General features: G+C 33.8%; 1 protein-coding gene and 1 long non-coding RNA gene across 2 annotated transcripts; both read right to left on the bottom strand.

Annotated features, from left to right (window-relative positions):
* Positions 1-36905: 36905 nt before the first annotated feature.
* LOC143252786 (uncharacterized) lies at positions 36906-41521 on the bottom strand. Its single transcript, XR_013029140.1, has 3 exons — positions 41452-41521; positions 40590-41032; positions 36906-38035 (listed from the first exon to the last, which is right to left on the bottom strand). It is a non-coding gene; the product is annotated as an uncharacterized LOC143252786 (long non-coding RNA).
* Positions 41522-43349: 1828 nt separating this feature from the next.
* LOC143252784 (kinesin-like protein KIF26B) lies at positions 43350-108765 on the bottom strand. Its single transcript, XM_076505473.1, has 12 exons — positions 108200-108765; positions 94800-94950; positions 89909-90315; positions 67802-67979; positions 58173-58382; positions 55907-56000; positions 54070-54267; positions 52535-52687; positions 47959-48045; positions 47089-47245; positions 45913-46075; positions 43350-44521 (listed from the first exon to the last, which is right to left on the bottom strand). The coding sequence occupies exons 2-12, from the start codon at positions 94947-94949 to the stop codon at positions 43502-43504; spliced, it is 2817 nt and encodes a 938-aa protein (XP_076361588.1). The 5' UTR covers position 94950; positions 108200-108765; the 3' UTR covers positions 43350-43501.
* Positions 108766-144179: the final 35414 nt, after the last annotated feature.

Raw genomic sequence — 144179 nt, forward strand, 5'->3', positions numbered from 1 at the left:
TTTATTTCAAGTTGCAGACTATACATATATTATCCATTATGATTAGATATTTGGGCCTGTTTCGCTGCACGCAGACACTTCATTCGAGGCTTGTTGGTGTTTATGAATAACCGAAGATACATGAAATTATTTCCTTATTTTTGAATGAAAGACACTAACGAGTCTAACCAATTAGATAAAGTTTTATAAAATTGCTTAAAAGTAGAAATACGCTGTACAACTTTGTCGGCGTCATGCCGCATTAACGTTGAGAATATAAACTGATTTAGGTAATAGGTGTGTGACATAACTCACGTTTGAAATTATACCATGTAACACAAATTTTGTTCCTGGATAGCGTGTGTTATTTCTTAATTGCGTATGCAGTAAAAGTACAGAAAATGGCCATTTTTCCTTCAAACTTTGCTTTTGTAACCTGGATAATGAAATTTAGAAATTAACCTATTTTATATGTAGAAACGGACAAATTGGCACATTTTATTTACATAAGGTCTGAATAAAACAACACATGACTCAAGATTTACATGTATTTATATTAAAGTTATACAAAATATAAACAAAATATTTAGGGTGAGTAGGTTTACGAGATTTGCGACTGTAATGTAAATCACTTTCACGTATCAGCCCCAAATATAGTCTTCCATCATGTTTTCGTTATACGTTCCTTGGTAGCGGCGTTCAAAGTCCAGTATATCTTGGTGGAAGCGCTCGCCTTGCTCCTCTGAGTATGCTCTCATGTTCTCCTTGAATTTATCAAGATAAGTGTCAAGGATGTGGACTTTCAGGGATATTCTGCAGCCCATTTTGCCGTAGTTCTTCACCAGAGCCTCAACCAGTTTTACATAACTTTCGGCCTTGTGATTTATTGCCCAAGAAACCCCAAACCACTGCGACAAAGCTGCCCCAAGCTTTTTCATTCCTACTGAGCTTCTTGAGAAATTCTGTGCACTCCAGAATCTTCTTTATTTGTGGTCCAAAATACACCAGCTTTGATCTCAGACAGCTTAGGGAAGAAGTATCAAAGGTACTGAAGGCTGCAGACTCCTTATCACGAGCTGTGACAAATTGTTTCATAAGACCCAATTTTATGTGCAATGGTGAACAACACCTTCTGGAGGTCCACTATTGGCTCACACTTGACACTGTGCCTCTCCACAAAACTCGGTTTGGTGTGACCAGTGCTTCCTGTTGTAGTACGCTGCAGTGTTCCTGCTGTCCCAAAGGCAAAATAACAGGGAAACTTGGTAAAGCCTCCTTGGAGACCCATCAGAATGTCACCATTTTAAGTCTCCGATAACCTCCCAGCCATACTCATCATATTTCAGGCTTCTAGCAAGGTCTTGACGCTGTTGTTTTCTCTGGAGAAAAGAAACAAACTCAATTCTGCGAGTTTATATACAAACGATCATGATAATTGCCTGCACTTCAGTACACTGGCCTTTGAAGAAATGTGCTCTTAAATTAAGCTAAAATGAAAATGGATGATATTTCAAAAGTTGAAAAGAAAAAGGAAAAATTATATGTTCAAACAATAACTTAAAATAGCTATTATGAGGTCTATAACTAGTAAACTAGATATTTGAAAAGCAAGGCTTCTATTTTTAAATAATTTCATACTATGAATGAAATGGCCCGACATGGCCAGGTGGGTTAAGGCGTGCGACTCGTAATCTGAGGGTCGCGGGTTCGCATCCCTGTTGTACCAAACACGCTCGCCTTTTCAGCCGTGGGGGCGTTATAATGTCACGGTCAATCTCACTATTCGTTGGTAAAGGAGTAACCCAAAATTTGGCTGTGGGTGGTGATGACTAGCTGTCTTTCCTCTAGTCTTACGCTGCTAAATTAGGGACGGCTAGCGCAGATAGCCCTCGAGTAGCTTTGCGCGAAATTCAAAAACAAACAAAACAAACTATTAATTAAAAAAAAAGCGAAGGATGTTTGCTCTAACTAAATATCCTTGATTTTAGTTTTGAATTAAATACACACTAATATTTTAACTATATTTATCCACCTTAAGCATCCTTGCTTGGTTCTTTATAAGTACCCCTGAAATAATTGAGATATTTTCACTCGTACTTTAATTAAACGCTGGAATCTAGAGTTCAGTGTTCAAGTCATATATCAAATCTTTATTTAATACACCAGCTCATTATAACACTGCAATAAATCATACTGACAGTGATAGGTTATGTATTACCATGTTAACATAAAAACTAAGTCCTGTGTTTCGTGATTATTTTTTTCTGGTTACCTAATGAGTGTGATTAATTGATTGAATTAACAACCCGTTGTCAAGTTGAACCAGAAACTAGGTGCTTGTGGAACAATAAACTTCGAGCAGTATCAAGATTGTTTAATGAGTGAAACTGGTTTTCAAACGCACAGGCTTAACAAAAAGTAGAGAAGAACGTGCGTCTTAAAGGTTGAGTCATTTTAAAATATTACTTATTTATGAATATTCGTGCAGAACAACTCAAGGGTTATGCTGCACGTTTCTAATATTGAACTAATACACTAGAGGAATAGCAGCTTTTCGACAGCACCAACCGTCAACACTAATAGCAACAGTAACAACAATAAAAAACAAGTGTTCGTTTACACTTTGCTCATAGAAAACATTTTTATTTCTATTCATTTCCTTATTACTATGAACACAAACATTAATGGCGTCATAGATTGTTCAATGTCCCATATTCTTATACAGAATTATCCATAATATAAGATACTTACGTTCATAGATATTTGTTGTATACCAATGTACATAACTCTTGATAGAGTTTGCTTTGAATCTTGCGCAAAGCTAGACGAGGGCTGTCTGCGCTAGCAGCCTTTGATTTAGCTGCGTAAGTCTAGAGGGAAAACAACTAGTCATCGCAACTCATAGCCAAATCTTGGGCTACTCTTTAACCAACGAATAATGGGACTGACCGCACTTTATAACGCCCCCACGGCGGAAAGGGCGAGCATGTTTGGTGTGACGGGGATTCGAATTTGCGACCCTCAAATTACAAGTCGAGTGCCTTAACCATCTGTCTATACCTGGTTGTCTTGTTAGAGAAACACCTAGAGTCAAACACTCCACTGAATTATGGTGTAATTCTTCTTTGATTAAAATATTTGAGATTTTTAGTTTACACAATATTTGTATACCAGTATGTTTGAGACAAATGTTTATTTATATACTTTTTTTTTCGTCAGTATAACAATTTATAAGCGATTTTGTTGTGCGACACAAAGTAAAACACTTTAAAATTACACGTTTACACGAAAGCAATGCGTACCGAGCGGCTACAAAATCCGAATAAAGGAAGAAATAAAACGCGTTTGGAGTAAACAAATAAAACGCTCCTTAAAAATATCACCAGTATGTATAATACAAAACGTTTTGAGGTACATCATGTGAAGGTAACGTGTGGCGAATACTGCATGTTAGGTAGGAAAGATTAGTGGTAAATGGCACGTTTGCTATATAAAAAGTAGAAAAAACGAACAGCTTGTTATATAGAACGCATTGTATGTGATTAGGCATTAGGCTCACTGCATAATAGTATTATATGTAATGTAACAGTTAGACGAGAGTGTTAATATATGGCACGTATTTTGTATGAATTATTTGCTACACAGGAGAGATGATGTGTGGTATTTATTCTGTATTTACTGAATCTTAGACGAGAGAATTTTTAAATACTAGAATTATATGTGAAGTCGGACGAGAGGTTTCACATATGGCATCGCACGTATTGTATATCAAGTGTTTGTTTAGTACCTGATTTATACATGAATTACTTACTAGTCCTAAAGGCTGGTACATTGTATTTATCGAATGCGAACTACCTGTTTCTCAAGAGAGTTGATTCATGTATAACTAATATATATTACATTGTGGGTTGGTATTTCATTGGTAAGTATTATATATATTTAAACTGATGAATGTGGTGGCTGGTATATTATACGATTTGTATAATAACTAGAACACAATAAGTTGATATATGTTACGTCTAGCATCGGAAATGTGTGTCAGACGAGAAAGTTTGGCTCGTGGTACCTATGATATAAATAGCAATTATCAGGCACACGGGGGGCCGGTATGGTAGTCCGAGGGTCGCAGGTTCGAATCCCTGTCACACCAAACATGCTACCCTTTTCAACCGTGGGAGTGTTATAATGTGACAGTCAACTCCGCTATTTGTTGGTAATTGAGTAGCCAAAGAGTTAGCAGCGGATGGTGCTGACTAGCTGCTTTCCCTCTAGTCCTACAATATTAAATTAGGGACGGTTAGCACATATAGCTCCCGTGTAGTTTTGCGTGAAATTCAAAAAAATTAAAAACAGACACAAGGTTTGCTACATTAATATTTTTGTACATATACAAAGTGCTAAAGGATAGAGATTTTCACATGAAATGTAATGTATATCAAATAATAGTTAGACGAGAATAATTGTATGTGTCACTTGTGTTAATTTTTAGAAGTAGACTGATATGCAAAGTTTGGTACGTGAAATTCTTAGACGAGCGGGTTAGTAAACGATATGTATTGTACATTATATAATTGTTGGGCCTAATGGTTTGTGCATGAGATATATTCTACGTACACTACGTATTAAATGAAATAGTTTTGTATATATGAACAAGTCATGAAACAAGAGAGTTGACTCATAGAGCTATTGTACGCTTTGCAGATATTGAAAAATTATGCACTAATTTTTTAGATGAAAGAGCACATGATGAGTGTTTTATATGAATTTCTTATTATATGAAAGTGTTAGTACAAGACACGCATTTTTCTACACTTTTTATAAAAATATTTAAATCCTAGAAATTTTGAAAGACAACCAGACATGCACTGTTTATGGCCTAATTATTTGTTTGTACGTGTCACTTAGTGTATATTAACACGCACTGTTTATGACCTAATTATTAGTTTGTACGTGTCATTTAGTGTATATTAACTATACATTAGAATAGAAAATAGTTACTTAGTGCGTGTTGTTTATGAACAATAAATTTTTTTCTTTATTTTTAGTCTATAAATGTGCACCATTATTTGCATAAGTTTTGGTTACTTATTTGTCGTTTCTCAGATTTCTCATAAAGCTACGAAAGGACTATCTGCGTAAGACGTCCTTAATGTTAAAGTGATAGACTGGAGAGAAGGCAACTAGTTAACACTGCTCACCACCAATTCTTCGGTTAATCTTTTATCAATGGAACTTGGGATTGACTGTTACTTTGTAAAGCCTCCACTGATAAATGAGTGAGCATATCTGATGAAGAGATTCGAACCCACGACCCAGGGTTTCGAAGTCGAATGCCTTACCCATGAGGTCAGGCATTGTGTATATAAATCTGCTTTTAGGTTTATGTACAATTTATTTATGAAATCCTAACTTAAACACTAGAGTTTGGTAATTGGGCTTGTGTAAAACTTAGAAACACATAATCTATTGCAGTAAATTGATGAAGACAAATAGACATTGAAGTAGATGTGAAGTCCACTTGTTGTAAGAGAAAGCAGGAAAATAAAAGAGATATTAAATAGAAGGGACACAAAACAATATCAGATCGGTGAAAAGAGAACAGAAACACGAGAAGTGACAGGTGTAGCAGTAAATACCTTTTTAAATAACTTGAAAGTGAACAAACACAGGCATAAAAAGTAAACGTATACATTAAGAAATGAATAAAAATGATTTCTTTAAGAGGTTATCAATGGAATTAAATCGATTAAAAAGCAGAAACTGAGACGTTGTATAGTCTGTGTTTATATTTTTAACTGAAACTCCACTAAATAGTTATCTACCGATTGTATTATGTTTCTTGGTTTTTTTAATTTTGCGTGATGATACACGACGGCTTTCTGCGCTAGCCGTCCATAATGTAGTAGTGAAAGACTAGAGGAAAGACAGCTAGTCATCATTACCTACCGCCAACTCTTGATTACTCTTTTACCAACGAATAGTGGTATTACAACGCCCCCACGGCTAAAAAAAGCGAGCATGTTTCGTCTGACGCGGATTCAAACCCGCGATCTAATTGTTTCTAACATATAACATAAGCAATATATATACATATATTATAACTTTTAAACAATGGATACTTTTATCGCCTACATCATTCTTTCTCCGTGTTTACTATTGTTTCCTTTGCAGACGGAAATTTATTTCGAATTCCATTTTACCTCAAACACGTAACTAACATGATCTATCTTGATCAGTGAGGACTGTTCTAATCTAATTATAGCTCATCCTAATGGGTGCTATTCTACTGTGTGTTAAACCATATCAAAACAACAAAACCAACTCCCCGTTTTGGTGACCAGAAGTATTACATAATCATGCTTAGTGCTGAAATTTATCTTCTCTAGAGATGTGCCACCCACTGTTAGTGCTCCCGGCGTTTCCTTATGAAATAATATTTTATTTAAGCATATGGCGTTTATTGTGACACAGAGGTAGAGACAAGAAGACTTTAGTTAAAACTAAAATCTCTATAACGGAGTTATTTTGTTTACTGCAATAAAATAAGTTATTATCATTCAGTTTTTCAGGACTAAGACATCTTTATTCAAGAAAAATGAAATGAAAATAAATGATAGTTTGTGAACATAAAAAATAACACAGGATAAGGGTGAAATCATAGAGATAAGAACAAGATGAGAAATGTTAGGAAGGTATTTATGATAATACCTCACAAAGTCTGAAAATAAATATATATAAATGTATTCTTAACATTTATATTCTGTTTATTCGATAATAGCCATGTAATATTAAACATATGAGAAATATATATACGTTATATTTTTATTGAGGCATACAATAAAAAGTTCGTCAGGAAGAAAAATGGATAAAAATCTTTAGATTAAAAGTCCTTAAACACAATCGCAATGTTGCATAACCAATTTTGTATGTATATAGGTAGTTTTACCGATCGAAATGTGAGAAAAAAAAATTAAGCATTGAAGAAGAAAAAATTAACAATGTTAATTATCATGTTCACGAAGACAACAGAAACAACACTTGTTTGTTGGTAATACTGGCTGTTTAATTATTAATAACTTCTTATCACACTTAAGTTAATTACCGCTTCAAGAGTACCTAGAGGGCCAAACATTAATATTTACACTACACTGTGGTGTCAATTTTAACATACTTAACAGTACTGTAAAAGTAAACTTATGGCAGGATATTTTAACAACTTTCTATTCGAATAGTGCTTGTACAGCGACGTAATATACTGAAAATATGGGTGCCATTAAAGTAGAAACGTTTAGGATAACAAAACATTTTAAAACTACATCCAAAACCTATTTGAAACTCTCATAAAGTGAGGAAAATTATTTTCAAAGTGAACCCTAAAATCCAAAATATTCTTTCAATAAATCCGATTGTATTTCTTAGTACAGTCAGCAAAATGATAAAACGAAATTTCAAGTTAACGGAAGCTCACAAGCATTCGGTTACATCTTAAAATTAATGGACGCTTTAATGAGGAAGATGTCTAAAGAAATTGTAATAAAATCGATTCCATTCAACTAAGTACCTGTTAAATCCCCCACTGCAGATCCAAATTAGTTTTTGTGCAATCGTTCTGGTTATACTTGGTCTTGAAAGTTGAGGTCTGTGTAAAGTGAAGGATCTTTAGAACGTTTGTCAAGATGCTTGGTTTAATCATCGCTATCATTTGTAGAAATTTGTTATATTGGAAATTGCACTACTCAGTAATGACATATAATGATAGGCATTAGAATGAGCATGGGATAAGACTGACCTGAAAAATTAGCTTCAAAGACAGTTGAGAATAGAGAAAATTGTTCTTGTAGAATATTATTAACCCTCAGTACTCCAGCACTACTCCTTATACTAGATCTGATTACAATGGTTAAATACGATATTTTGATAACTTAAACTACGAACCTAGTTTGAGTTACAATAAGTTACAGCTCTGGTTCGTCACGTTTTATATATATATATATATATGTCATGTATACTTTTTATAAAACTTTATTTTGCCATATTTACCTGTTTGATTTGGCAAATTGGTCTACGAGTAGAATAGTTTTGGTGTTAAATCGAATTTAACTATAGGAGTCGTTGTGATGTCGATTTAGAGTCATAAATAAGGAGTGTGTGTGTTTTAAGAAGATGAACTCCACGATTGAGGCGTATCCCCATCTGCAGTATAGCGTCCTATTTGTGATGACAATATGTCTTTCTGTTAGCAACCTAAGTTGAGTTTAACGCATTTTTCTTGTTGCAAACAGAGTTCGTCCTTAAAACTAATCTCAAGATCAAAAGACGACCACTATCTCGTAAACCAAGAATATGTATTTTCCGTACGCACTGAACCATTCTACATTGTTAACACAAAGTCAGTACGTGAGAGCAACCAAATACATTGTGTTGGAAAACAAATCTTATCTTGAAACTCGCTTTTCTCCGTTTGTTTGCTTTTGAATTTCACGCGAAGCTACACGATCACCATCTGCGCTAGCCGTTCCTAATTTAGTACTGTAAGACTAGAGAGATGGTATCTAGTCGTCACAACCTACCGCCACCTCTCAAGCTACTCTTTTACCAACGAATAGTGGGATTGACCGTAATATTATAACCTTTTCATCTTTGAACCCGCGACCCTCTGTTTACGAGTCGAGTGCCTCAACCACCTGGCCATGCCAAGTAGCTTTCCTTTCCAGAAAAAATGCTTTTATTTCATTATATTACTGTGATTTTATGTTAACATTTTATATTTAAAAATTTCTTAGCTTGAGTACCTGAAAAGCAATATTTCTAAAACAATTATGATAAAATTTTCTATTTATAGCGTTCATTAACTTACGTTTGCCTAGTTATAAAGACCTTCCAAATAATAATGATAAGGTAGTTCATATATTTATTTTACGATATCTTTGTACATTTACATTATCTATACAGCGTTACTAGATTATTTCGAATAAGTCATTTTCTTTACAAGTTAATATTCAACTAAAAATATTCATCTGTAATTATGACGGTCTTAAGTTTCTCTTTCAATTCCTCTTTGTTGGTACACGCGCACAATAATTATGACTCAGCTTTCGTTAAAAAATGTAACTATTGTATTAAATATGCTTACACGAGATGAACCTTATTACAAAACGACGAAATTCTTTATTTTTCGTTTTTTCTTCTTCAAATTTTTTTCTGCATTAGCTACCTTCCTCCTTTTGCTGACAAGAACACACATACAAGTAAAAGTAATTATAATACCAAAAAGGTGGGGTGAATAACTTGGTTGAAGGACCACCTGCGTCACTGTGCTCTACGTTCCATGTTATTCATGGGTAATTTACTCTAAGGACGAGGATTAGCTGCACAGAACTGTGTGTCTGATTCTTCTCGAGTCTGTACACAGATCTGATATCATAACAAAAAGTAGAAACATGTCGTCGTTGTGGTTAGTCTCAAATTCAAGAACCAAAATTCAATTAAAAGTTCCAAATTTTTTTACGCTGACTGCTTAATTCAATAACATGCTAAACATAAGAAAATTTGAATAAATTTTACAGACGACAAATTATTTAGTTTTTCTAGTGGCGTGCATTTAATAAAAAAAACAACAAGAAATCACTGACAGTGTATGGTTAGCAAGAAATATTATTAATTTAATTTGTTTGGATTTAGAAAAGGAAAATAATACTTATTCCAGCTAGATATTTTACTTAACCATTCTGGTTTATTTTCTCTTTTCTTCAATCCGCTGGCAGATAAGCTAGAGAGATTAAAGCTTAAACATTCGGGGTTAAATACTGTCGTGAGTATACACAGAGTGGTGATAGCCAATTGAGCAGCTTTGTGTTTGACAATAAGTGAACAAAAGACTCTCCTTCCTTGTTTTAGTTTTAATAAAAATTCTGTTAATTTAAGTCAGGCATTATTAATGTTTATGTTTACAGAAAATGTTGATGCTCTTCATTCAGACCTAAGTATCCTAATACACTGTGGTGTTTGGAACATTTTGGAATCATTGGTATATTGAACGTCAGCCTGATATTTGTCTGTTGGAGTTCTTTTTACAATTTGCTGTATTGTTAGTGAAAAATTTGATGCAGTCTTAACGGAATTTGTTTTTAGTCGAAGTGTTTAAGTGCCACTAAATGTAGTTTACATGAGTTAAATCATTTTATCTAATTATCGCCGTATGTCGTGCTTGTATTAGAGACAAAGTGACTCCTAATCGTCTTTAAAGCACCCAGTGGGTTTCCATGGAAACTTAGTAGCATCACTTTTTTTAAAACTACTGTTTTTATTTTATTGAACAACTCAATGAACCCATCTTCTACTCTTTTATAAGGAAACTGGACAAAAATTTTTAGATTAGAATTAAATAACCATATTCGCAATGTTTTATAACCAATCAAAGAATATAAGTTGTTTTACTGATCGAAATATTTAAGGGGTAGATATTGTTTGTTTGTTTTTGAATTTCGCACAAAGCTACTTGAGGGCTATCTGCGCTAGCCGTCCCTAATTTAGCAGTGTAAGACTAGAGGGAAGGCAGCTAGTCATCACCACTTACCGCCGACTCTTAGGCTACTCTTTTACCAACGAATAGTAGGATTGACCGTCACATTATAACGCTTCCACGGCTGAAAAGGCGAGCATGTTTGGTGCGACGAGTATTCGAACCCGCGACCTTCAAATTTCGAGTCGAATCCATTAATCCACATGGCCATGCCGGGCCAAGGGTAAATATTGAAAACTGATGAAACTAAAAACTAACGTTATATATTGATTCCCAAAGAACACTATAGTTGTTGTTAATACTGAACGTCAAGTTAGTTATGTATAGATATTAGAACTATAAAGACAGTTCTGTGCAAAAACTGAAATACGTATATAATGCCATAAATTTCATTAATAAAAGCACAAGGAAACTTGTACCTATTGTAATTAGAATTCACTAACACATCGTTTGGATACTTTCCCTAATAACGATGTTTTCGGCAGTAATTTCAATAGCACCCTTCGAAGTAAGTTTCACGAATTGGTTTAATACTAAGTACATAAGTTAAATCAATAATATAAACAATCTTCGTAAATGTAATAACATTAAGAAATAACAATATTCAAAATTAAACATTGCGGACATTAATGGCAAAAACATGAAATAAAAGTGAAGTTTGTTATTGCTTCCATAAGCCTAACACATGCGAAATTAAACGGCAAATGATTAACAAAAGAACCGATTACAGTACAAATTTTCTCGAATAAAAATATTTATTTTTAATTATTATAAATAATCATAAATATTAATTTAAAATATATTTAAATCCATTTAGAAATTTTCTTTACCATTGTATCTAGGTGTTTTATTCAAAATAATTGGACAATTACCAAATGTTAAGAATTACTTCTCCATGGAGAAATCAGAATTAAAAGGTAAATACATACCTGTTGAAGACCAAATAAAACACAGGAAGATGATACACAATTTAGCTCTTCTCTTTTCAGTTCCATTTATTTCATAGTTTACAATTTTGTCAAGACCACATCTGTTATTTAGCTCCTTTCAACTGTGTGTGTTCGTGGGCGTAGAAAAACTGGGGCGGCGGAGCTACACGAGTGTAACTAGTCCCAAGCTAGTTCTTATATTACTATACACGTGCAAAATAAATTTTTCAACGATATAACTTATATTGCTGCTGATACTTTCACTTTACCTCAATGGCAGCTAATTTAAGAATAGTATAACGAACAAAATCAATGTAAAAATTTCACATCGCAAAACCATTTCAGTGGTTACTTTGATCGTTTTTGTAACTTTAACTTAGGGAAATTGATAATTTTGAACCTTTGTTAAAGTCTGTGTTTTCAGAAAAAAAATTAAAAAATCGGTTTTATTAACCACTGCTGGTGACTTTATAGAATGGTGACTAGGAGTATATCATGTTAGAACGTTGGGAACTTCTATAAGAACTATACATTTTGTAGTTTGCAGATGTATTTCTATAGTTAATGTTCAGTCGTTTAAACTTAACTAACTTTTAAATATAAGGCCCTGTTAAAACAGTATACCACGTTAATCGTTTGAGCTATTTTTGTTCGATTAATTATTCAGAATTATGAATTATTTTAGAGAAAATATTTGGAAGTTTGTTGATGTGTTGCATAACATTCTCAGGATTGCTCTTACCTTCTTTTTGGTTTAAAAATATCCGTTTCTTGATCTGTGTTGAACCTACAATTACGTGTGACAGTTCTATTAGAAATGGGCCCGGCATGGCCAGGTGGTTTAAGGCATGCGACTCGTAATCTAATGGTCGCGGATTCGCATCCCCGTTGCACCAAACATGCTGGCCTTTTAAGCCGTTGGGGCGTTATAATGTGACGGTCAATCTCACTATTCGTTGGTAAAAGAGTAGCCCAAGAGTTGGCGGTGGGTGGTGATGCCTAACCTCTTGTCTTACACTGCTAAATTAGTTACGGCTAGCGCAGATAGCCCTCGAGTAGCTTTGTGAGAAATTCAAAAATAAACAAACAATCTATTAGAAATGGTTTAGTTTATAAACAGTAGCAAGGGAATGTTTGGCAGTGTAAAGTGAGTGTAAGGAAAGATTCCAAATTGAAAACTGTGCTGACGTACGAGACAATGCAGTTGGAACTAGGCTTAAGAGATGTATATAAATAAGAAGTAAAGATGCTTTCTTAAACTTTAGTTGTTTCCCATTTTTAGTATTCTATTTATCAGATGTTTTTTTTATTTTCCTCATTGTATTCTTTACTAACTTAGTTACTTAGTAATTTAGTCTTAATTAATCAATCTGAGTTTTGCCGAGGATCCGAGTAGCCCCAGGGATGGAAGGTAATTTTCTTTGTATGTTATTCACTAAGATTATGTTTGGACTTCATTTACGGTCTAGTAAGTGAAAAATTAATGTTAAAAAAGGTTAGCAAGCTAGATACGAAACAGTGGTTGTTCATAATACGCAATGCGGAGTTCCTCATGACAATTCTTCGATGTGCATTATTTTTAATTGGAGATAATTTAAAATTATTGTAATAAAACTGCTATGTTGTCCTTAGAATCTTTTCCCAAGATATCTCAAGACACTCCATTTCTTCTTGAAAGTAATACTAATAATCAACACCCAGTTATTTCATTCTGTCGAACTCAAGTGAAACTGAGTAAGTCCTTTCTCTTGAGCTTTGAATCAAGTAGCTCATGCATCTGAAGTCCATGGAGTGTGAGAAAACGAAAACTTGTTAATGGGAGTATAGTGGTGAAAGTCAGTTGTTTTTTATTTCATTTAGATCACTTCTCAAGTATCTCAATTGGTTGAGTAATCTCTGACTACCTAGCGGTAATGATCCAATAGAGAACTTTAAGGGGTTGTTTATGGAGCGTCACGAGGTATACGTGCAGAGAACTCGGATGAAGAGCTTTGAATTTCTAGTTCCAAGATCGTGTGTGTCTTAAGACTGATTAGGAGAGAAAGCACGGTTCAGTAAGTAACTGAAATACTGTTGTCACTTTTGATGGAACAGTTTTATCTAATTAATATTGATTTTGTATGCTTCTCTGAGAAACCTTACTTTAATAATCTAGTCGAGTGTTTTCACTGAGTTCACTTTGGTTATATTTCTGCTCACTTTCATAGTCGAACTTGGTGTCTTAGTCCACATGAGGCATCAGATCGTGACAAATGATTATTTTCTCAATACAATTGATTGTATAACAGGAAAGCTTATACTATTGACTCTTGTCACTCAAAGATTGAGCTCCTAGGTTGTTCTTTCTGACTCGTTGGGAAGTTTGATTTTCCTTACAAAACAGTTTTAGTTTTACCTATATATTCTGCTTCTCACTCATTCTTCCGGATATTCTTGTCCGTTAACTGGAAGATATAATCCTGAGAATTATAGTCTCGTTTACAATCTATGACTTCAGTTCTTCAAAGTGCTAACGAGTATAGATCCGTTTTTTACTGACGCGACCCGGAATGGTCAAATGATTAAGACTCTCGACTCATAATCTGAGGGTCACGTGCTCGAATCCCTGTCTCACTAAACATACTCGCCCTTTCAGACGTGTTATAATGATCGGTCAATCGGTTGGTAAAAGAGTAGCCCAAGAGTTGGCGGTGGGTGATGATAAGTAGCTACCTTCCCTCTAGTCTTACACTGCTAAATTAGGGACGGTTGTGGCACAAAGCCATCGTGTATCGTTATGCGAAATTCAAAAACAAAACAATTCTCACTGATACACTTTATAACTCGTTCACGTGGTCTTACCAAAACGCTACAATGTCGAATGTAACCATCTAGTTGAGTTTCGAAGTATATTATATAATTCTTTCTGCAAAACATTTACAACAGGTATTGCTCTGAATTGTTAAAGTTATATTAAAAATACACATACACAAGTACTTATGTGGCCATAAAAGAATTACTAAGGTATGAATTCCATATTTCTACCATCTCATAAAGCTATGAAATCCATATTTTTACAATTCATAAAGCTATGAAATCCATATTTTTACCACCTCATAAAGGTATGAAATCCATATTTTTTACCATCTCATCCACTAGAAGTAGTGCATTTGTAATCTAGTTGACTTCTAGTTTATTTTATTCCCTACATTGGTTTACGATATCTGCACTTAATATTATGAGACTTTTGAAAAATATCGAATAATGCAGTAATGAACCTTTTTCTGAATTTAATTAGAATTACAATATCCATTTTCTCAACATAATTCGTCTTCTGGTTTGAATAGTGCTACGTATTATTGTGTGTTATTTTAACTTCATGTACAAGCTTGGAATTTTTGTTTGAATTTTTTACACAGTTATTGGGTTTTTGGTACTTGTCCAAGAGCTTTGAAACGTAAATGCAATACTAGTTCTAAAGACTGAAAAATCTGGTTGGCTCTTGAAATTTTATTGTCCAATTACGTTATGTTTTTGTATTGTTAAAATAACGGAAGATGTTATTCGTGTTCAATTCACGTGGTCTCTGGAACATCATTCAATTATTTGTAACGTAAGTTTTGCAAAGTTAAAAGAGATATTGATAATCTAGTTCTGCTGGTTATCCTTGGATATATTGTATCTGTTTGTCTATACATTGAATCAGTTGTTGATAACATTTAAGTTGTTTTTTTTTGTAAATTTACATTTTTAGGTATAAGAGTAGAATTCTACACTGAGTGCACAGTCATTTGTATGGATGTTTTATGCTGCCAACATCCAAAGTGTTAATTATTCAATATAATTTTGCATGAGACTTCAAGACGAATCTCGCTGTATCTAATATTATGCCTTTTGATTTTATAAAGCGTTTAATTTAGAATAGTTAATATGGAATTAATTTTGAAGATGACATGTCCATTTTCAGACTAGGTCGTGACCCTTTTTTACATTCCAAACCATTCAACAGACTTCTTATTGATACCCTGAGGATTTCATTTTCTGCAATGAAATGTAAGTACATGACTATTACACATAATAAAAAAATACGTATTAAAACTTTGCATTATGGGTATGGATAACTTCGTAATAGAATGCCATCTTGAAATGATACTAAACATTCATTAGACCTATAAACCGCAAGTTAATACTTGTCTAAAACATATCAATAATTTAAGAAATTTCTCTAGTATGTCGTAATGAGTTGACTCTTGTTTTTACTCCAATCTCAAACTTACTTGCAGAACTATCACACTTACGTTGAGTAATGTCTTTAAAACAGTTAGTTTTCTACTGTCCAAAAGAGTAATTTACTCAAGTATGAAAGATGTAAAGTCATTATAAAATAGGTTCCTGTTACCAATCCAGAAAATACGTTAAAACTGTTAAAATATTGCATACTTACTATCAGCAAAATATTGCGTCTTACTAATAAGAGATATTGCGTACCTGAAATTGCTGTGGGTGTTGTATAAAGTTAAACACAGTCCAAGTCCGTTTTAACTCAGAATTACAATTTTATGATCTTCATCTGTGTTCCTGTTAACAGAAATTTCAATGTGTTTAAGATTGGATTGCTTTTTTTTTCTTAATAACACCTACATCTTAACTCGTCATCTAGTGTGTCAGGTTACGCTGTTTCGTGTTGTTAGTCTAAGAAAAGCAGACGATCCGTCTGAAAACAATAATTTTTAATATTTTATTTTTTCGAGAAAAGTCAAAAAGCGAGAGAGAGAAAAATTGTTCCACAAGATTATCGTTTCCATTTTAAACAGTGATTTATTTAACTGGAGGTTTCTCCATTCTTTGTAGAAGCAATGAATAGTTCACTCGTTTAATGAATCACAAATGATTTAGCATATGAAGACAAAGCTGACGTAAAGAATGCACGAGTTAATAAAGATAGTTCTACCATTAAATGTTCAAAACAATTACAGCTCATTTACTTCGAAAACGATAAGACCGAGACTGGGGTACGACATAAACATGTAAATTTTAAGGTTAGAAGAGACGCAGAGAAATAGTTTATATTCTATTCTGTTGCTTAAAAGACATACGTTGTTCCCACTATTCAAGGATTCCTTCAGATGATTCACGAGAGATGATCAGTTGTTCTCATTTTAGCGTCATTAGAGGACGTCGAATAGCTAGCTGGTGATGAAGAACTCGTGTCGGTCTGATGAGAATACAAAGCAAGGAGACACTAAGACTATTAATGGGTTGGAAGAGACTGAGCACTTGAGGACTTTTCAAGAGTGCTGCTTTTCCAGCGTTCCGAAGAATAAAGAGTGCATAAATGATTTAAGTAAGACGTAGAAATAAGTGTTTGAAGCAGCTTTTCTTCGTAGGTAGGAAGGAAACAACAACAGAATACCTATGTAAAATGGATGGATAGTTCACATCTTTATAACTTATAATTCTATTTTCTAGAGTTTTAAGGTTTCTTTTTTATACTGATTTTAATAATCTTGAAAAAGTTATAAATCTGTAGTTTATACCTGTTTAAAAAACTATTTTCCAGTGCTAGCTTAGAATAAGGTATCTCTCCTAATCGATAACAAATTAACTTTGTAAAGCAAACAGTTAGTCAGAATGTTGGATATTTTGTTATTTATTACCTATACAAAACTGTAAAGAAAGAATCTTATTCTACGATGTTCATTGCACTTCAAGGTAACAACTTTTAAGCGAAAACTCCAATAAAAGAAAAACTAGAATTATTTGTTTATCTTTTAGTTATTTGTAATATATTCTTACATTAACTATCTCTCAACTAAACATTTAAAAAAGTATTAAATATTTTGAAAGACAAAAATAAGACATTGATGCTATTTTCGCTTCCTGACAAAGAAAATTTATAGCATCAACCATTACATCATTAAAAATAAAGGTAAAACTAAATCTATTATTAATCACTGGTTACAGTTATGATAGGATTGATGGAGCGTCATACTTACTTTGCTATTTTAAACAGTTGAGTGCTGTATAAGTCACAAGAACAACTTATTATTTAAAGCCAATGTAAATATAAGTACACTGTGATAATTAAAGCACAAATAAAAATGGCAACCACATCGCGAAATTTTTAGCACAGCAATGAGAAGTTGAAAGAGAAATATTTAGAATGATAAACTGCAAAATTTGTTCCTGTTAACTACGTGATTTTGACGTTAAATTCCTGCAAACACCGTAAGTTTCTTGTTTCTGCTTGAATTTCGCGCACAGCTATCTGCGCCATCAGTCCCTAATTTAGCAGAGAAAGAAAGGAAAGCAGCTAGTCATCATCACTCACAGCCAACTTTACGGTTACTCTTTTACCAACAAATATAGAGATTGACAGTTACATTATAACGCCCCCACGGCTGAAAGTGTGAGCATCTTTGGTGTAACTGGGATTCGAACCTGTGATCCTTTCATTATGAGTTGAGTGTCTTAACCACCTGGCCATAACCTGTAAGAACGAAAATATTAAGATTGGAAAAGTATTACTTCTCAGAATGTCATAAAACAAAGCTGACATTGTTTTTCAACAATTTACCTCTGTCAGCACATTGTGATGACATCAGGATTAGTACTCACAATCACATCACTACGCTTTCACATGTATTTATGGACAGTTTGCTTACATCATGACTTAATGACAATAACCAAAATGTTTACATACGTTTACACATTTATCTGTATATGGAGATGAATAAAAGGTTAATTAAGTTTCACAACCATATGAACAGTTCAGTATATTCTAATAACTAGGAGTTTAATACTGAAAACCCCATTACAACATGGATTCCAAAATATTTCGCCATTACACAATGACTGGAAAGTTTAAACTAACAATAGTACTATAACGCCTTCACTTGACTTTTTTCATAAGAAAGTTTATAAATGTATTGTTCACAACATACTTACAGGGTATCGTTATAACTAGGACGTATAAATAAAACGTACATCACAATGTTTGTAGACAATCCACTAATAACATGTATCAAGAACGACTTCAATATGATTTCATACAACTACATTTTAACGCTTATATACTAAGACTGAACAATTTATTTATATTTTTCGTAATGACTAAAAAGTTAGTGCTCCCAGCCTTAACATACACGGTTGTACACTGACATCGAACAATCCGCTTATGCCCCCCCAATGACACAGCAGTATGTCTGCAAAACTTAAACGCTACAAACCGGGTTTTGATAACCGTGGTGGGCAGAGTCCAGAGAGCCCATTGTATAATTTTGCGCTTAATTTTAAACACACAGACAATCCGCTTATGGTATGGCATAATGATTAGAACGTCAACAATCGTTGCCTGAACCACACGTTTATACATGGAAACTGAACAATCTACTTACAGTACGCCATGAGTACAATGTTCCAATTATCATATTTTATCAAAATACAACTGTTTACCTATTTTGGTAAATTCTGAGTATTTAGCATAATTGGTGTTTCAAGGTTTTAAAACACAGAAGACAAATAAAACAATAATAATATATTACATACATTTTTTTCGAAATTTAAATTTCGGTATAAAACAGAAATTGGAACTTAAGAAACGTATTTTTCTCAAACAAACATTGTTACTGTTTAAAGGCAACTAAAACCACATATTTTACATATTATGCTTTCCGTTCTAATGGAACTGAGAAAATCATGTTCCGAGAGAAAGTAACATACAAAATGACAGTATATCCGGATGTAAAATGACGTTATGGATGCTGTAAGAAGATCAAATAATTATTATTCTACGTCTACCCATTACAATCATTTATGTTATATATTAACTTATTAATAATGTAATTTCATTTTTATTCGTTTAAGAACAATTTTTTTCATCAATCAGTTCACTATTTTATTACCGTAACAGTCAGTTTTTTTATTGCTTGTTTGGGATTAAATACAAAGTTACACAATGGGTTATCTGTGCTTTGCCCACCACTAGTATAGAAACCCGGATTCTATTGTGGTAAGTCCGTAGACATACCGCTGTGCCACTGGAGAGGGTGTAACAGTCAGTGTAGTTTTACCCTATGCTTTAAAACAACGACTTAACTGTTTTGTATTTTACAAATTAAAAAGGTAATTCCAAAAGATGCTTTAAAGCGACAACTGATTGTTTGACTGATTATTTTGAATTAAGCACAAAGCTACACAATGTGCTCTCTGTACTCTGCCCACCACAATAAGTGAGGGTATCGAGCAGTGTTAGTCCGCAGACATGCTGCTGTGCCACCAGCTGGTGGGCTAAAGCGACGACTTACATGTTTTAGTATTTAAGAGCTGTACTGTTTATTACAAACTCCTAGATAATTAATTCTGTCACTAATGAGCTCTAGTTTTACTTCTCTAGAAGTTCTAATTCGTGTTTCTTTTATATAAATTTGCAAACAAAGTATATACTTTATTTTGATAAGTTTCAAAGAAATGCCTTAGTTTAAACATTATTTTTAAAACTATGTAAACCCGGCATGGACAAGCGTGTTAAAGCGTTCGACTCGTAATGCGAGGGTCGCGGGTTCGAATTCCGGTCGCTAAAAGCATGCTCGCCCTTTCAGCCGTGGGGACGTTATAATGTAACGGTCAATCTCACTATTCGTTGATAAAAGAGTAGCCCAAGAGTTGGCGGTGAGTGGTGATGACTAGCTTTTTTCCCTCTATTCTTACACTGCTAAATTAGGGACGGCTAGCACAGATAGACCTCGAGTAGTCTTTGCGGAAAATTCAAAATCAAACAAAACTTTGTAAGAGATGTCTTAGTTTTATTCATTGGTCTCATGGCGAATTTTATTCAATAAGATTCGCAATGAGCTGTAATAATCTATTTGTTTATCATGTTGTCTTAGTTTATACCATGTAGCAGGATCAGAAATAGTTTGAACTTCATGCCAATTACAAAAATTAATTAACTGAGAAAAAACAACATTTTGTGTTATTTAAAAAAATATAATTTCTTGCAAGAGGCATCACTAAAGTCTAAACTTAAAAAAGTTGTCTCCGTTTGGTCTAAATATCAGCCACTTGTTTAATCTCATTTCCACACTCTGTCCATTTCCATCAACCCTTCATGGCCATGAGGGTTTTAATTTTGACATATTTTCTGTGACAGCCATCTCTAAACTTTAATGAATAATATTTGTTGAATCAAGTGTTCGAAAGCCTTAAGAACATAACGTTTATTGTAATCTACTACTCTATTAAGTTCAAATCCAATATGTCCATTAAGTAATTCAGTGTTAACCTAAAAGAACCGACTTCTTAGCAGCATCAAATAACTACGTCTTGTGTTGGAATATAATGGCTTCATACACGAAAAGCTTAATTTGCATGTTGTAATCTATAATTAGATTACCTCTAACATATAAGCTGATTAAAATGAGGACCAAAAACTGGTTTTTCGATTATCACGCAACATTTAGAGCTCTCATTTAGACATTTTAACACTCTCTAATATTAAGCTACGAAGAACTCTAAATAAAAGATGATTGATTTAACTAGAAAATAACATGTAAAAATAAGAAATTGTACACACTTTTCAGTAATTTAAGGTCATTAGATTAATTAATTTGGATTTTCTTTTTCAAAACGTTACAATCTCTAACAATGGTCCCCTTAAGGAAATACTTTTAATTTCTTTTTTGTTTTCAATAGAAGGTTCAATATAACCAAAGTTCCTTCAAGCATTGATGGTACAGGTAGTAAAATCGAAACACCTGAAGTAAAGTACAACATACCCACATCTACCGAACACGATACGCAACTCCATTTTAACTACGAAAAAGCAATCTAACACACACAAAATTATTCTCTCGTCCTTCCAATTCCCAGACGAAAGAATCATGGTGCATGCTCGTCTGGTTTTAATAATACGAATAGTTTTGGTTATTTATACATTCCAAGAAATTGGATATATCGTTTAGTTTTCTTCTGGACCACTCAGACAGCATGATACTTTTATGTATGTACTACAGAAATGCCAAATAGGTTAATAAAACGTAATCACAAACTAACCGTTTTATCTGTATGTTAGAAGATAAATAAACTGAAGATTTGTTTAATGCAATGATATTCAAGCTCGATGGAAAATCATTGCATCTGAAAAATTTGAGAAGAAAAACAATAATTTTGTTCAGTCTGTTTCTCTTTCTTTTCTTATTTATATATCATTTAGTCTCGACCAGTTTATGCTGGAGATATGTTGGTATATATTATTGATAAACTTACACTTCTGCGGTCTTCATTAGTTTATACTGAGACATTTGGATGTGTAGCCTCGACCACTTTGTGCTGGAGACGTGTTTGAATGTAGCTTTTATCTGTTTATACTGTAGATATACGAGTATGTGGCCTGGATCAGTTTATAATTGCGATGTGTGAGTATCTTTATCATGCAAACGTAGCAAAAATTACGATTTTAATTTCCAAATAAAAGTGGTTACATACAACATTGACTACATAAACTCTTCAGAAATGCACTGACAATATGAAATGCAGGTTCTTGTGTTTGCGAGAAACTGGATGTATTTTTACTTTCAAGTAAGAAACTACCGATACGCCAGAAAGTGTTCGTACCCCTGCGTCCCAAGTGTGTTTTTTTTGCTCATAACTTACAAATATTAGGCTAATAGAAGTATAATATATTATACATATTATACTAGCACACATCTACACAAATAAATTCTTATTTAAATTAAACGACAAATAAACTGTTTATAAACAAATAACCAAAAATAGGAGGAGCAGAAAGTGTTCATACAGTTCAGAACGTGTGAAAAAACTGATATTCCCGTAAAAATTTTGTTTAGTTTGGCGAATAAATTACATTATACCATTCCAAAACTAGATACTTGGTTCATAATTATTGGAATTTAGCCAGCGAAAAATGTACTTCCGGCAATTTAGCGCCGTCTCCGTCATTATCTGCTTGGTCATCATGGCGAACAGGAAACAACTGTCCAGTGATTTAAAAAGAAGAATTATTGTAAAATACAAGTCTCGTTTGTCTCTTTCCGGTATTGCTACACAACTTAATGTGCCAAAATCTACTGTTCAAAGCATAATTGCCAAGTTTAAGCTGACAAGATCAACTGCTAACCTCTCTCGTTCCGGACGCCCCACCAACATTCCAGAGAGAACCAAGAGAAAGGTTCTCAGAGAAGTTAGTAGGAACCCTCGTTTAAAACGTAATGATAAACAGAAACTGGTAAGGGAAATTGGGGTTGAAGTAAGCACTTCTACAGTTACGAACATGTTACGCTCTTCTGGGTTCAAAGCATGTCGTCCTCATAGAACTCCATATTTAAAGCCTGTTCATTTAGAAGCATGATTCAGGTATGCAAGAAAGCATGTAGATAAACCCTTTACGTATTGGAAAAGTATTATTTGATTAGACGAGACTAAAATCGAGCTTTTCGGCCACAATGATGTTCGCTAAATTTTCCGTAAGAAGGGGAAACGAAATCTTCCAAAGAACACCGGCCCCACAGTTAAACACGGAGGTCGCTCGATCATGCTATGGGGTTCCTTCAGCTCTTCGGGTGTAGGCAGCCTTCACCGCGTCAACGGAATCATGAAAAATAAGAGTACGTTGATATATTAGGCACTTATGTTAAGAATGATGCTCGGAACTTGCGGCTTGGACGTCATTGGATCTTCCAGCACGACAATGACCCTAGACACACATCGAAATATGTACAATCCTGGTTGCAGAGGGACCATATAAGCGTCCTGGAGTGGCTATCACAGTCACCCGATCTCAACCCAATTGAAAACGTTTGGCATGAGTTGAAGACCAGGGTTCATCAACGTCATCCAAAAAACTTGCACGAGTTGGAGGCCTTTTGTAAAGAAGAATGGAAGAAAATACCAGTTGTGTACTGTCAAACAATCATGGAGGGCTATAAGGAGAGATTGCGCCAAGTAATTTACCCGAAAGGCTACACAACTGACCATTAAAGTAGACGCACGAACACTTTCTGCCCCTCCTATGTTTGGTTATTTGTTTATAAACATTTTATTTGTCGTTCAATTTACATAAAAATTTATACAGAAAACGTGTTGGTATAACAATTATAATATACCATACTTTCATTATCCTAATCGTGATACTTTTTAAGTTATGAGAAAAAAACTACTCACGACGCAAGGGTACGAACACTTTCTGTCGTAACTGTACATTTTAAGCACTGGCTGCGTTTATACATCACGTAAGTAAGCTAGTACTAAGAAAATATATGTAGTAACAAGCTTTTCAAATCAAGGACAAAAAAGTAAAGTGTTTATAAACTTTGTCAAAGAAGTGAACCGGTAAATATAGGCGTAAGATTTGGTATATTTCACATTTATACGAATTTTCTAACATTGAATTGTTTGTTTCTTTTTAATTAAGCACAAACTACACAATGGGTTATCTGTGTTCTACACAACAAGGGTAATGAAACCTGGTTTCTGGCATTGTAATTCTGTAGACATACCCCTGTGCCATTGAAGTAAAATATTATACAAATACCAGTTACTGATAAAATAAAAGACTGACTCTTCAATATGAGAAGACAAAAGTTTTTTTATTTTGGAAATTCTTTAGCGTACTACTACTAGCTCAGTAAAAAAGAGATAATATCTTTTAAATTCTCAGAACTTTTCTTTTCTTGCTATGAAAATGAACACATCTCTGTTTTATTTCCTTTATTAATCACTCCTTTTATTAACACGCCAAATAAAGTTTCACAGTAAAATTACCTATTTGAAGATTAAATTTAATAAAGCCCGTGTTCTATGGGCCTCGGCTCTTGCCCATTCAATTAACTATCATAAAGTCAGTTAAATCTTATTCTTTGAAATACGGCCTTGCTACTTTCCTCATTATGTTGCTCACTGCAGCCCATTAGGATACAGTTTTCCTCTCTATAAAAAACCTGATGACGATAAAAAAAAGCATTTGGTATAGAACGTTACCATGACAACTGTTTTGGCATTATAATGCTTCTCGACAACAATTTACTGTACCGATTTTTTATTTTACTTTCTACAAAACCTTATTCCTACAACCTCTCTCTTGGATATAATCATAAGTACATTAAATTTTAATTAACATATGTTATCGTATCATGTTAATAACAGGGACGTTAATAAAGTTTAGGAAATTATAACCATGGTGTAGACGGATGATAATAAATGTCAGTGTTATAACAAGGCTATTAGTGTGAGATGTGTGAGCAACATAATAAATGGAGTGTATTTTTATTTGTATGTATCTTTGATTAAATATCGCAAATATTAAACGTTAATTAATTTAATTGTCATTTTCTAAAGGAAAAATATTATATCGTTTATAGAAATGAAACCTTTAATTAAATAAACTATAATGTAATAAAATTTAATTAAAATAGTACAACGTAATAGTTATCATTTATATTACGAAATGTTAGGGACATATTTTACAATATGAACAAATATTACCAAACGTTTTGCTTCTTTGTTGAATTATAACAGCTTACTTCGTAAATTTTAAAACTGATCTGATAAGTATTAGTTATAACAGCTTACTTCGTAAATTTTAAATTTGATCTGACAAGTATTAGTTATAACAGCTTACTTTTGCCGATTAAAACTTATCCAGAATGTTTAACTACAGTATAATTTTTCATTCAAAATAGATCTAAAACTGTATTATTACAAACTAATGATCCATAAAAGTATTTGAAGTCGTTGCAATGGTGTTTTCCTATATTTTATCATAATTAATGGCCAGTATTTCTAGGCTTATAAATTAATTTAATAAAGTCCAATAAAAAATTAGTCTTAGTAAATGAATGAAATGTTGCTTGAGATACATACAATGTATCTCACATTGTTGTGCAATCATTGTGTGTGATGTGGCTTTGCCATAAGAAAACACACACACATACAGACACACACATTATTACGTTGTATGTATTTAAAAAATAATCATACAAATATATACTAGCGCTTCCAAAACTACTTTGTAATGGATCACTATCGATCGATGGAATTTAGTTTTATTGCTTCATTACAAGAATGTGTTGCGCTTAAAATTTAAGTAACATGATCAAAATGGGTAACATTTTTATACGAGTCATGTAATTCAAGTCATTCAACTTTACATTTTCACACTATCAAATGATAAAAATCTCATTTACGATATTAATTACTTCTCGAATGTACATTTCCCGTCAAAAAGACTTTTTTATGGTTATATACCTCCTGGAACGTCAGCATCAAATATTCCTCAGGTATTAAATCAACCAACTTCATTACGAGTGGAATCACGCAGGTATCAGGAGTTTTAGAAAATAAAATAAAAGTCTAAATGTTTCATTCAATGCTCTAGAGTAGGGTGTAAGTATAGAATTGGTCAAAATGTTTAGGTATGTTGTAACAAATATGGTCAATATTTTAAAGATAGAATACAAATACACTTAGCGCTGTCAACTACGAAATGCATGCTATATTAAACGTGTACATATATATATATATATATATATATATATGTAGTTTGTATAATGACACAGGTTCTATTGATACCACGAATGACTTGCTGGAACAGCAACCAATTTTATCAGACATCTCTAGAAAAATGTGTTATTCAGTATTTCACCTGTCACAACGAAACCTTACCAAAACATACATACTGACAAATTGTATTATCAAATTTCTACAAACAGCGTTATAATCTTACATCATTTATTACTAAACATTCAGTACTTGGTTAGTATAATCCGCCGTGATTTCATTCTAAGTTGTCACGAGAAGGCGCTGAATCTCAGCTGCAGTAAATAGTTTAGGGTCATGGTGAGCAATTTTACGGCTCAGTTCCGCCCAGTTGTTCTCAATAGGATTACAATTTGAAGAGTTTGCTGACTATTGCAATCTTTTAACGTCTTCTTGTACAATGCACACAGTGTGAGCAGTGTCGTCCTGGAACAAAAAGTTAATGAGAAACCTTGCTCTAATATACGGCAAAATTATTATACCTATACGATGCCCGTAGACAGTGCCATTACTGTTTTTCTGGAGGAAAGGAAGAATAGCTTTCCCACATTGATGAATAGTTGCCCAAACATGTACTCTACCACCTCCTTTGGAAAAGACTGTCCTCTCTTATCTGTTTTCCAGATAAATGATGATGGTGAACATGTATTCTACTATTAACTTTAACAAACTAGAAACAGAACATACTAAAACGATGACATATTGTCAGTGTTCTTTCTTGCCAAAGTAATATGGTGGCAGCGGGGTATGCTGGTTGATTTCAGTGAGAAAAATAACCTTGTTAGGACAGCCATCTATTCATTGTTCTTCTGAAAACCTGGAATGAATGTGTTCCAACCATACCTGTCGTAAGGTGTTGCAATTTTTTTTTCTAGCTCAGCGTTTAAACCTGATCAAAACATGGTTATCTTGGGCAGTAATATTTTGTTTTATACCAGAAGACTTTGAAGAAACAACGTTTTCTCTATTCCTATGATGTTTTAAGATTCTGAATACACTACACTGAGGGTATATTATTGTTCTGGCAATGTTTATTTGTTTCATACCATTTCTGAACAGTCGAACAATTTTACTTCCTGTACCTTGTGGCACGTGACAAAGCATGACTTCACACCAAGTACAAAGAAACTGTTTGAACAAATCGTTGATCTATTTTGAAAAGGATTATACCAAAAGCACGCCATTTTATACAAAACAAGTATGTATGTATGTTTTGAGGAATAAATACTGAAAACAACATATACAGATCGGAATAACAACTCATACATGTTTGTCCAATCATGCCTACCTTTTCTGTTACTATACGGGCATTTACTCAGTAACTATTACGTGCATGTAGCGAAGAACATCAATACATAAGAGTATGAAAACATTTTGGTCAAGTCTGTAGTAGATCAATTATTGCAATTTCCATCCCCATGTTCAGACCATACATCTAGACAATTGTCTTACAGTATAAATGATATTCCAAAAATGCTTCATCATAAAGGCTGTCATTTCTAAAGCACTCATTCTTGTAGTTTTCATAAGCCACCGAGGGCGAGATGATGACAGCTTCCAACTACCTTTTTTTGCAGGCCAATCACACAGGATTTCATAAGTGCTGTGTCTGGAAACTCTTCGATATGTCTTCATACTGAACAGCATGAACACTTGTTTCATTTTGTAACTGTTTGAAGTATATAACAATTGAACAAACATATTGTGGAAGAAACATGTGTACACGTGTCTTACGACTTTTTTTTTATCAAATAGAGATTTTTAGATTACTTACTGTTGCCTGGAGCACTTACTAGATTTTGCCGTTGACCTTCATGTTCATGAATTCTCACCTCTTAGCTTTTACCCAGCTGGGGTACGCCTTCTTGTTGGTAACTGTTTGGACAGGCTTGATGACCCAAGTTGATGCAAAATCCTTTCCTTCCAATGCTATTAAGTCCAGAAAATATCTCCAGAAATTCTAAATCCTATCTAAACGTATCCTTGCGGTCTGAGTGTATGAATATTTTGAAATGGAAAGGTTTGTTTTGAATCTCGCGCAAAGCTACACGAGGGTTATCTTCGCTAGCCGTTCCAAATTGTAAGACTAGAGGGAAGGCAGCTAGTCATCACCGCCCACCGCCAATTTTTGGGTTACTCTTTTACTAATGAATAGTAAGATTGACCGTCACATTATAACGCCCCCACGGCGTTACACACTCATTTAAACAAAATGTGTTAGTATGTTGTTGAAAGTGGTTTGTTTTGAGTTTCGCGTAAAGTTACACAAGGGCTATCTGCGCTAGCCGTCTCTAATTTAACAGTGTAAGACAAAAGGGAAGGCAGCTAATCATCACCACCCACCGCCAACTGTTGGGCTACTCTTTTACTAACGAATAGTGGGATTAACCGTCACATTATAATGCACCCATAGCTGAAAGGGCGAGCATGTGTGGCGGAGATTCGAACTCGCGACCCTCAGATTACGAGTCGAGTGCCTTAACCACCTGGCATAGCCAGGTCGTGTACCAGAAAGAACTGTTACATATCCACCTCAAGAGCGATCATTTTTTTAATGTTGTCACGTTACTTACACAACAACAAACAATGTCAAGGTGCAGTTCTGACACATCCCGTTCCACGAGGATTTTATATCGGCTGTGGTCATCAAGCGACTTCCTGGTCTGCACATTAATTTATTTTTTTAAATATAACGTATTTATCCTTGTGCTTACACAAATTGTTTATTCTTCGTAAACTTCAAAGTTGTATCATCAATAACTTGGTATATTTATGGGGAGTTTCAACAGCATTCTTTGTCTCTACACCTAACCTTCATTAAACCTTACATAGCTACCAATAATGTTGTTCCATCTTACTACTAAATTTCATAGCATTTAATCTTTTTATTAACATTGCAATTACTTTTTCATAGCAGTAAAACACGTTTTCCATTTATTCCTAAACTACATCATTTGTGTTTCTTTATTTGTTAAGCACAAAGTCACACAAGGACTATTTCACCTCTGTTCACCTCGAGTATGGAAATCCGCCGTTTCTACCATTGTAAGTCCGCAGACATTCTGCACTGCCGCTGGAGAAGGGGGAGGCACGTTGTGTGAATATGAAATATGTTTTTTATAGGTCATTTTGAAAGAATAAAGTTGTTTTACATGTTTTTCCTCAAAGTATCATTATTTTTGTAAAATATACGTTTTTACACATAATCAATATAAGGTTTCACCTGATCTATCTTTCTCACAATTGTTCTCGTATAACTAGAAAACTGTTTTACATATAAGTTCCTTAGTTTTTTAATAATTGTAAAAGTTTGAAAATTGTCTTGCATGTACTATGGAAACTTGCCCTATAATTTATTTAAAATATAATATTATTGTGGAACTATAAATATTTTACAATGCGATGACGAAAGTTCCCTCTTTTGTAAAATATATACAAAATAATAATTTACTAGACTTTAATATTAAGAGCTATTTTTGTAAAAAATAAGCGTGTTACACACCCATTCAAACAAAATGTGTTAGTATGTTGTTGAAAGTGGTTTGTTTTGAATTTCGCGTAAAGCTATACAAGGGCTAATTTAACAGTGTAATACAAAAGGAAAGGCAGCTAATCATCAACACCCATCGCCAACTGTTGGGTTATTCTTTTACTAACGAATAGTGAGATTGACCGTGACGTTATAACACCCTCTCAGCTGAGAAGACGAGCATGTTTGGTGTGACCGAGATTCGAACCCACGACCCTCGGATTACGAGTCGAGTGCCTTAACCACGTGGCAATGCTGGGTCTGTCCAAAGTGAGCTAACTATGAAACTAAAATGGTTTAACTTTGTCAAAAATGTTAAAATTGAGAAGGTTGTGATATAAGGTAAACCTGGTACTCAGTTTAAAATACTGAAACTACAAAAACGTACGAAACTAGAGCTCTCATGTCTATTTATGATTTTGAAATTTGAAATGATGTAAACTTAGAGTTGTTCTATCAATCAGGGTAAAATATCATAAATATTCATATAAATGTTATAATACTATCTGTTATATGTTTAGGTAACTACTTCGCAAGGTGTGGATGGATCTTCTCCAAAATTGGTATGGAGGTTCATAAATCCATATGGGGATACATACAATTTTTCAGTTTTGCGTTTTGCAGTTTTTATGACCTTTCTTACCACTACTTTGCCCCTGTGGATGGATGTTCAACAAACCCAGTATGAACACCTACTAGATCATGGGAAGACACAAACAAACTTTCAATTTTTCATTTTGCGGTTTTTATGGGCGTTTTTATCATTAATGTTCCCCTTGTAAATAGAGATTCATCTAATTTGGTGTAAATGTTCACTGGTTTTACATGGAGATGCATGCAAAGTTGCAGTTTCACATTTTGTGTTTTACAGTTTTTATGAGCATTTTTGGGTTTTTTAGAACTGTATATTAGATAATCTTTCATTAATCATAAAATTATATAACTTCCATCCAGGGTACAGGTACTCCAGATCGTTTTAACATAAATATTAAATTACATATTAAAATACGTCATCTCATATGTTTGAAATGTACCAATAACACCTAGTTAAACACAAGTTTTAGACAGAAACATTTTTATCTCATACAGCGGTAAACTTGAACTTTTATATCCGTGATAAAACCATTGTGCAGTAATGCACGGAACAACAAATAAGCAAACTTGATTGAAATGTATTACCTGACGTGTAACACGTAACACAGGATAATGGACTTTATAAGTTCATGTCACTTAAGACTCAAGAAAGGTACGTTTAAAATCGTTACACCTCAAGGTATCCCATTGAACTCAACTGAAACCAGCAGTGGGTAAATATTAAAATGGCTGTCTTCCTTGGAAAACTTCATTTCATATAATAAACTCATAAATTTTATTTGTATATATATTGAAAGAGTTGTGTTATGGTAGCAGAGTGTTCTGCTTCTTTCTTATGTACAACTTAAAATACGGTTAGAGTAAAACAAACGTATTTGGCATCCTGAATAATTGATATTAATAAATCGAAGATCTAGAAAAGGACACGTGTGCCTATAATTTCTGCTATGAAATCGTATTGTTATGTTATTATTATAACACATGTGCCTATAATTTGTGCTATGAAATGGTATTATCGTGTTATTATTATAATACGTGTGTCTGTAATTTCTGCTATAAAATCGTATCGTGTTATTATTATAACTAACAAAAACGCCATCTTATGGACGGATCTTTGTATTTGTAGTCACTAATCACGATATTCATACCTTCTGGAAAGTAATGCACGGGAAAATTGTCCAGAATGTGATGATATAAACAGTATTATTTTTATAGATTAAAAGTAGTATCCTTTATTGAAAAAAAATACAGTTTTTTAAGAACTCCACTTTTTTGTACTATATTTACGAATTACATCAATAAAGATACAATAAAACTCTCACGTGCAGTCCTAGTGAAGTTGTGTTCTTGTTGTGAGGAGAGTTATTTTACTTAAATTTGTGTTCTGTGGTAAAGAAATGGTTATCGCATATACTGTAGTCAAGTCTTTCTTTCCTTATTGATTTAGACAGGTGAATCAAAGGTGCACCTTCGAAAAATTTGGAAATGTTTTACATATACATCAGAGCCGGTATGCTAGTTAGTTTTACAATATAAAAAGACATTTCTTGAAAAATGTGACTAACTTCTAAGCACCCTAGTTACCTATTGTCATGGGTCTTCCTTCCTTGGAGTCACTAAACTGTACTATGAACTTACAAATCTAAATTATGTAATTTTGTGTAGTTTCTATAATAAGATTTGACAGTAGTTGGGGGGATGTGCCCCTTCTCCTATTTTTGCTTATAAAATATTCCAAATTTCTTTTTGATACAGAACTCTCTTCAGACCTCAGAGTTTAATGATACGAGGTCTGTTCAAAAAATACGCGGACTGTTTGAATTGCGCGGCTCCAGTTGGTTCCAGGGAATCCGCTTGGTGTCGCTAGGTTTGCACAGATCAGCTGATTACGACGCCATTTCCCGATTGCACATATCTTCATTTGTGTATTAGCTACGCGGTTTTAAGTGAAGTGCGATTTTTTCGTTTGGCAGATTTCAGAATGAATGACCTGAAGGAGCAACGACTTGCTGTGAACTTTTGTGTTAAACTTGGAAAATCTGCGACTGAAACTTTTGCTATGCTTAACACGGCTTACGGTGATGTTGCTGTGAAGCGTACGGAATGTTTCAAGTGGCATGAACGTTTTAAGGATGATCGACAGTCCATTGAAGATGATGAGCGTCCTGGACGTCCTTCCACGTCAACTGACGACCCACACGTCGACAAAATCAACACCCTGGTGCGGGCAAATCGACGTCTGACTGTCAGGGAGCTTGCTGAAGAGTGTGGGATATCAGTTCAATCTTGTTACGAGATTTTGACCGAAAAATTGAAGATGCACCGCGTTGCTGCGAAATTTGTGCCACGTATGATGACGGACGAACAAAAAGCCCATCGCGTCCAGGTTTGTCAGGAACTGCTTGATTGTTCAGAAGAAGATGAAAACGTCTTGTCAAGGATCATAACAGGTGATGAATCATGGGTTTATAGTTATGACATTGAAACGAAGGTCTAATCGTCCCAGTGGATGGGTGAAACATCCCCCAGACCCAAAAAAGCTTGCCAAGTTCGATCCAAGGTCAAGGTGATGCTGACAGTTTTCTTCGATGCTAAGGGTGTTGTTCACCACGAGTACCTCCCGAAGGCTCCACAGTGAACCAGACTTACTACATTGAAGTTCTGAAACGTCTGAGGGACGCCATCCGTCGCAAAAGGCCAGAAATGTGGAGGAATGGCGACTGGTTTTTCCATCACGACAACGCTCCAGCCCATTCAGCCCTCAGAACTCGTAAGCTTTTGGCCAAACACTCGATCAATGTTCTTCCCTACTCTCCCTACTCACCTGACCTTGCTCCTTGCGATTTTTTCTTGTTCCCCAAACTCAAAAGACCCTTGAAAGGAAGAAGATTTGAGACGATTCCCGAGATTAAGGCAAATGCGATGAAGGAGTTGGAGGACATTACAAAAGAAGCGTACCAGGACTGTTTCAACAAGTGGAAACACCGTTGGGATAAGTGTGTGCGTTGGGGAGGAGAGTACTATGAAGGGGTCCCAGACCTGTAACTTCTAAATAAAGTACATTATGTTTTATGACGTCAGTCCACGTATTTTTTGAACAGACTTCGTATCTATCCGATCATGTGCACGTGCCTCTCTGATGTAAACTTTGCGTCTAGTAAGTTCCTTCAATTCAGACAGACAGGGAACTCATTTTAATTTTGTAAAACATGTTTTCTATCATTCTTCTAGTTATTATGTATAAAATACTTACCTGTAAAGTTACTAATGTAACTTAAAATATAATATTTCATAGAAAATAACTAATAAGAAACAAGGAAGTGAAGGTTTAGTCCTAAAAAAATGTAAAGGAAATTTCTAAGAAAACAATTCAGTAACGAAGGGGAAAACCTAAGTCCCAACAAAATATCTTAAAATCAATGTATATGGCATTTCTATATGAAAATTAATACGTTAATCATCATATGGCTTGTAAATAACAGTATCAGAAAAATACAGAAACATCTAAGTCTGGGACAATAAAAAGTTTGTAGCACAAACCCAATCACGTTAATTGTACATGTCACATAAACTATAAATATAACGTTATTCTTTGCCAATATATGTCTGAGTGTCATGTAGTTATCATGTTCGGACCATTAGTAAGATGATCTATTACTCGCCACCAATTATCATAATAACACGCTTCGAACTTTGCAGCTGTCAATCCTACTACCAGTCAGACGAGAGTAGGTTAAGAACTGACAGAAAGTGCTGTTGTTCAACTGTCTTCCCTCTAGTTTATATGCTCAAAATTAAAGATGGCCTTGCAAAGGTAACTTTATGTGTAATTTTGCACCAAGTTTCTCAAAGAAACACATAAATTCCTACTAAGTATATATATATATATTTCTGTACTGTATTGCCTGTAAAAAATATTTCGACCTAATTATTTCAGATAACACTAAATAAGCTAGTAGTTCTACAGAAAGGTACACAGTAACATCTGGTACTTTTGGTTTATTTAACGTTTATATTCCAAACAGGTGAGACAATTTATTTATTGTTTCAGAATATTAGATAAACGCTTCGCAAAGGGCTATCTGCGCGTAGCCGCTACTGATTTTTAATGGATTGACAAGAGAGAAGGCTGTACGTCTACTAGTGATTAGTGAGCCGGATTGTGAATCCGAAGGTTCATGATCTACCTCCCGACAATACTGTTACACTATTTTTTGACCTGTATGTTGAATACTAAGCTGCATTATTTGCAGAAGACAACACTTCGACTATTAGTGGCTCGTAGGTATTAGTGTCTGCCTCTTCTTGGTTTTAAGGGTAATTAAATAACACTAGAGGGAGGACAATTAATCATAAGCTCTTGTACTTTTCTCGCTGAATAGTCAGATCTTACTCTGTAATACAAGTGTCCTCAATCTACAGAGTGAATTTGTGCAGCAATGAGCTGTGAAATATGAATACTAGGATTCACAGTCTGAGCACGCTACCTATAAGGCAACACCTGTTCCGACTTACATTCAACTACGTATATCAAATATATTATTTTACATCCTGTTACATTTACAATTGTTACATAATACAGTTACATTGATTTATGTATCCTTTGTTGCCTAACCATTTATATCCTTTACTGTTAATTTTGTCTACTTGGAAACATGTGTAACAATACTTTGCAACTGCTTTTCAGGTAATAAGTTTTTTATATCGAATGTAAAATGGCAAATGAAATGTATAACGCACTGTTAACTGAGAGACTGTGGATGGCCATCATTTTACGAGGTCTTATGTTTCATCTCTTCTTTGTCCAATTACCTGTAACTTCATAGTAACACTGAAACTCTCATCTAATTTATACAAAAACTGGTTCTGGAACAATCCTATTTGTTTCTAGACAATTATGATAAAGTTTAGAATAAAAAACATTTATAAAACAGTAGAAACTTGAGAAAAAGAACAATGAAACAGAGATCGCCTAAACGTTGACTGGTATTCTATACTATTGATTATATAAGATAGCAATATGCTACTGAAGGATCAGTTCCAGCTCACTCTCTATAACAGATTGTAAACGAACATACACTCACAACTAAACAGAATATTAGCATACCGTCAGAAATATAAAATAAGAATAAATGTTATCAGAACCAAAACCAGTTTACCTCCACTAGAGATATATTTACAAGAAACTTTCCTCCAGATTTCTAGGTCTGACCTGTGATTCCAAATTAACGTGGACCAAGTATATAAACGAAATTATAAACAGAGTTTGGCAAAGCGTAAACCATGGAGTTTTTCAGGTACAAATAAAGGAATATCAGCTAAAAACTTATAAAATATTTACACCTATTATATAAAAACTGTCACAAAATACGAATGTCCAGCATGGATTAATGTTATATCTACAGAAGTCAAAATTAACTTACGAAAAATACAAAACCCACTTCTAAAGTTATCATTCAGAGCACCCGCTTCATTATGAACAGTTTTGTTACATAAATACTCTATCTACAAACATTATTTGTTAGACTCTTTCGTAAAAACTGAAATACGTACAGAATAAGCTGTATAAAAACGAGTTTACACACGAAATGTACACCCACCGAGTACATGATGGGAATAGTACTAGATACCTTTCCCAATAAATACCTACTATAAGTGTATGAATAAACCACGTACAGCTAGCTCATTAAAATAAAATATTAGGATTGTATTATTTTTTTGTTTGTACAATACACTTTTAGTAAATTAAATGAGTGAAAGCATACTATTGTCAACAGAGCTGTTTATGGATGTGGAGGATTTTCACACAAACCTGACAAAGTGAAATGATAATAACGTGTGCTAAAAGTGTTACTACATGGACGTGGCTCAAGGATAGGGATCAGAAAGAGTACCCGAAGGTAATTTCGAGTACAAATATGCAGTAATAGATATTAGCATTTTCTCGTATATTAAACAAAAAAGTGAAATAAAAACTAATCTTCTTTATAGGAGTGAGGGAAAAGATCATTGTTGTACCTGACCTGGTTCATATATCATAGACCAAAAGAGTCATATAGATCTTCGCCCTTACAATGATGAGACCTGGGGACAATAGCAGCGAGCATGCTATGACTGCATGTCGTAAATATAGATATTCCTAGCTAAAGCATGTAGTGTAGAAATGTGCAGGCTTTAGCAAACAGAACTAATCAACCAAATAACAGTCAAGGCAGGAAATAGAGGTCTGGTGTGTGCCTAATCCTGTCCGGTCTCTTGACCAAGTAACCACAGAAACACTACGACGTCAAAAGCGCCGAAGGGTAAATCTGCTTTTCACCATATAATGATAGTATTATTACACTTCAAATCTGTGTAACTTCTGTTTAGAAAATTAGATTTAGTGAAGAGTAATAGTAATATAGTTGTTGAAAGCTCAAAATTTCAAGAGTAACGTATGGTACAATACAAAAACATTATAGAAATTTGTTCGGTATTTAGAAGTTTATTTAATATGACTTACACACATTATATACATCATCTGTCTTGGTAAAGTTCATATTATAAGCTTACAATTATCTTTAACTTTTTACATGAAGCTATCTGAGCCTGATATTACAGATTGATACAAACATGTATCAGTAAAGAATACTATTTAAATTAGTTAATAAAATATTGCTTGAAAACTATTATCACTGGAATAAAAGTTTGAAAATAGAATCAAAATTATAAAAAGAAATACTTATCTAAATAATAAAATCCTACAAGTATATCTTTATAAATATTTGGTTATCGAAATTTAGAAAAAACCAAAAGAAAATGAAACTTAGTTGTTGAATAAGAGAATATCTGTTGGTTAAGGTTATGTGAGTGTTTCTAACGTATGATATTAATACACCAGGAAAAGAAGACTAGAAAACCTCGAAAATTATGACGGAATACAAAGCTGTTCCTTCACTCGATATAAATAATAAACGGTGGTCACTGTAGACTCGATAAGGCTATTATTATTTTTGGCCACATACATAGAAAATAAGTTTTTTTAAAGCTTGAGGCAGAAAGAATGATTAGGAATGTATATATATATATAATCAAATAACATTTTCTGTTACATAATACATTTGACGTGATTTTTAATTTTGGTTAACTACCTTATTGAATAATAGCAATTATTATTCGATGAAGAAATGTATCTAAAGAAAAACTGTATTAAAGATTTCCGTCTTAAATAGGACACTACCTTACAACAGTAGCCAATATTAAGTAATCTTTCTATCTATTATCAAAATATTACATTTCAATAACAAAAGTGCGTTATAAATCCAAAGGTAAAAAAATAACTAGATGGCATCGCGTTTAAACAGCTTAAAAACTTAATAATTCTTTGCTTTTGGGTAAAATAGTATTTTTATATTTTATTCAGATTCACATCGTTGTAGGTACAACTGAAAGTTTAAAAAGTATTGAATCGCTTAGTTACGAAAACATCCCTAGCTGTGTGATCGGACGTGGAAGCTAAAAAAAGTAAACAGAATATATTTATATAAGGGGTGAAGTGGGTTTTACGTAGTTTGGATACTTACTTTAAAACACATGTAACACATGATATATTTGTAATGATAATATTTCATGGAATACTAACAAAAATAATGTAAAACACAGCAAATTATAGTATCTAATAAAACCTTTAACTTACCATACTACATTACATAGCATACATAAATATACATTTACCTTTGTATATTTATCATCTAATGATACTTAAAATAGGTATTAAACAATTGAAAATATTCATCAAATTTCATCTGCAGAGAAGGAGTTATCTTTCACACTAAAGTCCCTTAGATTTCAGTCGATTGTTAATCTATAGTGAAAGAACTGTTTTAAGTTGATTTATTTTCACGATTTCTACCCCCTTGGGTGATTCCAGTCCTAACTACCATTGCCGTCTAGAGTATTTCACCAGTGAATCTGTAATTAAGAATTCAGAAAAAAACTTACTTTAATTACACTTTTACACACTGGGAACATTTTTTAGAAGGTATCTTAATTCGAACATACATTTTCTTATGTGCAATGGCCAGTTTCTAAAAGTAAAAATAATCTTTGAAAATTACGATAAACAGCTATGCTAAATTATATACAAAATAAATATTTCGTAAAAATTGCACATTACAGAGTATCCATTTATAGTTCCCTAATCATAGTTGATTGTCAACTATACGTTTCATTATCCAATTCTTTTTCGTTATAGTAAGTTAGGGGGCACTTCCTACCGTACATTTTACGTAATCAAAAGGAGGTTATTCTACTTTTTAATCCCTCCCGAGATAAAACAATAAGTTAGCAATCTGAAGGATTTTCTTGAATACACTACTGGGGCTTTTCGAAAGGAAATGGAACTTCTAACATTTGTGTAACTCTATACATCTGATTGGGGAATTGATATCCAACAAATACATTGAAACTACAATTATTGAAGTGTTATTGAACTGCTTCTATAATTGTGATTACATCATCAGACAGCAAAGTTAAACTGTTTAAGAAATTTTGCTCAAAATACTGACACATGTAGATGCGTACTGGAAAAAGTATTTTGTTTGTTTTGGAATTTCGCACAAAGCTACTCGAGGGCTATCTGTGCTAGCCGTCCCTAATTTTGCAGTGTAAGACTAGAGGGAAGGCAGCTAGTCATCACCATCCACCGCCAACTCTTGGGCTACTCTTTTACCAACGAATAGTGGGATTGACCGTCACATTATAACGCCCCCACGGCTGAAAAGGCGAGCATGTTTGGCGCGATCGGGATGCGAACCCGCGACCCTCAGATTACTAGTCGCACGCCTTAACACGCTTGGCCATGCCGGGCCTGGAAAAAGTAGAACTCGTATATTTACACTAATCAAATGAAGTAACGTGATAGATATAAACGTTCTGAAATTAAGAATGCTCTTGTATTATAGATATTTAAGATTTTTATGAAGTTAAATTAGATTCAGTAAGATTTTAGAAACATTATAAGAATTACTTTTAGAGCGTTTTATCACCTGTTTGGCATAAGATGACCACAAAGCTGCACCGTTAATTGTTATGCAACACGTAGTTTATCAGATAGTTGTCATTATTATCTCTTCAGCAAGTAGTTTATTCGGTATTTGTGTTGTTGCTTATTCAGTAAGTAATTTATCAGATATGTAACAGATTTAATAATAATAATGTATATATACATATATATATTTAATATTTATGTTTGTTTTAGTTAAATACATATTTATAAATGCCTATTCAATAAATTTGTAGCAAATTATAGAGTGTAAGAATCAACAACATATGTTTTACGAAAGTACTAGCGTATCTTCAAATATTCTTGCTAAATTAGCTTTCGAGAACTTCGCCTAAAAGTTTATAAACCAATGCACCAAGAGACAGATGTATAGTGTTGGTGTGTTACAGTTATAATACTATAAATCTCGGAAACTGTAATTGTGATTAACCCTTATTAATCGAGAAACTACATATATTTTACAAGGAATGTTTATGGGTTAATTTTATAAACCGTTTAACTTCAGAGAATTAAATTCGGACGTTAGTATTTCTACGAGGACATTAGATGTCATCGTCGGTGAAAAATCAGCTTGTAAACGGCGTGAGACTAGCCAAGAATAGAGATAGCTAGCTACCCTTTAAATGAAATGTACCGATATCGACTCGAAACTAATTCGCTCATCGTGAACCGTCAAACAATATTCAGCTCCAGACCAGGTAGAAGACTCAATATTGTTGTAAGTTTGTAAATCATTATTTATAACAGCCATTATTATAAATTTTATTATTGCTTATATATTAAAATATATTTGTGTTAAGAAAGAAAACTGCGTGTATCAATTTTTTTGATACACTTCACAAAATTGATACATTTCTACATTTAACTGACTTATAAATTCTATTACAATTTAACTTTATTCCAGGCTATTTGAAATCGTAATACATAACATAATAAATCAGAGACGCAGCTGAATAAAATTATAGTAGGTAACATATCTGTTGTTATTAGCTATTCAGTAAATGGCTTATCAGATATTTGTTCTTATTACCCATTTAACGAATAGTTTAACAGATATTTGTCCTTATCAAACTTAGAATTTAACAATATTTACAAATTATATACTTGAGTTATATTTTCTTAGTGCCAAAGCAACTTTTCATTCATCAAATCCCCCTGTTTAGTTGCTTATAAATTTAGAAATGTTGGACTAAAGAAAAGGCATTTAGTAAACACTAACCCCACGTATCTTAAACGAAGCTTATCTGACTGAGTAGTGGGTTTGGTGGTCATTCTTATAGCGCCCCTATGACCCTACAATGCGAGACACTTTTAGCGACGACGACAGAGCACAAACCACGGAATTCAATTTTACAATTTGCTTATAATAACCACTTAAACAAGCGCGGTATTGTTTATAAAAAGACCTCGTAAAATGAGGAACAGTAAATTATTTTAGAAAACAACTATTCATAAACTTACAGCGGAACTCGTTTCGTCTTCTTCAACTTTCACATCTTTACTAGCATTACAAATATTCTTCTCAATGCACTAAGAATTTGCGCTTTCCTGACGGTATTTCCTCTGGTTGTTGATGGACAGTGATTTTTTTTTTAAATATGTTTATTATTTTGTTTAGGCACAAGGATAGGATGGATCAGCTGTGCATTCTAAGCAATTGGTAGTTAGTTATACGTAGGACAAATCAGAGGTAATCTTTCGGAAGCTAACACCACAACACAGAAGCCCTGTGCAACACACATTTTCATCAGAAATCTGTAAGTTGCTGTTGTGCCATTCATTGTTCTTGGGATGTTTTGACATCAAGGGTTCTTTGGTCATCACAAGAGGGGAATCGTGACGTGTGGGACTTGTTTTGGTCGTAAGAGGGTGAAAAGTGGAAGGCTTGGTATGATGTTCAACACCTATGAAAAGACAAATATATTGGCTTAACTTATATATGTATATTATTTACTTGAATTTTCTTACCTTATTAGTATATCATTAAGGAATTCTAGATTTTATGAACAAGATATTTGGGAAAATTTTTCAAATCCTCAAAATTTTTATAACATTCTACTATTTATTTGATAGATCTTTACGAGAAGAGTTCAAGCAACTATACGTAAACAGCATACTTCAATGCAACAAAGGTTAATGCATGGAACAGACGAGGGCTGTGAGTAACACAGACAAGGTAGCAAACTTCTCTATAATTCATATGATTCACTTTTACGTTCGAGGCCTTCTGTAGATTTTGTTAAGCCTAACACATATACCTTTACAAAATTGACTAAATCGAACGAGAAGGTTAACTCGCTTTTTTTATTATTATCTAACTCACCCGTTCCCTTACGTCGAACCCCTTTTTTATTCCGATGCTCCCCAGCATCACATTCGTTTCCTGATTCCTGACTAGACGATGCAGGCGTTTCTTCACTGTCCCGCATCATACTCTCGTACCCACTGCTTGTACCAGAAAGCTGATGCAGTTTAATAGGCAGTAGCTTTGACCCTTCTCTGGGTTCACCACTAACAATACTGCTGTCACTTCCACGCCCACTACTAGACTTTGTGGAACGGGCCTGAGTGACCTTAGCATAGGGCGAAATCAAAGGTGAGTCTGTTGGACAGTTGCAAGGAGTACTGTCGGAACCACATTGAATGTCACCAGATATTGTCTGAGTTGTATTATCGTCACAAAACGACATGGACGCTACACCTTCTCGAGCTAGATATGACATAAAAGGTGATTTTATACGTTTATCTAGTTTCTGAAAACGTTTGCTATTATTAGTCGGTTTTGCTTTATTAAAAGTATCATACTTTTGTTATTCACCTCGAGTGTTTCTGTTGAACAGTGTTGTGACCTAGAGTAATCCTGGGTAGTCGGGTCTCGTTCTTTGACACCGCTGCCACCACAATCTTGGAATGTTTTCTCCTTTGAAAAGTTTTGATGTTTGTAGTTTTGTAAAGCGCCAATATTCGTAACATCTAACGGTTTGACTTCTAATCTTACTTCATTTTCATTTTTTGGGAAGCACATTTGTAGGTTGTACACACTTGAATCAACGCTTTGAGTATTGGCACTTACGATTTCGCATGAGGTTGTTCTGGTTTCAGCATTCGGATTTGTAAGTCTTGCATTAAATATTGAATGCTTATCACTCTGTGCGTTATGAATGTCCAAGTTTCTATGCTGTTTTGTCAACGTTTCGCAAGGTTTGGAACATAGTAATTTTTCTCCAGTCTCTTGAAAAGCTACTATTTTCTTATTTACTTCATGAGAAAACATACGAAGAGGACATTGAGTTTCAAAATCTTTCAGCTGTTGAAGTTCTAACTCTTCAAGTCCACCAATGGAAGAAGATTTTTCTTTTGCTTGGTGGACTATTGGTGAAACGGCCAAAATCGGCTTAGGTTCACGAAAAGGTTTACTCAAGAACGCTATACTTTTCTGTCCAAATTGTAATTGCAGTTTTTGATGTCCACTGGCTCGCTTAGTGTGCTTGAAACTTCAGGATCTGTGGTAATCTTGTCACTGTATATTAACTTGAAATCGTTACCAGGGAGCGATGTGGTCTCTAGGTACTCACCATCATTCTGCTGTTTCATTTTTAAATTCCGATCTCCAAAAGCGTCCCAGCAAAGAGAATAACGTGAATCTGAAACCGTTTCTCTTGTCAGATGCTCTTTCTCACTAAGGCGTGGAAGCTGTATATACGCACGATTCACATTTCTCAGCATTGACTGAAACCCATTGATACTTTTGCTTGCAGCAAACCCCTGACCACAAATGTTTAGACCTTCTGCTTGTGAACCCATTATTGATGATTCTAGGGTTAAATTACCCTTTCCCAGAACTTTGGGTAGACGATAGGTAAGAACTCCACATTTAGTTTTCAAATTTGTTTTTTCGTATTTGGAGGAATTGTTATGTAACATAGCAATAATGATATCTTCTTCATTGACTTGGAGACAAGAGTCTTGCATTTGCACTGGTTCACCTTCCTCTTCTGGTTCAAACAGCTCCATGTCTTGTTCACTATTAGTACTGACTTCAGTGCTATGTCGATTTCTTTTATCGTCTTTCTCATTACACTCTTCAACATCAGTAAGGTAAAACGATCGATTACAGTCATCAAGATATGCGTAGGCTACATTGTGTCTCTGGTCTTCCATACTTGGTGTACTTTCTTGGTGCCATGTTTCTGGTGTATCCTGTTCATTGAACATCAGAAACATCTCGTTGTGGTAAAGACTATTACCTTGGAGTTTTTTCTGGCATTGAACAGAAATATGTTCGTCTTGATGAAACTGAGGAACCGTTTTCTTCAGTTCACAGATGTTCTGTTTCTTCTCTGGATTCGAATCGTCCATCTTTTTAATTATTTCTAAAGAGCTTCCTTCCATCTGTTGCAAAGTCTCTGTATGTGAAACATTATTTTCAATGGTGGTAAGTCTATCCACACTTCTTCTTTCAAATCTTTTATATTTTGTTGAACATGTTGAGAGTGCTCTTCCACCCATTTCGAAATAAACTGCTTTTTATGTTCATCCATGTGGCCATGAAACTCGAAGCCAGGTCCATCAACCCATTGTTCTTTCTGAAGACTTTTAAGTGACAGATTTTCAAACTTTGATTTACAAAACCTGGGACCATCAATCCAGAGTTCATCACTTTGAACTCTTGATTCTCGAGTACTATGTGTTTTAGCACCGTTATTATGGTTACTCAGGGTAGAAAGTTTTCCTTCATTCTGTTTTATGTATTGAGGTTTGTGTTTGAACGGATATTTCTTAGAAGCTTGAGGGTCTGTTGATTGATAAGGCAGTCCACCCTGTTCTGGTAAAGCTATTGTGTGATCACTAGTGGATGATGAATTAGCTACCTGCAACCTTTCATTCAATCGTTTTTCTGTTTGATGGTGTTGAATTTTTGTTTTTACTGAAAAAACATTAGGCTCAACTGTGTTTATTATCGTTCTATCAGAAACTCGCACGTTTGCGTTTTTTTCACCTGCACTGTAATTTCTCACCGCGTTCCTTGATGACGTATTAGTCACCGAAGCGAAGGCACTTTTCGCATTTTTAGAATTGAATGAATACTGACATTTTGCACTATTCACACTTTCTTGTATCCCTATAGCACTTTGACTATTATGATTTTGTATAGACTTCTTTGTAGTCCGTGGTGACAGGGAAACATTGCGCTTAACGTGACAACTGCTTACAGACACTCCCTGTTCTCCGACAAAAATCACTGTGTCGCAAGACTGTTCACTGCTGGAGGTATTATCAGGGTCGCTGCTGCCACACTTGTCGTTGTCTTCGCTAATTGCATGAATTTTTAGAAAAGGACGACACACCTTTCGATCATCACTGGAATTTTCGCTGGAGTTCGCCCCTGGAAACTGAAAAAAGGTTAGCTTAATAAGATTATATCATTAACAAGTGCCCCTGGAAATTGAAAAACAAAAAGTCAGCCTGATAAAATATATGATTAATAGTTGTTCCAGGAAGCTAAAAATAGTTAACCTGATAAGCTTATATGACTAATAGTCGCCCCTGGAAAGTAAAAAAAAAAAAATTGCTTGATAAGATTATATGACTAATACACGATACAATATTTTAACGGTAAGATTTTACATTTTATATTGCCGAACAAAACTGGAAAAAACTTGATAGATGACTGTAATTGTCGTTTTATGTTCCTATTGCTAGTTCGCTATTCATTGAAACAATTTATTTTCACAATGTAATTCATGATTTTCATTTCGTTTACCTTAGAAAAGTTACAGAAACAAAACATTTGATAACTATTTCTTAGGCCCAGAATAGCCAGGTGGTTGAGGGACTTGACTCATAATCTAAGGGTCGCGAGTTCGAATCCTCGTCAAAACAAACATGCTCGCTCTTTCATCTGTAAGGGCGTTATAATGTGACGGTCAATCCTATTATTCGTTGGTAGAAGAGTAGCCCAAAAGTTGGCGGTGGGTGGTGATGACTAACTGCCTTCCCTCTTGTCTTACACTGCTAAATTATGGACGACTAGCGCAGAAAGTCCTCATGTAGCTTTGCGCGAAATTAAAACCAAACTATTTCTTACACAAGTTGGAACACACTTCGCTTTAGAGTGTTATTCAGAAAATTTTCTAGAGTATATAGACAAACAACAGCTCAGTTTACTTTGATAAGTTATATGACAAAATAGTATATATCGTGATTTCTTTTGTAGAACGTTTTACATTGTATTTTAAAACCTTTTATAATTTTAAACGAAAATCTTTAAGCAATTTAAATATCTTCAGATATTTTACAGAAATATTAAATTAAAAATATCTATTCAATCAATATCACATTTTTATTATTCCTAATTAACCGCTCATTCCAGATATCAGAAACACCTGAAAGTTGTATAATGCACACGTACTTGTTACCTTCATCAGATACTATTAAGCAACTAATTAGAATGCTATATTATTATACATATAAAAAAGTCGTATCTTTAAACGGTAAGAAAATGAACAAAAGAAGAAATCATATTATAATTACGAGCATTAAGATAATGCTGTCAGTATTTTATAGACTATATGGATTTTATTCTAAGATTCATATATCTGTATTGAAACAAATGCAACGTTAATTTTTGGATTTATATAAACACATGTAACTTAATTTATGTAAGGCTGTAAACCGTATTTTTATATTGCAAGAGTTAAAAATCAAACACATCTTTTGTTTTCCTTCTATAAAAGTATAGAGTATTCGTCAACCCCTTCTTGCATACAATGCTTTTACTCACTTTAAATTTTTTTCTCCGCAGGCGGTGAATCCTCGTTGCTAGTTGAATCGTGGCTAGGGTTTCGGAATAATGTTCAGGGGCAGACGAAACGTGAGCTATCATGGCTGCTCTAGATGTTAATCTTCCAAGAGCTTCCCGAAGAAGCTGAGTAAGCTTGCTGTCTCTATTGAACAAAAACACTATCGTTTTTACACTGTGTTCTCAGTTGTGATGGAAACGAGACCTGTTATTATTAGCGTCTTCTGAACACACGGACATTAGAAACAGAAAGCTAATATTAATCAGTTATTATTATTATGACCTACTTGAACATAAAATTACTAAGTACATAAACTAATTATTAACAGTATTTTCTGAACTTGAGAGCACTCTACGTATACAAACTAGCAAAATTAGTACCTTCTGAACACAAAACACGTTACTTGTACGTGAATAGTTATTTTTAGCATTTTTGAACACAAGAACATCCCACACACACATACACGCCATGCATTTATTATAAATACCTTCTAATCATAGGAAAGATAATAATGTAATTAAGACTAAAATACTTTAAAATAAAATACGCAATACTGATAACGTCATGGTAAAACAGTTCAACCCAGATATAACACGTTTAGTGCTTGGACTCTACGAAATAAGCTTTAAGTTACAATCATCAGAAAGGTTTGATAAAACTGTGTGATCGATGTTTAGTTTTAAACAAGTCATTCAAATATTTCTCTTACTGATGTAAGTTGACAATTACTTATATTTTACTAGGTATGATAACATTTGAAAGGTCACGTGCAAGTTAATGTGAAAACAGTTTGTTTTTTTATACGTGCCTTACTGTCAAACATGAAATTATCGTATCTGAAATGTCATACAATAACGTTGTACACAATTCTGGTGCATAATAAAAAGACAAAAAACAGAAATTCCTTTTGAATTAGTATAATTAAAAACACTTCTATATATATTAAGAATTTTAAGACTTGCAGAAATGTTCGTATCAAAGTTTATATCTTATTTCAACCTTCCCCCGTTATCAAACACTAGATATTTGTATAATGTTGACGATATATAGTTTCGACTGGAGTAACGTTAAATGATGAAAGAAAGCTCGATTAGCTCTGTTTAACATGTTTTAGTGACAAAATTAAAGTTTGAAACCTTCAAAAGCATTTTTCTTACTTGTAAGGTACATGCTTCTGTCCATTAAGTAGTGCAATTATAACGTTTCCTAAAGCTGACAGGGAGAGGTTATGTCCTGCAGCTCCATCTCGTGGCTTGACTACTTTTTCACAGGAACCTAGATCAATCAGGTTTAGACGACTCCGACCTCCAGCTACTATAAAAGCGATTGATATATATGAAATATGATGAATAGTTTTAACAACGAAGTGTATTACAATATATATATTGTATTATATGCAAGTGTAAACATAAAAAAATATATTTTACAAAACAAATTTGCAATAGTTTTAAAAAGTAAAGGCTGTTGGCATTAATCGCTCTTTATTATATATTCTGAACAATGACACTTTATTAACACTAGGTTCTAGCACCTAATTTAAATCAACCGTAAATAACAATCACAGCAACATCGATTTTCTTACGATGACTCACAACAGTCACATAGCTAGACGTAACTGCTGTCTATGAGGGAGTATATTGTCAATTTTGTCGTTTTTTGTCTACTTTATTAATGCTTTAATTTTTTATATCGACGGGGTGGAGTTCAGTTGGACAAATGTCCCTTTGTCGATCAGTAAATCATAAACATCAAGCATCTAGCTAGTTACAGAAGTCTTAGGTTCTACTTCTTTAAATCCGCTTAGAAAAATAATAAAGATAAAAAATCCCTTTACGTATCAAGGTTCTTTTTAATAAAATTTGCATATGTTATACATTAATTCTCATTTTATACTATCAACAAACCACAAACATAGTCACAATGAATTCACACCATTTTCTCATAGCAACACACATATAACTGTTTTATCTCGCTTGGTACGTCACAGACCATAAATCAGAAAGCTAATGTAATCTGTAACTTCTTACCTCCACTCCTGTTTCCTTTTTCAAAACGATATTGATAAACGTGAAGCGTAAATAAAAAATGTGAATTACGATTCTCTTCTTCCATTTCTGAAACAAAAAACACACAAAAGAAATATTTGAAGTCTGGTTATAATAGATAACAAACTTACCTAACTTTGGTGCCTTTTTTTCATCTAATATAGAACATGAAGTGAGAGCTAGATAAGTCTGAATGTAACATAAATATGTTATACGAAGGGTAATTTACGGAACAAAAACATTATATGTAATCACAAAAACATATTGTGAAGAAAGGGTTGCTGATAAGAAAAGAGGACTTCCAATCAATTTTTTGCGCGTGAAATGATGAAAGTCATCTGTGTTTGTTTGTTTTTTTCAATTTTACACAAGTAATAAATAAAAGAGTTTTCATAAACTACATAAAATGTATTAAGGCAGCTTTGACAGGATAGAGATTTCAACAAAAGTCTCGCTTAACAACCCGAACAATGAGCACTATTATTTTCAAAGCTAGAAAGAAATCAATTGAGTTAACGAAGCATGCTTGAGGTTTAAAATTAAGTAACTATGGCCACACATACTCACAATTAATTAATTAATTGTTATTTGTCTTGCAAAATTCTGTACCTGTCAATTTCTGATTCTTGATAATTTGCACAACACTTAACACGTTACCGTGAAATTTCTCATTTTGGAAATTCACGAGAAAGCTTTTCAGGCGGAAAATGCTGTTTCCTCTCAGCATAACCCATAACTAACTCTAATACTAAAACTGATTACCAACACTGAATTAATGTCTTTTTAATGATAGATATATTTAAGAGATACAACAATAAAGATTATTTCATCAACAGTTAACAATTAGTTACAGTTTAAACTTTAGACGTTTTAGAAATTGCTAAGCCTGAAACTTGTGAAAAAAACATGTTATTAACTGCAGATGTTTTATTTTATGGATTCCTTTTGATTTGCCCTTTAAGAATTTAAAATCAGAAGTATGTAAAAACAGCATTACTCGTATTTTTTGTCTCCCTCAGTTTAATACCTAAGAAGCCTTTTGGTCAATATAGTGGAAATCGTCTGTTGGTTTGTACGAAGGGAAACTTGCGAAGTAATTTGTGGGCGACAAAACATAGATATGAAGCTATTTTTACACGCCTCTGATTTTGAATCCACTATGAACAAATCAAGGGGAATGTCTGAAAAAGTCTGAAATTAACATTTAGAATGTCTTCTAAATTTTAAAATAGCAGTTTCATTGTCTGTTTTACTTTTTAAACGAACTTAATGTGAACTTAAAGCGCATTTGACAAGTTCGTATTCACATACGAAGAATATTAAATTCTTAAAATATTTTAACAATTTTTCAAAATAATCACGTTAAAAGTTTGGGTTCTGTTCATATACTACACCCAGGAATGAAGCGCTTGCACTAAGTAAAAAATAACAACAACATACATCGTAAACTGAAATTAAAAATACGTGGCATTATGCTGAAACAATTTATACATGCTAAATATTTTACGAGTCCTTGAAATAACTAAAGTATGTAAGTTATTCTGTGAACAATTGTGTTTATACATTTCTGTAACTTTCGAGTAGCGAACGCCTACCTGAATTTCAGTTCTAAGGTGAGTAATTTAGAATTTCTTTAACTATAATGTGTTCAACTGATGTTTTATTTTTCATGTTTAGTATACACAGCCTACCAGTAAACATAGAGAACCACCCAAGAACGCATATAAACTGCGTGTGTAAATAGTTCCTGATCATATACAGAGGGATATATCTCGATACAGAATAATGAATATAAACAACCGTGTCATGAGCAAAAAAATCCTCGAAATTAACAGTATTTACTTGATGTTACATGGGAGGGTGATGAGAAATCGTTAGTCACAGTGAGTAGTCATGATATAGTGACAGCCACAATTAACAAAACTAGCTCTTCGTCTTGTGAAGAAAAGTGTAAAGAATGAATGCAGCTGATGGTGTTAAAAGGATAGTAGTTTATACTAAGTTCATAACACATTCAATCCTTGAACACAGCTGATGATGTTAAACTGATAGTACTTTCTATCACGTTCATATGACACTCAATCTTTGAACGCAGCTGATGGTGTTAAATGGGTAGTGGTTTCTATCACGTTCACATGACACTCAATCTTTGAACGCAGCTGATGGTGTTAAATGGATAGTAGTTCCTATCGTTCATATCGCACTCAGTCCTTGAACGCATCTGGTGGTGTTAAATGGGTAGTAGTTTCTATCACGTTTATATCACACTCAATCCTTGAACGCAGCTGATGGTGTTAAATGGATAGCAGTTTTTACTACGTTCATATCACACTCAATACTTGAACGCAGCTGATGGTGTTAAATGGATAGCAGTTTATACTACGTTCATATCACACTCAATCCTTGAACGCAGCTGATGGTGTTAAATTGATAGTAGTTTCTATCACGTTCATATCACACTCAATCCTTGAACGCAGCTGATGGTGTTAAATGAATAGTAGTTCCTATCGTTCATATCGCACTCAGTCCTTGAACGCATCTGGTGGTGTTAAATGGGTAGTAGTTTCTATCACGTTTATATGACACTCAATCTTTGAACGCAGCTGATGGTGTTAAATAGATAGTAGTTCCTATCGTTCATATCGCACTCAGTCCTTGAAGGCATCTGGTGGTGTTAAATGGGTAGTAGTTTCTATCATGTTTATATCACACTCAATCCTTGAACGCAGCTGATGGTGTTAAATGGATAGCAGTTTATACTACGTTCATATCACATCCAATCCTTGAACACAGCTGATGGTGTTAAATTGATAGTAGTTTCTATCACGTGCATATCACACTCAATCCTTGAACGCAGCTGATGGTGTTAAATGGATAGCAATTTCTACTACGTTCATATCACACTCAATCCTTGAACGCACCTGATGGTGTTAATTGGATTGTGTTTCTATCGTTCATATCGCACTCAGTCCTTGAGCAAGACTTACCTGTTTACATCAATGACCCAGTGATGATTACATGAGACAAAACTGGGCTCCAGCCCGTTCAACCTGAATCATATACGATAATTTACAGGTCACTTTATTACCACTTTATTGCTAGGAGTGTGTATAATTGCACACCCTATGACCAGGTTTCAAATTTTTGTGAACAAGATGTGTAATCATGCTTTTGCCTTATATATTGAACAGAACACATTTGCTGAATAGTAACGATGGTGTTGTATCCATTTTTTGATGTTTATTTTATAAAATGGCGTTTTTTCTTAACTGGTTGCTTATGTGATCAAGTTTTGTTCGTAATGGTGTTAAAATATAACAACAGCAATAACAAAAAAACACACTCTATAACCACTTTAACTACTAAACTTTGTTTATATGTATATATGGATAAATTTTACTGACAAGAGTATAAGGATGAGTAACGGTCCTAAGAATTAAAAAAAAATAAGCTTTGCTCGCAGAATTAAAAGTTTGATGATTTATTTTAGGGTTATAATAATGAACTTTACTCCTAGAGCTATAAATGTGAACTTTGTTTCTAGGGTTATAATAATGAACTTTACTCCTAGAGCTATAAATGTGAACTTTGTTTCTAGGGTTATAATAATGAACATTCACATCAAGTGAATTACTCCTGCAGTGTTATAAGCTCGAACTTTGCCTCTAGGATTATTAATGAAACATTGCCTTTAGCATTAATAAAGATAAAATTTATAATAACGTCTATAAATGTGAACTGTGTTTATAGAGTTATTCTATGTTAGTTCACATTATGTGTATTTGTTTGCCTGCTCGCATACTCCTCCGCAGTTTTAGTGTTAGCAGAACCAAATTTATCAGGCGAACTCGAGGGTGTGGGGTGAAGTTGTCCTTATTTATATGATGTAGATCCCCTACCAAGGATGGACAAAATTATGTAAAAGACCAACCAGCTATGATGAGAGCTAGAAGTACGTTTGAAGTTTACTGAATTGGAATATATCATTAGATTTGTGTTCCTTCTTATCTTTGAGTTCCTTCTTATCTTTGAGTTCCAGGGTTTTCATTTTTTTAATGTTTTTAACTCTCCCCCTCCGTCAAAAATTAGCCAGATCAAATGCGATGCTTGTGCTCTGGTACCAAGGAGAAGTGTTCTCGCAGGAATGTTTTCAGACACACCCTCTGCTTCTCAGTTAGTTGTAGATGTGATAAGGCATAATGAAGGAGCTTGACCAGTATGTTGTGACTTCTGTGAAATATGATGATACCGTTGAACCCTGTAATAGTATTAGGAGCAGTCATTGTGTTTAACGTTGTAAGTTTGAGTCTAGCCCCACAGGTTATCAGTGTGAAGTTTTTTTTTACGAATTGTTTTGGTATAAAGTAAAACATTTTGCGGTTTTTGTTGCACATAAATGATAGTATTTACTCTTAGATGTGTAAAGGTTTTTATTTTGTTATGGCTATAAAAGTAACTAGAATTAAGATAACAAGTTTTAGTTGTATAATACGATTATACTTAGGGAAGGCAATGTTAAGAAATTTAATAAGGCAGAAAATAACTGTAAGACATTTACCCAACTTGGATCGGGCAGCCAGCGCCGCATCAAGAAGAAAAGCAGCTTTTTCCGCTGTAGGGGCACGGATCTCGCTCTGGTTTGACAAATATGTTCCGTAGATGGGGTCATCCTGCAGTAGCAGGCCAGGAGAAGAACCGGCTACTTCAGTGCCTAAGTAACAGGAACGACTTGTATACAAAAACTACCAACAAATTGTTTTCTCTAGAGTATTTGGTCAATTAACCCTGAAGTATGTTACTTTTCTCTTTCTTGAAATGTTATACACTTCTGTAATATATATGTTCTAACCAGGAAAATTATTATAAGTACCTGACACAATCAAAGATGAGAGAGGTAAACGAAAGAGTAATGAATGAGCAATGACTGTAGAACATTTACCGAGTATTTGTTTTAAAAATAAACAACAGAAACTATGCTATAAGGGTAAAATTACTAAGTTGAAACGTCGGTACAGAAAGGTTGGGGTGTTTAAGTTAGATATAGATATAGAATGTGTAGCGTATTTAACTTAAGTAGCGGTATATAAGCATTACAGTATATAACTGTGGTTTTCGTATAAAAACGCTGGGGTAATCTAACTTTGGTTACATTCGGCGTTGCTCAAGAATTGTGCAACAAATTGAGTTAGCGTTCACTGTTTTCCCGACTAATAATTCTTCGAGATCATATCTTTGAGTTATATGTATATCCTTTCAATAAATAAAATGTATGCTTCCTTTTATTGTGCACAAAATATTTTATTGTACATGTTGCTAGAGGAGTTTTGAAAAATTATTTTTTTTTTTTTTTTTCAAATACACAGCTGGATGATATAGAACATTTCCTCTAGTTTCACAACTGATGGAGAGAAATTCAAACATTATTTTATGATCATCGTCAGTTCGTACACGGAGTGCATTTCAAACAAGTTAGGTCAGTGATGTCTGGATGTCCATCAAATAGGGTCATTAGTTTTCTTTAAGGTTTGATAATTTTTCGCAAAGGGTTATCTGCGCAATGCTATCCCTTAATTTTGAACTGATAGTGTAAAGAGAAAACACCTAGCCAACGTCACTCACCACTAATTCTTAGGGTACTCTTGTGTAACCAAACAGATTTAACCGTCACTTTTACAACACATCCACTGTTTCAAAAGTGTGGAGTGCTTTTTTTGTGACAGCATGCCCCAGTCCCTGGATTCACAACTCAGGTATATCAGCCATCAGACTGCGCTCGGCTACGAATATCAGAATTACTGAGCGATACAACTAACAAGAATTTCGTTCGTTGGTAGTTAAGGCCAAAGCTGCACAAAGGGCTGTCAATGGTATGTTTGCAGACTTACAATGCTAGAAACCTGGTTTGAAACTATAAGTAAAAATATCCCGAACATTTTAGAAGGTATATGTTACTAATAGTTTCAACTGATTAAAACTTTTACTTCTAAAAACAATTTGTCACAAGGTAAAATGAAGCACAAAATGTTGATTATCAAAGTAAGAAAGATGTCTTCCAGAGGTGTAATAACCAAGTTTATTTTTAACCATACTTACCGATGGCAAAAACACTGAGAAGGTCTTTGATTGTTTCGTTCCTTCCTGTTACCCCAACAGCGGAAGCTCTGACGGAAAACCTTGCCCCTGTCTTTTCTCTTTGTTCTGAGATTAGTTTAAAAAGCCAAGCAATGGCACAAGGGGTAGCTCCTAGCTCTTCAATCGACGAACTCTCTCCAATCATGGTATAGGTTTTACCTATTTGGAGTAATTTGTAATGTTGCAGTGAAGTATTGATAATGTTAAAACAGATGTGTATTGCTGGGTAAGTTTATATTTGTAATATCTGTTCTATAACAAGTTAATGGCACGATATCTTGCAACATTGCAATAATATGCATTTTGTCTGTGGAAATGACATACAACTGCTGGATTACTACATTTTAAACTATTGTATGTTACATCCTAATAACATCAGGTAACAAAAAGTCACAAGGGTTGGAATTATATGATGTTAGTAACCAGGATGAACTACATCCATAGAAGTCAGGGAACCTGTTTAGGAAAGACGTGCTACAACACAAAATTTCGTGAAAGAAATTCACCATATTTTTTACTAACGAACCTTTCAGGTGTGCAAAGCAACATTTTCAGGTTTCTTATCGTTCACGAACCTTACGTCAAGGTTAATGTAAATACAAAATGTAGAATGCGTAAAAAACATGATGTTAGTTAAAAGTCCGTTTTATAAATACACTTTCATTTCAAAATGTAAAATTATATCATAGTACATGTAATATTAACTCTTAGCATATGATTCGTTTCGGGTCACTCAATCTGAGTTCCGATACTGAGTGAAACGATTCATCTGCTATCGCGTTTAATACAGTTGAAATGCTATGCTACACTTCTTGTTTAAAACACGTATTGTACTAGTGACGAAGGAAGTGATTCAAATTATCAGTCTTTCTGTTTTGTAATACCACACATCTTATTAAGATATCATAGTTTCGCAGTGTATGCATTATATATTAAACTATAATGTCGTCATTTTAACTTGAGTACATTCTTATTAGGAGTGTGGCAGTACAGCGATACGGTACAAGTATCGTATTGTGAAAAGCCGTGATACGTTTGTATTAATACATCGTCCGATACGATTTATTTATGTTCACGACATGTGACAAGCTTTTAGTGAATATTATAACATTTTATACACATAGAATAAGAATTTATATTAAAATACTTTTGTTAAAATTAATGTTTTAGTAGTCACCACCCTGATTTAAAGGGATTTTCATGTTAAGGTTAAAATATTTTTCTCCAACGAAAAATTAACAAATTTCTTTCATGTAATCTCTAAAACCACTGAATTATCAACCTTTGTTATATATATTCATAACTTATCTGTTATATTCCCTACCTTAATTTTATATGAAGTCGGTCAGTTTGACCAACCTCGTAACCACATAAAAGTTACTTAAAACATCACAATTATCCTTTTATACTTTTTAGAGTTATTTCGAATTGTGGAAGAAAACAACATTCAATTACACTAAATAACTTAAAACTCTTAACAATATATATCTGTTTCTAATTCAATTTTATTTTGGATACTGTCTTGTAAAACTTTTGTATCTAGATACATATCGTATCAACCCTAATTTCTATGCATATTTTAAGTCTGTAATTAAACTTTGTGAGCATACATAACTGTTTTATATACGAATTCATAAAATGAATTTAAATGTCAAAAATAATGATTTCATTTTTTGAACATGAGATAAAAAGTTACATCTACTTACATAAAACTCACATTTAGTGAATAAAATATATGACTCTCTCTCTTTATTTTTTTACTTAAAGAAAAAAGTCTAATTGATGATGACATCTGTACCTAGCTTTGGATTTCCATACACGAAGAGGCAGCCGTCCATTCCGTTCACTACGGATTGAATAACATCAGCCAGAGCCGTTGATATAATCTCAGCCTTGACAAAAAATACATAAATAAAGTTGACGACTTATAAGGTTGGTTATGAATTTAAGATGAGTTAGTTAATTCAGGCGTTTACCAATCCTAACTTTTTCTTTCAAATTTTTTATGATAAAAATGAGCTGCAGTAAATTTTGAAATGCACATTATTTAACAGACCGGACATTGCTTGGAGAAAAATATCCATTTCTTCATATTCCCAAAAACGCACAAGGAAAATATTTTCACATTTATTTTACAATTTTATTTCGAGTTGGAAATTACAATTATTCTATATAACCTTCCCAGGAAACCAAACACTTTGTAAACACTAGTGTTGGTGTTTAGCACACAAAACCGACTTTCAGAATTTTATATGAATGATGAGCTAAAACCTGGTTAACTTTATATTACTGTTCACAAATACCAACAATACATTAAGATAAGACTGTTCATAATGACTGTCGCTGTATAAAAATTATTGATAAATGATCACATTATATTAAAATAAAATTATTGTCCATAACCACTAATATTATATCAGGACATAATTATTGATTACAGGAACTGGTTCCATAATACACTTATTCACAAATGATGAAGTGACTACACTTAATTGAATAACGAAATTTACAGCCATTTGTATATCGTTCCAAAGCTGAAAGTGCAAACCGTGTTTAATAGCGTTGCGTCTCTAATCCGAGAAGTCTAACCATTAGATCATGCTCGAGATTTTTCATAATAATTGACTAAAATGATTGTTCTAAAGGCTAACGTTATATTGGAATTTATATAAACTTTAAACCAGTAGCTACAGCATAACCATGGTAAGCAGATTGGACGTACCAAATTTCTTGAAGGCCGTTTTAATAGCACGCATCATATCTTCATTCATAACAGCTTTGATAGTTTTAACAAATACTTCTTATATCTACATCGTTCTAAAAGTCATTTTTATAATTAAAAGGCCAATTAATGAAATACTGCACAACTGAAATACATTTTAAAGGAAAGTACTGGATAGTACAGCTTAGAAACAACAACAAACAAACGCTCGATAAAACAACTCTTCTACAAGTATTTTTGAAGATACGCTTAAAATCTTATACCTCAACCAAAATAGAATAAAGATAGCATAAAGTTTACAGTTAGCTTTGAATGGATAGGATATTAAACTTAGTTAGAAGTGTGAATTCCTCATTAAGACAGTGCACATAGAGAAATCTCAACTTTCTCACGTGACATCAACATTAAAGGGTAATTGCTTGCATTTTGTATTGTATAATCTAATATTCTATTTTATAATTAAATAAATCTCTTGAAAACACAGCAAGTTATGGTAAATGTAAAAGGTACATGTCTTTATAGTTTCTCTTTTATACACTGGGGCGCTTTTCATTGGAACTTTCTAACAAGCACAGCTTGCTTACAGTTGCTATTTACATTAGTATTTCTTGCCAGTTGTGTGTTTTTTTCGTACAGCAAAACTACATCGAGCTATCTGTTGAGTCTCTTGAGGGAATCGAACTCCTAATTATAGCGTTGTAAATCCTTAAATTTAACGCTTTACCAGCGGGAAACTCTTGCCAGTTGGGCATAATATAATGTATTTGTATTTTATTTAAAGTCAAAACTACTAAGACTATTTGGCACCATCCATCTTTCTGAACTGCTGACAAGACAGAAGGTCCCTACTATCCATCATATACCTCGAAGGTTGACTATCACTCTTATAATACACCCACTGTTTAAATTGCGTGAACTACTTTTTTTAGTATCGCACGGTTTCTAATCCAGCTTGTCAGTTCCGACCTTCAAAGAAGTGAATCTGCGTGCCAATATAAAATGCAAAAATAAATGTTAAAAAACATGAATTTTAATTAACTGTGCGTGAATATGGAAAGCTAATGTTTGACTTATTGCATAAACCAATTATTTAACGTTTTAAAGCTACGTGATTTACATGAAAAGCTGAGGTTTACTTACGGCTGCTTAAATCATTCGACTTTCACGCAGTGGTTTACTGAGAAACTTGAGGGCTAATAACGCTAAATTCGGAATTCGATTTTTGAAATGAGTACAACACAGAAGGTGCATTATGCTGTTTTCTGCTTAACAACAACTGAAATGATTCGATACTTCTGACTTACAAACCTATACTATAAACACTTTAATTGTATTTCATTACCTGCGGGGTGTCCTGAGGAAAAACAGCATCAAAGGCGAACATCTTCGGTGCTGCCACTCCGACTCGTCGATCTACAGGGCTTGTAGTCCCACACGTTGTGGGGTCGTACAATGACACTTGTTTTTGCTTGACGTCAAGGAAGAGAAACGAAGACAGCCCACTGCTTTCTGCGGATAAGGGACCAGGACTCACTCGAAGCATAACTTTCACCTAAAAAGATGAGTTTATTTGTAGAGAAACTGTACTTTTTAAGTAACACATTTTATAATATTCATTTCACGTACACATTATATTATTCTAATCATTCCATTATCAATAAAAGTGGTTCATGTATTTTTTAATACTTCAACTTTATACCACTCTTTACGGAAACAAGAAACTAAGCCTACAAGAGAAGTTATAAGAACTTCTGAGTAAAAAGAGAATGAAAAGTATATTAATACATCAACGACATTAAATCTGCCACATCTAATGCCGATCTAATACCACGACTCATCACGCCGGTTGAAATACGACAGATATAAAATGATGACAGATGTCCAGATAAATTAGCCTATTTTTCATCTCTATGAGAGAGACAGAATTGGATGAAACGTTTCAGTGTAACTTGTTATAACTTGATCAACTTTAATGTTTTATCTATTTTATCTATGTCATTACGCCTCAGTATTAAGGTTAATATTTTATAACACTGTATTGTTTAGTAGTATTTTAGTTACTTGTACATGAATTAAACTACAAGTTTTTCAGAATAGCGGGCAAGCCAGCAACATAATAACCTTCACCTCGGAGTAAGTCAAGCGACCACATATACAGTGAAATAACCAGGTATGTAGGACATCAATGTGTCCACCAGATCTTTATAACAGCCATGCACAAATCATGTAATGCACTTTATGATACTGTATAAAAACAAAGTATCCATTCTCCATGTCAATGTTTAATTAAACTTGTAATATTTGTCTTTACTTTTTCGTTTGTTTTGTTTTTTGAATTTCACGTAAACCTATACGAGGGCTATCTGCGTTAGCCGTCCCTAACTTAGCAGTGTAAGATTAGAGGGAAAAAAGTTGGTCATCGCTACCCACCGCCAACTCTTGGGTTATTATTTTGTCAATGAATACTGGGATTGACTGTCACATTATAACGACCCCAAGGCTTAAGGCGAGCATATTTGGTGCGACGGAGATTCGAACCCGCGATCCTCAGATTACGAATCAAGCGCCTTAATCACCTGGCCATGCCGGGCCCTATTTTTTGTATGGTTATACATGCTCACATTCGTTTTCCAATCTCAGAAAGACCATATTGTTAGGTAACCATGTAATAATTCAGTTGAACAGATGGTAGAAAAACCTACAGGGTATAATTACAGCGGGATTTGGGTTCCTTGCAAACTAAAAAAATTAGAGAGAAAATGTTTTTAATGATTTTAATACATATACATATAAAATTTTAGTTTATAATACTCTTTGTATAAAAAAACTTCATTTTATATATTTGGAATTTTTGGAATTTTCCCCGGTGCAATGCTAAAATCAGGGGGTTCGATTCCCTGAGGTAAACAGAAGGTCGACAGCCCATTGTATGCTTTTGCACTAAGAAAACAACAACAATAATATTTTATGGAACAATTTGATTTTTTTCATATATATACAACATTCTAACGTAATAAACTGTTATATATCGCGATTTCAGACTTTAGTTTCGATTGCAATCACTACGATACTCAAATAAAATACAACTGAGTAAGTTGTCTGATTGTTTGTGGCGGGTGCACAAATCATAACCCTTTTAAAATATGTCAGTTTGGTAAAAGCAACGATCTGCAACTTTCTCATATGCCATACAAGCCAGAATTAAACCTGATTTTCAGTCAATTGACTACTCTATCGTCTGAGATAGTAAGACAATTTTTAACATTGAAAATTGCATAGTTACCACAATTTCCTAAATCCCAAAGCTATTCTATAAACTTTATAAATATGGGAATGTCCAGAACACGGGCTGAAAAGTCGGAATTAATTTATATACCAATATGACTGATATTCCAGTTAGAATTAACTAATATAGTAATAGGACTGATATTCCAGTTTGAATTAATTAATATACCAATACGTCTGCTATTCCAGTTAGAATTAATTAATATAAAAATATGACTACTATTCCAGCAAGAATTAATTAATATAACAATATGACTGATATTCCAGTAAGAATTAATTAATATAACAATATGACTGATATTCCAGTAAGAAGTAATTAATATATCAATAGGTTTGGTTTGTTTCGAATTTCTCGCAAAGCTACACGAGGGCTATCCGCGATAACCGTTTCTAATTTAGCAGTGTAAGACTAGAGGGAAGACAGCTAGTCATCACCACCCACCGCCAACTCTTAGGTTACGCTTTTACGAACGAATAGTGGGATTTACCGTAACTTTATAACGCCCTTACGGCTGAAAGGGCGAACACGTTTGATGTGACGGGCATTAGAACCCCACGTCCCTCAATTACGAGTCGAGTGCCTTAACCACCTGGCCATGCCGGGCTTTATACCAATAGGACTGCTGTTCCAGTCAGAATTAATCCATATAAAATAGGATTCCTGCTCCGCAAATAAATATAAATAACATTTTACGATTCAAGAGTCAGATCGTCATTTCAACCATCAGCTACAAAACTAGAACAAAGGTGACAATATATTTCATCTTTTGTTAAAAAGTTCTTTAATTTAATAATAAACTTGTGCTTGTTAAATCATACATATTTTTATGTTTCGTAGCGTCCTCTCTTTAACAGATCTTGCAGTCGTTGTTGGTGTAATGATGAATGTTAAAATACCCATTATAGCTTATTGAATTTGTTTACATCGATAAAATTCCTACTTTAGTTGATCTTGCACACGTTTAGGTGTAATTAATTTGGTAACATTATCTTTTAAGTAATGTTGTATGCGTTTACTTATTACTATGTTTGGTAACAGCCTTATTTTAATCTTGTTTTAGTATAATGAATGACACTGAGTAACATTTTCACTGTAACTGGTCTTAAAAGCACATAGATACACGCTGATTTCATTTAATTAATCAATATTTAATGGCAGACAGAAACGAAGGGCTCTGCATGGCCAGGTGGTTAAGGCACACCAATCATGCTCGCCCTTTCAGCCGTGAGGTCGTTATAAATGTGATGGACATTCCCACTATTCGTTGGTAAGAGAGTAGCCCAGGAGTTGATAGTGGGTGATGATGACTAGATACCTTCCCTCTAGTTCTACACAGATAAATTAATTACGGCTAGCGCAGATAGCCTTCATGTAGCTTTGCGCAAAATTCAAAACAAACCAAACCAGAAATGAAGATTACTGTCTTGTTATCTCTGTAAAACGAAACAACTGATAGAACAAAACTGTAAAATAATATTGTTAGACAAAATTATAAAAGCATATTGTTTTGATACAACAATCACATTTATCATGGCACTCGGTAATGTCTGCGAACTTATAATGTTTTACTTTGCTGAAAAAAATAGCGAACAATTCGAAAATGCTCGAGTTTTGGGTCTCTTTTAAAAATCATTGCAATTTAGAGTATGATCCCGTGTGCTAACTACGTAACCACAACTTACAAAGCTAACATTCAGGTTTCGATACCTGTGGTGGGCAGAGCCTGTTGTGCAGCTTTGTTTTAACTTCAAATAAACAAAATCACTAATTAATGAAACATTAAACAATGTCATTTAAAGCTTTGTTATGTAAGTAATTAAATAATCTAGAAATTATCCGGCATATTTGTATTTTTTGACGCATGTTTAACAAATGTTGAAAAATAAAGCATGTTATTAACAGTAAGAACTGAAACTGGAGTTCTATGTGTGTAACTTTTACCAATAAACTTGAATTTAGAACTTTGTCATTTTCTAGAAGTGCCACTCAATTTTAACTGGTGGTTGCATGGTTTATAACATTTATATTTTCAAATAGTTTCATGTACGAAAATATTATGCTGAGATATGATCACAAATACTGTTTTTTGCTATCATAAAATAGACAAATAAAACTTAGCAGTTAACTTCCAAAATGACCTATGATGAAAGTGTAATCTATAAAAGGTTTCTTTTCTATAAGCACATTCAGTTGTGATTTTTTAATATTTTCTGAGATATTTAATATACCACATTAAGCCACAAGGTGTGAAAATCAAATATTTGTTACATAAATTCCGTTTAATACTATGTGGTATATCATCGTTCCAATATTACTTTGACTCTTATATTCTTAATCATGTTGTTATGTCCATAATGTGTGAAAACCAGTTTCAGTAAAGTTCTTAGTTAATTTACTGTGCTAAACCTATCACTGAGTGTTAAACTTCAGAAACGTCTTCAAACTTCTTAAAGTAATATCTTTAGCATGATATTAAGTGGGAATTTAAGTCAGTTTTAATTATAAGACGTCTCAACCGTCAAAATAATTGTTTCTTTGAAGTTAAGCACAAGAAATACAGTAGGCTATCTGCCCACCATCGGTATTAAAACCCGGTTTCAGCGCTGGAGGTCCCCAGACATACCACTGTGCCACTGATGCCTTACGAAGCGAAAATGGCTTTTCTAGCAAAACACATGCTATTCACTTTCTTGTTGAATTATATTCGAAAATATTTGACCTATCTTCAAGTACTACACATATTACTATATCCTAAAAATCTAACGTTTATAAGAGCAAAATAGCTATTTCACTGGAGCATATGTTCCTCACTTCTTTATATCTGGCACTGATACGAGTAAGATGGCTGTTCCATTAGAACACATGTTACCCACTTCTCTTTATCCTACATTGATAAGAGTAAGGCGGCTGTTCCACTAGAACAGATGTTACCCACTTCTCTATATCCTACATTGATAAGACTAAGATGGCTATTCCATTAGAACACATGTTACCCATTTCTCTACGTCCTACATTGATAAGACTAAGATGGCTATTCCACTAGAGCGTGGATTATCCACATTTCAATAACAAAATCAGTGATAAGAGTAACCTGGTACTCACTTCTTTATATCATACTATGTATAAAAGTGCAATGTTTATCCTGTCAATCCCAACATATAAAAGTTATTTTATGTGTTATATTTTCTTCACTGGGAAATTGAGCAAACGACAAACATTCCAAAATTGTCTATATCCCTATTTATATTTTACAAAGAGCACCTTTTGCATCAAATTTCACGTACATTGGTCGAAACAAGGTTAAGTAATTGAATCAAACCTCTGAAGTTAAGGGTTTATTTAACCTTTTGATCAAACACTGTAAAATGAACAAAAGTGGACAAATCCTACAAGTTTTGTATGTTTATGCATGGGATCTCTGAAATAGTTTCATAGTACCAACTACATTGTAAATAGTCGAAATATGGCGGAGTAATTTTCAATAAACCCTGTAATTGCGCTTTTCGTGGCGTCTTAACTCTTTATAATTAATAAAAATGAACGACTCCATCATTTTTGTTCATAAATGTTTGGGATATAAATTGATCAAAAGATATCTAAGTAATTGATCACAAACCCAAAACTTATGCTTTTTTTGATGAGCTATATCCAAAATAGAACAAGTTCTATATTTGAAAACTGTGAGATGGCTGTTCGATAAAAGTTTAAAAAGACTAAAAAAAGGTGAATCGAACTATTTTAAGTTAGATTGTTGAGGGGATAAAAATTTATATTCATACCAATTTCCATCTTGATTGCTGTAAATATGAGCGCATAGGAACCCAAAAACACGAAAAAATGTGGTTGAATATATTCAGCCAACCCTACAATTTGCAATTCAATCCACCAATAAATGAAGAAACGGCAATCGACTGTAAACTTTCTGGAAGAATAATAAAAAGAAAAGGTCCAGCATGGCCAGGTGATTAGGGCGTTCGACTTCTAATCTGAGGGTTGCGGGTTCGAATCCCCGTCACACCAAACATGCTTGCTTTATCAGCCGTGGGAGCGTTATAGTGTGACTATCAATCCCACGGTTCGTTGGTAAAAGAGTAGTCCAGGATCTGGTGGTCGGTGGTGATGACTAGCTGCCTTCTTACACTGCTAAATTAAAAAAACAAACAGAAAGAAAGAATAGGAAGAAAGAATAGAAAAACAGTACGTCTTTCGAAGGAGACATGAAAATTAGATTGAAAAAGATATAAAAGCCAGGATAACAAAAGGATGGAAAAATGGCGTAAGGTACCTGAAGGCAGTTGCGACCTAAAAACGCCTAAGAAATTGAAAGAAATGGTTCGTCCAGTCATAATACGTGAGAGTGAATGTTGACCACCGCAAAAAGAAACAAAAAACATGTTACATACAATAGAGATAAAAATGTTGCGGTGTATATGTGGAGTCAGCGGGGAAAAAAAAAAAATCCATAGAAACCTTTCACACAACATATACATCAGAGGAAGCTTGGGTGTGAGAGTTATAATAGAAAAGATACAAAGAAGCCGCCTCAGATAGTATAGCCACATTACAAGAAGGTCAAAGTAACCTCGTCAGATCAACGGTAATAAAATAATAAAAATGACGACAAAACAATGAGATGGTCTGACAACACTAGAATGATGACTAAACAGTTGGATGGTCTGACAACACTAGAATGATCACCAAACAATGAAATGGTCTGACAACACTACAATGACGACCAAACAATGGGATGGTCTGACAACACTAGAATGACGACAAAACAGTTGGATGGTCTGACAAACTAGAATGACGACCAAATAATGGGATGGTCTGACAACACTAGAATGATGACTAAACAGGTGGATGGTCTGACAATACTAGAACGACGACCAAACATTGGGATGGCTGACAACACTAAAGTGGACGTGAAAACTTTCGTTGTTGAAGAATAAGTTAGAATGAGGGGTCGGATCAAATGAAAACAGTTGACTCATGAAGCAAACCCCACACTCAAATGGGATAAACGTTAGGAAGTTAATGTTTAATATTCCATTTAGTATCGTATTAAACAACTTTAAAAATTATAGTGGATTCTTGATGCATGTTTATCCACTCCGTTACTTTTACTTAACATTATTTTATTATTATTTCTTTGCTCAACTTCAAGGAAAGCGTCGGGTGTTAATCCTACGGAATGCTAATATTATAGAGATAGTTTTAACACGTTCAAAGTATAATGTAATTTACATTAATGTTAAAACTGTAATATACAAAAAATATGCATTGTTTAAATTTGACACTTTTGACAGTAGGGCATGTAGGTTTGTTTAATACACGTGATAACAAGTTTTACTTTCATGTTTTATTTTGTACCGTTAAGATACAAAGGGACGAAAGTTTTAATTTTTTCTTCGTTTAATATATTCTGAAAGTAAGATTTTCAGTATTTTTCTTTTGACACTTTTGACATCAGATTTTCCCAGTTGTTTCTTTTATAGTTTTTGTGACAGATTATACGTCAATTTTTCACTCGATATGTTTGATGAACGAAAACTCTTATAATTTCCCTTAGACACTTTTGTTAAGGTTTTACAGTTTCTTGTTTTAAAGCACTATTAATATTACGTTTTATTGTGTTCTGCTTCCTTGATGGTAGCAAAAGTATGTTTTTATATACTCTAGGTCATGTAATTGATAGTTTTTATTCAAAACTATTCGTGTTAGGTTTCTTGTGTTTTTTATCTTTCCAGTCTTCATGGTAAGTTTCATAGTTTTTCATTTAATGTTCTTGATGTAAGTTTTATTTCAGACTCGTTTTTGTTGTTTTTAGTTGTAGATGTTAAAAGGTTTCTTTTTAATCACTTTTGATAGTGGTAAGTTTAGTTTTTATTAGTTTGACACTCTTAAAGGTATGTCTTACATTTTTTCGTATGATTCCCTTTATTGTATGTTTTGTAATTTTCATATGACCCATTTGAAAGTGCCTTTTACTCTCTGTTGTTTCATACTTTTTGTGGCAGTTTACAACTTATCCTCTTAGACTCTTAATGGACACGTTCTACAGTTCTTTGATTGGCACTGTTCGTACATTCATTTTATCGAATAACTTTGTTTTTCTGCAAGCCCGGTCTTTCACGATGACTGTGTCGTAGAGTTTCATTACATATGTATCCGACCATAGTTATACAAGTGTAATAGAAATGTTTTAATCGTTTTTCTTTCGTTCCCAGTGGCTTCTGCGGACCTACAACGTTAGAATCCAAGTTTCGATACTCGTGGTTGGTAGAGCACAGATAGTCTACTGTGTAGTTTTGTGCTTAACATCAAACTGTTTTTCCCTCTTTTTACTGCTATACCACCACTGTCTTACAATATACTACGTGCGACACTCCAGAATACTGAAGTTTCACAAAACTATGTAATAGTAGTAAATTACAAGAGATATCATATTAACAAGGAAATGTAAAAAAACCTTTTCAGCGAATATCCTTTTCTTTGTTACTTTGTACGGGGAACTCGATGTATTCATGTCTAACCAAAAATGAGATGTCATTCGCATTTGTGGTTACACAAAATTCTTGTAATTGGCATTTATGAATATACATATCGAAGTTATTATTTGGATAGACAAGAAGACCAACGACGGCTACTTTGTAGATAAACAGAAAAGTGAACGATATCTGCATGTTGACTCTATTAATCACAGATACAATTGAATTTTTGACAAGTTGAACTCCAAAACATTTGTGTTTTGGATACATTCTATACGTCAACGGTAGCTAAATTATAGCCATAAACATTAAATACTCAAATGTTTCGAGTGGTCATAAACGACAAGAATCATAACGTTTTAAGTAGTCATAAACGTTAAGGAAATTTTGTTTAAAGCATCCAGTAAAACGTTAAAGATAACAACTGTCTGGTTAGTAATAAAGACAGAACCGCGACTACACTTGGTAGTAGCCAAGTGTAGCTGCTTTCCAGAGAACGAACAAAGAAAAGCTCATAACAGTAATCTGACCCTCAAGTTACGTTAACAATAACTTCAGTCATTAAATAGGCTTTTTAAATTACATTTTAAAGTACAAAACGCCATGAAGTTATTGAATAAAATACGAAGTCATTAACATAAATGAGTGATAACACTTTGTTTGTTTGAACATTAACATAGAGCAACACAATGGGCTGTCTGTGCTCTGCCCATTACCAGTATCGAAACCAGGATTCTGGCGTTTTAAGTCCACGGCATACTGCTGTACCACTGGGAGGCAATAATAATAACACATGAACTATTACAGAATCTTCTTGGTATGTTGGAAATGAAAGCTATAGTTGTTTAGAAAAAGTTTTATTCGATTTTTTATATATGAGCTTTTTTTAGAAGACAGTTAAACCCCAGCACTTATAATTGCCATATTGATATACTCAAGGAAAGGGTTCGATTGGTATAAATCATAACTAAGAAATACAGATGTAATAAACTAGGGAGACTATAGCGTTGATATTAGATGTAGTATTCGCATGTTCCAACATCTTTTATCAATTTTCTTTATAACTACAGAGAGTTGAGTGTTTAGTGCTAGAGTTCTGATAAAAACCAAGGGCTATCATTCCATAATTACATAAGTAGAAATATTAAGCATAATAAAATGTTTCATAGCTAAACCAAGGTAACAGTGTATACTTACCTTGCCAAGACTAATTCCATCCCTCCGACTTGTAGCTCGTAACAGAAGAGGAGGAGCAGGGGGAGGAGACGAACCGATGATTTTGGCGAAATCTGTATGAAACATGGTCGTTTCGAACTGATGACCATTGTAGCATCTCCTTCGTTTCTTAGTTGTTAAATTCAGCTGCTGTGTAGCCCTAGAGAGCATGGAAATTAATTAGAGAAGTATTAATGATCAGTTCACATTTTCTCTTGTGATAATTCCCGTAACAAAAAAATAATAATTTCTTAGGAATGGAGATATCCAGACTGGATGAGTCTGTCAGTAATATAAGTTATTTTATTTTCGAGTTATTAGTACAGTTTGCTTTGAATTTTGCTTAAAGCTACACGAGGGCTATCTGCGCGAGCCGTTCCTAATTTAGTAGTGAAAGACTAGAGGGAAGGCAGCTGGTGATCACTACCCACCACCAACTCTTGAGCTACTCTTTTATTAACGGATAGCGGGATTGACCGTAACATTATAACGCTTCCTCTGCTGAAAAGCTGAGTCTGTTTGGTGAGACGGTGATTCGAACCCGCGACCCTCGGATTACTAGTCGAGTGCCTTAACCACTTGGCCGTGCTAGGCCTTACATTGCCAAAAGTAAAGTGAGCTATCTGACATCTCGTGCAAATACTGAACATTGGACAGCTTTGTTTAGCTGTCTATCACGTTATTCAAAGGATGCAAGCCATTATTGACATGAATAGTAGCCACGTTGAGCAGAAAGAGAACTGGTCAAGAGTTTTGGTGGCCACTGATTCGTGTCTCCTATGTACTCATTGTTATTTCTACCACGAATCATTGATCTTTGACGAATATTATTCACTTTATTGTTGTTCAAACACGTCAAGAAACATCGTAAAAATCACTGTATATAGAGAAGTAGCATGTCGGGAATACATATACATCATTAATCATATCCGGCGTTCTAAAACGGTTCACTCTTGAAAATATCGTCGTTGTATGTACTTAACTTTTGGAGTTTTATTCATGCTTGTTTCACATTAAAATTCCATATAAATCTATATAACTTTAACTTATACATACTGAATGGGATTGTGGTTAACACTTGGAGTGAATAAAACATATGTACTCTGTCATACAGAGAATGTGTCAGTAGAAATTTTTAATATACTTAGCAACTTGATACGTATTAAAATCAGAGAAAATGTTTCTTTACTTTTGACTACAGCACACATTCACGTGCATTCAATAACATATTAGAAATCTCTTTGGTACATGAGATTCGATATACTCAGACAGTTTATGTAAAGTCTGCATTCAAGTTAAGTGACTTTACAGATTTGACATATGTACAGTCGTTGTGAGCCTGAATACCATGGTACCATGCAGTTTCACCTTAAACTGAAATTTATTCAAGTAGTGTCTGTAAATACACTTACACCTACGAGAACTTTTACACGTATCTTCCTCCATTTACAATTAAATTCCTTTGAGTTTCATTTCTCACGTTTTATAAATACTTATCTACATAAAACACTATTCGTCAGTCTCAGATGCGTTGTTCATTATGCATGTTTCTGGCGTTTGACTAAAACTAAGTGGGAGTGAATATTTACTGAAAGTTTCTACAAAATCTAATTGCAACGTAAAGCGATCGAACAGCAACCAGCCTACCAATTAGTTAACTCTTTCATTTTAGTCACATACATTGAAGTGGTATTATAGTGCCAAAGCTCCTTAGAAAGGTCCTTCCCCCACTGGTTCAGCAGAAAGTTTGCAAGTTTACGATGCTAAACTTCGGGAATGTAGGTGGAATGGAATAGATAGCCCTTTGTTTAGCTTTGTCACCCTCCTACTTTTAGAAAGAAAGAGAAAAAATACCATATACATTGGTAGGGGCTACAGTTGACATAAATAATATACGATGCCAAGAGAGTCTCGTTAACTTACAATTTTTATTGACTGGGGAGAATTAATATCCTTGGGTTGAATGTAAACGTCAGTTACTTTATTTCAAATCTTGGCAACAACCCTAATGATTTTTATCATTTTTTTCTTACGTATAAATACACTAGATTCTCTTTAATTTTTGAGTATGAATCATACATGTTTATAAGTGAATACAATTTAATAACGTAATGATTGCACATGCACAGAAAAAGTGCCTATAAATGGATTGCGCACTTTAAAACACCTTGTAAACGGATGAAGATGAGTACATGCAGTAAAGCATCTGTTAATCGATCATTTTTGAAATTTTATCCTTCCTCCTCAGTTTTGGCCTAAATTAAGATTCAAGATTTTATAAATAGATAACGTCAAAACTTACAGATGATTCTGTTGTTAGTGTAACTGAAGATTTTGAAGTTATTCTATCACGCACTTACTACATCGAAAAATCAAATTAAACAATACAAAAACAAGAGATCTATGTTTTATATCAGAAGTGCTGGATGCAACATAAGTAACAAACGCTATTGCAACAGCGAATGAGGCCTTTTAACGCAGTTTTGCGAAACCTATGTGGAGTTTTCCTATTGAAATTGATACAATAAATATCACAGAATTGGAGATTTTAAAAACACGTCAAAAACTTTCGTGTGTAGAAAATTCGGACAGTGTAAAGGTTATTAGAGAAAACTATTACCATCTTAGACTCATGATGACTGTCTCAACTTGATGAACCATAAAAATTTTTTCCACTTTCAACATCATGTACAAGTTGATAAGATTCCATCTCTTGGAAAAGTCAATAGGTGTAACTTCGGGAATTATAATACGTGCCAGATTGCCCTAAAAACAATTTAGCAACTTATGTCCTAGATACAAATCAACGCCCCTTCAATTCCAATAAAAATACTCACATACCTTGATGTGGTGTAGATCTTTTCTTTTTGCATTTCGAAGATAATGGTGTCATTAAAATGTTTTTTCTCTTCTTCAGCAAGATACAACATCAACTTATGTTATTCTGTACTGACAGAAACGACTCCTTACACCCGGAGGATCTATCACAAAATTACTCCTGCTTTCTTCTAACTATATCTCGGAGAGCAATTTAATGTACTCCGACATATCAGGTTTCTTCCTGTCTTCTTCTCACTAAATATTACTTTATAACTTGGTGAGGAAACTTTTTTTTTCTGTCTGTAACTTGCATTCAGACGTTTCGTTTAGACTTTATTTGCGATAAGTCACTTTTCCATTGGCAGTTTTTTGGTATCGTAATCTTTGATGTTTTTTCATCATACTTTATACTCATACTGAAGTAAAAACAATATTTGTGTAACTTACGAAGATCAAAATACCATAAACTTTCTGCAAACTTGCATGCAACAAACTCTATACGAAAGGCTTGTTATTCCTTCAGTCACAGAACAGTTTATTTCATAACGAATGCTTGGATTCTCCAGCAGAAGAGGTCACTTTACTTCTGATATTTCACAATAATTCTTCACTAGGAGGACTCACTTTGAGCATCTGCATTAACATCACTTTACCACAGCTTTAGAAGCTTTTATTAAAAAATAATTTTGTTGATGATAATAAATGTACAAAATTAATGTAAATTATTAAAAGGGAAGAAGTGTAATTTTTCCCTTAAGGAAGTGATTTCGGAAAACAAAATAGATTAAATAGAGTCTTACTGCTTTTTTTAAATTTCTAATAAATAGGATCTATTTGAAAAACCATGCGAAGTTTTATCCAAATCGAACTAAAAATGTGGGAGGTGTTTTGATGACAAATGGACATCAGCCATTTACATATATATATACATATAAAAATGTTTGTTTCGCACTAATTAGTATCATACCAAAGTGATGGGTTCACCATGCAAGATCACGACCCTAAACCTCAAGCTCTCTCTCCAGACCTAATTTTACAGGACTTTTAGTTGTAAGGTCATGTAGCATTTACACATTACATCCATTCTGAGCGACACTGGCCGATCTCAAAAATCGTATCAGGGAAATATATGTTGATAAGTTCAGATCATTGCTTCTGAATGAATTTGATAAATGATAATGACAGCTCTAGAAGTTCGTCGAGAGCAACGGAAGATAAATGAAGATGGTATAAAATAGCTGTGTTTATCACATATCCTTATGTTTCGTAAGTCAGCTATTTTATTTTGGTTTTAATCAGAAACCATGATAACATATGTTTGTCACTGGATGAAGATAATTTCTCTATCATGTAGAAGATTCAAAGAGGTCTGTTAACCCTTTGTCAAAGGAAGCTTGTAATTATTTCGTAGCGTTCCATAATCGCTATGTTTCTTTATTTTTGTTTGGAGAAGAAATTCGAACTGATAATGTCTTCGATCAGATGAAAAGTTAATTACAAAATTCCTTTACAAGGAACATGTGATACATAACCTCATTAGCATTCAATAACCAAACAAGAATGTTTTATGGAAATTGAACAGTCTGTCATTCATTGAAGAAAAGTGAAAATATAGTATCCTTAGTGTTACATGTATATGTACACAGCATATCCAAACATTAAATGACGTATAATTAAATGTAAATTTATGAAAAAATTGAAACTACAATAAAAACATCCAACACTGGGGCAAATATCTTATGGTAAATCATTATATAATGTACTCTGGTTTCTGAGATACTAGAGGATGTATTGTGTTGAGGTATACCGTACATCCAGTTTTAACTCAACTTTTTCGGCTTCACACGCTTAAGAAGAAAAATAAACAATGGAGTAGATGTTGGCGATCTAACCCACAACATCTCATAGCTTTCAGAACTTTCGCTGTCTAAAGCTGCATTTCGGAAAATGGTTGTTCACACAAAATAAAATAAAATAACAATAATAATCAGTAAAGAAACAATAGAAAACAATATATCGATGGAGAAAACATAAAACCTTTAATGAGAGGAATTACCTTTACCTCAAATGATAAATCAAATTAATTTAAATTCATTGAAGATATACATGAACGTATTAGAAAATTAAGATTAACAGAATTTTTAAAAGAATAATGTTGATGAGAATTAGCCCTTGAAACAAATAGAAGGTAATTTTGTATCTATAAAAAGTAGAAATATAAAACTAGATTTAACTTATAGTTGTATAGAAAATAAGTGTTATAAAATCCTTCCAATTAAAGACATTTAAATACAAGAAAAAACTTTAAAATGTGGAACTTTCATTCAAAAAGTGATAAGACTGTTGTTATCATAAATTAAAAGTACTGTGATACGCTTTGAGAATATTCAAATGATAAAGAAACTTATAAAAATATTTCGCTATATATGTTCTAAATTTTATAAATAAAGTGAAAGAAGAAATTACATAATATATAGAATAATTTATAAATGTACAAACTAAGAAATAAAACGATCATTTGTTGAGTAATTATACACTGGGAATATTTTATGTATTTCTTAGAATTTATAAAAGTAAAGAAATTAAAGAAATTTTAGACAAAAATAAGGTGGGATAGCTGTGGATAAAGATACTCTAAAAATTTCAGAAAGACCAATTCAGTTAGAGAAAGGGAAGGCGTTTGAGCCAGTGAGCTCTATTTTGGCCATAATATTAAATCTATTTACATCTAAAGTACAAATTTATATAAAATATGATGGTGATTTTCATAATCGATCACCAGAGATAATTGAAAGAAATATAATTTTAATATCATTAGATGTTGTTTTTCATCTAAATATCAAATATGAATTTGTATACATAAGAAAGAGGCTGATGTTTATCTGTCAGCAAAACTCCCACAATTTGAGTACGATCTGGATGAAATTTTACACAATTTTTCGACATCATAAGAGAAAGTTTCTGACAAAGTTTCATCAAAGTTTGGTCTCTCACAGAAAAAAAATTGTACATTTGTTCAATTTGTTTACAAATAAGTTAATAGATTTGTACGAAGTTTGTTGCTTACAAATTTGCAGGAATTTTGTAGCAACTCGATATCTTTAAGTTACACAAGTATTTCTTTACTTCAATATGAGTATAAAGTGATAAAAAGAACATCGCAAATCACAATGCCTAAAATATGCAAACGTGAAAGTGACTTATCACGGATAAAGTCTGGAACTTTAAGGAAGAATGCAAGTTACAGATATAAAGATATAGGCTTGTTTACAAAGTTATAAGGCAATATCTAGTTAGAAGTAGCCAGGATAATTTCGTGACATAGAAAGAGGCACACTGTTGAGCTCACCAAGGTCTTGCAAAACAGCCGCCCTCAGGGCGACGTTTCTGCCAGTGTGGTATATAAACTATTGGGTATTATTTATATAGATACCCTGAATTATTACATTCACGTTTTAAAGGTAAGTGTAAATAATGATGATTAAAACTTGTTTTAAGTAACTGCTATTTTGTTTACAGGAACAATATACATTAACAAATCTCTGAAACGTCAATGGGAATGAAAGTTGCACCAACTTATGCCACTTTAGTGATGTGATATTTTGATAATGAGGTGTTCAATAGTTTATTAAATTATTTTGAAGATATGTATATTTATTATTTGAAGAAAAATTGGAAAATATTTATAGATTAATGTTTTATATTATGAAACTGAGCCTTTTATTTTAAAATTGTGTTTAATATTTTAATTTATGCACATCAGTATTTATATTTTATATTAATCATCCTATACATACAAACTTAAATATTTCACTTTGCTTAAATCAAAGATTTTATCTATTGTTTCTAACCTGGGAGTTCAACAACACAGACTTATAGAATTATAATCTTACCTTATGAAGTTTTATTCTCCTAGCACGTGTAAAAAAGGTTTAAAATTAGCTAATATTAAAAAGTAAACTAAGAATAACATATTACGCTGAAGTTAATTTGAATATTAATGTTTATTTTGAATTTCTAGGTAAGGCAAACAATCATCATTCCTCATGGCCAACTCTTGCACTACTATTTTATAACGAATACTGGGATTGACCGAAACATCATAACACTCTCACGGCTGAACGGGCAAGCATGTTTGTATGGCGGGGATTCAAATTTGCAACACTCAGATTAAGAGTTGAGCGCCCCTAACCACTTGGCCATGCCAGGCCTCATTGTAATGATATCTAAAGAGATGAAACTCTAAAAGCTAAATTTGAAAATACAGAAATAATAATATCACCTGAAGACGAAAGGCGAAAGACTTTCGAAACGCCGTCCTCTACACTTGTGTCTCCACAACAGGCAGTTGCCATCCATTCTAAAAGTTTCATCATATATAATGCTCTAAGGTTAAAAACGTGGTAAGTGTTACATTGTTTAGTAGGTTTTGTTTGATAAAGCTTTATTGTAGAATCTGAAGAGTATTCTGGACGATACGAAACCAGTATTTTATGCTTTTGTGTATCTGCAGTTCTATTTATTTCTTTTAGACTAACAGCAATAAATAAATATTTTAAAGTAATTTTCATGTTCTTTAGTTTTATTAACCAGTTGCTTCATCAAATTATATTTGTTTTCTTGTATGTTTATGTAGGTGTGTGTGTGTAGAAAAAAATATTTATTTTACAAAGTAAAATAATTAAGTTGCTAAATCTGACGTTCATATTTTATGATTCTTTAGAATGTATAAAATCTAACATTTATTGTAACTAGACTACTTTGAAGTACACGGGACTTAATGTGAACATTTTTCATTCTTAATTTAAAATATCAGTCAGAAGCCTGGAATCAAAATGTTTGGAAATCAAAAGAGATCATAAAACAAAGGCATTGCTTTGGTTTACACTTTCTGTTCATACAAAGCACTGCGATATGATACGTAAGATATTCATTTCGAAACATAATAAACTGAATAATCGATACTTAGTAGGTTCTCCTCTGGCCTTAAGTACAAGACGAATCAAGCAAGCATGGATGCTGCAAGATTTTTTGAGGGCTACCAATCAATATTTTTTTCCAGTTTTGCTGTATTAGTTTCACATATAAGTTGGCTTACCTTTCAAAATATTTCTTTACTAACTGGTACCAAAATTTTTCAACTGGAAACATTGGTTTGTTTCTTTCGTGGCTTTTATTTCACTATCATTCTTCATCCCCATCAAACACCCTTTAAACAACAGGACAATGTGTCTTGGATCATTATACTACCGAAATTCAAAACCAGGACCAATTAAATGTCCTGTAACAGGAACTACGTGATGAACAAGGATAACGTGCTTCTTTGTTATGTCATCAAGTATCCCTCACTTCTGTAGCATGTGCACACTCTTATAGACATCATGTTTCAACGTCTTTACTCGCATACTATTGTCTAAACGTCTCTACATAAAACTAAATGATTGTTTCGTAAATCCATATTATATCGTTCCACTTTTTTTCTCCCGTTTTTAAGATCTTTTGCAAAATATAAGCGATCGACCACGTTCGTATATCAAAATGTTTATTTTTCAGGGTGTTTTAAAAGATGTTGAGTTTTAAATGTTTTGAATGACATTTTCTTCCCTTCTACATCCTCCCTCCAGGCTTACAACGTTAAAATCCAGCTTTTGATACCAGTGATATACAAATCACAGATAATCCAGTGACTTAGGGCTTACCAACAACCGGACCTACATTATGGATGTTTCTTAAATTCTTTACTTTTCACCAGCACTCTTCAAAAACAATATACTGTAGAATTTTCCTTTCGTTACGTAATTCTTGATTACTGTCCACTAGTTAGTTTCATTTTCCTTTTTGGCCAGGTGGGTTAAGGTGTTCGACTCGTAATCTGAGGGTCGCGGGTTCGAATCCCCGTCGCACCAAACATGCTCGCCCTTTCAGCAGTGGGGACTTTATAATGTGACGGTCATTCCTAGTATTCGTTGGTAAAAGAGTAACCCAAGAGTTAGCGGTAGGTGTTGAAGACTGTCTATCTTCCCTCTAGTCTTACACTGCTAAATTAGGGACGGCTAGCGCAGATAACCCCCGTGTAGCTTTGCGCGAAATTCAAAAACAAACAATTTTATTTCTTTTTTGTATACTTTATTCAACTCGAAACTTACAGAGATCTTGGATGGTATTGACACTTTACTGACATTCACGGTAACTATTTCAACTGAAACAAGAACATTGTTAATTTAAAACATATGTATCAATGGATCAAGAATATTCAGGCTAGGCCTAACAGAGATAATGTTTATAAAGTGAAGAGTTGTTTTATTATAATCACAAAGGATTCTAAGCAATTCACTTACAGCAAGACATAACGAGTAGAAGACTAATGTTACAAACACATGTCAACGTTTATGACATTTGTATATAACAGAGAGAACCATGACAAATGTTCTGCCAGCAATGGTTCTTATTCACGTTGATTTTAATTGTATTGTTTGTTTTGAATCTCGCGCAAAGCTTCTCGAGGGCTATCTGCGCTACACAGATTCTCCTCGCTACACTCGGACTTATGATTTTTATTGCGACACGGAAATCATGTTAAATAAATCAGTATAATCTGTATTACTATGATTTATGTCAAACATTCATTCTACAGAAAGTATATATTAAACATATTTCAATAAGATGGAAGACTCCTTTCTGACACATGACAATTGTTGTTGTTTTTTGTAAAAAGAAAAACGTGCTTTTATGTTGAGACTCAAGACTTAGTGTTACAATCCTGTCTCCTTCTATGCGTCTTAATCGTGACACATCTGTCACTGTGACAACGTTCTTGGATTCACTTCCATGACCATACTGGAACTGTGTATTTATTGATTCCGTTCCACACAGAGTAAGAAGACCTGCAGAAGACTAGCACCAGCGTGCCATGTTCATAGCACGTTTTGTAACTTTAAAACGAAGAGTATATTTCCTTATACCAAATTCTGTGATTTCACGTTATAGAATGATACAGAGCCACAAGTAAACAGCAAAAAAGCAAACTTATGGACAGTGCAGTGGGTTCCTCCCTATGAAATATCTTGTTTTGTTTTCACTGATTATGTTTATTCGTGTATATGAAAGCTATTTTAATGGATAAATAAATCATTTTATTATCAATTTGATAGCGATTGTTCATCATATATTCTTAAGAAACAATAAGTTGAACGCCGTGGGTAATGTTTCTTCTTTTAATGTAATTTTCAAAACAGTGAAGGAATATGATTGAGAAAAACCCTGAAGAAAAAAGGCTTAGATGTTGAATGGCAAAACAATCGATTATATGTACTCTTTCCAAGTCAAATGATTATAGAGTATTATATATATATGTTTCTTTTTCTTTCTTACGTAGTGCCAAAAACATTCTTAAGAATGGACTTACAAGTCATATAAATCTTAGTAACTAACAAATGATATTATTTAAGTACAATCCATAATTTCAAGTAACTTCCAGTACACAATAATAAGAAATGTCACCTTACAGTAGTAGTGCACATTGGAAGGACTTGTATATTTTGGCAATAAAGTTGAAGGGAAAAAAAACGACCAATAGTCTCCAGATAATAAAAGAAAACACTCTGTTTCATCATACGCTCAGCCCTTGCGGCTTCACCAGTGCTAGTATTATTATCTGGAGGGTATATTGTAGTTGTTTTCTTCCTTCGCTTTGCTGCCGAAATGTCTAAATTTCTCCACTACGTATTACAAGTCCTGAAAAACAACAAAATGTTTTCATCTGTCAACTAAATGTATTAGAGTGTCACAGCAACAATTTTTATCACTTAATAGACAGTCTCTGACTGTAAACATTTTCAATTTAATTTTAGGAAATAAGAAGTCAAAACCAACGAACAGCTGAGAAAATAAAGATCTTATAAATTAAACTAATAAAATACAAAATTAAAACCCTGTTAATGTTTCCTTGAAATTAAATTCATTCAGAAATTGATAATCAATCAATACGTTTGTTTTAGTAGAAAGCTGCATAATACGCGGAAACTATTCAAAGGCTATCTGAGTTTAATCGCTCTTGTTGTGAGGTAATAGACTAGAAGGAAGCTAGTCAACACTATCCACTGTGAGGGCCCGGCATGGCCAGGTTGTTAAAGCGCTCGGCTCGTAATCTGAGGGTAGAGGGTTCGAATCCCCGTCACACCAAACATGCTCACCCTTTCAGCAGTGGGGTCATTCCCACTATTAGTTGGTAAAAGAGTAGCCCAAAAGTTGGCTATGGGTGGTGATGTCTAGATGCCATCCCTCTAGTCTTATACTGCTAAATTAGAGACGGCTAGTGCAGATAGCCCTCGTGTAGCTTTGCATGAAATTAAAAAACAAACAAACAAATAAACAGCGACAAAAATATGCAGACAAATATGAGTTATGAAGAAATTACTTGAGAAGTTATGAAAATTTAAACATGAATTAGTTGATTTACTTCTACAGATGATTAAACAGCAAGTAAAAGAGAGAGGAAATTAATTAACAATGTGAGAATAAAATATTCTGACCAGAAATTTAAATAATTGGCCAAGCAGCGTAATAATGAGATTACATGATAAAGAATCTCACAAATAAACTGATAAAAACAACTAGTTGGAACGTTTTACTTCTTACTATATTGGTTTTAGTCTAGTTTCCTCCTTAGTTTCCAAAGAAAAGAAAAAGTATTCTAAATGTAAATCTCTTTGCTAGGTAACTGTTTCTTTAAGTCACGTGTGAAGTACAGCCGAAAAAAGTCTCAGTGAAAAGGCACTTACAACAATTACATTAGTTGGCATTACTTACGTTGTATGATGGTGTCAAAAACTAATCGATTTGGGGAAGATCATGTAACAATCAGTCTTTTCCAATACAAAATATTTCGAAAACTTGTATCTCTCTTACGTTTAATGCTATTAGAAACAACGGAATGTGTATATATAAACATGCATACTATGCTAGGGCACGAGGACCATTTAAAAAGTTTTATTTGTTTCGAATTTCGCTCAAAGCTACATGAGAGACATATGCACTAACCGTCCCTAATTAAGCAATAAAAAATTAAAAGGGAAGCGGCTAGTTATCACCACCCACGGCCAACTCTTGGGCTACTCTTTTACCAATGAATAGTGGGATTGGCAATAAGTTTATAACGCTCCCCCTTCTGATAGGGCGAGAATGTTTGGTGAGACGGGTATTCAAACACGTGACCCTTAGACTGCGAGTCAGGTGTCTTAACCATTTAGAAAGAAACCTGCAAACAAGTCGTACAAAGTGCGTCGTTTTGCAACAGACGCAAATAAACGGACACAAAGGTTAATGACAAAATCCGTTCACGTGCCCCAGACAAGATCTCCAAGTGGCAAAACGTCACAACCTTGATGTACACAAATTCTCTCTATGGTTTATTGTCGCTTACCTTAGGTAGCTGGAGAATGACACGGATAATCATGATACTTCATACGAACACATTACAGTCAAGTCGCCAGACGAAGCGCCAAGGGACTTATGTACAGTCGTACTGTTGAAACGAGCACTGGGAAATGCTAATGCCGTACACCAGATTAGTTATGGAAACCTTGCAAGGAGTAGTGGTGTAATTTAGTAATGACAGCAAATAGTGTGGTTTAGAAATAGCAGCCTTAAGAAGGAAACTTTGCAATAAAAATTATGCTGTATGTCTATTGTCAAGTTGTATAGTTGTGAGGTGGACTAGAACTCAACGTGGACCACAGCGAAGGTCTGTCTTTAATTTACTCATTCCGAGGTTATATCTCTTGAAACGGAAGTTGGGAGTAAAGTATAGTTTTAAGTCTTTTTTAGTTTTTTTTATGGTTAAGGAAATATGAAAGCGTTTAAATGAATTAAAGAACAGTTATGTATATTCTTACTTCATTCAAAAGTGGATTTTATTATGTTTATTTTAGCAATTCACTTACACCTATTACGTGCACCGCGTGATTTTCTTTCTTGAAACGACCAAACCTAATAATGTGATTAGCGCTACTGACAATGCGATGTTTTCGGTTTATTCACCCGTATGTTTTTTTTTTCCTTACAGCAGCTAAAAGAAACAAATAATAGATGTTAGAAATTCCAAAGAAATCTCATTTTCCGATTAGCTACAAGACGTACTCTTTATCAGTCTGTTACGATCATAGAATGATAGAGCTGCAGGTTTAGAACGTCAGAAGTCTTAATAAGGATTACGTGGAAGGTCTAATAAAGTCAATGTAGCAACTGAAACCTAGAATATGAAATACTTTAAAGATAAAACCTGAGCAAGTGAGTTAATATTGTTTTTTTTCAGCCCAGGTATATCAAAAAATCTAAAAATTCAACAGCACCCTGGCAGTTTCAATGGACAAATAAAGAAAAACATTGAATTTTCGAAGATATGAAAGCTTTCTCTTTCCTCGTTTTCTTGAGAGCTTTGTCTCTTTCTTCGACAGAAATACTTTCTGCTCATAGCTTGATAAAGTATAGGTGTCTGGCTAGCGGCAAACAGAGCGTACAGCTATAAGATTAAATACATATGACAAGCTTAAAGTCCATTTCAATAACAAAATGGTTTTGCCGTAGAAAATATTAGATCTTAGTTATACCCCAAAGCGACTTTTATAGAACAAAATAATATGTGTTATCATACCGGTAAAAGATAAAATTCAAGGAAAACGTAGCAACACTAAATATTTTAACAACAGTTATGTTGTTTAAACGAATGAAGTATTGCAATAAACGATATTATTTCGGCATCGCTAATCAAAATCATTTCCATGTTCACCGAAAGTGTCTTTATTTATTTATATTTAAAGTTACTCTTGTTTAATATAATTCAACATAACATTAATCTTCCTTATACAAAGAATATGATTTTACAATTGGAAAGCTCCAAATAATTATTGTTAACTTGTGCATATGTAAAAACTTAACGTTTGTTATTTTTATAATTATATATATTTTTCTAAATTGGTTACATACTGATTTATTTACTGGTTTGATTTGATTTGTTTGTTTTAGAGCACTGTTGCACAGTAGGCTATCTTCGCTCTGCCTAGAGCAGTAAATCGAACCCTATATTTTATCGTTGTAATTCCGTAATTTTACCGCTGCCTTTAAAAAAAACAACACTTTTCAACACATTTATCGTGACTGAAATGTTTTAAATAGTTTAAGTAAAAGGTTTATCAGAAACCATGAAACCTATAACCACATATGTTAATTTTCTAGCTGTTTCAGAAGTAGGTTTCACAGATACCTTTTTATACATTTATTTATCCTTATTAATTTTGTACTTAATAAATAAGTTTTCCACTTGGTCTTTTGATATAAAAAGTAAAAGCTTAAAATAAACTAATTGCCACAGACAGCAAAAAAATAAATAAATAAGAGTTCCATATGATTTAGCAGGGAATATACAGTCATGGTGGCTTTGTCACTTTAATATCACATGATATATACCCCTTCATCCATCAGTCAAAGTCACAGACATAGAGAGGATAAATAAAGCAAGTGTAAAGAGAAAAAAACACTTTTCTTCACAAAGACCACAAGATCTGGTATCGGTTTATTCAAATAATGACACTGAACAGAAAGCAAACTGCTGCCAACTTACCTATGGTTTCTCTATGACTCATCAATGGTTTTAAAGAACCAACTTTAAAACCACGTGATTTAACACAAGTAATTAAGCAGTGCTCAAGTTCGTCATCATAAAAACTTTACATTTCTACTTAAAGCATTTGGAAATGTGATATACAAGGAATGGGTTCGCTGACATAATCCGCTTTATCGTTGCTTAATCCTGGGTTCTTTTGGGTTTAATCCCCATTCTCTTGTCAGCTCTTTCAATTCAGAGCACAATTTGTTAACTACCTGAGGGCCATTCCGACTAGAATGTTAAGCTTGTTAGTCTTAACTAGATTATCTATTGCGACTGGAAGGAAGAGTCTTTCATCTGTATTCTCAACGAGAGAGTCAAGAGACAATGGAAATACGACCTTCTAAATAACTAGTGCCTGTGAAACTCGTTCTCCCGAAATAATCGGAACCATTATTAGATTTCCAGTGAGCAATGGAAAAGCTTGTGTAAAGCTTGGGTTTGATTACTGCTTCAATGAGAATGCAGATTCCCGTTCGCTGGTTGGATATAATCGTGAACTCTAAGCTTATCAAAATTATCTTAACTCTAGCATCGCAAAGCATATAAACGCCACCAATAAATTCTGGTTATTTCCATAGTCTCCATATAAAAGAAAAGAAACAGTCTCTCCAGAAAGAATTTGATACTTTTAGAGTTAAGTATCGCCCGATAGTTAGCTTGCCGGACTGTGGATCTGCATTCCCTCGTCCGCGTTCCGTTACAGTGAAAAGAAATTGTCCTCAACAGTTTGGAGCGTTATAAGGCTGAAAGTCAAACTACACTATTCGGCCAGACGTAAGTAGCCCAAAAGTATGCGGTAGGTTCTACCTTCCGCCTAGTCTATCAGTTAAAAATAACCGACGACTTTATTCAGGCAATCTTTAGAAACAAAATACGTTTAATGCTTATGAAACAAATATCTATTTCTCTACTTTGTTATAAAGTCGATTATTCTGTGAGCAGCTCTGATGTGGAAACATTTTTTGCTAGAAATATATTAGAATACAACCACATCGGTCAGAAGTTACTGGGTCAGAAGTTGAGCCACCATAAGTTCATTTGATTTGTACTACTAATACTACTCAATACTATCATCTGAAAGAAGGAAAAAAATTTACGATTTGATTTTGATTCAAAGAAACAAAATTTGGAATGGATAAAAAATGTGAGTATTTAGATCAAGATACCCAATGTAATACATCTAAATAACTTTAAAATTAAGGTTCTTACTTGAATGCGAAATTAAAATGTTTCGAACATCAGGTATCCAGAGGATACGTCACTTCCTTATTAAATATACATGTCTTCTCTCCTCTTGACAGATATACACGTAGATGTGATTGAGGAGATCGGTCTGCACTCTAAAGAGTAATTACCTAACCTTTCAGATAAAGAATGTTAGATCCATAAATCATTTTGGCAGAGCAGGTGATGAATCGATATTAACATTGCGTGGCTTGTGGAACAGTTACATCTAACTACGTATGGAATAACAATTCGTATTGATATGTATATGCATTATGATATATGCCACTCTCCATCTATATACCTACCTAATTATACATATATTTATTTAACGATCTCTTTTGCAGTCTGTTTGTCTCTCTGTATATCTACCTACATATCTAATGACCTACTTAACTAGCTACTTAGACTTTTTTTATAGGAGAGTTGGATTATTCTGGTACGTGATACTTTTGCCAAACTGGCTGAAATCCTGCACCTGAGTCGAAGAGTGAGGGAGAAACTTTCATGCTCATTATGTAATAAATGTTGATATAGTTCTATTCTTTCTGAAGTAATTCTTAGGACGACTTAAATTACGACCGAAATAACATCGTATCCTTAGAACTGTGAAACTTTCCCCAATCATTATTACTACACGACAACCCTCGAATGACAAATGATGTTAATAAATGTAGTTAGTTTCTTACATGAGTAAATAATTTGTACTTTCTATGAGAATAATAGCCCTTCTATAACCGCTCGAGAGTAGTATTCTATTTGTACATAAATACATAAGTAAAAGGAAGATATTGCTGGAAGCCCATTATAAAGGGCACGTTATCGATGTATTTAGCACTTGGTTCACGTGCTAGGTTCCCATGTGACTCTCAGCTTTAACCGTAAATCATTTCAAGCGCGTTTTCTGCAACAACGTTGTGATTAAAACTTCAAGGATTATTCCTTCGATGAAATATAACTTGTCTGTAACGTAAAAAGAGATGCTGTTTGTCCAAAGCTAATTCAGTTTGTGAAACTACCAACTAACCATTGATATGATCAATTAGAACACTCGTTATACGTTATACTGTATTTCCAGTTTCTAAAACCTATTCAGTATTTCATTAATACATTTCTGGTTAATTATCTCTGGTAACTTACTAGCAACAATTAATCTATTTTAATTAATGTAATAAGAAACATAAAACGCCTCAGATGTTTATGACCACTGATATTCTATTATAGTGGCGACTGGAAGTAAATTGATATATAGAGTTGTATTTCCTCTTTTTACTGGAGTCAACCCATACGATAGTTGTACTAAATCAACATTTCGATATTAAAATGTGAAGCCACATAAATTATAACTGGTGTCTCTAATTACACATTTCAAATATATTTAAGGAGTAATATTGATATTTACAATATCATCTGGAATTTGAAGACAATATATGTATTCACTATGTACGTTAGAGGGTATCTTCCCACTCTATCATCCATCTTTGGAAACATTATATATTACATAGAACCAATAAACCAGTGTAGTAGAGTGCAATCTAATAAACATTGCTAAATTTATGAATTTTACAGAACAATCCAACCAGTGCGGAGATGTTTAGATATAGTTAAAGACAAAACAAAACAATCGAACCAATATGGAGAAGTTAAGACTTTTACAGAACAATCCAAAATACATTGGGAAGTTTCTGTATTTTATATGATAATCCAAGCAGTGTAGAGTAGTTCAATATTCTATAAATCAATCCAACCAATATGGGGAAATTTATTATCATTGACAACAACCAATGTGAAAAAAAGTTTAATTTTCTACAAAACAATCCAACAAACACTAGAAATTTTGAATATTCTATAAAATGATCCAGCCAACGTGAAAAATTTAAGTATTCTACAGAACAATTCAATTAACATTGAAAAACTTTGAATTCTCTACGGAGCAATCCAACCAACTTTGAGAAATTTTTGCATTTTATAGAACAAACCAACGTGTTGTGTAGTCCATGTATTTCACAGTACAATTCTACAGAATAATTTAATAAACGTTAGTAAGATTAGTAATTTGTAAAACAATCCATTTAGAAAGGGGATATTTTAATCACATAACAAATGATTATCTTAAATGCTTAGTATTTATAGTCTGATTCTTGAAATATGTTGAACAACTTAGGCACGTAATAGTATAGATATCTATTTTTTAACGCTCACACTAGCTGAGCGTTAACATATCTCAAGTAACCAAATTTTTACATGTTTCAGGACTGAACCGTCTAACCTTTTACTTAAATACACTATATAATTTGAGCCAAAGAAAAAATATCCCGCATCGGTTGCCAGGAAGACACTTTTTAATTGTTTGTTTTGTTTTTTGTTGCTGTTTTTTTGCGCAAAACTACACAAAACTAACTGTGTTATATCCACCATGGAGCATAGAATCTCTAATATTAGCTATGCAAGTCGTGTTGTTTGTCTGTTTGAAGTTAAGCACAAAGTTACACAATGGAAAATCTATGCTCTTTCCAACACGGGTATCGAAACCCAACTTAAACCGTTACAGGCCAGCAGACATACCACTGTGCCTCTGGGGGTGTTCACGTCTTAATCTTACCGATCTCCCACCGAAGGACTTTTGCTCGTTTCAACTACTTGGATGACCATTACGTTTTGAACTGATGTAGCGAATGCGACAGTCTTAAGTTGTATACTCTAAAAGTGACTCGAATAAAAACGTTCAAACGAAGAGAATTTCGAAATACTAGCTTTAAAAATTAAGTAAATCATTAGTAGAAATTGAATGTGAAACAAGCATTTTGAACCCATGTATTTGATTCTTTTAAGCATGTGTGCAAAGTTAAGGAAACTCCAAAATATCAAGCGATAATTATGTGATCTTTATATCTATTATCCCAAATGTTATCTATAGATAACCCCTAGTGTAACCTGAAAATAGACTTAAATAACAAGATGTAACAAAAGTTTTATTTTTTCTTCCCAATTATTTCCCAATTACTTATGCCTAAAGAAAAGAGAAAAGACCTATTTTTCTCTTCAAACTTTGCTTTTGTGGCCTGGGTGATGAAATTTTTAAAATTACGCATTTACCAGAAAATTCCAGGTAGATTCAGTACTGAGTAGCTGATAGAGAATTTTCTCGAACCTTTCAAAGTAATATATATACAGGGGCTCACCACTTCAGTTTAGTTCTAGCTGCCTAAGTGAACACAAAGACTTATCTGATTTTATCAGAGATGGCATCAAGAAACTGCCAGAATTCTCCAGACGCATTATGCTATATACACAGCATGCCGAAATATGCCTATCGGGGATCAAGACAAACTCTGGAACGTAATTTTACCTGCGATCACTGTAAAAAAAATTCTGAAAGGTAAGACAGACAATTTTGCTTGATTGAAGAGTAAGATTTTATATTATACAAATTTTAGACCTTTTAAAATTTAAATATCTTTTAATTTATTATTTTTTTCAATTTTCAATAGTATAGAAAAAATAACACCTACAAAATATTTTGCATGAACTCTTACACATGAGTTGTGGGTGAAATAAATTTATCCTTCATAATAACAATTTTATTTTGCTCTTTTGCAAGATGATAGAGAGGGAAAAAGAGAGCTATGAAGTTTGTTATTCCAAAAATTTGGCGTGAACCCACTGACCGCTCAAGCAAATGCTACTTCTGCATGGTGGACCCTTCCAAACGTTGGGCTGGCAAGAATACATTTGCTATCATGTATCCGGACCTTCCATCATCCATCGCCTCAGTGCCACACTGCCCTGAGCTCCCTGTACCCACTCCGCCAGAGAGAAAGCAGCCATTTTCAGAAGAGAGCAGCAAATCAGAAAAGGAGGTAGACGTTGAAGATGCAGATTACACTTTCAGAGGTGCAGCTGGTGAGAGAAACCCATACTACCCAAACAAGGAGATCTCAATGACTTGATCAGAGATCTTGGTCTAACAAAGTCGAATGCCAAGCTTTTGACATCTAGACTCAAGGAGTGAGATTTGTTAAATGAAAGTCTACAAGTCGCAAGTCAGAGGAAACGTCACCGACATTTTCAAGCTTCTTCACTCGTCAAGCTGGGCTCTGCTTCTGCCTCAATGTATCCGGTCTGTGTGAGGCAATTGGAAATGTCTGTAACCCGAATGGCACCTCTTCATTGATAGCTCATCCAGAAGCCTCAAAGCTGTGCTGCTTTATAATGGGAATAAGTATCCGTCTCTTCCCCTGGCTTATTCGGTGCACCTCAAAGAGAAATACAACAGTGTAGATACCTTGCTAGAAGCCGTGAAGTATGATGAGTATAAGTGGGAGGTTATTAGAGACTTCAAAATTGTGGCATTCTTGATGGGTCTCCAAAAAGGCTTTACCAAGTTTCTCTATTACCTTTGCCTTTGGGACAGCAGGGACACTGCAGTGCACTACAACAGAAAGCGCTAGCCACAACGAACCGAGTTCTCTGCGGGAAGGCACAATGTCAAGTGTGAGTCACTAGTGTACTTCCAGAAGATGTTCCCACCATTGTGCATAAAATTGGGTCTTATGAAACAATTTATCACAGCTCTTGATAAGTGGTCTGCAGCCTTTAAGTACCTTTGAGACTTCTTCCCTAAGTTGTTTGAGGCAAAGATCGAAGCTGGTATCTTCGTTGGACCAAAAATAAAAAAGATCCTGGAGTTCACAGAATTCCCCAAGAAACTCAGAAGAAAGGAAAAAAGCTTGGGGCAGCTTTGTCGCAGTAGTTCGGGACTTCTTAGGCAATCACAAGGCTGAAAATTATGTGGAACTGGTTGAGATTCTAGTAAAGAACTACGGCAATATGAGCTGCATATTGTCTCTGAAAGACCATATTCTTGACGCTCATCTTAATAAATTCAAGGAGAACATGAGAACATACTCAGAGGAGCAAGGCGAGCGTTTCCACCAAGATATACTGGACTTTGAACGCCGCTACCAAGAAGCGTATAACGAAAAAATGATGGGAGACTATATTTGGAGACTGATACGTGAAAGTGATTTACATTAAAGTTACAAATCTCAAAAAAACTACTCACTTATAAACATTTTTGTTTATTTTTGTATAACTTTAGTATAAATACATGTAAATCTTGATACATATGTCGTTTTATTCAGACCTTATGTAAATGAACATGTGCAAATTTGCCCGTTTTTACATATAAAATAGGTTAATTTCTAAATTTCATTTTCCAGGTCACAAAAGCAAACTTTGAAGGGAATAACGATTATTTTCTGTACTTTTACAACAGGCCCGGCATGGCCAAGCGCGTTAAAGCGTGCGTGCGACTCGTAATCTGAGGGTCGCGGGTTCGCATCCGCGTCGCGCCAAATATGCTCGCCCTCCCAGCCGTGGAGGCGTTATAATGTGACGGTCAATCCCACTATTCATTGGTAAAAGAGTAGCCCAAGAGTTAGCGGTGGGTGGTGATGACTAGTTGCCTTCCCTCTAGTCTTACACCACTAAATTAGGGACGGCTAGCACAGATAGCCCTCGAGTAGCTTTATGCGAAATTCCAAAACAAACAAACAAATCTTTTACAACATAAGCAATTAAGAAATAACACATACCATTCAGGAACAAAATTTGTGTTACATAGTGTAATTGGTTTGACTAATAATGAATTCAATGAAACCTGAACATTTGTAAAGAGAATATGTTTTTGTTGTTTTTTTATATTTCATGTTTGTTTTGTTTGTTTTCAAATTTCACGCAAAGCTACACGAGGGATATCTGCGCTAGCCGTCCCTAATTTAACAGTGTAAAACTAGTCATTGCCACCCACCGCCAACTTTTAGGCTACTCTTTTACCAACGAATAGTGAGATCGATCGTCACACTATAACACTCCCACGGCTAAGAGAGCGGTCATGTTTGGTGTGACGGGTATTCAAACTCGGAACCCTTAGATTACGAGTCAAGCGCCCTAACCACCTGGCCATGCCGGGCGTTTAGATTTTATGATACAGCATAAAAGTTTGTGGTTTGAAGAAAGAATTTACGTTTTGAGATTTAGACGTAAGAAATATTTAAGTACAAAGAGGGAATAGAAACATAATGTTAGATTTCGGAAAGAGCTTATTTTGAAGCATTATAGCTCATACATGTATTTATATATGGAACTGACCCCTTACTGTTCAAACTTACATATATTGTCTAAAATAAAATCATAAATTTTGAATATTAAGTGAACCTATATGCACAGTGATTAAAACATATTAGGAATAAATTTGAGTCCAGTAGGACTAATAGAGAAACAAATAATAAATATTCCACTTTTACAGTAGACAGAAAAGTAACCACAGTGAAAATACGTTTAGAGCTAAACTCCATTAAAGGATAAAATATACTTACCTAGCAAAAAAGGAAGCCGCAGCTGAAGGCTGGGCATGCTCCATGACGCGCCAGCAAGGAGAACTGTAAGACGTTCCCTGTAGAAATGATGACTGGGAGAACCCACAATAGGAGAGCGAATGTGGCAAAGAGCAGCTTTGTGCCTTCGAAACATTTGATGCTATGTCAAACCCCACCGATGTCTCTCTAGGGTGCGTGGATATCCCCCCACCGCCACCTAGAGCATCTTGAAAATTGCTGCTCGGAGAATTATCGGGGTTCGCTGATGAATTAGTGTTGTCGATAGTCAGCTGATCATCTAAGAGATTTGTTGTATATCTGGCCATTTTCGTGCTGGTGTTAAACGAGTCGTTAATCATAGGAGAATCTCTACGGTTGGCAGACACTTTCAGATAAGTAGGTGGTGTCTGAAAGAAACGAATACAGAAAAAACCTGAACAAGTGGTAGAAATTTTAAGAACATTGATGGTGTGTATAAATTATACATGTGTTTGTCTGTCCAAGCAGATAAACGACATCTTCATGGCTGGCTAACACTTGGAAGGAGAAGAAGAATTTGATGATTTGAAGAAGGAAGTACAGAAGTCATCAGTAATTTGTACTTACAGAAGTCATCAGTAATTTGTACTTACAGAAGTCATCAGAAATTTGTACTTATAATTGAAACGTAGAATAATTTTCATTTGAATAAGCCATATTTAGCTTTATATTTTAGTTGTTGGGTGGGTTTTTCATATCTGTATTTCTGTTTATGCGATCCCATAATTTTTTCATTTTCTACACTTTCATCTCCTAACATCCTATATTTCTGCTTCTATCAAGTTTTTCAATCACTCTCTTAAACATTAAAGTGCCTTAGAGAAAGAAATATATTTATAAATGAAAAATATTTATAATGAATACGATTACGTAAGATATCTTTAGTAAATATTTCAATTAATATTTTTCATGTGGTGTTGGATTAACTTTCCTAATAGAATTTAGATTATTTCTTAAATATGACTCTCTATAACTACAATCAATAAAAAGTATTGATAAATATTTAGATTATTAAATCTTCATTGATTTCTTGTTGTTAAGAAAAGTTAGTGAATTTTCCGTGATTGAAAAACTACGGTCACTATAACTTTAAGCCTCTTACTCGAGAAAAGAAAAAAAAACTAATTTTTAAAACTATAAATAATGTCAATTGAATGCCAGTTTCTTAACAGTCTTTACTGACTAGAAGCCAGAATGAGTACACAAGAATATATGCATAATGCTTGAAAGACGGGTTATTAAATAAAGTTACATAATGTGAATATTGTTGTTCAAAGTCTGTTTATAAATTAAACGTTTTTTTTAGATGAGTAAGGGTTGAACTTGAGTGCTTACTAGAACATGAATTGGTTTAGAAGTTTGTTTGTTTTTGTGCAGAAAGTATATTCACGTTTTCAGAACTCATGGATATAACCTATTTCTACAAAAACTAGGGTGCAGGTTGTCCTATAATAGAACTCTGGTTTTTGGAACAATCTAGTGGAGCTGTGCGTGCGTTATAAGAGTAACAGTCAATATTTTAGTGTGAACTGTGTGTAGTCAGGTGCTGCTAGTGGATTCCCTTTCCTCTGGTCAGTGTAACAAAATTAAGGTGATAGCCCGATGTGACTTTGCTATAAGAAAACAAACACACATAAACCTAAATATTTCATAGTAAAATAACACGAAAACATTAATTTTAAGAATAATGTACCACTTTTTTTTACTTAACATATGTAGAATAAAAGCGCTGTTACGAAAACTGGTATTGAATTAAAAAAATAAACTTGCAAAAGTTTCGCACAAAGCTACAAGAGGGCTATCTGTGCTACCCGTCCCTAATTTAGGAGTGTAAGACTAGAGGGAAGGCAGCTAGTCATCACCACCCACCGCCAACTCTTGGGCTACTCTTTTACCAACAAGTGGTTGGATTGACCGTCACATTATAACGACCCCACGGTTGAAAGGGCGAGCATGTTGGGCGCGACAGGGATGCGAACCTGCGACCCTTAGATTACGAGTCGCACGCCTTAACACGCTTGGCCATGCCGGGCCTTGCAAAAGTGACCTTTGTAACATAAACAGAAGCCGTATCGCCTCATGAAGATGTATATACTGTTTAAAGTAAAATAAAAATATACTTGAAGGAATGAAATAAATGTTTTAGAAAGGTGTTTGGAATACAAACACAACGAGTAATGAAATTAGTTAAATAAACTTTATCACTCAATTAAATCGTCACAAATGTAATTTTTAACCAGCTATTAGTATAATTGTATGAACTGCTTTTTACAACGTAATATTCAGTAAAATTATTTTAGATAGTTTCAGCCTTGTTACGTGACTTTAACTAGTTCAATAAATTAAGGACGATAGAGCGATAAAATATGTTTAAAACAGAACTTTGGCGATGATTTGTGATAAACAACACCAACTTTCCAAATTTAACAACTAAAAAGATATTTGTTTTAGAATTTCGTGCAAAGCTACCTGAGAACTATCTGCGCTAGCCGTTTTCTAATTTAGCAGTGTAACACTACAGGGGAAGCAACTAGTCCTAGTTATCACCACTCACCGTTTACTTTTGGGCTACTTTTTTACCAAGGAATAGTGGGATTCGCCGTCACATTCTAACGTCCCAACTGCTGAAAGGGCGAGCATATTTGGTATGACGGGGATTCGAACCCGCGACCCTCAGCTTACAAGTCGAGCGCCTTAGCTACCTGGCCATGCCGGCTATAAAAGAATATGCATGTTCAAATTAGATTGATTCTCTATTTTTCTTTCTTTACTTATAAATACTCATTGTTTGTTTGTTTGTTTATTTATATAGCGCAAAAGCTGAAAGTTGGATTCTCTTCGCTCCGTCCGCCGCGAGGAATCGGATTCTGGATCTTGGTATTGTAAGTCCGTAAGCTTACCGCTGACAAACCAGAGGACGCACATGTTGATACTTTATCACGTTTCACTACGCCGAAGATATTACCTATTAACCTGTCTATAAAAACTATCAATTTATTTGTCTGTTTCTTAATATCTCAACCACTGTCTATCTATTTGTTGGACTCGCTGCTTGCTTATCACGCATCTATTTTTTTGTCTCTTAATTGGTCAATCTCTATTTCTTTTCCCAATTCCCCTGGGACAGCGGCAGGTCTTCGGATATACATCAGGCGTTTGATTCCCCTTGGTGGACTCAGCAGATAGCTCGATGTGGAATTGCTATAAGAAAACACACACACACTCTTTTCCCCATGTCTGCTTGTCGGTCTGTTTAAGTTTCGAAATACCTACCTGTCATAAAAATTTATAATTTCTCTACATAGTTAGTATTTTTATTTAGATCCTTTGTTTTTTATCTTTAAGTTTTCTGTCTTGTCAATCATTTTTGTCTATGTTGTAAATATTAATATCTGTTTGGTAACCGAAGCTTACAATTGACACCTTTCACATTAAAACATTCATTTGATAGTTTACATATCACAAACTGCGTACATATCAGAGACAAGAATAGCTCGAGAGTTATGCTGAATGCTGTGGACTAGTTACCTTCCCTGAGTTCAGATCTAAGTAATGTTATATGTATATCGCCATTGTGTAGCTGTGGGCGGAAATACTACAAAACTACAAAATTAGCTCAAAAGTATCAATAGTACCATTTAATATCAGGAGGTATCTTGTTATAAGTAGAATACAGAAAGATTCTGTTCGCCGCTTCACTGTTTTCAGCAATATATATATAAAACAGATACGATACCCGTCATATTTCGAAGTCTGTGCATATACCATATGTGTAAGTATATAATAGTTGACTATTAAATCTTATAAAATGAAATTGCTAGTGAATAAGTAAAACAACACTTCGTTATTTTCGGAGTGCCCATATACGACATAGAAAAGGTACTATGCATTTAGATAGAATTCAAAGAACATTTGGTTCGTAACGACACGTCAAACCAAGCTGGTAGAGTTTGTCGATATATTACAATAAACAGATGGTTCTAGCTTTCCACTTAAGCTTAAATATTTCAGTTCACGTAACCAGGTTGACACAAGGTGTGCATTAAAAATAATCTGTACATTTCCTGGGATATACATGTTAATCGCAAAGATATAAGATCTGCTTACTTTATTCAGGGATTAATGGAGAAAGTTCGCAGTAAACGTGTAATATTACATATGGCAAGAAGAATAAATAAGAAGAAACACAGTTTACTTATTATCAAACCTAAACACGTTTAACTTGTCATAATGACAGTAAAATAATGTAAAAGAAAAGTGTTTACTTAGTTTCAGACCCAAACATGTTTGACACTTCCGAAATAATAAAAACAATATTACAGAAATAGTGTTGAATGAGTTTAAAACCCAAACTCGTTTAGATGCCGGTTTAAACACAAACGTCATTATAAGCTTAAATCACTAACACTTGAAACTACTCATTCAACAAGTTTCTTAACATAAAATAATTATTAAACAACACACGTAAACAGGTTTTTAAGGGCAATGTAACGTTATTCTAAGTGGAACGTGATAGTTTATAATTATCGAATAGCAACTTTAGAGTGAAATCCAAGATGGTGAGTAAGAAAAGCCCACTTGTTAGTAACTTCTTTAATATCGCCTAAGGAAGACAAGAGATAAATTACACGAAAATTGTTAGTTCTGTTTTCACCATGAACTTTCTTTGGATAATTTATCTCTAAACTCCAATGCACAGATTATCTTCAAATTAAAACAAAATTTTCAAAGAACCACATTGCTCTGCAATCTCAAGCTTTCACTTCTTCAAATAGATATTAGCCATCAGATTATTTAGTTTGTTGATGTAACTTTAAAAAACTGTTATTATTAGTTTAATGTATTATTTTACCTGTTCATAATTTGGTTTCATCCAGACTTTCACATTTTCTTCTAAGTATTGTTGGGCTTGTTGGGCAATACGTGGCGAAGCAGTTTCAAATGTACCACAAGGTGTCGTTATTGAGTTCCCGAAACAGTTGTTTCTTGTACGACGAGACATTCTGAAATTACAAAAAATATAAACATAATACTCCAACACTTTTCTTCATCTAGTCTTCCTAAAGACATCAACTTTCACCTGCATTTGAAAGAAATCCTTCGAAAAACAATGAAACAATAATGAACTGGATACAGCGAAGTTAAATACTCAAATATTGTTTCAGCTCATATTTTCAGTGCTTAGTCGTAAATTATAAATTTGTACATATGTTATGATGTGTCAAAATGTTATTTACTGTGACAGACAAACCTCAGTCAAGTGAATTATGTGGGATGGCTTTATTACAAACCTTCAATCCCGGCATGGCCAAGTGTGTTAAGGCGTTCGACTCATAATCCGAGGGTCGCGTGTTCGTATCCCAGTCGCACCAAACATGCTCACCCTTTCAGCCGTGGGGGCGTTATAATGTGATTGTCAATCCCACTATTCGTTGGTAAAAGAGTAGACCAATAGTTGACGGTGGGTGGTGATGACTAGCTGCCTTCCCTCTAGTCTTACACTGCTAAATTAGGGACGGCTAGCGAAGATAGCCCTCGAGTAGCTTTGCGCGAAATTCCAAGAAACAAAACAAACAAACCTTCAGTGAAGTTATTCTTGTTTTAGTAAGATAATATTTTAGTGCCCTGAAAACTAAGAATATATAGTAATGAAGTAAGTTAGGCGGCAACTTGCATCTCCAGAAAGACATCAACAGTCAATTTAGATTCCTTGTCGAATAATATTAACCTGAATAACTCTAATTACAAGTATTATAACAGAAACGAAATTAGTGAATATATTTCAGTAAACAAAAATCTCATCTTTAAAAGATTATTCCAGAGCGAATTCTAACTGGGACACAAAATTATTTCGTTCATTACAGCACTTGTGGCCTCCCTAAGTTAGCAGTTGCTCCTCAGTGGCTCAGCGGTATGTCTGCGGACTTACAACGCTAAAAACCGGGTTTCGATACCTGTGGTGGGCAGAGCATTGTGTAGCTTTGTGCTTAATTCAAAACAACAACTTAGCAGTGCAATAGTAGAGGGAAGCTAGCTAGTAATCACCCCCAACTTTTGTGCTTCTCTTTTACCAACGAATAATGAGATTGACCAACACATTATAACGCCTCCACAGCTGAAAGAGCGAAATGTTACGAATGATTTCTTTAAATACAACATGCTCAACTGTGAATTATTTTGAAACGATACGCGTCCCTCAGATACAACAATATCGAAACACAGAGATAATTTCTGAAATACTTTGATGATTACGCACAGATGTACGACAGACTAACAATGTTTAATATGTATGGGCACTATCAACTGGTGTAATAATGAATAATGAATGGTCAGTAGATATCTTATTTCAATAGTATCTATTTATTTATTATCAATTCAAATACGTGCTGCACATATTTAAACTGTATTAACATAAATACTTCTACACTTTTATCACTCACCAGTTAATAGAATATTTTATCAATTAGTAAGTAAGATATTCTAAGACAGAATATTTTCATGAATAGAATAATTATTGAAGAGAATTTTTTTAAAGTTGAAACAATGAATAATAAAGAATTAATGAGCATATAAACTAACCTTCTTTATAGCAACACTGTGGTGATTCACCTTGAACGAGGTTCTTGTAGTTATAAATCAAAACCATGTAAGACTGAATGACGTAAAATAGAAGGATATTTACTCAGTATCTTCGCATTAACAAATTACTACACGAAATGTTCGCGTAACCTAGAGCTCGCCTACTGAGAAAAGTAAATACGGAACGTCTGAAATTCTATCAATAGAATAAGTTGTATAAATTTAACGTGATTTGTCGAATAAACTGAAGAACATACCTACACTGTACTTGTATTTATTCAATGAAATGTTCTTTAAACTTTTGAACATTTAGTTATTTTCAGCCATTTTTAAGCATCAGAATCTACAATTTTAAGAGACCATGATAAACATTAGCTCTTGAAACGTAGTAATTCTAATTGATTGAGTAGAATCGTGCAAAAGTTAATACTGTTTTCTACGTAAAAGGAACGTATATTTACAAATAAGAATACTTATTGTAATTCACTGTTTTAGTGGAGTTATGTTATTTTTCTGTTATCTTTAACACTATCTTCAAATACTAATTTTCTTCTTTTTTGCTCTCTCTTGTGTAAAACGCGTTGCACAAATTCATTACGTTTTACGTGTTCGTGTCTCTTGGTGTTTCGTGTAAGACCTTTTGTGAATGTTTTAACAATGTTTTACGCAGCTTATTGTGAATACAATCATGTATATCGATTTTTCATTGTCTACACAGTTTATCGTGGAAATATTCATCAGTGATAATTTGTACATATATTACTAATAAAAACAAACCTTTCCTTGGGTGTTGATCTTTCATAGAGTTAAATCTGAAAATGTATGAAGGCATTCAAAGTGCTTCTTTTTCTGAATCTTTTATTACTTTTTATTTCACACAGATTTCCACCAACTGTTTTTTTCACACTGTCTTTTTGCAGATTCATTCGTATTTCATAGATATTTCACAGACTTTATTTTATATACATTTTTATACGTGGTGGTTTTACAAATGGTTTCTTTTATAATTATAAATCATTTTTTCACAGAGTTCTTTTACGAATTTATTGGCCCGGCATGGCCAAGCGTGTTAAGGCGCGCGACCCGTAATCCGAGGGTCGCGTGTTCGAATCCCGTCGCGCCAAACATGCTCGCCCTTTCAGCCGTGGGGGCGTTATAATGTGCGGTCAATCCAACTATTCGTTGGTAAAAGAGTAGCCCGAGAGTTGGCGGTGAGTGGTGATGACTAGCTGCCTTCCCTCTAGTCTTACACTGCTAAATTAGGGACGGCTAGCACAGATAGCCCTCGAGTAGCTTTGTGCGAAATTCAAAAACAAACAAACAAACAATACGAATTTATTCTTGCGTAGTAATGTTCTTCCGTATTTGTTGGTAAAGTTTATATGTGGTTTATTTTTTTACCTAGTTTCTTTTGTTTAAACTTGCACATGTTTGGTGAGCATTATTATCACAGTTCTGCTTATCAACTTCTGAAAACATAACGAAAATAAAACTATGCACAATGACCAATGATTCTAGGTCTACTGGTCTTTCACAAGACATCAGTCAACGATTTATAAGGAAATCTCTGAGCATACTAATGATATATCATTGAATACAATGTATCAACACAATACTTTAGTCAACGCTCTATAAGAGGAACAAGAAAAATAATGGATACATTATAAACAATCGTTGAATATAAAATATCAACTCAAGACTTTAATCAACGCTTTGAACATACTACTAAAACGTTGAATACGATGTATCAATCTCTCTGTATAGATATGTATATGTATATAAACGTTTATTCGACACCTACTCAAGCAAACAAATACATTTAACTTTTTAATTATTTCTAGTAACGTAAATTACTTTAAATATAACGTTAGTGTACTCCAGTTCTTGTGGTACTCATACCACCTGTAGTACTCAACAGGGGTAGAAAATAAACAGGGATAACCGCTTTAAAAAAAGGTATTGTCCCTCAGTTCGAAATCTTCTTATTGACACAAAGCCACATCTTCGTCTTGATCTCACCAGTATGGAGCCTGAAACCCTTGTCCTACTATTTGGTCACAAGCAGCTCCATTCCTTGTATTGAACAATTATCCACTTGCTTATTTCCACAAGGCCCAGCATGGCCAAGCGTGTTAAGGCGTTCGACTCGTAATCCGAGGGTCGCGTGTTCGAATCCCGGTCGTACAAAACATGTTCACCCTTTCAGCCGTGGGGGCGTTATAATGTTACATTCAATCCCACTATTCGTTAGTAAAATAGTTGGCGGTGGTTGATGATGATTAGCTGCCTTCCCTCTAGTCTTACACTGATAAATTAGGAACGGCTAGCGCAGATAGCCCTCGAGTAGCTTTGCGCGAAATTAAACAAACAAACAAACTTATTTCCAAGTACATATACAAATTTTAATGTAAATAATTATTATCAACTTCAATTACGTTTAATGGACAATATTAGTAAAGTTCATTAATTTCTGAGCATTTTTGTTTTCTTTTTTACATTATGTGCAATATTACAATATTATGTGACTGTCTTTCATACAGCAGTTGGACATCACTAATTATGTCCGTCCCCCTTACCGGTGGTACACCAATAAGGATGAAGTTTCAGAAGTGGTACACGAATACTTCAAGTTTGAGAAACACTGGTCTGCTTTGTATGCAACGTTTATTATAAATTTTGATACTTTAATATTTTTCGTGAAACGAGGATTTTATATCGTAGGTGTTTTAGGGCTATGGTACAGTTTTTATGCTGCGAAAACGCTTTCTGGAAACATTTATATTGTATTGATGGAAAAAAGGGTGAACTTAAAGTAAACTCCAGTGGAAAACAAACACAGTGTGTGTGTGTGTGTGTATTTGGGCATACACTGTACATGTATAATTTTGCACATATAAGAGAAAACATTGAACGAGCGTACAAATTACAGTGTTGGAAGGATTAAGTATATTTTCAATATAATATTAAACCTAGTTCTCTTGGTCTTCATCATGGGGAAAGAGAGAAGAAATTAGTACAAAGTTACTGGAGAAAGAGATGACTTGAAGAAAGGCCGACACAGCTCTGATACTCCTTTTAGTTTAATCCCTGTACGTAGGCTTCATGTATGGAGAAATTCGCAACTTTCTACAACTGCAGAAGCTTGTCGATTGACAGCTGGGCTTTATGAGATGTAACACAGATAACAGTTATTAAACAGGATATATATTATTCGATTGGTCGTTGACATTATCTAAAAGAAGACGTAATTCAGCAGATCTCAGTTTATTTGAATATTGCGTGTTATTAATTATTTTTAGTCCGATTATTAAAATCAACATCACTTATATATTGATAAGTTTACAAGTCCATCCTAGACTACATCGTTATCAAGAGTGATAATAAAACTAACGAAAACCTTTATCATATGAGCCAGTAAGACCACCATATAGACTGGCCGTTTTCTCCAAAATTTCTTTTGGTTATAATTTTCCTTTGTATACGATGTTAGAACCCAAGATCCGACTGATCACCAGTGCTAGTTCCTTTCATACCACAGCTACGAGATCAGCAAATGTTACAACAACGTCTGGCAACATTTTATCATGCATGACAAACAAACAACATAACCTTGTCCCTTTAATACCAACACTCCATCCACGTTAGAAGATCACTTGATAAGATATCTAGCAACACTTTAGCATACATAACAAACAAACAACATAACCTTGCTCTTTTAATACCAACGCTTCATCCACGTTAGAAGATCACTTAACAAGGTATCTAGCAACACTTTAGCATACATAACAATCAACATAACCTTGTCCCTTTAATACCAACACTCCACCTATGTTAGAAAATGATAAGACAAATTATCTTACAACAATTAAGCTTAGTCTTGTCACTTTTGTAGCAAGACTCCAATCGTATTAAAAAGCGATAAAACAAGTTATCTGACCAGCGTTTTACGTCTTAACAACATAGTCTTACAACTTTAATACCAACACTCCGCCTGTATCATAAAGTGATTAAATAAGTTGCCTACCATTATTTTAACTTTGAACGATTTAAGTATGCAGTTGTAATAGGCGTGCTCCACCCATGTTAGACAGTGACAAAACAGGTTATGTAACAATATTTTAGCTCGCAGCGGCATAGCCCCGCCATTTCTAAATTAACACTCCTTGTAAGTCCAATTTCATCGTTACTTCTAAGTTGCTATTACGATTCCACTCACCAGAGTTCCATGCTCTATTACATTGCCTACGTACATAGCTGTTAGCTTATATTAACGGGAATACAAAAAGGTTTTTTGTTCTATGTGGGGAGCAGATTAGTCAAACGTGTTGTAAACCGCAATATGAATTTGTAATAAAACATAACACTGAAAAGAGGGAAGATGGTGGAAATATTATAATAATCGATCTTGTATTCAATAAATTTCCAGAACAAAAGTCAATTTTAACACCCCTCTAACAATAAAAAATGCAAAAATATGTCGTATAAAGTACAATAATAACGCACTGAAACACAGGAGAAAAAACATCATGAAATTATCCCACAATGCATATTTTCTCTACTATTGTAATTACTCTGCATGGATGTAATACTTCATGGATTATTATCTATAAATTACTAATTGAAAAACATTAAACAATAGAACAATAAAGTTGTTTTTTACTCACTAAAGTCTTCGGTTGAATTTGTGTTATATTTTAAAAATCACGAGCGAAAACAAGCAATCCACATGGGAAATAATAATGCATATATTTAAATAAAACAATCATAAATTTAAAAAGAGAAATAAATCCTTTATACTTAGTTTAGTGGTGATGTAGAAAATTGGAAATGGTATTGTGACAAAGTCTGCCTTTAGTTTTAGGTCCAAACAAACAGATGTAATTAGTTGAATTCTTCTCAGTATTCTAAGAAGTGTAAGCAATATTTTATTACAATAATAAATTATATATTTTTAATAACAGATTACAATACCTCTTGCGCGTGCTTTCCAGTATTAATTACTTTTTGTATTAACATTCATGAATGGTTTTTAAAGCAAAATATTTACGTGTAAACTGTGAAAGAAATTCAAATTAACGATTATTCAACACAAGTTAACGGCCATTTTGTTTAGTTTTTGACATTAATTTTTAGGCTACTGCATGTCATAAAAAATTCAACTTTTTATCTTATATGCAATTGTTTCATTACAACTTAACTATCCACAAAAACAACTTTTTTATTATTTACACTTCACAATAAATCTTCCTTAGAGATGTGAAGACCTTTCATGATTTCCAATCCATACCGAAACAATTACCAATACCTAGAACCTTGAGTTTTATATTCTGGTAACCTAGGGTATACAATACTGACTCATTTTTACTAGCGACGAATTAGAGGTACCTTATAAAGCATTCTTCTCAGGCAAATTTGTAAATTAATTCAGTAGGTAAGATCTTGACCTAATTACCTGCGTGACCAATGTGTTTATAGCTGCACAATTAAACCAACTGTAGTTTACATAACAAATGTTCTTTGGAGTCTTCAAGCTCTATGGGCGATCATCATTGAATATAATTAAACAAGATAAAATAGGTTTCGTTTTCAGCCATGCATTGCAGTTGATGCTAGTCACAGATGAAGACTATGTTATGTGTGCCAGTAATAGAATACGTCTTGTTAATAAAGGTCCTTAAATGATCTTAAAAACACAGATGTTTAGTTAATGACGGAATTAAATCCAGTTGTTTGTTTTTAATTATTTTTCCTTAAGCAAAATACGTCTGAAATTGTTCTGCCTTACACTTTTATTTGAACTAACATATATTTACATAAAGTTATAATGCGGTTAAATGTATCTCTAAGTTATTATAACAACACATACGCTTTTCTCTTACGAACATAAAGAGAACAGGCCTGATGTGGGCCCTTGTATTGGTGCAAGTTCATTACGACCACATTCATTATGATATACATCCTATACTGCTCCTAGAATGAGGTTCCCTGTAACATGCAATTAATGTGTAGCAATCGTGCCAGCTGGTACTTACATACATATACCTGTCACTGGTCCGTATTAACAAGGGGCTATCTCTTCATTAAATCCGAACTCTTCACTTCCATCATATTACTTTAACGTAATAACCACCAAGCTGATAAAATAATACACATCTGTCCTGTTTATCTCAGTGATAATTAACTCGACATCAGCAGGAGAGGAAGCAGGAGGGATGAATCGTATCACATTTACTTTAAAACTACATTTAAACTGTTGTATAGCTGTTAAAGTCAACCAAATCTACTCGACAAGGATTTTTCCGTTCCCACGACACACACACTTTCGAAGAAAAGAAAGTTTTCATGAGTTAAAAATACAGCACATAAAACTTACAAAAGAAATAACGCTAATAAGATAAAAACGACTGTGAGATACTAATGAAGTGCCTTGGAGGCTCCACATGTTTCATATTTACTGTTGATTACTATATTATCCTAGAGTGAGGTCTTCTCAAAAAAACCTCTTCACCTGTAAAAGGTTTAACACATTAATTACTCAGTTTTTCGAAAATTTCAACTTCTTACTTCCGGATATTTAAAAGAAGAAAGAAAGTCTTGCTTCCGTATAATTTGGAGAAGAAATAAAATCGCACTTTTTTGATAACTTATATTCGTTTTGTTATGTCTTCCAAGTTTCAAATATAAACTGGATATTTTTACTCGATGAAAATAACAAGTAAGTATTATATTATATTAAAATTTTAGTCACATTTTTCGTAACTATCTACAATATTATTTAATACAAGGTTCTAAACATTTTTAGAAATTTTAATAAATACAATTTCAGATAATTGTTAATTAAATCAATAGATTATGCAAACTGTAATTTAATTCTAGTTCTAATTAAATGAAACGTTCTAATAAACATTTTTAATTAGACTTAGCAGCTTATGGCAAGTCAACTAAACAACGTACCTGACTCTTTTATAATAATTTTTATTACAACGCTAAAATCAGGGGTTCGATTCCCCTCGGTGAGCTCAACAGATAGCCCGATGTGGCTTTATTGTAAGAAAACGCATACTAGAAATTTTTTTTCGGCCATGGCAAGGTGGGTTAAGGCGTGCGACTCGTAATCTAAGAGTCGCGGGTTTGCATCTCTGTCGCACCAAACATGCTCGCCTTTTCAGCCGTGGGGGCGTTATAAATGTGACGGTCAATCCCACTATTCTTTGGTAAAAGAGTAGCCTAAGAGTTGGCGGTGGGTGATGATGACTAGCTGCCTTCCCTCTAGTTTTACACTGCTAAATTAGGAACGGCTGGCGCAGATAGCCCTCGAGTAGCTTTGCGCTAAATTCAAAAACAATAATTTTTAATAAATAGTAATAAATTATGATCATTAAACAAAATGATGTTCCTGACTTTATTATCAACACATTTAATTCACAATAACGATAGCGTTGTATTATAAACTATTTGATACGTCTCATTAGAATTTAATGTTGAAAACACTTATAACACGTCAGGAATTCTTAGGTAGTATTGATGTATTGCTGAATTTGTAAAAAAAAAAGAAAAACATCTATAATTTGCGAAGACAATTCTCAAACACTTATAAAAATCCTATAGCTAAAGAAGAAGCCAGGGAAGTCTAATGTTGGTGTTTACAAATGCAAATAGTCACTGTTATTTTAGAATAACGTTCATTTATCTACGAAAGTAAAACGAAATATGCGTTTGTTTGCATCCTCCCTTCTCTGAGCCAACTGAGCCAATCTCAACTAAAGTTTTTTGTACGTAAACACTATTGAATATGAGGAATGTCCTAAGGGGGTCAGATATTAACTTAACCTTATTTCTATTTAGTCAAGCCAGTTGGCTAATTACTCCCAGACTAGTGTGTCAATCTCAAACAATTTTGGCTGGTTATAGCTTTGGACAATGTTGAATATTCTAAATGAATATTTAGTATGAAAGTTACTAGACTGGTTTTGAAATAACCATGATTTTCTCATGGTCAATGAGATGTAGGGTATTCAAGGGTGGAATCACCTCAAATTCTTTACTGGTTTATAGATGGAAAACAAACTGTAAATGTTGTTTATGAAGAAGCTTTGTTATAATTTTCAAATTTTGACATAAAGTTTAGGTTCAAGTTATTAAATATAAGATTAGTATTAAACTTAAACAGTTCTAATTAAATTAAACATTCACTGTCAGCTGAAAAGTATTCAGTTTATATGGCATGAAAAGGAATGAACAGAAAAATTAATATAATTTTAAGGTACCTATGTCCATTACCAGACATTCATTGCACATTTAACGTGCACACCATCCCTTTGAAAACACTACTTTTTACCAGTACGTTGTTTGCATTTATTAGCTTAAAAGCTCTATAATGACACACGTCACTCTACTAGAATGTATCACCCCAGTATTCACCTATCTGTGTTTGCGCGATTAACTAATTAGGACCATCGTCAAATATCGCGAAGAAATAGTTTTTGCTTTGAATACGACCTAAATTAGATGTGGCATAAACTACGGAAGATAACTGAAAAAAAATATTTGCTCGCTTTGATGCAGCATTTTGCAGATTATCTTACGAAGTTAAAGGTCTTCCCAAAAATACGCAAATGAGTTAAAATCCGGTGATCCTTCTCATCAAAGAAGATGGCTGATGCTACTCTCATGTTTTGCGAAAGTTTTAAACTCGGATAATTAGAGCACAATGGATTTGCAATGTTGTATCGAAAAAGTCATTGTTAATCAGGATAGAAAAGCAATATTAAAGGACAGCCATTATAGTTAACAACATGTACTTTGGAGTTTATCCAAAACAAAGCAAAACTCAACATATTATGAAACCAAATAAACACAGCCACAAAACTATGCTCACAGGATAAAATTAATGAAGAAATCAACAAAATAAAACACTTCATCAAAATCAACAAATTTCCTCCTCAAAACGTCCAAAAAAATTATACACACACCTAGACCAATAACACAGTCAACAACAAAAAACCAATTATAAATCCTAACATCTAACTGCAACGCCCCCTACAATCCCGTACCTATTTACACTCTCGTCCGTAAGACATGTGCCCGGTAACGGTCAGTTGCAAACTCTGTTTGTTAATCTGAAGATGACATATGAAGGTCAAAATGTTGTTCTCTACCTTATTTTAATTAAAGTTTTAATACCCATACCAGTCTTGAGAATACAATATTCAACGTATACTAGAATACTCCTCCCCACACCATTACACCACTTCTCACTGTTCTTATTAGGGAATAACATAAGTGGAATCATATGCCTCATATATTCTTCTTTACGTTTATACTCTGCAGTTAATGCACAAAATGGTAAACTGTGCCTCGTCAGACAATAACGGATTATTGCATTCATACAATTTCCACAGTTTATACTTTAAGCATTAGTAAAGCCGTATTTTCGTGTCTGCGTATGAGATTTTCCAAGAATTTGAGTCCATATGACAGTTGAGTAAAATTATTCTTGTAGTACTGTTGGAGATAGATTCTGACGACAGATGTTTTAACAAGCAAGTTGTAAAAACAATATTATTACACATTTGCTACTAGACCTGCATTGTCCTTTTAATGTCAGGAATGTTTTTCCTCTTTCTTATTATTTTGTAAGCCAATCAATATATTCTGAAATATGTTGTTGTTTTATGAGTCTAATTTATTGTTTTTATTTCGTTATTCAAAATAGAATAACTGAACTTACAGAAATCAAAAATCACCTGCCACGTCAGTTTCTTGCGTATAGCAAATAACTGGAGCGCTTTGGTGGTCATTATTAAATGGCCAGTAAGTGTTTACGTAAATATTTTGTGAAAACAAGAATTTCAGCTACCGTTTATATGTATTATCCTTGAGCTTAAAAATATCATGAAAGAATATTTTTATTAGTTTCAGTTAGATTGTTCTACACAAAAGTTCATTGTTTATTTGTAACAATACAAAATTCGCTTCTTAAGGAAAAAAAAAACATTATATGGTCATCTGGTACTTTAACTGTTTACATCTTAAGGTATCTTATCTTAAGATAAAACTTTGTAAGGACTTCATGCGTAGATAAAATACAGACGAAACGTTTCAAACTATAATACATTACAACAAAAAGAATGTTGTTTTTTATAAACTAAACACAGCTGAGAGACAATTTATTAAATAGGCTTACTTGTTTCAACATAACAGAATCATTGCTATAATTCATTTCTAATTAAAATATAAAATGCTTAAGTTTTAAACCTTTATTGACATGTGAAAGTAACTTCATTTTTCTCTGTTTGTGATGTCTTTTTATTCTTATGATATATACCAATAAATCTTCCTATCTGTAAGATATATTTATCAGAACAACAATCTTATACACACACACATACATACGCAGGATTCAGGTTTATCGCCTATATTGTAATCATGTTATTTTAGTAATCTTAGTTATAACTTCTATCGTTGCCAACGACTACATGGTAAAGTTTAAATATCCAGGTCCAGAGAAGGAAATAATTTCCGTTGTGTTAGATATCAATCAAGTTATGACAAGTAAATTTCATGCTTCAAAGCTTAAAACGTCAAATTACATGAATAAACCACAAACGTGGAATAGACAAACTCGTCAGTTTATGATATACACCACCGCTGCGTTAGAACTTCTGTTGAAAACATGTTTTGAAACATGTTTGATGTTTCATAAGTAGGCTTTCTGCTAAAGGTTCTTCTTACCGGATGAATACCAAGAAGATAGGAAGACTGATGAAAAGAGATGAAGATAACTCTACTTGTTGAATGTTAGAATGAGAACAAAGACGTTCTGAGAGCTACAGAGATTTTAACAAAGGAACCGAAAGTGTATGATATTCTGCAATTCAACCTTGAATCACACACACCTACACAAACATCTTAGACGGACAAACATGCATACACCACATCATGTATGAAGTTGAACATATTGTCAAAATTCTAAAGAATGTAGCACATATGGCTAACATATTCAAATCACTAAAGCTATGCTATGAAATATAATATATATATATATAATATAATATATTACGCTTTTGCACAGATGTTAATTTTACTTTGCCATCGAAAGAAATTTTGATAGGAAAGGTTCAGTCGCTCATTTAGTAAAGTTAAGAAAGTAACATATAAATAGTTAAATTCAAATAACCAGTCAAATCACAAAAATAAATTAATTATTAAAAACCGTACTTGGGAATGGAAGTATATTCACAATTCATAAGCATAATTAAGTGATTTACCTTTAGATAAACAAACAACAATTTCTACAGAACATTATTCGTCTTCTAAATAATTTATTATTGTTACAAAGCTCATAGATAGACAGATGAAGTGAAAAAAATGTATAAGTTAGCGTCTAATTTTCTCTCACTTGTAAAACGCTATGCATAAATATTATACATAAAGAAAACAATCATTTTTGCATTGTCATTGTTTTGTTTCAAATAACTGATATACTAACTTGTTGTACATAGAGAGTTAATACTTAAATAAGATGATGTTTGTCCAAATAAATCCTAATAGGTGTTATATTACCTGTGTTCGTAGTGTATGATCAAGTCAGTAAACAATCGAAACAAACATAAAAACAAAGAATTACTTGATTAAATAAAGGATTATATTAACAAAGTATTTTAGATTTACCTGGTCACTTCTAGCTATAGATGGATTTCCTCCAAAACGTGAATAAAAGCCCGCCTGGCTAAACTCTAAACAGCGCGCTTGTCAAAGAAAGCACTGATGTGCCAGGTGGTTCACTCAAACAATTGATTCAGCGTCGTTGGGGTTTGTGGTGTTCCACACACGCAAGTACTTAGTAGATTTATTTCAGTCGACCTCGTTGTAAGTTCTAGCAGGATACATTGTTGAAGCAGGATCTCAATTTCCATAAACAAGTACATCTTGCTGAGTTACCATTGTCTTTTTCGTATCACTTTACCAACTGTTAGCTCAAACGAAACATAGCAAATAGTACATTAAAAATAGAAGTGTCTTAGCTTTGGCGATCTAGGACCTCTCCCAATCTTTCAGTCAACAAATAGCAATTGATTTACCTAGAAATTCAATGCTCATATTGTGTTTTAAACACCTGTGTTTGTCTTCTCTTACTCCAAAACTGATGTCAAAATTATACATGAAAAACACAACTTCAAATTTTAAGGTTTCTAAGGTTCAGCGTTGCAAGAAGACGCATCCAACCAGATTCTGCCAATACTGACAGTAAGTGAGGGCGAAATTGGTGTGTAGCTCGAGCTTGTGGTCTCACTCTTGTTACGCTTGTTCTGCGCATGTCAATATAATATTGTCACGCAAGTCACGTAACGAGCTTTGAGCTGGAATTGACAGATGTCTCATGATATTTGAGAAAGAAGAACGTTATATTTTTAGTGGAGGTATATATATAAAGAAAGCCTAAAACTGTTCCTGTAATTTAACAGAACAAATTGCCCAATTTCAGTTTTGTTGTTTTTCTTAAATACTTTTTCAAAACTTTAAATATCGCTTGTTCATACTCCTAGCAGAGGTGATACATCTATCAGCTTACTCTTGACTTAAACCTTACAACTAAGCAACATACGACAATTATTCGATATGTTTGTTTGTTTTTGAATTTCGCGCAAAACTACACGAGGGCTACCTGCGCTTGCCCTCCCTAATTTAGTAGCGTAAGACTAGAGAGAAGCTAGTCATCACCACCCACTGCCAATTCTTGGGCTACTCTTACCAACAAATAGTAGGATTGATCGTCACAATATAACGCCCTTACTTCTGAAATGGCCAGCATGTTTGGTGTGCCGGAGATTCGAACCCGCGACGCTCAGATTATGAGTCGAGTGCCTTAACCACTTGGTCATACCGGGCCACTATTCGATATCCTTACTCGGAGTGCCTTAACCACCTGGTCATACCGGACCACTATTCGATATCCTTACTCGGAGTGCCTTAACCACCTGGTCATACCGGACCACTATTCGATATCCTTACTCGGAGTGCCTTAACCACCTGGTCATACCGGACCACTATTCGATATCCTTACTCGGAGTGCCTTAACCACCTGGTCATACCGGACCACTATTCTATATCATTACTCGGAGTGCCTTAACCACCTGGTCATACCGGACCACTATTCGATATCCTTACTCGTCAAGCCTATCATAGTAATTAAATGTTATATAAGACAATATTTGTGAACTGATTCCTTTAATCCAGTAATGTTCTAGATTCACAATAACCTTAAACTTTTACTGTTAAACAGTCTAAAACTTATATTTTACATATATAGTACAAGTCTCTGTAACTGATGATATGGATCAAGTAGATAATATTTCTTCCTATAAAAAAAACTATTCTTAACAATTTTAATAAAAATGCTGTAACAGTGACATCTAGCATCCAAAGTTGTAATACAAAATTACATATTAAAATCAAGGAACCTCAGCATCTTCTAAAATAAATATAATAAAAATAGGAAGTAATAATACTTGCCGAGAAGTACCAATGATATTTTTAGCCAAGCTAACTTTAGCAGTAATGAACAAGCAATCTGGTAGTTTAGATTTTTACGTTTTACCTGGTTTTTACGTAGATTAAGTGTAGAAGAGTTCGCTATCTTAGTTTGACCTAAATCCATTGTTTTACCTGTAACATCTCTACTTCAGCAGTAACACCGATTTATCTTAAAAATTTGCCCAAGTACATGTTATGGTGAGGATAGAAAAAATAATAACCATAAGATATATTTAAGACATTTATGCTATACGACTTATTCTCATACATTCTGAACGTCAGAAGTTTCCAAATAACCTACACAAAATCTGAACTCTGTTGAACAATAATTGTTTTGAACTCTTATAACTTTCCTCGATATATCTACCTGACTATCTATAACGTGTATATTCCGTCGTCTGCTTTCAGGTTTTTGTTTCTGGCTTGTGGTCAATCGATCTTTGTTCGTTTGATCTTTAATTTTATCAAGTTCTCTCTTTGATGACATATAAATATACCTTTTTCTTACATTTGTATCACGCACGAATACATATATAAACATGCTGGGTGAATGAATAAAATTATTGATTATATTACACAAGCAAAATACTATCTCCGCTTTTTTAACTAGATTTTGACTTTTTTTTATTCAGTGGCTTTGTCCTTATATCAAAAATGGTTTTATTAGTTCAGCAGTCGATCGTCAAGTACTACTCGTCTCTTCTCATATTTTAATGTTTTAATTAGCTGTTTTAATATTTTCTGTGCAGTCCTAATTAAGATATACAAAATTAAAACACGATAAAAAGTCCTTTACTAATTAATTATACACTGTAGAGTAAACATTAATATGAATTTTCTTCCTCCAGAGGTTTGAAAACATAGATTTTTTTAAAAGAGTAAACGTTATATTGGTGAAACCATATTTCTTCTTGTACTTCTTACAGTGACACACCAAACATGTCATTTCAGTCGTGGGAGCATTATAATGTGACGGTTAATCCCATTATTTGTTGGTAAAAGAGTAGCTCGAGAGTTGGCGGTGGGTGGTGATGACTAGCTGCTTTCCCTTTAGTCTTACACTGCTAAATTAGGAATGGCTAGACCTCGCGTAGCTTCGCGCGAAATTCAAACCAAGCCAAACTTATTTAAGCATGAAACATAAAAAACACATGGAGAATAAGAATACTTAAGTAATCCACTATAAATAGATAAGAGAAAGAAAATAAAATACTGTGATCAAAATTTATCTTGTTCTGGAAAAGTAAGAAGCTTGAGATAACTGTATCTAAATTACAGTCTGTACACAACTAGAAATTCATATAAGGTTATTTATAAAGGTTTAATATTACAAGTACCTACAACGTTTAAATATAGTGAATTACTCTGAATCTGTTACACTGTATAATACGTATATAATAAAAAAGAAGAACGTTCGAATAAAATACAGTTACACTTTTTTATGATACTAATATAACAGATTGTCAAGACGGTGTTTTATTAATTTCCTTGTATAGCTTTATAAAGGTACATCAGGTTCTAACTGAAGGAATTTAAAGGTTAGTTTCAGAAGGTGACCTTAACTCACATAAATGGTGGGTGAAAAATTACCGCTAACCGAAAAGTTAAAACATTTCCAGAAAGCGAAGCAGAAAAGCGTAGATAAGTTAACATTTCGAACCAGTACATCATTTGCTACCATATTTGGCATGTGATCAATCAAACACAGAACGTGTTCCCCGTAATCATATATCACACTTTCATATATAACACCTGCACACACTAATAACTCATTACTTTAGCTATCAAAGTGTCAAATTTTGTGGATAAAAAATAACTGATACAGTTTTTTTTAATACACTATTAAACATATAAACTCCAAATCTAAGACTTTTTTTTACTAATTGAACACGAAAAGACTAGTATTTTTTTAAATAGAAAGATTCAAATCGCTATGACATGCGCAGAGATAACTTATTACACGAATTGTAAGTTTGTTTCTTTGTGCTAAAAGTTTAAAAATGAAGCTTTATTTATCCTACTTTCCGTCTGTACAACATGAGTCAAAATATTACGGTGAACAAACATATTTCTTAGGTAAATTAATGGCAACTGTAATTAAGATTAATCTAAAAGGCAATTAGCTTTTCCAAGACGCGTATCACTTGACAGGCACGTACGAAGTAGCAAGACACAAAACATACGTATCCTTCCACTTGCATAGTGTATGCACGTTTCGCTCCAATATATTATTTTCTTACGTAACAAATACTTTATTGAGAAACTGCTCTCTTAAAATATTACTTCCTCAGAAACTTAAAAGAAGACGTTTAAGATTATTAATATTACGTACAAGTGAAACAACTTAAGCTTTCCCACTAATAAAAATATTATTATGTCTTACGTATAATGAGTTTGTAATCCTCTCCATGTTAATAGAAGGGCGGTTAAGTTAATTATCAATAACTTCTAAACCTTAACAAACGAGCTTCTTGAATACAATACTCAAAAATTAAATAAACTCTAACGGATTACAGCGATCAATCAGATGTGTGTGAATAAGTTATCACAATAAGTCTGAAATATTAATTATTAAATGTTAATAATATTAATAACTATGCATGTTATACGTAATTTAGAGTCTTTCTTGTTACTGATAAGTAGTTGTAGCTTTCACAGCATTTTCTATCCATGAACTGTATGATCCGTGGGAGGAATATTATTATATTCTCATGAACATCCAAGTGTTATCTCACGAAAATAGATTTAATTAACCAACAGCCTGAACAAGGATCTACTTCAAAATTTGTTATATTAGGCTATATATGTATTATGATTTTATTATTTGTTATTAATAAGAACTTCTGAGTGAAAGTAAAGAAGTGTAAAAAAGTACGTCTATCACATCATATCTGCTTTATTCAGTGCTAACGAGGTCTTTCACCTAATACAGATCTTATCAAGATGCGACGGATCTACTAGTGGTTAAGACCGTAATTAAATTAACAAATTGTTTGAAAATACCTGTTGTGATGTGAACTATATAAACATGGTGAAACGTAATTTTTAGTTATATCACAACACATCAAAATTAGGGTAAGGACTTGTATTTGCCCAATCAGATTTTGATGTACAACTTCGACTGTTGCGTTTTCATGGTACATTAGTATATACCAGAAATCTTTTTAATTTATTTATTTTAGTATCGTAAGCTATTAATTACTACTTTTCTAATGTGAAAACCTAAACACCTTATTTGTTGTCATATCCTGCTTAGCCATTATTTCATACACGGTTAAGTATAAAATTACCAAACAGTTGTATCCACAAGTTGAAGTAAAAGTATTTATTAAAAATAGAATATAGATTAAAAGTTCTATTCAGTTTCAAAATAAACAAAAATTTATTGAATACCTTACGAGTAATATGTGAGTCCACGTGCCCAAAGCGCAACTAAGATATATATTACATAAATAAATAGAGGGTTCTGTACGAGTGTTAGCTTTTTCTCAATAATCTATACTAGAATTGTATTGGCTATGTTTGTTTTTAAACGCAAATCTACGTAATGAGTTTATTTACCACCTATCCACCACGGGCAGATGGATTTTGTCTTGTGATATTACACTACAGTTGAATTTAACTCAACAATTTATATTAGGATTAGTCTCATATTAACAACTAATAATAAAGTTGTCTTTAACTCGATAAAATATATTAGGGTAAGTCGCATCTTAACAACTTATACCAGCGTTGTCTTTTATATATTTAAAAACGGCTAGTATGAGTAGAGAAAGCACTAGTAGAGGAGCGAACAACCATTTGACCTTCCTCGGCCATCGTCAGGTCGAAACGTTGTTCGTTCCTCTACTAGTGCTTTCTCTATCCATACCAGCCGTTTTTAAATATATAATTTTCTCTACAAGTGGGTTTTCTCGTCATCACGGACAGCGTTGTCTTTAATTAACTTTACAATTTATATTTTATTTTTCTCTTCCCATCCGCGAACCAAAAATTTCTATTAATAGTGCTGCCATCATTAGTTTATTGTTTCATTGTTGAATTTCGCTCAAATCAATTCGAAAGTCATCTGCGTTAGCCTTCCTTAATTTAGAATTGATAGTATAGAGAGAAAGCAGCTTGTCAACACAGCCCACCACCAATTCTTGGGCTACTCTAAAAATATAGCATATATGTTCTGTTTGGTTTTTCTTTCTCATCAGCGAACCGGAAATTCGTAATGATAGTGCAGCAATACATATTTTATTGTTTGTTGAGTTTCGCTCAAAGACACAGAGAACTAGTTGTGTATTGTATGTGATTCTCTGTCCATAGAAAAGCGCGAAACCATCGTAGGGTGTAGTTTTTGAATAATTAATACCTAGAAGTCTTCCCACATTATATTAATCAATGTGAAGAGCATTTTACTTATTTAAATTCGTTTACTTTACAAAAATCTGGCCCAGGATGGCCAGATTGGTTAAGGCGTTTGACTCGTAATCTGAGAGGCGCGGGTTCAAATCCCGGTCGTACTAAACATGCTCGCCCTTTGAGCAGTAAGGGTGTTATAATGTGATGGTCAATCTCACTATTCTTTGGTAAAAGAGTAGCACAAGAGTGGGTGGTGATGACTAGCTGCCTTCCTTCTAGTCTTACATTGTTAAATTAGGAACGGCTAGTACAGATAGCCGTCGTGTAGCTTTGCATGAAATTCAAAATAAATTTATAAAAATCTAATATTTTCCCTCTGAACAATTTACATATATTTCTAGTCAGTGTATTATCACTTAGAAATACGTAAATTTGAAATATTGTTGGAATTTGTTTGTTATTTTAGACAAAGCAAAATTTGTACGTTTACTTGAAACAAAACCGCACTGAGCTGTCTGCTGTAACAGATTCCCAGGTTTATTGTTGTAAATCTGTTTGTATAGTTTGGCTTGTTGAAGCTAAGCACGAAGCTAAACAATGGGCCATCTGTGCTCTGCCAACAACGGGTATCGAAATCCGATTTCTAGACTTGTAAATCCGCAAACATACTACTAAGTCACTGCGGGCCGTAACTCTGTAATTGTAACGTTGTTACAACGGAAAATCAATATCTTCAAAACATTTAATACACAAAAGTTACAAGAACATACATAAAACATGAAGAAATTCTATGAACAAATTTGATTTTTGTTTTTACGTTTTTGTAGGAACTGGTATTGTGAAGTTTTGATCTATTTTTGCTGATTAACCAGTTATGTTATTAAATCTTTTTTCTCTCCGATTATATTTTATTAAAGATTTCAAAGAATCGTTTGTGTGAAGGTTGTTCGAAAGGAGCAAGATTTTACATAAGCTTTACAAAGATTATCAAACGTTATAATTCAATGTTCTAACCCACTTTTCAATTTCACTCAAAATCCCCACAGGAGAAAACAAAGTGATGAATCACTTACTCTCTCTGCAATTTTAAAATTAGAGTTTTCTATCTAATACTTACCTCCATCCTACTAATGAACACGACAGGTTCATTTGGAGAGTGAAACAAAGTAATTGAACATGCCATGTATTAACTGTTTAGTAAAAAAAATAAAACAAATAGCATTAGAATTACCTATCAAGTTATATAATGAATGTTAAGTTACATATGAAGTAACGACTTCCTATATAACGCCATTGTTACATGAAATGTTACATTATAAATTTTCTGTTTAACATTATTCTTACACGTAAGGTAACATTGTGAAACATGATGAAATCTCTTTTTCTTTAAATTTTGCGCGAAGCTAGACAAGGGTTAACTGCACTAGCCATCCCTCATTTAGCAGTAAAGGGTATGCAGCCAGTCATCACCACCCACCGCCAACTCTTAGGTTACTCTTTTGCCATTTAATAGTGGGATTGAGCGTCACTTTATAACACGTCCCCCCGACTGTGATGGAATTCGAACCCGCGACCCTCAGATTTCAAGTCAAACTCCATAACTGCCTGGTCATGCATATTGTTAAAGAGCTCTGTTTTAACGTATATCTTCATATGTTCATCTGTTTTATATGGTGCAAACCTGTTGATGAATATCACAAGTATATTTTTACAGGAGTTTATGTTCAAGTGTAGCTTTTTCATCTGATTAACAAGGTACAATCTGACTAATATGATGCAATCTGATTAACATGGTGCAATCGTATTGTGAGGAGAGTAAATCCTCTATACACTTTAAACAAAAGTCCAAAGATACAGCTTTTAAGTGGATTGTTTATTTTTATTACGACGTTTCGTTCACGAATGTGACTGTCTACGTTTTGTCACACATCGTAAAAAGGTTAAGTACACAATCCACTCAAAAGCTGTATCTTTGGACTATTATGATACAATATTGTTCAGGTGTAGCTTCCTCAGTTGATTTACATGAGGTAATCTTTTTTACGCGTATTACAAGAATATTTTTAGAACACTTTCTCATCTGAATTGCATGTTGTTATATATGTCTATGAATATTACGATATTTTTCAAATTTCTCTGTTCTTGAAGTTATAAACAACATTCTCACTTGATTTATCTTTTCTGATTTGTAATTTTCAGAGTCGTACTTTTACATACTACACTGCATTATAAAAGCTTAATCTCTAACTTTATTTAGAGAGACAACCCACTAGTCAAGGCTGGAATATTTCAGAACAGGACTTCAAGAAAACAAGTCCTCATGCGTGCAACTAAAATGTTGAAGCTTAAATTTGTTTGTTCTTCATTTTGTCAGTTCACACAATGTTTTTAATTGTTTCTCAAAAACAATGAGAATCCTTACAATGTTTCGTTTTTAGCAAAGACGTGATTTGATATATTTATCAAAACCTTGCTTATTCTAAATATAGTGCAATAAAACTCAAAAAGCCAAAGTATTCACTTTCTTTAAGACTCATAAACACGATATTAAGCGTAACTGAAAAACACGTTTAAAGATTTAGTGCAATTAATTAATTATTGGAAATAAAATTATTGCTATTAAAAAAACACAAAGTACCATAATGAATGTTAGTGAAACTTACAATAAACAAAATAAATTACGTAAGTAGACTAAATCACTACACTCATGAAAATACTTGAAACATGCCTTTTATTACAGTGATGGTCTCTTCGTCACACTAAGTCTCCAGATAACTGATAACGTTATGAGTCAACAATTTCCTCTCCTAATTCAGCTTGTTGGAAGGGCGAGGATGACTGGTTCCATGGATCATTGAATTTAATTTAAATGGGTTTCACTTAAACGTTTCTTTCTCCCCATATCCGTGCTCTACAAGCCTCAAGGTCTGATTCATACTAAGGTTTGACGATAGGAGTATCTGGTAATTTGATACCCGAAATAGAAGATACATTATTGTTCCACAGTCCATGGTTTTTACATCACACGAATCGTAGTGAATAGATTACTTAAGCTAAGGGAGCAAATACTTTCACGTGCCTAATTTAAGTTCACTGGCTCTAAAGCTATTGATGAACTTCTGTTTTCTGAAGACCGATAGGTTTGAAAAGGTTACAATAATTTGTTTCCTATAGTCTATCAAAGTATTATAAAGACGGCTGGTGTGGGTATTAAAACGTTAATTAAAATAAAGTACAGAACAACGTTTCGACTTTTTTCGGTGATTTTCAAGTTAACAAAGGGAATTTGCAACTGACCGTTGCTTAACACGTGTCTTAGGGACAAGAGTATAAAGGGGCATGAGACTATAGGAGGGATTGGAGTTAGGTGGTAAGTCATTAATTAATATAGGTATAAACGTGTTCCTTTATATTGGTTCAATTTTGGTGTGAGTTCTCATATAAATAGGGTTTCTTTGATTTTGTGTTTTTTGCGTTTGTTTTCCCACTTAGTGTGTTGGCCTTTTCTATGGTTATATTGTGTTTATTTGATTTGCAGTGTTCAAAAACATGTGAAGGTACTTTTTTGTTTTTTGAATCTGGTTACCATTTTATTGCTTGTTTCTCCAATGTATAAGTCACGGTAGTTATTGCATTGTATTTTACAAATAATGTTGTGCTATGTTTATCAGTGCATTTTTACACAGAATGGATTTTTATTTTGTACATGAATGAACTAAGTGAATGTTATGTTTTATGGTAAGTTTTTTTTTCAAATGTTGGTTATTTTTTCGCTAATATGTGGAATATATCGTATGCAGCAGAAGGTTAGTTTGTTGTTTCTTTGAATCTATTATTGCTTTTTGTTATTGACTGTGTTGTTGATCTAGGTGTGTGTGTGTGTGAGATTATTTCAACGTTTTTTTTTTAAGGAAATCTGTTGATGTTGATGAACTGTTGTTTTATTTGGTTGATTTCATCATTAATTTTATCGGGTGAGCATATTTGGTTTCTTAATACATTGAGTTTTAGTTTTGTTTCATGTGCTGATTCTTAGGAAATGTACAGTCCAGAATGGGTGATTTTTATGTGGATTTCTGTTTGAATTCTATATCGGTTCTTGTGATCTTGAGGCTGAGAAGTGCTATTTGGCTAGTTTTCTCGTGTTTACAGATAAATTTAATGTTGGGGCGTGGAAGTAACGTGGTTGATAAACTAAGTGTGCGTTCTCTAAATGTGAATCCAGTAACTGCGTTATCAACATATCTGTACCAGTACAGAAGTAGGTCTAACAAAGTATTTTAAACATGAAACTATTATCCAGTGATAATTTTGGTTTAATGTTAATGGTGTCAGTGCCTTTTCTAAGCAGGCGAAATATGATTATAAAAATTACACATATCATAAGTCATTAGTATTAGGCCTATTATTACAGGTTTAACACTACGTTATTTATTCAGCCTCTTGGGAATTTTTAAGAATAAAAAGAGTGTACAGTATGATTTCAGTTACACTATGTTCACCTTATGGAATTAAATTATTAAATTGTAAGTTTGTTATGCATCAGTTTATCATTATAAGAACAGTAAATTACACTTCACTAAATTAATGTAGTTCATAATGAAACAGCTGTTGTTCAAACAATTCATAGTACAAATAGTGTACCACTACTATGTTTGTTGTGTGTCAGACGATCGGATAAGCTCAGTATTGTGAGAAATGCATTGTCAGCAGTGGATACGACGGATATAGTGTGGTTAAAATACTCTTATACAATCTTCTTCTTGAAATGCTGTAAGGCACTAATAGTGATAATAGATTTGATGCTAATTATAGATATCATTAATTATATACGTGGTTTGTTAAACTAAACTCCAATAAAAATTATGGCTTATAACTTGTGATCTATGATGATGTTTGATTGTTGCTAAGCATAAAGTTTCATAATAAACTATCTTGCTCTGCCCCCCATGGATATCGAAACTTACATTTAAGTGTTGTAAGCATCCAGACTTGCCACTAAGGACTTAGCATGGTCTGGTGGTGAGGGCGCTCGAATCGAAATTTGCGGACCGCGGTTTCGAAACTCCTTTGTCGAACATGCTCACCCTCTCAGCCGTGTGGACATTATAATGTGACAGTAAATTCCACTATTCATTGGTAAAAGAAAAACCCAAGAGGCTATAGTGAGTGGTACTGAATAGCAGCCTTACCGTTAGCCCATTATTTTTACATTAACGACAACAGTCGCAGATAGTTCTCGAATAACTTTGGCCGAAATGTAAAAACAAAGTAAACAAAATTTACCTCTAAGCTTTAAGTGATATAAGCATCATCTATACCAATTAACGGTGCAACTAAACATCAGTATAGGAAGAGTTGGAACATTACACCTGACCCTCTCAGGTCCTGAAAAAGGATCTAGATCACATTAATGTTAGAGGGAAGCGAAGACTGATAAGCGGCTGAGAACTTGGTTTGTGAGTAGGAAATTATCATTTGAGGGCTTTAAGAAGTTCTCTCCAGAGAAGTTCTTCATTCCGTACACAAAATGCATTTCTTAAGAACTTTTCTGTAAATTGTGAATAGTTTTACAGACAAGTCAGAAATTACAATAGTATTAGCTACTAATACGATTACTCTTCATGAAAAAATATATTATGCTGAAATAATTTTACGATATGAATAGTAATTTACAAAGATACCGTAAAAAAACCCGAGAAAAAAACCACAATATGCATATTTCTTGAAATCAGAGATTTTTGTCACTAATGGATAAGACAAACAATATATATATATTAAAGAAGCCCGTTAGCCTAAGATTATGTGAAGCAAGCATTACGTTTAATTAATTATGTTATAAAGATGAGAAAAAAGAAATAAAACAAAGAGTAAACAGTCTTTATAGTAGAATACCAGTGGCTCTATTATTTAGTTTTTAAACTGAGTATATAACAGTTGAACTGTTTGTTTTTTTATTTCGCGCAAAGCTACACGAGAGCTGTCTGCGCTATCCGACCCTAATTTAGCAGTGTAAAACTGGAGGGAAGGCAGCTAGTCATCACCACCCACCACCAACTCTTGAGCTACTCTTTTACCAACGAATAGTGGGATTGACCCTCACATTATAACGTCAACACGGCTGAAAGGGAGAGCATGTTTGGTGCGACCGGGATTCGAACCCGCGACCCTCGGATTACGAGTCGCACGCCTTAAACACACTTGGCCATGCCGGGCCGAAACAGTTGAACCATGAATATTGTTCTATGATACTGCAGGATAACATTGTAGGTATTAAGTGTTATAATTTATCTTAGAAGAGTCTCCGATTTAGTACGTTACGTATTACGATTTCAAATGGCCAACAAATTTAATTTTAATTGAGAAGTTAATTGAATGTCAATATGTGTCAAATTTATGATATTTGCCAACAATATTGATAAACACCATTTTCTTTATTAACAGAAATATATTTTAATATATAATAAAAAAACAATATTATTTATAACAACGGTTTTTACTAACAGTTATTTCAAATATTGGTTTATATAAAAGCGTTTTATAAACTTGCAAATACTATTGAGTCTTATATCTGCTCTAGAACTGAATATTTGATTGACGGTCTAGGTCCACGACGAGCAGATGAGTTGATGTTGTTACATCTCCCTTATGCTAGCAAGCTTGGTTAGCCTTACGTCGCTTATAAGTTGGCTTTTTACCGAGAAAGATAGTTTATGTATTCTTAGAAATACTAACGTTCGAAGTTAATTCACTGAAGTTTGTAATATTCGTAATCCATAAACGTTTCTGGTCAAATATCTGTAGTTTTCCTATTAATATGCATTTCTCACAATTATATCTTCCGAGGCTTATAATATACTGACTGTAGTGACCAATCATTATAAAACTGTCTCTTGGCGTTTTGTGATGGCTTGCTATCATTAGGGATATTCTCGAAAGTTCAACAATATTCAAAGACACATTAGTACTTTCGTAAATCGTATATTGTTGATTCTTGCTCTCGAGAATCTTCTACAAATTTAGATAACAGGCGGGATTTGAGAAATACACATCCAACAATATACGTTACATGCGAGCGTGTGTTTTCTTATAGCAAATCCACATCGGACTATATGCTGTGTCCATCGATGGGAACTGAACCCCTGATTTTAGCGGCGTAAGTCCGAATACTTACCGCTTTCACAGCAGGGGACATGTTACCTGCATCAAACTGAAGCAAACGAAGATATTAAAATAATAAATATATAACAGTAAATCCGTTACATAGGACATCAATATGATATTAGAATAAGGTCTAGAAATAATTGTACCGTCGTCAAAAAACTGGATGTCTTATTATAGCATTAGTAAATCTGGCCTTTTGTCCATGATAAAAATAATCTCATTGGTCATTGGCAATATAACTACTACATTGGTTTCTCACATATCATGTAAAGAGCACACCCTGAGTTGCTTTTGAAGAGTTTTGTTTTTCTCCCTAGATTGTTTGTATTTTAAACAATACTAGTTTCATGTTTCCACTTCAGAGTTTCTATGTACCTCCCACTGAACATAAAGTTTTACCTCAGTATGTCGCACGAAGAAGCTTTCACCAGTCCAAACTTTGCTTTCTAAGTGTTTGTCATATTGCTGAAACCATGTGTGTTTTCACAATACCACTGCTTGGAATAGCACATTTATTTTTATTTTTTTAAATGATATTATGGTGTTGCACTATCTAATTTATTAACTGGAAGCCAATCACTATGTAGTTGTATTCTGGTGTAATTTGTTTTCACATAATTTAGGATTAACAATCCCTCAATATTTGCATTTCATACCCATCTTATTTATTACTTCACTAAATACAGGTGCAGTAAAAATAACTTTATATTGAAAAGTCAAAACACAACAGGCATTCTTTCAGATGTAAATCAGCAATTTTGAAAACATTAAATGTAATGTGTCATTACAAGAAAGCTGACATATCTTAACATTAGTTCGACTGTGCTGAATCTAGGACATCATTTTAAATGAATCTATGTTACATCAACTGTTTCGCAAAGAATACCTATCTTTTCTTCACCCGGGAAGGGGTATTAGGTTTGTATTTTTGCATCTATTATTCAGTCTTACTGAGACTAATTTTGTGGCTGTGATTATTTTCCGACTTCGTTTATTTATAAATGAAAACTTTAAAGCAATAATTTAACAAACTGATGTTGACTGTTTTTTTAGGTTTAATTGCTTGTATGAACAATCTAACTTTTAATTAATTATCCACCATGTCATGGTCAACGGTTATCGTTCTACATTTTTCTATTAACTGTTCAATATTGCAAACGTTTAATCTCTAATTTATCTCAGTCTAATTCTGCTATGTAATATAAATTCCAATTAGCAACAAAAAAAATAAGGTCTTTCATTTCTTATCACACCTTCGTGAATCCTCATTTACAATTGAATAGAAAATTCCAAAACCGTAAATACTACCTTTGCTGAGTTGAATTCAATGAGAATGTGTACTTTCATATTTGGTAAATTATACTAACAAATGTACGTTTTTGTGTATTTATTTCACATCGATGATTTCTCAAACTAAACAACTTTCAATGATCCTTTTTCCTTAGTTAAAAAATGTAGGTGTGTCCTAACTTTTTCCTCAGTTAAAATATGAATTTTTGTAGGATTACAGTTACAGGAGATCTTGAAAAGTCTTTTCTTCAGTTTTAATTGTTTAGTTATATTCCTATAATCTCTCAGTATTTTAAATATTGAGATTAAATATTTATATATCCAAAAATGTTACAAAAATACACAGGCTTTCATAGGATGTCCTAACTTTTTCACCTGATGTAGTTTATTTTACAAATAAACCTTGATAACAATAACGTTTAACACTATATATTAAGTTTGTTATCATTCAATGGTCCAAAAAACGCAGAGAATTGTAAATGGAGCAAGAAGTTCGCATAAAAACTTTACGTGGTGTTGGTTCGACTCTCCGACATATTACTGCAGATTTGAAATGCTTCCCAAACACTGTCAATTACACCCTAGATCGTGAGACCGAGACAGGTAGATCTAAAAATAGGAAAGAAAGAAGCAGAACGCCTAAACCCAATGATACTAACGTTTATGCAGCCTTCGGGACAGAAGGAAGACTGCTACTGATCTCAAGCATGAGATATATGACCATGTACCAATTAATAGAAAAGTGTTCAGATCTACAATATCACGAAGACTGAACAATAATGAAATATTTGGTCGTGTAGCAGTTACAAACCTTTACTTTGATTTCTAAATATTGTCAAAAGACTGACATTTGCTAAACACTCCAGAAACTGGAAAAGGGTGTTGTGAACGGATGAAATGTTTGGTTTAAAGCATAGGTTGAAGGTGGAATAAAAAAGTGCATAGCACCTACCATGAAGCATGGGAGAGGCGGTGTGTGATGTTTTAAGGTGTTTTTTAGCTGAGGTGGCAGGAGATACTTGCAAAATACATGGAAAACGGACAACCGCAAATACCATCAGATAGTGATCTGTCATGATATACTCAGTGTTTTGCATATTATTAGTAAAGGATTATGCTACCAAGACTATAATGACCATTCAACCAACTGAATTCAGCAGAAGATTACTTTGCTAAGAAAGAACTACTAGAGTCATTCAAATGATGTAACGCCCCCAACAGAGCTCCGATCGCAACCCAACTGAGCAAATCTGGGATATGATAGATCAAAACTTCACAAATTATTTCCAGAGGAACTTTGTGCGAGTGTATTAGAGATATTTGGAGTAAAATTCAAGGGCCATTTCCATTAAATATGTTGCAAAAATGTCTGAAACTATAGGATTGGGAATTTCACACAAGGCTACTTGAGGGCTATCTGTGCTAGCCGTCCCTAATTTAGCAGTGTAAGACTAGAGGGAAGGCAGCTAGTCATCACCACCCACCGCCAACTCTTGGGCTACTCTTTTAACAACGAATAGTGGGATTGACCATCACATTATACGCCCCCACGGCTGGGAGGGCGAGCATGTTTAGCGCGAGAAACTATAGGAATGAAAACAAAAGGAGGAAAGACAATATCAACCGTTTGCTAAAACACTTCCACTGAGTTTCTAGTTTGGTTTGTTTTGAATTTTGCGCAAAATTACATGAAGGACCACCGCGCTAGCTATCCCCATTTGAGAAGTGTAAGACCAGAGGGAGGACAACTACTCATCATCACCTATCGCCAACTCTTGGGCTACTCTTTTACCAACAAATAATGGGATCGAGCGTAACTCCAAGGCTGAAAAGGCGAAAATATTTGGTGTGACGGGGATTCGAACCCGCGACCCTCAGAAATGCGAATCAAGTGCCTTTAACACCCGGGCCTCTGAGTTTCTGTTATATTAAATATGAAGATAAATAAACTTTTGATGTTTCACATGGGATTTACCTTCCATTGTTCTTTGAAAATAGCCTGAACTCCAAGTCTTGACTTTGCCCTAATACTATTGCAAAGAGCCCGGAATGGCCAGGTGGGTTAAAGCGTTCGACTCGTAATCTAAGGGGCGCGGGTTCGAATCCCGGTCGCACCAAACATTCTCGCCCTTTCAGCCGTGGGGACGTTATAATGTGCGATCAATCCCACTATTCGTTAGTAAAAGAGTAGCCCAAGAGTTGGCGGTGGGTGGTGATGACTAGCTGGGTGGTGATGACTAGCTACCTTCCCTCTAGTCTTACACTGCTAAATTAGGGACGGCTAGTGCAGATAGCCCTTGAGTAGCTTTGCGCGAAATTAAGAAAAAAACAAAAAACAAACTATTGCAAAGTTCCGTATTTTCATTTGTATTGTGTAGTAGTTATTTCAAATTGTAAATTATTTAGTTTACAAGTTTCAGTTTATATCAGTTAAAAACTGGTGAGCGTGCTTATATTGTAAACTGTTAAACTTTATCTCTTGTTCGGTGTATATATATATTCTTACTTATTATGTATTTAAGTATATTTTACGATTAGCTTCAGTTATATAAATAGTCCCATTCATTTTCATTATAGGTTTTATAATTTTATTTTATGGTACACTTGACTTTATTTAACTTCTACAGTCAATTTTATTTCGATTTAATACAGTTCTTACTTCGTTATACCCTCAAGGGTAAGAGTTGTATGTTTGCGAACTCATACCACTATGAATCGGCTTTGGATAATCGTGGTGGGAAGAGCACGTATAATCCTTTGTGTGGCTTTGTGTTTAATACCAAACAATAACAATAGTCCTTCGATGTACTTGTATAACGTTATGGCAAAATTACGTAGTATAAAAATTACTGGAAATTAGGACTTGAATAATTGAGAAGGTAAATCACCTTATAATGTAATAACTTAAGGTTTAGCCCTAGGAAGGCCTTTAGATAAGGAATAAGGGGAAATCTAGGTTGGAAAAAAATACAATGTTTCATATTTCCATAACAATAAAATAACATGCATTGCAAGTATTCTGTATTTAATGATTTGACATTTTCATGATCATGATTATTATTTTAAGCTAGCCCGCTATTTCAGATAAAAATTTAATACAACATTGGCCACACTGTAAAAGCTAACATGTACCTGATCATGTTTCTTTATTATTTCTCCTCTGAGATATATGTCACTCACCAATAGATAAGGAAATTTTGCAAATGAATATGAGCTAGTTTTTCTCACTGTGTATAATAGGAATGAATATTAGCTTAGGTAATCTAGGACTAAAGAATATTGCATTAGGACCCTTCACTTAGGCTCAAACATTGCAATATACTATTGCTCTTCCTTCAGTCTTTGTTACTTCCTCAGCAGAGACGTTCATAAAGTTGCCTAAAACCGATCAGACGAGTTCTTCCAGGACTAAATTTAAAAGTTTGTTCAATTAATATATTTGTGTTACTGTCCACTTTTATAATAGTGTGTTTTTTTCTTTTGTTATCTGTGTTTGTTGTTTTCTTTACACACATTCCCTGTATCTATCGTATTTTGCGGAAAACTTGAAACTTATCTATTGGAATTTTTTGTCTATGAATATCAGAAGAAAGAATACAAAAAATCAGTGACCTATTAAATTTCTTGTAACATTAGTAGAGATAAAATTACCTTGCATATAGTGTTTTACATTTCTATTTGCCGAAATTATGAAAGCTTTATTACTCATAAACCGGTGTATATATAATACGAATACCTCGATTATATATTAAAGGTTATACACCCATAAGTTTACCACTCAACCACGGGGGAGTTTCTTTTTCACTGCTTTCAGTAGTATATTGCATTTTTCAGATACTTAAGATGTAATACTGTAAAATTTCAAATTCTTAAAATATATCAACAACCGACGTCATTTTTTGTTACATCTAGAAAGGTTAAGTATGCTAATTTTTGATAACCTTACTTGCATATACAACAATTTTTTTGCAAGAACAAAAATGTAAACGTTCAACACTTTCTTTCTATCGGCTCTCATTGTTCTCATATTGGTCTCAAAATGTTCTCTTTTTCTCTATGTATTTCATGGAGATATTATGTGAATACTAACTCTGATAATAGCTTTTCGTAACAACTCTTGACAGTTCTCCTTTCCAAACACGCCGCCATCGAAATCTATGCACGTTTGTTTGTTTATTATTAGGCGCAAAGCTACACAGTGGAATGTATACGTTGTGCCTACCACAGAAATCTAAGCCTCGTTTTTAACGTTACGATCTTTCAGAACTGCAACTAATTCACTGGGATCGTTCATTTATGTATTGGGTCCGTCATGACTGAGTGGTTAAGGTACGCAACTCGTAATCGGAGGGTCACGGGTTCGAATCCCTGTTACCCCAAACATGCTCTCCCTTTCAGTCGAGGGGGCGTTATAATGTTACGGTCAATCCCACTATTCGTTGGTTTAAAAAAGTAGCCCAAGAGTTGGCGGTGGGTGGTGATGAATAGCAACATTTCCTCTAGTATTACACTGCTTAATTATGGACGGCTAGCACAGATAACACTTTGCACGAAATTCAAAACAAACCGAAACAATTTATCTATAGAAAAAATTAATTTTCAGAAAAGGAGATGAAAAAATAAGCTTTATTAACGTTACCATTAGTGTTGCATTTTGTATAAGTGGTTATTGAAAACTATCTTAGTGCTTGAAAAACAAGTATATATGAAGGTTCTAAAATATTAATGTGTGAAAGCGAAAAAGCAACGACAACAAAAACGTGCTGCAGTCCTCTATCATGTCCCACTTCATAAACTGCACCATACTTTATAGGTCCTTGCACAATGGATCCAGTGAATAATAAGACATTAATCATTTCCTGTTGATGTACGTGAAGCTGTAAAAAATTCTAAACTTATTAGACATTTGTATTATAAATTACCTTGATGTCTGCGTGACGAACTTAAACACGACTGATTTTTTTTATGCGCTTGATTATGATTAATGATAGTTTAATTAGACTTAATCACTTCGAAAATGGCTGCCCATTATTTTTCCTCATAAACCAATCTCATTCGAGTGTACCAAAGCTCTAAATGTTGTTGACACTGGCGTCTCTACTTAGTGTCCGTTTTACATAATTAAATCGTGATATATATATATTGTATAACTTAAAAGTTTTACAAACTTTCCTTAAGTTTTACGCTAATTGGCATACAACATCACGTTTGAATCTTTAACTTTTTAATAAATTGTATGTTTTGCACTAATCTACCTTACCATCTTCATCACTCTCATTAAATCATAAACATGACATCTTCGTCGTACATAATAAAAAAACAAAATTTTTCACAGCTAGCTCCAATGTGAAGATGTTTTTCTTAATATCCAAGATTTACGTGTGAGGATTGTTGACAGTAAAGGTCGCAGTGCAATTAACCATAATTGCGCTCGTTGCATTATCTTAGTAACCTCAAAATGTACGCTTATTAACGATAGTTAGTAAGATAGATGAAGTAATTAGAAATTAGCTCACAAAGTCAATATTCCAAGTGTGCTGGTTAACAGTTGGACTTTTTGAATTCGTAAACTAGAACTGTTTCGTGTAACTAGCACAATGAGCGCCCCCTGGCGTGATGGAGAATTTGCTGAAATAAATGTAAGAAACTAAAAGTGTAATTCTAAAGTATATATATATATATATTAATAAAACCTTATGTATGTGCATCTGAAGTGTTAAGTTGCGATATAATGAAAAAGTAAAATCTGAAAACCTTTAGATATGTTAGTTTTACTCTCTGTGTTCTTCCGAAAAAATTTTATAATAATTGTGTCCTATTTTTAAAAATTTATGTTATGTGTAACAACCAATGGAAATCAATATATTACGTCTCGCAATAACTGAGTTGTACGCAGGAGTTGTTCAAGCCATCAAGTTACATATAACATGTAGCAGACAATGCAAGTCGTTAACTTGCATGTAACAGTTAATGTTAATAAGTTTCAACTGGAAAAAACGTTAATCATTTAACTGTATTTAACAAACAATGCAATTTTTGTTACACGTAGCAAAAAATGCAATTTCTGTTACACGTAGCAAACAATGCAAATTATCAATTAGCTGTATTAAGAGATGCAAATTTTTAATTTGGGTGTTACAATAAGTGTAAAAAAGCAAGATCAGTCAGCGCTTTCTATGTTTCTGAACTGTTTCAGATTAAAATAAACAAATACAGGAGTTAAATTGGATTATACGAAATCACACGTCAATAAAAGCAGAAAGATAAAGTCAGAGGTTGCAAAGTCATTTGTAATTAGGTTCACAATCTGCAAAGCATCAATTCGTAGCACCACTTACTACCCCTACAAAGTTTTTTCTGCTATCTCTACTCAAACCGACAATGAAGCTGGATCATTCGTTGTTCCATCGTAAATGATGATGTAGTCTGTTCATGTAATACTCTACTCTTAACGATGAAGTATTTTCATCCACAACAGTCTACTATATATGACAGATTAACTCATATTTCTCACGCTTCTGCAGAAAATCAACAATACCTACAATGTACTTGCGTAATATAATTCATGCAATAACTGTTGTTCACAAATATTGATAATATATACACCTATAACGTCTACACCCCCTATTTGTCTGAAAAACCCTGGAACAAAAGACCTCGTCGATACTGAATAGTGGTGGCCCGACATAGCCAGGTGGTTAGGGCGCTTGACGACTCGTAATATGAGGGTCGCGTGTTTGAATGCCCGTCGCACCAAACATATTCGCCCTTTCAGTTATGGTGGTGCTAGAATGTTACGGTCAATCCCCCTATTTGTTGGTAAAAGAATAGCCCAAGAGTTGGCGGTTGGTGGTGACGACTAGCTGCCTTCCTTCTAGTTGGCCCAGCATGGCCATGCGTGTTAAGGCGTTCGACTCGTAATCCGAGGGTCGGGGGTTCGAATCCCGGTCGCACCAAACATGCTCGCCCTTTCAGCCATGTGAGCGTTATAATGTGACGGTCAATCCCACTATTCGTTGATAAAAGAGTAGTTCAAGAGTTGGTGGTGGGTGGTGATGGCCAGCTACCTTCCCTCTAGTCTTCCACTGCTAAATTAGAGATGGCTAGCTACTCAGCTTTGCGCGAAATTCAAAAACAATTCTTCTAGTTTTACACTGCTAAATTAGGGACGGCTAGAGCAGATATCTTGTGTAGCTTTGTTTGAAATTCCAAAAATAAAAAACAAAACAAACAAACTACTCGATAAGTCAGATGTAATAACATGTTATAGCTTTTTACTTAATGGTTCTTAAAATTTACTTAATCAGATAAAATGGAAAACAAGACAATGTATAATTACGCTATAAAAATGTACTTTGATATTTAACTTTCTTAAAGAAACATAGAAAATTATATGGATTTGTATATTCAAAATTGTATATTCCATCTTAACTGATCAAACATGGTTCATTTTATTCAGACTAAACTTCATTTCAATAGTTAAATATGTTATCTTCTCCTCTGATTAAAATATAGTTTAAACTTGATCGGCTTTTTTATTTAGTTTAACATAATTTTCAACTGTTTTAACCGATAATTTGTTTCTGAGTTTTAAATAGTCAGGTAATAAAATAAGTGCTAATTAGCTGTTTCTAACATCTGTCCTCGCCCACCTGACATGATAAATATATAAACACAAATCTCTTCTATACATAGAGGACTTACTTTATGATTCCATTTTTAAACAGTAAGGTGTTAATTTCAGTGTGATTTATTGGTCAAAACATATTAATAATACAGAATAATTATGTTGTCATATACTTAAATATACCCACGCTGCAACCTAGCTGCTAAACAGTGTTTTCATTAATACTCTAGCCAATTTTGAATTATTGTTTAAACTTTAAAAAAATTTACCAAACAACTGTCAATTCAACAAGTAAATTTCCAACTAAATTAAATTAATCATATAACTTCAGTACTGCAAGAGAACGTATCCGTGACAACGATATCCGTTCACTGTTGTTTCCAGTTTGAATATCACAAGTTTAGTTAAATACCGTGTTTCTCCAAAAATAAGACAGGGCTTATATTAATTTTCACTCCAAAATATGACACTAGGGCTTATTTTCGGGGGATGTCTTATTTTGATATATTAAAAAAATGAAGTTATAAAGTAAAACTATTAAGCTAACCATTTAAAATAAACTATTATTAAACTATTAAACTAACTGATTAATACTTAAACAAACTAATTAACTAACTATTAAACTAATTAATAAATTAATTTTTTTTATTTCTTTCCTCTTCCTGCCACTCTTAACTAGGGCTTATTTTAAGGGAAGGGCTTATATTAAAACTATCCCCAAAAATCACACTAGGTCTTATTTTATGGGTAGGTCTTATTATCGGAGAAACACGGTAGCTACATTCACATCTCTCTAACACTGTGGGGGCTACAAGCCTGAAACAACGATGTCCTTCCAATAGTGTTGTCAGGTTGGTTGTTGCAAACTTTAGTTGAGTAACTAAAGTACTACGTATCTCTCTACAACTGTGAGAGTTACAAAACCTGAGGCAATCCGTCACACCAAACGTGCTCGCCCTTTCAGTCGTGAGGGCGCTATGAAGTTCAATCAATCCCACTATTCGTTGTTAAAATTGCAACCCAAGAGTTAGCGGTGGGTGGTGACGATTAACTGCCTTTTCTCTAGTCTTACACTACAAAATTAGGGAAGGCTAGCGCCGATTGCGCTCGTGTAGTTTTGCGCGAAATTTAAAAAACAAACAACTAAGCCTGAGACGAAGCTAGTCATCACCACCCACCGACACCTCTTTGGATGCTCTTTTACCAACGGATAGTGGGATTGACCGTCACATTATAACCCCCACGGCTGAAAGGGCGAGCATGTTTGGTGCGACCGGGATTCAAACTCGCGACCCTCGAATTACCAGACAAGTGCCTTAACCATCTGGCCATGCCAAGCCATTTAATTGTTACAAGCTTTTCTCTTTGCTTGTCATAGAACTCTAAACTTGTCATAAACCCTTCGTTAAAATATAATTTGGGCTTTACTGTGATTATCTTATTATATAAGTGCACAACCTGTAATTACTTATACAGAGTCTGAGATGTATTTTGTTACTTTAATAGTAAACCTAGACGGTTTCGCTACACATATATTATGCATAAAAATTAAAAGAGTAGTACAAAATTAAAGTAATAAAACAATTAGTGGTTCTCTCTTCTCAGGTTTCAAAAACGTAATAAAAAAAAAAAACAAATGGGTTTCTGTCTACAGTCTGTTAAATTAGATGCATTTCAAAACCAAACGTAGAACTAAACACTGCTATCCGAAAAACTAAATTACAAAGAAACAATAATGTTTTTAAAAACACTTAATTGGAAGAAAACAGACGATTAAATTATTATTTTTAAACTCTTAAAAGAGATTTATAATAACAAAAGAAAATGGTTTATTTAAATTCAATCGAGTTTCATAGGAAGTGACGGATCAAATTAAACTGAAACTTTGGATAGAAGTTATTATTAATGCTTACAAAGTTAAGTTTCAAACAAATGGATTGACAAGAAAAAAAAGAGCACAAGCAATCAAAATGACTCACAAATCGAGTAGAAAAAATAAACACACATAAAAATATAATGCAATGTATGATATGTATACATATATATATATGTATTTGTTACTCATAAACATACACAAGCAACTGTACTTAAATTTTACCCATGAACCATGGGCAAAAGGATATTTTATTTGAAAGCTGTTGTATGGCAATAGCCGCCCAGTGGCACAGCGGTCTGTCTGCGGACTTACAACGCTAGAATCTGGGTTTAGAAACCCGTGGATGACAGAGCGCAGACAGCTGATTGTGTAGCTTTGTGCTTAGCTTCAATGAGATAAATATGACAGGAAACCTAAAACTAACATACTAAGTCTATATTTTTATTATAGGTTATTTCAATCTTTAGAAACTTAGAAAAATTGTCATTTCATATTTTGTTATTTCCAAATACACCTGAAAACCTCACTGTCATCGAGCACGTTGTAGAGAAGGGGTCAATCTTATAGGAATAAAAATTCTATGACAGTCAGTAACAGAGCTTTATAGTGTCACAGCGATTCCACACAATAACAAAAACATACGAGACAAATATGCTGTTCATTACATAATTGTAAGTAATAGAAATGATAGCAAGTATACACAGATACCAACAGCGTAATGTTAAGGTTTTGTCAAAGAACCGTATTATCCTCTCATTTCTACTGATAAAGTTCGTTAAGTGCATATAAAAAATAAATTTGGAGGGAGGTAAATGCGTTTACTTATTGGAAGAGCACGTGCCTCCCGTTAACCCAACCTAGTTTCAAAAGTTTGTTGTTATATTTCGCGCAAAGCTACAGTTAAGACTAGAGGGAAGGCAGCTAGTCAACACCACTCACCGCCAACTTTTGGGCTATTCTTTTAACAAATAATTTTGGGAATTGCCGACACATTATAACGCCCTGTGACTGAAAAAACTAACGCTTTGGTGTGATGAGGTCATGCCGAGCCGACCTAGTTTCAAAACGTTTCTGGCTATATGAAATGTAGTAAAGCTTCCAAAATGTAATATCTTTAGAACAAGTTCAATAACTATATTTTATTTTTATTACAAACTATACCTAAAATCTACCATAATGATAATTTCATTTTCAAAATATTGATTTTAGCTATTTTAAGAAAATCACGAGTCTTTAAAATAAATGTAGATGTTAAAATAAGCCTTAAGACTGGAAATATGCACTGAATATACAAAAAACTAAATGTATTCAACCTATTCTAACCTGATTTCCATAACAAAATTATTTTCGTGTAAAAAATACAATACATTACTAGAATTACTAGGACAGCACATCTCCACATAGTAATGAAATTTACATGTGAATTACATAGTGCGCTGTCTGTAACAGAATGCTACACGGGAAAGAGGACACGGTCCTTTAAAGAGGAAAGGTTATTATTGTAGCATTAGTATAATAAAACGCACAGATTTGTAGCCCGCCTTCTCATACCCATGTCCAGAGTAAGAATAATACCAAAGGAAGAGAATTTCTTTAGACGCGCTAACATGAAATATGAACTTGCCTACCAAAAATTAACCACTCCTCAAACCCGTACGAACATTGCTATGTTTTGTAAAAGAAGATCATACATCTGCGAAACTCGTAAAGCTTACGAGAATTCAGGCTGTTGAGCTTTATCAACGTGTTGCATACTATAAGCCAGTTGATTAACTGATGTCATTGGCAGTGAAATTAAGATGAAGGACAATGGAAAGCTGCAGTATTTGTTGTCAGCCTAAAGAACGTTTTGAATGACAAAGTGAGGGTGTTGGTGTCATGGTGTGGGTTTCTTTAAGTTTTAATTTGATCTACTGGTAATAATTATTTGAGTCATAAATGCATTCTTGCATTATTACATCTTGAATATTATAGTGCTATGGCCTCTATAGTAAGAATCACTTCACTTTGCACGATGGTGCACCATGCTGATCTAGCAGTCGTTACTGGTTTATAACACGCCAATCCAAAGCTATGAGTTAAATCAATTGACTTACTCTGGAATGTTTGTTTCTTTTTAATTTGACGCAAGGCTAGACGGGGACTATCTGCCCTAGCCGCCCCTAATTTAGCAGTGTAAGAGTAAAGGGAAGGCAGCTAGTTATGATCACCTACTGCCAACTCTTAGGCTACTCTTTTACCAACGAATAGTGGGATCGATCGTTGCTAATAACGCCCCCACGGCTAAAAGGGCAGGCATGTTTGAGGTAAAGGAAAGTCGAACCTGTAACCCTCAGATTACGAGCTGAGCAACCGAACCACCGGGCCATGCCCTTACCTGAAACGTTGGAGAGCATTTATATTTGTTTCTGATAATAACGGAAAGGTAAACAAATATTACCTGCGCTATCCATTTTTTACTTTAAACGGATAGATTTTAGATAATGTAGTTAATCAGTAGCAATTACAGCCAGCATTTAGGCTACTCTAACAGAATAACGAAATGTTTTCCCGTCATACGAAATCTAGAACTTCGTATTCGTTATCAAGGTGCGTTATTTAGTCACAGAATCACGCTCGGTCAGTTTTAAAATAATACCTAAGAGACATAACAAAGAAACGTTAAAGTCTCACTAACATTTGAAACTACCTTGCAAGAACAATGTAAATCTGTTGCACCAGATGTATACCAATGACTGGTGACACATGAACGTAACAAGGTCTTGGTTGTGTTTTGTTCACAAGGCGGATCCACGCCCATTTAGAAGTAAACTCCTGCGGCGAAGCACGATACTTCTTATTGAATTATTTTGTTTAAAAAAGTTAATCGACTTTTATTATAACTTATAAAACTTGAAATTGAGAATGTAAATCATATGAATAACAAAGCTAAGTTCTAACTTTACACTTTATTTGAAGGCTTGTATTTTCTTTTAATTACTTGGCACCAGGAAATGAGAAAATAAAATCAAGATAATTATTTTGCAACATTCCTCTAGTTTGGTTTTTCTATTTGAAATTTTAAAGAGAAGTTCAGGTCGTCTGCTATGAATTTTAAAATTGTTAACACGTCCCTGAGGAATCATTTGTTTGTTTGTTTGTTTTGGAATTTCGAACAAAGCTACTCGAGGGCTATCTGTGCTAGCCGTCCCTAATTTAGCAGTGTAATACTAGAGGGAAGGCAGCTCGTCATCACCACCCACCGCCAACTCTTGAGCTACTTTTTTACCAACGAATAGTGGGATTGACCGTCACATTATAACGCCCCCACGGCTGAAAGGGCGAGCATGTTTGGCGCGATGGGGATGCGAACTCGCGACCCTCAGATTACGAGTCGCACGCCTTAACGCGCCTGAGGAATCAAGGGGTATCTTCACACTACAGTTTTGGTAAATATTAAAAGTAAGTTCGATCTGGAAACTCTCAAAGGGGGTGCTTTCGGACGTATCTTTACAGCATAAGTTTTCGTTTGTGAACACATAAATTTGTAAGTGAAATACAGCATCCAAAAGTATCCATACTAACTAGTACTAAGGAATACTCGCTTGGAGTATATTCAGTATATATCAATAAAGCCACATTCTCAGCATCATTAATTAAACAATCGACAACCTTTTATGCTTGTACTATGTACTATTTATGTTTAGCTTTCAACTGAGATACGAACGATTTCACCTGTGATTCTGTAGGGAAGATTGAAGCATTACGATAGTCAGGATGAGCAGCTACAAGCATGATATTGTACTCGACTTGCTGCACAGTATCTAACAGCTGGCCTAAGAGTGGAAGGAAAGAAGTGCTTTTATTTTCGTAATTGCTTTAACCTATATATGCTGTGTATTATAAATTTATATCACTATCTTGCGATCGAGACTATTTGTTCTGTTTTAGTACATAGCCACACAATGAGCTATCTGCACATTGCCCACTACTGGAATCAAACTCCGGGTTTTAGCGTTTTAAATCTGTGGAGTTGCCGCTAACCCAGTGGTAAACGATAGAAACTGAACGTTTTCTGCACGAACATACATCTAAGAATGTTAACAGCATATAATTGTTGCTGTTTATGAGTTCGATAGTTGTGTAGCTTTGTGCTTAACTCCAAACACGGCCCGGCATGGCCAGGTGGTTAAGGTACTCGAGGGTCGCGGGTTCGAATTTCTTGTACACCAAACATGCTCGCCCTTCTAGCCGTGGGGGCATTATAATTTTACGGTCAATCCCATTATTCGTTGGTAAAAGAGTAACCCAAAAGTTGTCGGTGGGTGGTGATGATTAGCTTCTTTCCCTCTAGTCTCACAGTGCTAAATTAGGGACGGCTAGCGCAGATAGTCCTCGTGTAGCTTTGCGCGAAATCCAAAACAAAGAATCAACCAGCTTATACTTGTAGTTATAAATAACGGATGTAATGATACGTTCCAAGAAGGCTGCCAATGTTATAAAGACAATTCGTGAAAATCTGGGGAAAAATACAACATAAATAAAAAATGATTTTTTCTAAAATTCAACAACGCTTTCTTTCCGCTTTACCAAAAGTACCAACAATTTCTTTTTTCTCGACTGTTTTGAAGTTCAGCGAACTAATCTTCATTCCAGGTTAACAATCTTGAATTCACATTACAAAAGAGGTACAAATACGCAACTATACCAACGACATGTTTGTTAGTTTCCTTGTGGTAAAGCAAAAAGTGCACAATGAGCGCTCTGTGTTCTGCCTACCAGGGGTATCGCTGTGACATTAGGGGGCACCTACGATACAAGGGTAAGATGTGTCTGTGAAATATAACAGCAAGAATTCCTGAAGTGCCTCTATAAATTTATTCTGAATTACAAGTTACTTATACTGAAGTGACATGCTGTAATAAAACTAAGTCATAATAACGGTTAGATCAAATAAGGCAAAACCACAACCTGAATGTCTTTATCTCTTTAAACACAAAACTAAATTTACTATCAGCGTTTTAAACACGGATCTACACAACAAGTTATCGATTTTAAATTCGTACATATCAAAAGCAAACATTCAATTTAGTGGTATGTGTATAGATTACACGACAACAACATGGCGGTAATAGCTACAATCGTTTTGTTTTGTTTGCTGAAGTGTTAGCCTACACAATGGGCTCTATGTGCTTCGCCCAACGTGGGTATCGAAACCCGATTTTTTTTTCTCTATAAGCCCTCAGTCTTACCCGATGAGCCACCGGAGAATGGTACATCATTGTAATAGAGTGATGACAGGTAAGCTTATAAATATGAATACATTATATAGTGGCACATATTTCAATATAGAATAATTATAACAAGAATCAAAAAGATTTTCAAGATTTAAAAATTGAGTTACTTGTTGACTTACTGAATTTTGCAAATAACTGCGCTGAGCTTGCACGTGTTCCTTTTTAATAATGTCAGATGAACCTGCGGTATAAATATATATTTCTTTATTCAACAGTTTTTTTTTATGTGCCTTTGATTCACTGGTGTTAAATAATTTTAATACAAGTAAATATTATTGTTTATTGAACACCTTCCTCGTGGTTTTGACTCACTAATGTCAGACACATATTTAATATAAATAAAGACATTTTTTTACTTATCAGTTTCTACATTTATGCCAATTCATTGATGTTAAGTGTAGGTATAAAGTAAACACGATTTTTACCTAGCAGTTTTACGTTTTTTTGATTTACTAGTGCAGATACAACTGTTATATATAAAGTGACATACACCGCACTTGTCACTCATCCCCCCCCCACACACACACATGGTTTTTTTCACTGGTATCAGATACAGTTACAAAAAATATGTAATTTTCTTTACTGGGAAAGCTTACACGCCTCTTTCAATGATGTCATCAGCTATGGCCAAGTGGTTAAGACATTTGACTTGTAATCTGTGGATCGCGGATTCGAATCCCCGTCACACCCAACATGCTTGCCTTTTCAGCCGTGGAGGCGTTATAATGTAACGGTTAATCCTACTATTCGTTGATGAAAGAGTAGCCCAAGAGTTGGCGGTGGGCGATGATGACTAGCTTTCTTCCCTCTGGTCTTATACTGCTAAGTTAAGGACGGTTAGCGCAGATAGCCCTCCGGTAGCTTTGCTCGAAATTCAAAACAAACCCAATCAGGTGAAGCTGACATATAAGCAGACTTATTACGTTACTGAGCAACTTCGTATGTTTTTTAATCGTACATTTCAAATGTAACTGTAATATAAGTAAGTATATTCCTTTAGTAATTAGTTTCCAGTATTTGACTCAACTAAAAACGCTCTTGTACTCTGACTCTGAATTAACCTCGTGAGATATTCTTCCCGAAACATTTTTGGACAATTATTGTATACACTGTGAAAAGGTTGGTTCTAAGGCCATTCCATGTGATATTATCTTAGTATATATATATATTATTATACATATATAACTATATCTTAATATTACATTTATCTACAACCTGTATAACAAAAAATATCATAATGCTTTACATATGCTAAAGGTAAACTGAGGATGGTGCATAGCAGTTTATCTTTTACAACCAGCTGTGAATCAATTCTCTTCACATTATCAACCTAAATATTAACACGTTATGAAAAATCTGAGAAGGACACACATCTGGAAATTTCTTAGTTGAATAACTCTCGTGAATATTGATTGGTTTTAAAGAGTTATTTATGTGTGGCGTAACTTTATTTTAAAGTTTTACAAACTGAATAATAGAGCATGATTTACTAACTAAGACTTTTTCTTAAATAGCACACATACATGTTGACATTCCTGGCACGTATCAAAGGATGAACATTTATCTATCACGACTGTGTATTATTAAAGCCTTAACAAACCCTCAGTTTTTAGGACGTGGGAGTGGTGTTTCCCGCCTGTTCATAGTTACGGCTTAAGCAGATAGGTGTGGCGAAATATTAGGCTGAGCTGCAGGTACGAACAAAGCCCACTCTTTATTATTCATTCAAACTTAAAACACTAACGAGATTCTAATGTTTCGCTCATGAATTGCATAAGAACACAGCACTGAATCAGAATGACTACAGACTTTGTTTAAAACAATTATATAAAACTTTAACTTTTGCCATCATTAACGAATATTTATTTCTTAATCTTAATAATAAACACAATCAAATGTGTTTTCTCATTTCTGAACTATATTTTCTTTATCATATGAATAACAATATGTATTCCCTTCAATATCAATTGAAAGCAAGGATTATTGGTTCACATGTTTTTGAAGTCACGGTTCCCATACTGCTATGTTTTGTTTTCCTCTTGCAATGGTAGCTGACAAAGAGAAGAGAGGGTTGGATCAGAAATTGTTCTTAATTTCCGTTTTCATAGTTAGGTTTGCAAAAAAAAACAACCAATTTTGATATCTAGTACAACGACACCTACCGGAGCACGTGCGTAGCCTACGGGCGATTAGAAGTGAGTGAGTCATATTGTTGAAGCAATGTACGAAGTGGGAACTGATCAGCTTAGACGTGAAAGAAATATTGCCAAACGAAGTGCCGGCGATTTGCTTTTATCATCAGTATCCCCACATCCTTCTGTGTTTGTTGTTCTAGAGCATAAATAAAGTTCAATATTGACGATTTGTTAGCAGGCAACGCTTGTCTCCTGGCTTCATGGTAAAAGATAAAAACAAATTTGCAGTACGTGTGTACTCAAGCGTCCAGTTCTCAGTCGTATTTAAGTTGATAATCACAGAACAAAGAGGTTTGTTCGGTTAAGCTTATACATTAACCAGAGAGGGCCTGCATCATACACATTTATCATCCGTCTTCCTTCATTAAATGTGTAAAATATTACCGTAAGTTTAGAGGAATAGTTTATTTCTTGATAAAAACAGTGTGATAGAGTGGAGTAGCTATGATAATCATGAATTACGACGTTAGGGTCGCTTGTGTTTACTACTTGCAACGTAATGAGACTTCTGATCGTCCTTTGATACGCATTGAATTTAAAGTTGTTTAGACAAAGATTTTAGAAAATATTTAAAATATGTTAATTAATGATAAATATGCTTAAATAAGTAAATCCTAAAACCTAATATGATGTATAGATTGGCTTCTTTAATAATTTAAGTATTCAAAAGTTTTATCCTATACAAGATAATTCAGAAATCCACTGATAGATAAACAATTAAGAAATAGAGATGTAGGAAAATAATTGTTGGTGATACGTATTGAGATGTTGAAGGACAACCATGTTACAATATTGAATGTCATGTTCTTTGGAGATTTCATGAAAATGCAGCATACACTCAAAATGTCAATGACAAAATTATTAATAATAACGAAATAAACATTTTAAAATAATAATTATAATGACTGTTCTTCAAAAACAACGGTACAAATATAAATGCACCCCTTTCATGCATGTGAAATTATGCCATAGAAAATCGAAACCCACCGATAATAAAGTTTGCTAAATAAATCTAGATTTAATGTGCAAGGGCAAAATGTGGTGTCATCTATGAATTGCACTTTTGAATGGTCCTAAATATTAAAAGGTATTAATATAAAAGCCCCTACGTAAGGTAGCACACAATCATTTTGCTGCAACTGCTCTCAGATATCTACACAATGGTACAATATTCGTTTATAAAACACTTTAAGATGGTCCTACTGCATCAGAAGTGTTTTCAGAGCAATTGAGCTACTATCATATTGTATGCCAAATAGTTTAAAAATTAACTTCATTCTTCATAATAAATGTATGTTAGCGGCTGCCCACTACAGACTCAGTTTCGCATATATTTCATGCAGGCAGGCCAAGAATAGCAACCAGGACGGACAATAAAGCTGCAAAGTATTTGTCACATTAGTCAGCATTTGGGACACTGTTATAGATTATTTTCCATTATTTTGTAATGCTAGTAAGATGTTTACCTCACATTTATACCTACAACATTTGACGATTATGGTAAATGTCTGTTTAAAATGTAATATATTTTGTATTGTTTACGCCTTTGTTGTTGAGCATTTTTAATACACTATGCATGTTATTTTAAGTTTCGAAGGATATGGCCTTAAGGCTGCCCTGAAATAACCTGATTGATATTGTCACAGGGTAGGCCACAGCATCTCATTCATTAAATTAACAGTTATTTCCCAATGTCTGTCAACTGACAACAGAATCATTCGATACAACCTAACTTATTCCATTTTGTCAATGGTGTTGAAACAGAAGACATCAATTGAAGAATGCAGCTTTCTAATTATTTTATAACAGGAAACATCGCAATGTTATAAAAGCAACAAGCGTAGAATGGATTAATAATGAGGCTTTTACGTTTGAATTTGTTTTCAATTATTTTGAAAATGGAAGATTCTTTGTAGCAAGAAAAATTGCGCAGCAGTTATCAAAGAAAATCGACCATATAAGATTATTAAACAATTTTGCTTGTTTATGAATATTACTTAAGTAACATAAAATCACAGGATAAGTAATCTTAGAGTTTAATAAACGACTAATAAATATTTTTAACATTCCTATTTGTTTTTTTCTTTTTATTAGATTTCTTTTCACACACAAGCGTCAGACTTAGCCTAGTGGTTAAATTTCCACCTGTGAATCCGATGGTGTAATGTTCCTGACCCGTTTAACGCTAGTATCTATGTTTGTTTTAGTTTAATACATATTTAGAAATGCGTGTAACCTATATTGTTAAATGTGTATTGCAAAATTCCCCCTGTTCTCCAAATTTATAGAAGATTCTTGAGCGTAAGAATCAACAGCGTATGATGCATTTATGCAAAATACTACTGATTACCAGAATCATCGCCAAATGAATTTTCGAGAATCTTGCCTACTGAATATAAAAGGTAGCCATTACAACAGGCAGGGAAACAGTTTAATATATTGTTGGGTCGCTATAGCCAGTATATTATAAACGTCGGTAACTACAATTGTGATAAAGGCTTATTAATAGGAAAACTACAGTTATTTGTCCAGGAGCGTTTATAGATTTCAAACATTACCGTTTAACTTTAGCGTATTAACTTCAGCATTAGTATTTTTACGAGAACATTCTATATATCTTTCTTGGTGAAAAGTCAATTTGTAAACCTCATGAGAATACAGATCGTTAGCTTTTTCGTCAAGAGAAGTTTACCTGTATATCAATATAGAATTAATTCGCCCCTTCAGGAACCGTCGGTAAAAGATTCAGTTCCAAATCAGATAAATGACTGAATATTGTTTGTATGTTGGTAAAATGTTGTGTATAAATTATTAATTGTAATAACCGTTATTATAAATTGCACTGATATTTGTATATTAAAATATATTTGTGTTAAGAGATAAAATTGTGTATATCAATCTTGTTGACAAATATCATAAATTTGATACATATTGACATTCAATTAACTTCTCAATTAAAACTAAGATTTCTAGCTATCTGAAATCGCAATATGTAACATAATAAATTACTATAGATCACAGCCAAAACTTACTTAAACCATTTCTGTTTTCAGAAACTTTGCGCAAAGGTACACAAACTTTCTTTTTTTGTTCTTTCATTTCTCAGAGCTACGCATAGGTTTATTTGCTTTCTATCCTCAATGGGGAATCGAGTTCCAAACTTTAGCCTGGACTTAAAACCAAAAAGACAGGAGATGGTAGACAGTGAAGTAATTCTAGTTAGATAAAATAGACAGTTTTGCAATCGAAATAATTACATCATCTTTATGAGTAGAAAACAATGCCTCGTCTTCAATTTTTACGGCCCGGCATGGCCAGGTAGGTTCAGGCGTTTGACTAGTAATCCGAGGATCACGGGTTAGAATCCCCGTCGCACCAAACATGCCCGCCCATTCAACCGTGGGGGCGTTATAAAGTTACGGTTAATTCCATTATTCTTTGTTAAAAGAGAAGCCCAAGAGTTGGCGGTGGGTGGTGCTGACTACCTGCCTTCTCTCTAGTATTATACTGCTAAATTAGTACCAGCTTTTGGGCTGGTACTAATTGTGATGACTAGCTAAATTTCCTCTAGTGTATTAGTTCAAAAGTATGAGTCCACCGCTGGTACAGCGGTAAGTTTATGGATTTGTTGTAATTCTGATATGAGGGATTCTATTCCGCTCGGTAGACTCTCCCGATAATCTCATGTGGCTTTTGTATAAAAAAAAACCCACACATAAAATTATCAATAACTACTGCAGCTTTGTAGGAAAAATCTATGAATTATATCTTTGCTCGATTTTCAAAAAAGAAACAAACAAACATTCTTTGCACTTGATTTACCTTGGAGATAACTTAAGTGCAAGTAATTAAATAGGGATTTCACTGAAGAACTAGGCTATTGCTAGAATAAGGTATTTTTAAATTAGGTGATATTTAAAGACAACACATTTCAAGATAACTGTATAAAACAATTTTAATGTCGAATTCTCTCTAGCGGTATGAATCAAGACTTATAACGCTAAAATTTTAATTTTGATATCCATGCTGGGCGCAACACAGATAGTCCATTGTGTTGTTTTGTAACTAATAACAAAGGAACAAACACAAACTAACCGGCGGATATTTAACAAGGTAAATTTCCACAGGGTTTATCAAAATATGAATATCAGATTTCACGTACTTTGTGTTAGTGTAACGTACATGTACTTGTATAACATGAAATATTAATATAAACGTACTTCTTGTTTCTTTCTTTATCTCATGACACTCAGTTTGGTTAAAGCAACTACTTTCTAATGAATTTAATTACGATATGGATTGGTGTATTCAGAAATGAAACTCTTGTAGTTAGTCACTT

This window comes from Tachypleus tridentatus, chromosome 1 (genome assembly GCF_004210375.1).
Source record: "Tachypleus tridentatus isolate NWPU-2018 chromosome 1, ASM421037v1, whole genome shotgun sequence".
Taxonomy (NCBI): domain Eukaryota; kingdom Metazoa; phylum Arthropoda; class Merostomata; order Xiphosura; family Limulidae; genus Tachypleus; species Tachypleus tridentatus.

What these genes read in the sequence shown, in the direction of transcription:
- LOC143252784 (XM_076505473.1), bottom strand. Translation starts at nt 94,949, where the DNA reads ATGTCTCGTCGTACAAGAAACAACTGTTTCGGGAACTCAATAACGACA. An exon ending in ATGGAATTAGTCTTGGCAAG is followed by an intron (nt 58,383 to 67,801) that starts GTAAGTATACAC and finishes TCATCTTTTTAG; the next exon opens with GTGAAAGTTATGCTTCGAGT. An exon ending in GTATGGAAATCCAAAGCTAG is followed by an intron (nt 54,268 to 55,906) that starts GTACAGATGTCA and finishes TACTCCAAATAG; the next exon opens with GTAAAACCTATACCATGATT.